Source organism: Aquarana catesbeiana, linkage group LG02, assembly GCF_042186555.1.
Source record: "Aquarana catesbeiana isolate 2022-GZ linkage group LG02, ASM4218655v1, whole genome shotgun sequence".
In the NCBI taxonomy this organism is placed as follows: Eukaryota; Metazoa; Chordata; class Amphibia; order Anura; family Ranidae; genus Aquarana; species Aquarana catesbeiana.
The window spans coordinates 794865214-795009392 of NC_133325.1; the positions used below are offsets into that span (position 1 = coordinate 794865214).

General features: G+C 44.3%; 2 protein-coding genes and 1 long non-coding RNA gene across 3 annotated transcripts in view; 2 read left to right on the forward strand and 1 right to left on the reverse strand.

Moving 5' to 3' along the window:
• Window positions 1-9241: 9241 nt before the first annotated feature.
• On the reverse strand, window positions 9242-18894 carry LOC141129442 (transcription initiation factor TFIID subunit 13). Its single transcript, XM_073617478.1, has 4 exons — window positions 18777-18894; window positions 16902-16980; window positions 14522-14619; window positions 9242-9634 (listed from the first exon to the last, which is right to left on the reverse strand). Exons 1-4 carry the CDS (start codon window positions 18801-18803, stop codon window positions 9464-9466), a joined length of 375 nt encoding a protein of 124 aa, XP_073473579.1. The 5' UTR covers window positions 18804-18894; the 3' UTR covers window positions 9242-9463.
• Window positions 18895-21349: 2455 nt separating this feature from the next.
• Window positions 21350-67652, forward strand: LOC141129443 (kinetochore protein NDC80 homolog). The gene is made up of 16 exons (XM_073617479.1): window positions 21350-21462; window positions 24029-24115; window positions 29020-29137; window positions 31164-31336; window positions 32339-32441; window positions 33023-33109; window positions 43493-43586; window positions 44790-44896; window positions 47114-47258; window positions 52884-53089; window positions 55507-55656; window positions 58822-58911; window positions 60460-60552; window positions 60637-60767; window positions 63674-63776; window positions 67318-67652. Exons 1-16 carry the CDS (start codon window positions 21374-21376, stop codon window positions 67456-67458), a joined length of 1917 nt encoding a protein of 638 aa, XP_073473580.1. The 5' UTR covers window positions 21350-21373; the 3' UTR covers window positions 67459-67652.
• A 28742-nt stretch (window positions 67653-96394) lies between these two features.
• The window catches only part of LOC141130139 (uncharacterized), a 51944-nt gene continuing 4159 nt past the window's right edge, over window positions 96395-144179 (forward strand). The window contains exon 1 of the long non-coding RNA XR_012242006.1: window positions 96395-96611. This is a non-coding gene — a long non-coding RNA (uncharacterized lncRNA). The remainder of the gene's footprint in view (window positions 96612-144179) is intronic.

The window sequence follows — 144179 nt, forward strand, 5'->3', positions numbered from 1 at the left end:
CTTCTTGTTTTCCAGATTATTGTGCTCTCTCCAGACATTATCTTGCTCTTACTCCTGCTGTGGTCCATATCTTTGCTACCACTCATTACCGACCTTTGGCTTGTTCCCCTGACTATGCATCTGCTTGATCCCAACTTGCAACCACTTGTTACCAACCTTTAGTTTGTTTTCTGACTACTTCTGCTTGATTCCTACCTGCTATATCTGCTATTGGACCTTGGCCTGCTCAGCCCCTGGTGGGGTGATCCTGAGGACTGTGACCTGGTACTAACACGCAGCAAAACCCATCTCCACCACCAAGAGTTCTGGTGAATACCATTAGTCCTTGTTCCCCGCACGTCAGTTGAGCCCACGTCATCGACCAGGGGATACCTATCCTGATGGTCGGTGGGAACCTCTATACCGCTATAGCTACTGGTCTTCAAGCCTGCCCCCGAGTGTGACAGATGGAGTATCAAAGTGTCCTATTTAACTAGTTGCCGACCAGCCAGCGCAGTTATATATATACACGTCTGCGGGAATCGCCGTCATTGTATGTCGGCCGCACACATTTAACCCCTTCATCGCCCCCTAGTGTTAACCCCTTCCCTGCCAGTGACATTTATACAGTAATCAGTGGCTATTTTTAGCTCTGATCGCTGTATAAATGTCAGTGGTCCCAAAAAAGTGTCAAAAGTGTCCGATGTGTCCGCCACAATCCCACAGTCCCGCAAAAAAAAATCGCAGATCAGCGCTATTACTAGTAAAAAATAATAAATAATAAAAATGCCATAAATCTATCCCCTATTTTGTAAACGCTATAACTTTTACACAAACCAATCAATATACGCTTATTGCGATTTTTTAACCAAAAATATGTAGAAGAATACATATCGGCCTAAACTGATGAAGAAATTTCGGCACCAGGTTTTGCACTCTTCAGTTTTAGTAAATAACCCCCCAGTATTCTAAATGAGGTCAAGCTAAAGATCCCCTTCCACCTGCTGGTGACCCCTCTAGTGATATAAAGATCTATATAGATGTCAAAGCTGGGCTCTTAGCAGCTCTCTTCTCAGTGCTCAGGCTGCTCAGCTGCTCAGCTCAGATTGTCAGCACTCATTGCTTCCACAGTGGTTCACCTGGTTATCATTATCTGCTCATCAGTCCAGCTTACAGCCAGCCCCTTCTGGTTCCTGATCCTGATCTTTGGCTTCCGAATACGCTGATCTCTGGCTACCTGATTACCGGCTCTTCTGATTACCCGTTTTGGCTTCCAAACCCTGGCTTATGTTTTGACTACGTTCCTGATCTGTACTATTTTTACTATTATATTAACCACTTGCCGACCGGGCCATAGCCGAAAGACAAGCTACAGCGCAGTCGTGTTTTTCTGGGTGGGCATCCATAGACGTCCTCCCAGAAAGTTGCTCCCGCGCGCCCCGAGAACATCCGCGACCGTCGGGTCCGGAATAGCCGCTGATCGCGGCCATTTACCACGTGATCGTTCCGTCATGACGTGACGCCGGTTCCTCCCTCCCCTCTCTGTACCGATCGGTACAGTGCGAGGGGAGAGGGGGAGAGATTGCAGCAGCGCTGTGGGCACTAAACAACCAGCCCACAGCGCTGCAATCAGTGCCAATAATTGCAATACTCTGCAACACTGTGCAAATACTCTGCAACACTTCAATACTCTGCAACACTGTGCAAATACTCTGCAACACTTCAATACTCTGCAACACTGTGCAAATACTCTGCAACACTTCAATACTCTGCAACACTCTGCCAATACTCGCCAATACTCTGCCAATACTCTGCCAATACTCGCCAATACTCTGCAATAAATTTTAACAGAAACAAAGAATTTTTTTTTTTTTTACCGCATTTTCAGTCTTTTTTGATTTATAACGCAAAAAATAAAAAAACCCAGCGGTGATTAAATACCACCAACAGAAAGCTCTATTTGTGGGGAAAAAATGACAACAAAATCAAATGGGTACAGTGTTGCATGACTGAGTAATTGTCATTCAAAGTGTGAGAGCACCGAAAGCTGAAAATTGGTCTGGTTAGGAAGGGGGTTTAAGTGCCTAGTGGGCAAGTGGTTAAAGGTGTGATTTTTACTGCATTTTCTGTCTCAGTCTGATTCAAAGTTCCTGGCAATAGATGTAGATGAGAGAGTTCCTGGATAGCCGCACTCTGAAGAAAAAACATCTTTATTGTTGAATGTAAAAAATTCAAAGTACAGTCATATGAGAAAAGACATATGGGGTGCTGATCGCTAACGCGTTTCACATCGTTAGATGCTTACTCATAGCTAAAATATGATCCTAGCAATAGAGGCATCAGGACCTCCTTCCTCCTGCTGGTGATCCCTCTAGTGATATAAATATCTACAGTATCTCACAAAAGCGAGTACACCCCTCACAGTTTTGTAAATATTTTATTATATCTTTTCATGTGACAACAGTGAAGAAAAGATACTTTGCTACAATGTAAAGTAGTGAGTGTACAGCTTGTATAACAGTGTAAATTTGATGTCCTCTCAAAATAACTCAACACACAGCCAATAATGCATAAACCGCTGGCAACAAAAGTGAGTACACCCCTAAGTGAAAATGTCCAAGTTGGGCCCAATTAGCCATTTTCCCTCCCTGGTGTCATGTGACTTGTTAGTGTTACAAGGTCTCAGGTGTGAATGGGGAGCAGGTGTGTTAAATTTGGTTTTCTCACTCTCTCTTACTGGTCACTGGAAGTTTAACATGGCACCTCATGTCAAAGAACTGAAAAAAATAATTGTTGCTCTACATAAAGATGGCCTAGATTATAAGAAGATTGCCAAGACCCTGAAACTGAGCTGCAGCATGGTGGCCAAGACTATACAGCAGTTTAAGAGGACATGTTCCACTCAGAACAGGCCTCGCCATAGACGACCAAAGAAGTTGAGGTCACGTGATCAGCGTCATATCCAGAGGTTGTCTTTGGGAAATAGACGTATGAGTGCTGCCAGCATTGCTGCAGAGGTTGAAGGGGTTGGGGGGGGGGGTCAGCCTGTCAGTGCTCAGACCATACGCCGCACACTGCATCAAATTGGTCTGCATGGCTGTCATCCCAGAAGGAAGCCTCTTCTAAAGATGATGCACAAGAAAGCGCGCAAAACAGTTTGCTGAAGACAAGCAGACTAAGGACATGGATAACTGGAACCATGTCCTGTGGCCTGATGAGACCAAGATAAACTTATTTGGTTCAGATGGTGACAAGCATGAGTGGCGGCAACCAGGTGAGGAGTACAAAGACAAGTGTGTCTTGTCTACAGTCAAGCATGGTGGTGGGAGTGTCATGGTCTGGGGCTGCATGAGTGCTGCCGACACTGGGGAGCTACAGTTCATTGAGGGAACCATGAATGCCAACATGTACTGTGACATACTGAAGCAGAGCATGATCCCCTCCCTTCAGAGACTGGGCCGCAGGGCAGTATTCCAACATAACAACCCCAAACACACCTCCAAGACAACCACTGCCTTGCTAAAGAAGCTGAGGGTAAAGGTAATGGACTGGCCAAGCATGTCTCCAGACGTAAACCCTATTAGGCATCTGTGGGGCATCCTCAAAACGGAAGGTGGAGGAGCGCAAGGTCTCTAACATCCACCAGCTCTGTGATGTCGTCATGGAGGAGTGGAAGAGGAATCCAGTGGCAACCTGTGAAGCTCTGGTGAACTCCATGCCCAAGAGGGTTAAGGCAGTGCTGGAAAATAATGGTGGCCTCACAAAATATTGACACTTTGGGCCCAATTTGGACATTTTCACTTAGGGGTGTACTCACTTTTGTTTCCAGCGGTTTAAACATTAAAGCGGGGTTCCACCCAAAAGTGGAACTTTCGATCATCGGATTCCTCCCCCCCTCCGGTGTCACAATTGGCACCTTTCAGGGGGGAGGGGGGTGCAGATACCTGTATAATACAGGTATCTGCACCCACTTCCGGGAATAGACTCCCGCGGGAGTCACGCCCCCTCCCGCACTCCCCCGCTGTCTCCTGGGAAAGACACAGGTCCCAGGAGATAGCGGGGACCATTAAATTTTTGCGGAACCCCCGCTTTAATGGCTGTGTGTTGAGTTATTTGGAGGGGACAGCAAATTTACACTGTTATACAAGCTGTACACTCACTACTTTACATTGTAGCAAAAGTGTCATTTCTTCAGTGTTGTCACATGAAACGATATAATAAAAAATGTACACAAATGTGAGGGGTGTACTCACTTTTGTGAGATACTGTATATAGAGGAATCAGGACCTCCTTCCTCCTGCTGGTGATCCCTCTATTGCTATAAAGATCTATATACAGTAGATGAATCAGGATCTCATTCCTGCAGCTGGTGATCCCTCTAGTGATATAAAGATCTATATAGAGGGATCAGGACCTCCTTCCTCCTGCTGGTGATCCCTCTAGTGATATAAAGATCTATATAGATGAATCAGGACCTCCTTCCTCCTGCTGGTGATCCATCGAATGATACATCCTAGAATTCTATTCACTTTTCCCAATGCCTGGCCACACTATTTGGTTATTTTGCAATCAATTAATTAATAATTAATTATTCCCAAAATCTTTATCCTCTGTAGTTCTGACCAAAACTGTGACCACATTATTGTCCTCTATCAAGGGATTCTTCATCCCTTAGTAAAAGTGTAAATTGCCACTGCTTTAACCAATCTTCCAGCAATTCCAAATCATGTTCCATGTTGTCAGTGGAAGGAATTTTGCCCCATCATTGGTGTGAATGACATATATGCCTCAAGAGCTGGATGAAGGCAAGCAAATGGCCACATCCAGCCCCAGGGCCACAGTTTGCTGACCGCTGCTGTAAACCTTTGGTGTCCTAGACTGGAATCAGCCTTCCTTAAAGGATAAGTTCACTTTAAAAAAAAAAAAAATGCACATTTTTTTGCAGGTAAAAAAAATTCTAAAATTTCTTAAAATGCCCTCCCTAGAACCCACCAGCATGAACAACCTGAAACCCATCTTCTTATTCCAATGACTTCCAAAATCCTAGAACGCCTAGTCTACAACAGTCTGAGCTGCTACCTCCCTGATAACAACCTTCTTGACCCCTTACAGTCTGTGTTTTGCCTGCAACACTCCACATAAACGTCCCTTCTAAAACTCACTGACTTACTATCTACTAAATCCAATGGCCATTTACTCAGTACTCATACTATTTTGCCCCGTAGACACGAGCGGAATTTCCGTCAGAAAAAACTTGGATGGTTTTTCAGACGGAATTCCGTTCAAGCTTGCCTTGCATACACACGGTCACACAAAAGTTCTCTGAACTTTCGACCGCCAAGAACGCGGTGACGTACAACACTACGACGAGCCGAGAAAATGAAGTTCAATGCTTCCGAGCATGCGTCGAATTGTTTCTGAGCATGCGTGATTTTTTGCGCGTCCGAATTGCATACAGACGAACGCATTTTCGGATAGGAACTTTTTCGGACCGAAAAATAGAGAACCTGCTCTCAATCTTTTGCTGGCTGGAATTCCGCCAGCAAAAGTCTGATGGAGCATACACAATAGTCACATTTTCCGACCAAAAGCCCACGGGGGCATTAGACCTTTCTTTTGCCTTCCAACAGACTTAACCACTCACTTCACCTCAAAAATCTCCATTCACTCGACCTCCAGGACTCTGCGCTTTCCTGGTTCCCCTCCCACTGAAGAGCTCCTTCAGAGACACCTCCTCCTCTCCTCTTACCCTAGAGGTCCTCCAAGGCTCTGACCTTGGAGTCCTTCTATTCTCTATCTACACCTACTCTTTCCCTAGGCTTCCCTCAAGGCTCTGTCCCTGGACCCCTTCTATTCTCTATCTACACTTCCTCCTCTCCTCTTTCCCAAGGGGTCCCCCAATGCTCTGTCCCTTGACACCTAATTTTCTATCTACACCTCCTCCTCTCCTCTTCCCCTAGGGCTCGGTCCCTGGACCCTTTTATTCTCTATCTACACGTCCTCCTCTCCTCTTTCCCTAAGGGTCTCCCAAGGCTCTGTCCCTGGGCTCCTTCTATTCTCCATCTACACCTCCTCCTCTTCTCTTTCCATAAGGGTCCCCCAAAGTTCTGTCCCTGGACACCTTCTATTCTCTATCTATACCTCCTCCTCTCCTCTTTCCCTAGGGCTCGGTCCCTGGACCCTTCTATTCTCTATCTACACCTCCTCCTCTCCTCTTTCCCTAGGGCTTGATTCCTGTACCCTTCTATTCTCTATCTACACGTCCTCCTCTCCTCTTTCCTTAAGGGTCCCCCAAGGCTCTGTCCCTGGGCCCCTTCTATTCTCCATCTACAACTCCTCCTCTCCTCTTTCCCTAAGGGTCCCCCAAGGCTCTGTCCCTGGACCCCTTCTATTCTCTATCTATACCGCCTCCTCTCTTCTTTCCCTAGTGCTTGGTCCCTGGACCCTTCTATTCTCTATCTACACCTCCTCCTCTCCTCTTTCCCTAGGGTTTGGTCCTTGGACCCCTTCAATTTTCTTTCTACACCTCCTTCTCTCCTTCCCTAGGGGTCTCCCAAGGCTCTGTCCCTGGACCCCTCCTATTCTCTATCTACACCTCCTCCTCTCAAGGCTTTGTAATACAGTTGTGCTCATAAGTTTACATACCCTGGCAGAATTTATGATTTCTTTTTCAGAGAATATGAATGATGACACAAAAACTTTTCTTTCACTCATGGTTAGTTGGCTGAATCCATTTATTATCAATCAACTGTGTTTACTCTTTTTAAATCAGAATAAAAACAAATTACCCAAATGACCCTGATCAAAAGTTTACATACCCCAGTTCCTAATACTGTGTATTGCCCCCTTTAACATCAATGAGAGCTTGAAGTCTTTTGTGGTATTTGTGGATGAGGCTCTTTATCTTCTCAGAGGATAAAGCTGCACATTCCTCTTGGCAAAAAGCCTCCAGTTCCTGTAAATTCTTGGGCTGTCTTGCATGAACTTCACGTTTGAGATCTCCCCAGAGTGGCTCAATGATATTGAGGTCAGCAGACTGAGATGGCCACTCCAGAACCTTCACTTTATTCTGCTGTAGCCAATGACAGGTCGACTTGGCCTTGTTCCTCCAGTATTTTTTGATAACATATTGCATTCATCTTGCCATCAATTTTGACCAAATTTCCTGTGCCTTTGTAGCTCACACATTCCCAAAACATCAGCGATTAACCTCCGTATTTCACAGTTGGAATGGTGTACCCTTCATCATAGGCCTTGTTGACCTCTCCAAATATAGTGTTTATGGTTGTGGCCAAAAAGCTAAATTTTGGTCTCATCACTCCAAATGACTTTGTGCCAGAAGGTTTGAGGCTTGTCTCTGTGCTGTTTGGCGCATTGTAAGCGGGATACTTTGTGGCATTTGCGTAGTAATGGCTTTCTTCTGGAGACTCGACCATGCAGCCCATCTTTCTTCAAGTGCCTCCTTATTGTGCATTTTGAAACAGCTACACCACGTTTTCAGAAAGTCCTGTGTTTCCCCTGAAGTTATTTGTGGGTTTTTCTTTGCTTCCCGAACAATTTTCCTGGCAGTTATGGCGGAAATCTTAGTTGGTCTACCTGACCGTGGTTTGGTTTCAACAGAACCCCTCATTTTCCACTTCTTGATTAGAGTTTGAACACTGCTGATTGGCATTCTCAATTCCTTGGATATCTTTTTATATCCCTTTCCTGTTTTATACAGTTCAACTACCTTTTCCCGCAGATCCTTTGACAATTCTTTTGCTTTCCCAATGACTCAGAATCCAGAAACGTCAGTGCAGCACTGGATGGAGGATGCAAGGGTCTGTCAGGAGTCCAGAAGCTCATTGACCTTTTATACACACACACTAATTACAAGCAAACAGATCACAGGTGAGGATGGTTACCCTTCATAGCCATTCAAACCCCTTTGTGTCAACTTGCATGTTATCAGGCCAAAATCACCAGAGTATGTAAACTTTTGATCAGGGTCATTTGGGTAGTTTCTGTTGCGATTATGATTTAAAAAGAGTAAACACAGTTGATTTATAATAAATGGCTTGCAGCCAAACCCTAACCATGAGTGAAAGAAAAGTTTTTGTGTTATTCATATTCTCTGAAAAATGGCCAAGAAATCATAAATTCTGCCAGGGTATGTAAACTTATGAGCACAACTGTATGTATAGAACTCCTCACAAGAGCCAGAAAACTACTTGCCTCTGGGTTCATGAGAGGAGTACGGAGGCAGAGTGCTGTGATGTTTTCAGGAAGCTATGTATAGCGCCCTGCTGGCCACTCCCACCAGCCATGATCTGCCTGCATTGCATAGAGAAGTACCAAGAACCAGTGATGAGGTCACTGGGTCCAAAATAGGGACTGAAAACTGAAGGGCTTTACTTAAAAAATGTAATTAGCATTTTGATGATGGAGCGTGTTACAGACCCAACCAGGACAGGGGCTTTTGGAGAGGGCAGGCCTCCTACCCACAGATTATGGCCCATGGAGAGAGCAGATCATTCTCTAATGGACGCTGAGGAGCGTGGTTTGGATTAATGCTCTACATAAGGACAATAAAGCTTCCCTTCTGGAGTGGATGGAAAGAGGTAATGTTATTCTTGTACAGGTTAATGGTCAGAGGAAATATGGTGGCCCTCCTGCAGACTGGGTTGGAGAAGCCCCTCCACTTGGGACAGAAACATTTATCAATAATATCCCTTAAGAAATCTATGAAGATAAATGAATTCCACCTTTTCAGATTGCTTGAATATTGTAGGAGTTGGTCTCATAGACTGTTGCCGGAGTTGGGGTGAGATCATGATTTGTTATGTGTTTATTGTTAAGTAGTTATTTCCCATTGTTCTATTGTTTGTGTCTGAGCATCTCTTGGAGATGACATTCATCTGGTGACATCTTTAACTTGTTACCAAACTATTGTGGGATGTTATACGTTTGTTGATTAACTTACTGTTTAATTATGGTCATGGTTAGTTGTTAATTATATTCCCATTTACAGTTTGTATTGTTAGGGTAATATGATCAGGAGGGGGAATATCCTCCTCTGTGGTATAAAAGTATGTGTATGAGTTTCAATAAAGAGTCATTCCTTTAGAGTTCACCTCACATCTTGTCTGTGTACGATTCTTGGGGTAAAGGCTGGTATTGGCTCTCAGTCTGCTCAGAACAGTTTGGAGGGCGGGAGGCACTGTTTGGCAGAAGGAAGCACCTAAGTGGGGTGCCCAAGCAGTTCCGTCAGAGAGAGGAACCAAAGAAGACCAAATAGAAGCACACTACAGCTTTAATGAAATGAAATGTAAACGGAATTACTTGAAAAAACACATAAATACTTATATATATTAAAAAAAAAAAAAAAAAAAAGTTTGGTTTTCCTTGTAACAATATTTACATAAAAAACAATATATATCCCACACTGGTAAAGCATGCGATGCATTGAACACGGGATGAGAGCACCATAATAGCGGAGGGTTGCTCAGGAACCGTAGTTGGCCTCATCGAACGCCTTTCTGGCACGTTTCAGTTCCTCATTCATGGTGAGCAGATCCTTCACTCTGGCGAACTTCCGCGGATCCTTCCGGATCAGAAACACAATATCCTCCACCTGGACCCGCCCCTGGCGCCCGATGGACATGGCCTTGTGCGTCTAGGGAAAGATATGCAGCATAAACATTATTATAGGACCACTGAGGACACAAGTAAAACACATTATAAAATGTAAAAAAAAGGAGTTTAAAGTCAGGATATTTTTTCATGAAGACTTAATGACAGGTACACTTTACCGACTTCAGCCCCAGAAGATTTTCCTGCTTAATGACCAGGCCATTTTTTGCGATACGGCACTGCGCCGCTTTAACGGACAATTACACTGTCCTGCGACGTTGTACACAAACAAAATCGACATCCTTTTTTTCACACAAATAGAGCTTTCTTTTTGGTGGTACAGTGGAACCTTAGATGACGAGCATAGTTCCAGGAGAATGCTTGTAATCCAAAGCACTCGCACATCAAAGCGAGTTTCCCCATAGAAGTCAATGGAAACGAAGATAATTAGTTTTGCATTGACTTCTATTGCATGCAATACCGCATCTGGCCAGAGGTGGTGGGGGGGGGGGGGGGCGCCGGAGAGACTCGGAAATACTCGGAGATCGCACGGCTGCCCTCGGAATCTCTCAGGAACTCAGTATTTCCGAACAGCTCCGAACCGTTCCGAGTGTCACCGGTGCCCCCGCACCTCTGGCCAAATGCGGTACCGCACACTGCAGAGGCTTGAATCCTGCTCGTTTTGCGAGACAACACTCGCAAACAGAGTCAGGATTTTAAAAAAAAAAATGTTCGAATGGTGAAACGCTCGATAACCATGTTACTTGGAATCCGAGGTTGCACTGTATTTGATCACCTCTGCAGTTTTTATTTTTTGCGCTATAAACAAAACAAAAAAAAAAAAAAACAACACAAAATTGTTTACTTTTTGCTATAAGAAATATCCCCAAATTTAAAAAAAAAAAAACAAATGTCTTCATTAGTTTAGGCCAATATGTATTCTTCTACATATTTCTGGTAAAAATAAATAAATAATCGCACAAAAGTTATAGCGCCTACAAAATAAGGGATATATTTATTGCATTTTTATTATTTTCTTTTACTAGTAATGGTGGTGATCTGCGACACTGCAGCGGACAGATCAAACACTTTGACACCCTTTTGGGACCACTGACATTCATACAGTGATCAGTGCTATAAAAATGCACTGATTACTGTGTAAATGACACTGGCAGGAAAGGGGTTAACACTAGGGGGCGATCAAGGGGTGAAGGGTGTCCTAGGGAGTGATTCTAACTGTGGGGGGGGGCCTTCCGCTGACATGACAGCGATCACTGCTCCCGATGACAGGGAGCAGTAGATCTCTGTCATGTTGCTAGGCAGAACAGGCAAATGCCTAATTTACATCTCCCCGTTCTACCTCTCCACACTGAAATCGCAGGCCGCCGGCGAACATCGAGTTCCCGGGACCCGCGGGCGTGCGCCTCCAGTGGAAAATTTAAAGGGACGTACAGCCTGCCTGTGCCATTCTGCCAACGTACATCTGTGTGCGGCAGTCAGCAAGCAGTTAATATGGATCCCATGATGAGCATATGTGAGGAAATGCTCCTGATGTGTGAGGAAATGCTCCTGATGTGTGAGGAAATGCTCCTGATGTGTGAGGAAATGCTCCTGATGTGTGAGGAAATGCTCCTGATGTTGCTTTTGCTGAGGCTCCAAAGACGTAGAAGATTGCGTGAGAGGACCAGAGTTCCTCGCTACTGGACACCTCCATTGATGGCTCAACACATGTCCACAGGATACTTTTCTAATATCTATGTTCAGCTGCGTGATTACACAGAGAAATTTTTTTAATTTTACACGCATGTCAATTGCCAACTTTGATGTTCTCTTGGAAAAGGTTGGACCCCGTCTAGTTCGCATGGACACAAACATGAGGAAAAGCGTGCCGCCAGAGGAACGTCTGTTGGTGACTCTCAACCTCAGCGTCAAGTAATGCAAGTTGTGTATTGTGCAGCATAATTGGCTGATGAGGGGAATATCACATGGTATATTAAGCTTGCATACAGTGATAATTCAGTTTTTGGTGTATTTTTAGCGTTTTCCAGGCTCAGTAATAGTAATAAATAAAATGTTTCCCTTTTTAAAAACGCTTCTAGACGAAAATGCGCGTGGCCGCGTTTAACCGCAATTGGCACTTGAAATGCCAATCCCAAATCCCAAAATGGTGTCAAAAGTGTCCGATCTGTCCGCCGCAATAATCGCAGTCCTGAAAAAAAGAAAAAGAAATCGCAGATCGCCGCCACTACTAGTAAAAACAAAAAAAATTTATAAAAATGCCATAAATGTAGCCCCTATTTTGTAGACGCTATAACTTTTGCGCAAACCAATCAATATACGCCTATTGCAATTTTTTTTACCAAAAATCTGTAGAATAGATATTGACCTAAACTGAGAAAAAAAAATAGTTTTTTTATATATTTTTTGGGGATATTTATTATAGCAAAAAATATTGCTTTTTATTCAAAATTGTATATATTTTTTTGTTTATAGCACAAAAAATAAAAACTGCAGAGGTGATCAAATACCACCAAAAGAAAGCTCTATATGTGAGGAAAACGTCCATTTTGTTTGAGTAAAACGTTGCACGACCGCGCAATTGTCAGTTACAGTGAAGCAATGCCGTATCGCAAAAAAATGGCCTGGTCATTGAGCAGCCAAATTCTTCGGGGCTTAAGTGGTTAAACGTGGATTACTAGCTGTGATGCTCCAGCGTTCAGGAGAGGTTGAGAAACGTCTCGTGTACATGAAAAGCCTAAGAATAGCAAACATGTTAAACTCACCTCCTCTGTGCAGTTTTCTTTGCACAGAGCAGCCCGGATCTTCCTCTTCTCTGGTCCCTCTTCTGTGATCCTGGCCCCTCCCTCCTGTTCAGTGCCACCACAGCAAGCAGCTTGCTATAGGGGCACTCGAGCCGAGTCACAGCTTCCTGTGTCCATTCAGAGACGGAGCCCCGACCCGGCCCCACCCACTCTCTCCCCAGATTTTCTAGCTGACTTTAATTGACAGCAGCAGGAACCAACGGCACTGCTGCTGTGTCTCAGCCAATCAGGAAGGAGAATCTCGGATGGCTGAGACACTCGCGGGCAACGCTGGACAGAGAGGGGGCTCAGGTAAGTATTGGGAGGCTGCTGCAGACAGAAGGTTTTTTATCTCAATGCATAAAATGCACCTTCTGCCTTTACAAGCCCTTTTGGAGCGCCCCGTCCCTCCGAGCCCGCGCGCCAAAGCAAACGCATATGTAAGTCACGTCCGCAAATGTAAACAGTGATCAAACCACACGTAAGGTATCGCCGCGATCGTTAGAGTGAGAGCAATAATTCTAGCGCAAGACCTCCTCTGTAACTCTAAACAGGTAACCATTCAATTTTTTAAAGCGTTGCCTATGGAGATTTTTAAGTGCCGTAGTTTGTCGCCATTCCACGAGCGTGCGCAATTTTAAAGCCTGACATGTTAGGTATCTATTTACTCGGCATAACATTATCATCTTTCACATATACAACAAATTTGGCCAACTTTAATTTTTTTTTTTATTCATTGAAGTGTATTTTTTCCAAAACAATTGCGTTAAAAAGACTACTGCGCAAATACAGTATAACAACATAAAATTTTTTTAACGACCGCCATTTTATTCTCTAGGGTCTCTGCTAAATAAAATGTAATATATATATATATATATATATATATATATATATATATATATATAAAATTCAAATATTCCGCGCTTAGGACAAGTACTAGCAAGAACTGCAGCCCCCCAAAAAAGGAAAACACCAAGGTGAAGTCCAAGTGATAAAATACTCTGATAGGGGAATATGGACACTTTCCGGTGGAAACCATTAAAAGGATAACAGTGATATAAGTGGGAAGGAGACCACGGAACCAGAGAGAGGGATATTGATTGTTCAGGATTCCGGCTACTAGATCTACACACACATGCCCATTACCCCTGCAGGGGTTGGGCGTTCCGGTGAGTGAGGACACAAGTGGGGGTTCAACAAAAGACGGATAACATCAGTCACAGCAAACCTGTCTGGGATCACTTGGATGCACACACCATTTGTAAACAGGGATTTTTTTCCACACTCACAGGACAATTTATATTGGACAATTTTTATTGGAGTATTTGGTTGCACACAGTATTATTACATAGTTTTTTCTTGATTGCATATATTCACGAAATTATTCATCAAATTTGAACATTTTTTGTTTGTTTTGCATTTATTTAGTTGTTTTTATATCATTTTTGGGATTTTTCCAGCCAATATCAGAGGATTTCTAGCTGCCGTTTTTTGGTGTCACATTGTTCTGAACATTCATTATTGTTTTTTTTTTAACGTGGATATAATTGGTGTTTTAAGTTTTAGTTTCACTTATACAAGTTTTTTATTTCACTTTATATATTTTTAGATGATTTGCATACCCAACATCTTATATGGCACATACATTCTAAAGGGTTTTAGCACTTTTACAGGATTTTTCACTAAGTTTGTTGATGCACCCTGATGCACACATTTTTTCATGTTGAGGTTTTAAAAAATTTTTTGTGAACAGTATCAATATATATATATATATATATATATATAATTTTTTTTTTTTTTGGGGGGGGGGGGTTCTAATTAATTTTCTAGCAAAAAATGCAGATTTTAACTTGTAAGCAACAAATGTCAGAAATAGGTCTGGTCTTCCGGTCTTCTAGTGGTTAATTGAAGAAGCTGAAGTTAGAAGCCGATTGGCTACCATGCAGAGCTGTACCAGATTCTGAGTGCTCCAGTTTTAGTAAATCTCACTCACTGTACTTTCCCTTTACAAATGTCTTTTTCAAACTCTCAGAACACCCAACTGAAGTACAAAATATAAAAAACCAAAACTAGTAAAAGGTTATTGATATTTACACCGGCGACCAACATAATAGACAATTTATACCGACCATTTCAGTGAGGAATTCTATCACCAGATCCTCCAGAATATCCACAGACTCTGTATACGGGTTCTGATCGTCTCCAAATCCATACATCATACAGCGTACTGCAGGAGAGAGCAGACCGTCAGTACGGGTGACACCATGTCATTGCAGGAGTAAACAGACCGTCAGTACAGGTGACACCGTGTCATTACAGGAGAGAGCAGACCGTCAGTACAGGTGACACCCTGTCATTGGAGGAGAGAGCAGACCGTCAGTACAGGTGACACCGTGTCATTACAGGAGAGAGCAGACCGTCAGTACAGGTGACACCATGTCATTACAGGAGAGAGCAGACCGTCAGTACAGGTGACACCGTGTCATTACAGGAGAGAGCAGACCGTCAGTACGGGTGACACCATGTCATTACAGGAGAGAGCAGACCGTCAGTACAGGTGACACCGTGTCATTACAGGAGAGAGCAGACCGTCAGTACGGGTGACACCACCAGTAAATAACACCACACTGATCATACTGGGCTCACTATAAAGTGATGATGTGCTGAAGGTACCAACTTACAGCAACCAATCAGATTTCAGTTTACAAAAGTAAGCCACATGATCAATGACATTAGTATTGGTTGCTACAACTACTGCACTTTACTCCCTGTTCTACAATACGTCACTTATTCTGCCCTATACAGTGGGTAAAATAAGTATTGAACACGTCACCATTTTTCTAGGGAAATATATTTCTAAAGGTTCTATTGACATGAAATGTTCCCCACATGTCGGTAAGAATCCATGCAATCCATACATACAAAGACACCAAAACTAATAAGTTCAGAAATGAAGTTCTGTGTAATAAAATGGAAGGACACAGGGAAAAAAGTATTGAACACATGAAGAAAGGGAGTTGCAAAAAGGCATGGAAAGCCAAGACACCAGCTGAATTATCTCAGTAATTAGAAAGCAATCCTGCCCCTTGTCAGTGCAAATTAATATCAGCTGGTTCAGTCTCACCTGATGGCCTATAAAAAGGTGTCTCATTACTAAGGCGTCACACAAGAAACATCTCATGATGGGTAAAAGCAAAGAGCTCTCTCAAGACCTTCGCAACCTCATTGTTGCAAAACATACTGATGGCATTGGTTACAGAAGGATTTCTAAACTTCTGAATGTTCCAGTGAGCACTGTTGGGGCCATAATCCGGAATAACATAATTTCACCATAAATTGGCCAAAACCAGGTGCTCCTCGCAAGATTTCTGACAGGGGAGTGAAAAGAATGATCAGAAGAGATGTCCAAGAGCCAAGAACCACTTGTGGAGATCTTCAGAAAGACCTGGAATTATCAGGTACACAATAAGGAAAGGAACTCACCCGCCATGCCCTGTATGCACACTCACCACGCAACACTCCAGTGCTGAAGAAAAAGCATGTTGAAGCTCCTTTAAAGTTTTCTACACAACATTTAGACAAGCTGTGAAATACGGGGAGAATATAGTCTGGTCAGAGGAGACCAGAACTGAACTCTTTGGATGCCATAATACACATCATGTTTGGAGGTCACATGGCACATCACCCCAAAAACACCCCCCAATACCAACAGTGAGGTTTGGAGGTGGGAACATCATGGTGGGGGCGGGGCTGTTTTTCAGCATACGGTACTGGCAAACTTCATATCTCAGAAGGAAGGAGGAATGAAAAAATGTACCAAGACATTCTTGATAAAAATCTGCCGCCATCTACTAGGATGATGAAGATGAAACGAGGGAGGACATCTCAGGAGGACATCTCAGGAGGACAATGATCCCAAACACAAAGCCAAGGAAACTCTCCATTGGTTTCAAAGAAAGAAAATAAAGCTGCTAGAATGTCCCAGCCAATCACCTGACTTGAATCCAATAGAAAATCTATAGAAAGAACTAAAGATCAGAGTTCATAGAAGAGGCCCACTGAACCTTCAAGATGTGAAGACTGTGTGGAAGAATGGGCCAAAATCACACCTGAGCAACGCATGCGACTCGTTTCTCCATACAGGAGGCGTCTTCAAGCCGTCATTACCAACAAAGGATTTTGTACCAAATATTAAATAAATCTCAGTTTGTGTGTTCAATACTTTTTCCTGGTGTCCTTCCATTTTATTACACAGAACTTAATTTCTGAACGTATTAGTTTTGGTGTCTTTGTATGTATGGATTGCATGGATTGCTACCGACATGCTGGGAAAATTTCATGTCAATAGAACCTTTACCAATATATTTACCTAGAAATATGGTGACGCGTTCAATACTTATTTTACCCGCTGTAGGTATTGCGGCCGGCAAGGGGGTAATATGTGAAGACACACCTCTGCTTTTTGATTCGGCCCCTTTTACTTCTCCCCACTAAAAAGTTCCAACTTACACTCTTTAGCGAAGAGCCTCTTCCTCCTGCCGAGTCCTCCTTCCGCCCCTCCCGACGTTTCCTCGCTCTCCTCCTCAAACTGGAAAAGCAGAACTTTAAATAAATGAAGTGTATGTGAGCCCTCACCTTGTAATAAAAAAAAGAAAAAGAAAAAAAAAACATTTTTTTTAAATAAGTGATCACATTTCTTCTGTTCTCAGCTACACAGAGAGGTGGGGGGAGGAGAAACATCAGCACACTAGTCTTCCCAGTGAATGGCTGTGCAGGGAGGAAGGTGGCATGTCAGAACAAGTCTGTTTTGTTCTCAGCTACACAGAGAGGTGGGAGGAGGAGAAACATCAGCACACTAGTCTTCCCAGTGAATGGCTGTGCAGGGAGGAAGGTGGCATGTCAGAACAAGTCTGTTTTGTTCTCAGCTACACAGAGAGGTGGGAGGAGGAGAAACATAAGCACACTGGTCTTCCCAGTGAATGGCTGTGCAGGGGGGAAGGTGGAGTGTCAGGATAAGTCTGTTCTGTTCTCAGCTACACAGAGAGGTGGGAGCAGGAGAAACATCAGCACACTAGTCTTGCCAGTGAATGGCTGTGCGTGGGGGAAGGTGGCATGTCAGGACAAGTCTGTTCAATGGAGGAGAGTAACACCGAGTTCCCCGCACAGCTGTAGAACTGACCACGCTGTGTTCTCCTGCTTAGAGAGGTCAGTTTTTAAATAGGAAAGCAGAGGGACTGGCAGGATCACCGGGGATTTCACACAAAGGAAGCAATACAAAAAGGGGGCCCCCAAGAAGGGGAGAGAGTGAGGGCAACACTATTATGAAAATCGGTCAGACCGGTACATATTGATATCACATGACTGGTCATTAGCCAACACGTTTCAGGGACTCAATGCTCTCCTCTTCCTCAGGCAGCCATATGAACCACTTGCCGCCAAATCACACACCTGCATTGGGTTTCAAGTGGTTGTACCGGGGGGGGGGACATGCAGGCATCACCCCGGTATTGTTTTTAAGAGCAGATGGTCAGCTCTCTTGTAATACCAACCAAGCTGCTCAGCTCTGTCTACAACCAGCGGGAGGGGATGTCCCCCTCCCCCTAAACTCCCCTCCTGCTGCTTGTAGACAGAGCTGAGCAGCTTAGGTTAGTCACATGCCCCCCCTCCCCATGCTAGCGCGCAAAGGTGAATGCGTGCGTCTGTCCTGAACGCACGCAAACCGCAATCGTCCCATGCATGTGAGGTATCAATGCGAACGTCAGATCACGGGCAGTAATTCTAGGACCGCCTCTGAAAATCTAAAGTGGTCACCTGTAAAGGCTTTTAAAGCGTTGCCTATGGATAGTAAAATATACGTCTTTTGTCGTCATTGCGAGAGCAATTGTAACCACTTGAGGACCAGCCGCCGCAATTATACTGAGGCAGGTTGGCTCCTCTGGGCGAGCCATCGTAGCTGTACGTCAGCCGCGTTAAGAGCACTAGGGGGCACGCGCGGCGTGATGCCCGGTGGTCGCAATGTCTGCTGGGCACCCCAATCGCTCCTGAGAGAGACATAACAGGGATCTGTCAATGTAAACAAAACAGATCGCCGTTCTGTCAGGGGAGAGGAGACAGATATGTTGTTCATACTGGTTAGGAACAGCGATCGGTCTCCTCCCCCAGGGCAGTCCCACTCCCCCCCCACAGTTAGAAACACCTCTCTACCACACACATTTAACCCCTTGATTGCCCCCTAGTGTTAACCCCTTCCTTGGCTTGACAAAAAGGTGACAACATTATTTATTGCGTGTACACAACTTGTGTGTCACCTCCTCATTGATGGGAGACTCTCACACACACCAACACAAACCATTCCCATCAATTCATTCCATATTATCATCTCACCGTCTGATCTTCATCTTCATCCACCATCTTTCCTCTCCCCCCCGTTCCTTGACTAGCCCACTTCCGGGAGTACAAACATGGCGCCCGCTACTTCCTCCATATTATTGCACCACGTGACTATCTTTTCCGCTTTGCGAGCATAGGCTGCTGCCTATCATGTGATCTTTAGGAGCTGCGAGGAGGTCTAGGTGTACCAACATGGCTCCAGTTTCTCCGCCCACTGCCATTTTAGATGATTGGATTGGACGGGGGGCATGGGAGAGGCGTGCGCTGCGTGAGAATTGGGGGCGTGCCTTGGATTGGTGTCCGGGGCACTGGGTGGAGTGGGAGGGGCTCGGGTTGGGGGGCGCGCAGGCGCCGAATTTGAATTTTAAACCGCTGTAAGGAGGCTGAGAGCGACTGGTGAGTACGGAGCCGGGCTGGGGGTGATATGTGGGGCTGGGAGAGATACGGTCTGTTCTGGGAAGGGCTTCGCTCCCCTAAGGCCACTTCGGAGGCCGCACAGAGCTCAGTACTCCTCTTCATACTGGAGATCTGCTCACTGCAATCCTCTCCCACATACCAAGACTGTTGCTCTGGGTGCCGCCATGGCTTTCCTGCACACTGCCACTGTGGATGGATGAGGGGCTGGTTGCCAAGGGAAGAGCTGTGGGGGAGGGGTTGGTTGGTCGCACACCTCCCAACATTTAGAGATGGAGATGAGGGACACCTACTAGAGAATGTATGTAGGCACAGGACACGCCCCCCTTAAAGGTAAATTAACCAAAAATAAAGATTAATTAAACCCACAAGTGCTTTTTTTTACCACTTCTATTCCTTTATATTGGCTTTAAAATGTACAAATGCAGAAATTTAGAAATTGGATGAAAGGTTTAGCTCTGGGAAACACTTTTTGAAAGACAAAAAGTGCATTTTATATACAACTATATAGATCAGACCAAAATGAGGGACAGAGGGACATTGCTCCAATTCATGGACAGTTGGGAGCTATGTGGTTGCTAAGGGGAGAACTGTAGATGTATGGGGTGGCTGGTTGCTAAGGGGAGAGCTGTGGATGTATGGAGGGCTGGTTGCTAAGGGGAGAGCTGGAGGGGGGGGGGCTGGTTGCTAGGGGGAAAGCTTGGGGGGTGGGGCTGGTTGCTAAGGGGAGAGCTGTGGATGTATGGAGGGCTGGTTGCTAAGGGGAGAGCTGGAGGGGGGGGGGCTGGTTGCTAGGGGGAAAGCTTGGGGGGTGGGGCTGGTTGCTAAGGGGAGAGCTGTGGAAGAATGAAGGGCTAGTTGCTAAGGGGATCGCTGGGGGGGATGGTTGCTAGGGGGAAAACTGTGGATGGATGGGGGGCTGGTTGCTAAGGTGAGAGCTGGGGATGGATGAGGGCCTGGTGGCTAAGGGGAGAGCTGTGAGTGGTTGGGGTCTGGTTGCTAAGGAGAGAACTGTGGGTGGATGGGGGCTGGTTGCTAAGGGGAGATAACTGTGTATGGATGAGGGGCTGGTTGCTAAGGGGAGAGCTGGGAATGGATGGGGGTTGGTTGCTAAGGAGAGAACTGTGGATGGATGGGGTCTGGTTGCTAAGGGGAGAGCTATGGATGGGGGCTGGTTGCTAAGGAGAGATAACTGTGGATGGATGGGGGCTGGTTGCTATGGAGAGATAACTGTGGATGAATGGGGGCTGGTTGCTAAGGGGAGAGCTGTGGAAGGATGGGGGCTGGTTGCTAAGGAGAGATAACTGTGGATGGATGAGGGGCTGGTTGCTAAGGGGAGAGCTGGGGATGGATGGGGGTTGGTTGCTAAGGGGAGATAACTGTTGAAGGATGGGGGCTGGTTGCTAAGGAGAGAACTGTGGATGGATGGGGGCTGGTTGCTAAGGGGAGATAACTGTGGATGGATGGGGGCTGGTTGCTAAGGGGAGAGCTGTGAGTGGATGGGGGCTTGTTGCTAAGGAGAGAACTATGAATAGATGGGGCTGGTTGCTAAGTCGAGAGCTGTGGATGGATGAGGGGCTGGTTGCTAAGGGGAGAGCTGAGGATGGATGGGGGTTGGTTGCTAAGAGGAGAACTGTGGATGGATGGGGGCTGGTTGTTAAGGGGAGATAACTGTGGATGGATGGGGGCTGGTTGCTAAGGGGAGAGCTGTGAGTGGATGGGGGCTTGTTGCTAAGGAGAGAACTATGAATGGATGGGGGCTGGTTGCTAAGTCGAGAACTGTGGATGGACGGGGGCTGGTTGCTAAGGTGAGAGCTGTGGACAGATGGAAGTAGGGGTGGTTGCTAAGGTGGATATCACACTTGTATTTTACCAATCCTAAAATGCAGACCGGTCCCTCTGAGTGTTCTCTGCATGGTAGGAGGAGGGTGAAGTCACATGACTGACAGGTCACATGACTGAGCTCTTCTGATAACATGAAATAAACATGTAGAGGTGAGTGCAGTGTTGGACCCGGGAGACATGTAATAAACATTGATATCCTAGTCTATGAATGTTCATAGCGCTCCTCTACCCGAGATACCGGCTGCCTGGAACATGGAACGGTCGGTGATTGGATAGTTGGCGTCTTATAAACCGATAACCCGCCAAATGTTTTCTGTCTCTGACCAGGAATCATGAGGAGAAGTTCAGCCGCCAACCGGCAGTCCCTGCAACCTCTGCGGGTCCAAGACAGCAACCGAGCAGGAATGGCCACCCCGCAGACGTAAGTCCCTACAGACTTCTGGGACGTAAGATTGGGGGGAGGGGGGCAGCCTAACTTTTTTTTTCTGCAATTCTTGTCCGCATTGCAAAGATTTTTCTTCCCTTCTGCTCAGGAAGTTGAGGGGAATCCTCTTCAGAAAGTAAAACTGGCAGAGATTCTAACCCTCAGTTTATTCAAAAGGAAAAGAAAATTCCCCGTAGTACAGTAACCAGTCAGAATCTATTTGGTGCTGACCTGGAATTCTGATTGGATGTTAGGAAGAGGGACAGGTACTCTTTGTTGGGGAATTTTCAAAGGGGATCGTTTCGTAAGGGGTCATTTACTTTTTTTAGCCATCTAAAGAGCAATCCGCACTAAATTGCTTTTCAAAGGGCATTTCAGTTGGTGATGAGGCAATATGACATCTTTCTGCTTCAACTCCGAAAAGCCGGCACCACCATTTACCAGCTGCATTGTATATTGTTGTGGCCCCATTCAGTTGACTGGGCAGTACCACCAGCTGAATGTGGCGGGGCGAGGATAATTTTTGCCTTGGCATATGTATACTTCCATATACAGTGAGGGGGTATTTGATCCCCTGCTGATTTTGCCCACTGACAAAGAAATGATCGGCCTATAATTTTAATGGTCGATTTATTTTACCAGTGAGAGAAGAATAACAACAAAAATATCCAGAAAAACACATTTCAAAAAGATTTGCATTTTAATGAGTGAAATAAGTATTTGATCCCCTATCAATCAGCAAGGTTTCTGCTGAGATTAGGAGCGCTCTCTTAAAAGGAGTGCTCCTAATCTCAGTTTGTTACCTGTATAAAAGACACCTGTCCACAGAAGCAATCAGATTCCAATCTCTCCACCATGGCCTAGACCAAAGAGCTGTCCAAGGATGTCTGGGACAAGATTGTAGACCTACACAAGGCTGGAATGGGCTACAAGACCATCACCAAGCAGCTTGGTGAGAGGGTGACAACAGTTGGTGAGATTATGAAAGAAACACAAAATAACTGTCCATCTCCCTCGGTCTGGGGCTCCATGGAAGGTCTCACCTCGTGGAGTTTCAATGATGATGAGAACGGTGAGGAATCAGCCCAGAACTACACGGGAGAGTCTTGTCAATGATCTCAGCTGGGACCATAGTCACCAAGAAAACAATTGGTAACACACTACACTGTGAAGGACTGAAATCCTGCAGCCCCCGTAAGGTCCCCTTGCTCAAGAAATCACATGTACAGGCCCGTCTGAGGTTTGCTAATGAACATCTGAATGATCCAGAGGAGAACTGGGTGAAAGTGTTGTGGTCAGATGAGACCAAAATCGAGATCTTTGGCATCAACTTAACTCGCCATGTTTGGAGGAGGAGGAATGCTGCCTATGACCCCCAAGAACACCATCCCCACCATCATACATGGAGGTGGCAACATTATGCTTTGGGGGGGTTTTCTGCTAAGGGGACAGTACAACTTCACCACATCAAAGGGACGATGGACGGGGCCATGTACCGTCAAATCTTGTGTGAGAACCTCCTTCCCTCAGCCAGTGCATTGAAAATGGGTCGTGGATGGGTATACCAGCATGACAATGACCCAAAACACACGTCCAAGGCAAAAGGAGTGGCTCAAAAAGGTTTTAAGACATTAAGGTCCTGGAGTGGCCTAGCCAGTCTCCAGACCTTAATCCCATAGAAAATATGTGGAGGGAGCTGAAGGTTCGAGTTACCAAACGTCAGCTTAAAAACCTTAATGACTTGGAGAAGATCTGCGAGTGGGACAAAATCCCTCCTGAGATGTGTGCAAACCTGGTGGCCAACTACAAGAAACGTCTGACCCCTGTGATTGCCAACAAGGGTTTCTCCACCAAGTACTAAGTCATGTTTTGCGAAGGGGTCAAATACTTATTTCACTCATTAAAATGCAAATCAATTTATTACTTTTTTGAAATGCAATTTTATTTATTTTTATTTTTATTTTTTTTATATTTTTTAGTTTTTCTGCCTCTCGCTGGTAAAATAAACCGACCATTACATTAAAATTTATACACTGATCATTTCTTTGTCAGTGGGTAAACCTACGAAATTAGCAGGGGATCAAATAATTTTATCCCTCACTGTCTAGGAAAAATAAAATGTTTGGAAGGGGGTGTTATGTAATCTACAAGCCTAAAATGTGCATTTTACTCGCTTGCTGATTAGCGCATATATGTGATGACATGACGGGGGTCTATCGGATCTGACATGAGCTAAATGGGTGAGTTGTTTGTTCTCCCTCGGCAGCTAGAGGGTAAATCTTTTCATTCACTGTGAAGTATTGAGGTCATGTGACTTCTACACCCACCAATAGGGTGTTTGCTACTGCTGCCCAGCTGGTGTGCATTTCCCCTGTGAGGTGGACACTCCCCCGAGGATCTGAGGCCATTTGGTATTACACAGTATATTGCCAAGCTGTTTAGAGCTTTGCCTCCTAGCTGTATACGTTTTGGGCATCCTTGTGTTTCATTTGCCTGTATTTAGCATATGTATATTTGGATAGCTTTGTCTCTTATGCAATTGCTTGTTTTTCTTTCTCTCAAGCAAAGAGAGGCCTGGGCTGGGTAAGCTGAGTATGGCCAAGCCGAGCTCGGGTACCTCGGAGAGGAAGACCAGCTTCTTTGGGAAGAGGTAATGTTTTTGAAATTAAAGGGGACCTTCACTTTAGAAATGAAAGTGAAACTTCACACAGAAAGGAAAGTTCTGCTTGATTGCATCCACCCTATCCCCCTTTTTTTTAATGATTGGCACTTTTTGAGGGAAAGGGGAGCAGGTACCTGATGTTGACAGCTACCCGCTCCCACTTTCAGTCACATCGTTGCGGCAATCCTAGTGGAAGTTCGGCCCTCCCTTCTTTCCCCGCAGCCTTGTGGGACCTTTCACAAAGTGCATTGCTGCTCATGCATGCGCAGTGGGAAACCAGCTGGGAAGCCACAGGGCTTCACTGCCAATTTCTCTTTAGTTAAGATGGCGGCGCCTGGACCCGAAGCAGAACAAAGAATCGGTTCAGGTGAGGACAGCACTGCATTCCTGGACAGGTAAGTGTCCTTTATATTAAAAGTCAGCAGTTGCAGTATTTGTAGCTGCTGACTTTTAATTTTACTTTGGGAGAGACTGGAGCTCCTCTTTTAATTTTCCTCCCGCCCCACCCCCACTTCTATTCTTGTCTAGTTCTTGGCATGTCTATGCTCCTGCAGCCTCCTGGGATATCCCCATCACATATCCCTGGATGCTGCAGGAGTGTAGACACACAGAGGGCAGATCTGGCAGCATGTCACTGGGGGTCGGCTGCAAGAACGTGGCAATGCTGAATGACTGAACTGTCAGGAGTGATGTCATCTCAGGCCAGCCAATTAAAAGAACTGGAGATCGTTACCTGAAGATGTCAGAGGCTAGCAGGGAGCTCCAGGGATCTCTTCGCTGGAGAACAGGTGAGTTTAGTTCCACTTTAAAGTGGAGGGCCACCCTAAAATAAAAAATAGCATTAAACTTCTTTAAAAAATTTGAAAATTTTTTTTTTTTTAACTTACCTGAAACCCCTGTTGCTAGGCAGTCTTCCTAATCTGCCTCTTCCTATTCCGCAGCGCTTCCTCCTCTTTGGCGAGCGGCCCCGTTGCCTTCTGGGAACTGTGTGTGTGTGTCACAGGAAACAACGGGGCCATTCACAAAGCGCCGCGCGACCCGTGCATGCGCAGTAGGAAACGGGCAGGCCACTGCCTGTCTCCCTTAGTTAAGACGGATCAGCCTCGGGGGGGCTGACATCGCGGGCTCGCTGGACAGGTAAGTGTCCTTATTTAAAAGTCAGCAGCTACAGTGTTTGTAGCTGCTGACTTTAAAAAGAAAAATCGCTGCCGGTAACCCGGTTTAAGTATATATCTGCAAATGCCGTACATTTCACCACAATTGATCCCTTTTGAAAACTCGGCGTACAGAAAAGTACCTGCCAGAAATCCAGTGAGCTCCTAACTTTCTGTAGTGAGCGGACATCACAGGGTGAAATCCCAAACAGTGTTATCCCCCTCCCCTCCCCCACGCCACATGTTTTTTCTCCACCTGATATGGGGTGAGCTGCTTATCCCTTTCATTTTATTATACACTTAAAGCGGAGTTCCACCCAAAAATGGAACTTTCGCTTTTCGGATTCCTACCCCCCCCTCCGGAGTCGCATTTGGCACCTTGCAGGGGGGAGCAGATACCTGTCTAATACAGGTATTTTGCTCCCACTTCCGGGCATAGATAACCGAGCCACCCGCGGGTATCTACGCCATTTCCGTCGCCTTCTCCGGTCTCCTCGCTGTCTTTTGGGAGACACACAGGTCCCAGAAGATATCAGTGACCAGTGGGATAGCGCAGCGCGAGATGCACAGTAGGGAACCAGGAAGTGAAGCCGCAATTTTCGGTGCTTGACTTCGTGCTCAAGGTGCCCCGCATAGATGTACACTCACCGCACTGCGTGACCACCTATCTCTAGTGTGGTCAGTTGCGCTTGCATAGGAATAATCCTCTTGATGATGTCAATGCATGTGAGACGTTGCGATGTTAGTACCTCAGAAGGTGATATATGGGGGGAGAACACAGAGAGGAGGGACTCGCAGCGTAAAACCATCATTCTAAATTTTATTTTCCCAAAAAGTTAAAAAGGTTTACACTCACATTTTAAGGTGCCTGAAAACCTGGAATCCGGTGTGTACAGCTCAATCATGCGTGGGTTCCCAGACCATCACCCTCCCTCCTGTTGAGTGCCCCCCAGCAAGCAGCTTGCTACGGGGGCACCCAAGCTGAGCTGCAGCTCCTGTGTATGCATTCAAACACGGAGCTGCCATTCGTCCCCGCCTCCTCTCTCTCCTGATTGGCTAACTGAGTTTGACAGCAGCGGGAGGCATTTCAAGTGTCTCAGCCAATCAGGAGAGAGAGTCCCGGATGGTCGAGACACTCGTGGACTCTGTATGCCACCAGAATAGAATTAAAATGAAACAATCCAATTGAATTTGAAGTGTAGACTTTCAGCTTTAATTCAAGGGGTTGAATATAAATATCAAGTACAAATTTTAGGAACTAAAACCATTTTTTACACAGCCCCCCCCCATTTTCAGGGCCTCAAATGTAATTGGACAAATGAATATAATCTTAAATTTTGCATTTTTTAATATTTTGTTGAGAATCCTTTACTGGCAATGACTGCCTGAAGTCTGGAACCCATGGACATCACCAAAGACTGGCTTTCCTCCATTCTGATGCTTTGCTAGGCTCTAACTGCAGCTGTCCTCAGTTGTTCTTTGTTTGTGGCTCTTTCTGCCTTTAGTTTTGACTTTAGCAAGTAAAATGCTCAATTGGGTTGAGATCAGGTGATTGAATCGGCCATTGCAGAATATTCCACTTCTTTTCCTTCAAAATCTCCTGGGTTGCTTTTTCAGTATGTTTTAGATCATTGTCCGTCTGTACTGTGAACCGCCGTCCAATCAACGTTGCTGAATTTGACTGAATCTGGGCTGACAGTATATCTCTAAACACGCAGAATTCATCTGGCTGCTTCTGTCTTCTGTCACATCATCAATAAACACCAATGACCCAGTGCCACTGGAAGCCATGCATGCCCATGCCATCACACTGCAAGCTCTACCATGTGACCACAGATGACGTTGTGTGCTTTGGGTCATGAGCTGTTCCAAGCCTTCTCCACACTTTTTTTATTTTTTATTTTTTTCTTCCCGTCATTCTGGTACAGATTAATCTGGAAAAGCATTCTTCGAACGGATGAAACTAAGAACTGGTCTGAATTTTTTTAGATGTTTTTTGGCAAAGTCTATTCTAGCTTTTCTATTCTTCAGGCTTATGAATGGTTTGCACCTTGTGGTGAACCCTCTGTATTTGCTCTCGTGAAGTCTTTTCTTGATTGTAGACTTTGACAATGATACACCACCTCCTGGAGAGTGTCCTTCACTTGTCTGGATGTTGTGAATGGGTTTTTCTTTAACATGGAGAGGATTCCGTGATCATCCACCACTGTTGTCTTCCGTGGATGTCCAGGCCATTTTATGTTGCTGAGCTTACCAGTGCATTCTTCTATTCTCAGAATGTACCAAACTTTTGATTTGGCCACTCCTAATGTTGCTGCTATCTCTCTGATGGATTTGTTTAATTTTTGAAGCCTTACAATGGCCTGTTTCACTTGCATGGACAGTTCTTTTGAACGCATGATGTAGGTTCACAGCAATAGTTTCCAAATGCAAATACCGCACTTAGAATCAACTCCAGACCTTTTACCTGCTTAATTGATGGAGACATAACGAAGGAGTAGCTCACACCGGGCCATGACACAGCCTTTGGTTCAATTACTTTTGGTCCCTTGAAAGGGGGGGGGGGGTTGCTATTCTTAAGAGATGTAATTCCTAAACCCTTCCTCCGATTTGGATGTACATACCCTCAAATTAAACCTGAGAGGTGTGCACTTTCAGCCCATATCCGTTATATAACTATAGCTTGAATATTTTGGTAAATACCTGGAAAAAAACTAAAATTGTGCCTGTGTCCAAATATATATTGACCTTGTATTTGAGTGCACATATATATATATATATATATATATATATATATATATATATATATATATAATATAATTTTTTTTTTTTTGCATCACTAATGCTTTTCTGTTGACGCAAAGGTTGTTGTGTCACTAATGCGTTCTCGCTCCGGAGCCCCGCTGTTGTGTCCATTGACAGACAGTGGGATTTGGCCCCACCCCCTCGTCGCTGGCTTTGATTGACAGCACTGGGAGCCAATGGCTCCCGGTGTCCCAGCAAAGCCAGCGAGACCTGGTAGGAATGCATTAAGTTAAAAAATGTTTAGGCTTTACAACCAGTTTACCATCTAGGGTTAACTGTTTTACTAAATAACAACAGTTTTCAAAGCAGGAAGAAGGAAGAAGCAGATTGTTCCCTCTGTACAGAACCCTGCGTTTTTTGACACAGCCGATCAGCGGAATCATTGGCTGGAACCTGCTGACAGAATCCCGCTGTGTCTAATCCAGGTCAGCAACCTACAGCTGTGTCTGTACAGGCCGCCCGTCCTCAGTATATTGCGAGTGGTTGGTTCTTTAGTAATTCTAGGGATTTGTATAGAGCCAACAATGTACACAGCACTTTACATATTGTACTTACAAACCAGTGCCTTCCCTCTGGAGCTTATGAAGTAATGTTTCTATCTCACATACACATATTAGGGCAGATTTAGACAGGAGGCAATTAACCTCCCAGCATGTCTTTGGAGTGTGGGAGGAACCCCATGCAAGGACAGGGAGAACATGCAAACCCCATGCAGGTAGTGTCCTGGTTGGGATTTAAAACGAGGAACCTGGTGCTGCATTCCAGGTGTGCCACTGTTCTGCCCACTGCCAGCAGCTGCCAATGCAAGGACTTCCATGCCTGTTGGTGATGTCACATGGAGTAACATCTACATGTAAAGAGGGGCGGGTGGGGGACTCAGGCAGGAGCCAATGTTTGTGACAGTTTTGATCTGACCGTGTTCTATTTCTCCAGGGCCAGTGGAAACAGGAACAGCCAGTATGGGGCTTTCGGAGGCTCTGAGAAGATAAAGGATCCCAGACCCCTCCATGACAAATCCTTCATCCAGCAGTGCATCCGGCAGCTGTGCGAGGTGTGCCTTGTCTTTGTATTGATAAGTTGAGCCTGCAGGTAGAATGTTCAGTGTTGTAATAGATGGGATCATAGAGCCCTGCCTTGTTAACTCTAATACCGCCACCGTTGTATGTAGTCCAGGACCTCCATGATGGGTGTTGGATGGAGAGTAGCGGGAGATCTGTGCGCTGTTCTCCGTTCGGTAGTATGAACACAGAAGCACTCGGCTCTGAGCACTTCCGGGTTCAGAGCTGTCTAATGCCGGTGTTTCGTCAGATTTGGCAACCTGTCAGAATTTGTAACGGAAGTGACGTTTCGTTGCCGCCGCCATCTTGCTACACCCCGCACTCATTCATAGTAAGGATACAGTAAGAAGGCGGCAAGCGGACATCTTGTTACACCCACCGGAGTCTTGCATTTCACACTTATTTTAACCACTAAATGGAGCTTATATAGTGACATTCAGTGTTTTTAAATCCATCTGACTGTTTTAATGTTGAATTGTAAAAGAGGACCTAAGAGCCCGCCCACTGCTTGCATCAGTGGGAGGAGTACTGAGGCCGGGTGCTGGGATGTCTTCAGCACTCTGCCAGCCCCTCCCACCAGCCATGATCTGCCGGCCTTGCACAGAGACCCAGTGATGTCACCATAAGCAGATTGCGGGGGTTTCCCCAAAGATATGGTGCTCCCATTTTTGTCATTTTCATTGCATTAAAAAAACTTTAAAGAATTAAAAAAAATATATATACACCCACACACTCTATTACCAAAAGTATTAGGATGCCTGCCTTTACACGCACATGACTTTTAATGGCATCCCAGTCTCCGTAGGGTTCAATATTGAGTTGGCCCACCCTTTGCAGCTATAACAGCTTCAACTCTTCTGGGAAGGCTGTCCACAAGGTTTAGGAGTTTGTCTATGGGAATGTTTGACCATTCTTCCAGAAGTGCATTTGTGAGGTCAGACACTGATGTTGGATGAGAAGGCTTGACTCGCAATCTCCACTCTAATTCAACCCAAAGATGTTCTATCGGGGTGAGGTCAGGACTCTGTGCAGGCCAGTCAAGTTCCTCCACCCCAAACTGCCTCATCCATGTCTTTATGGACCTTGCTTTGTGCACTGGTCCAAATCATTTGGTGGAGGGGGGGATTATGGTGTGGGGGTGTTTTTCAGGGGTCGGGTTTGGCCCCTTAGTTCCAGTGAAGGCGTCAGCACACCAAGACATTTTGGACAATTTCATGCCCCCAACTTTGTGGGAACAGTTTGGGGATGGCCCCTTCCTGTTCCAACATGACTGCACACTAGTGCACAAAGCAAGGTCCTTAAAGACATGGATGAGCGAGTTTGGGGTGGAGGAACTTGACTGGCCTGCACAGAGTCCTGACCTCAACCTGATAGAACATCTTTGGGATGAATGAAAGGGGAGACTGCAAGCCAGGCCTTCTTGTCCAACATCAGTGCCTGACCTCACAAATGCTCTTCTGGAAGAATGGTCAAACATTCCCATAGACACACTCCTAAACCTTGTGGACAGCCTTCCCAGAAGAGTTGAAGCTGTTATAGCTGCAAAGGGTGGGCCAACTCAATATTGAACCCTACGGACTTAGGCCCCACACACTATTAGGTTTTCTGCAGATTTTTGTCTTCAGATTTACCAAAACCATGTAGTGTAAGGGCCTGCCTGACTGCATACAAATTGAAACTCTTAAGGTTTGACCTCTTATTATATGGTTTTGGTAAATCTGAAGAAAATCTAATAGTGTGTATGGGGTCTAAGACTGTGATGCCATTAAAGTTCATGTGCGTGTAAGGCAGGCGTCCTAATACTTTTGGATATAGATCTATATATAGATCTATATCCAAAAGTATTAGGACGCCTGCTTTACACGCACATAAACTTTAATGGCATCACAGTCTTAGACCCCATACACACTATTAGATTTTCTTCAGATTTACCAAAACCATATATAATATATTAAATAATGTGTATATGTACACACAGATTAAAACCAACCAGCTTCTTATTGTCTGCTTCTCCCGCAGTTTCTAAATGAGAACAGCTACTCCCAGACCCTCACCGTGAAATCACTACAAGGTCCTTCAACCAAAGATTTTCTGAAGATCTTCACCTTCATCTACAGCTTCATCTGCCCGAACTATGAAATCCCGGGCACCAAGTTTGAGGAGGAGATTCCCCGTGTATTCAAAGACCTGGGGTGAGTGCGTCTCCTCCGACATGACCTGCTGACAGGGAAAAGCCTGGAGTCCTCCGCCCACTGTCCTAAAATGAGGAATAATTTGTCTTAAAATTTTAGGATATATGATGGAATGAGACGTGGGAATACCTTCTGTTCTTTGGAGGGCTTTTTGATTGCTTTAGTCCCTTCTCGCCAGTATGGTCACTGACACTGTCTTGAGTCCCAAGTATTACTCTAAAGAAGCCGTGGTTTCCATACACTGCAATAATGATGGCCAAAAAAGCCTGGAACAGCTGTATGCAGTCTAAAATGGTTTTATATTTGCAATATACAGCCCCAGTTCTGGATGTGCATCTGGCTTTTGGGGGATAAAGAAATGATTTCCATGGCTCCTCCCACTATTCTGAAATGAGTAATAATCCTCTTCTATTAGGAGATGCAATAGAATGAAACCTGTGAATAATTTGATTTTAGAATACCACAATCTACCACTAGAAGGCAGTAATCTCTAGAAATGCCAGTACGTATCTCTGCTCTATACAGTGGTGCAGGCTTTCCGATCATTGCAGACAGTGCTTAGTGCTTTAGAATGGTCCCTGGTGAGGGATGGCAGTGGACAGATTCAAGACTACTGATAGCAATACAAATGGAGCCCTTCTGTATAATATCTTCTATTGTATTGTTGTGGGAGTTTTGACTTTGATATTGTTGACACAATATAAATCCTGTATTATAATAATTATAAACAGTTTGTGCTGCACATTACATTATAAAGAGAGACCGTACAGTTACAATACAAGGTTATGAGAGCCCTGCTCCTGAGAGCTTATAATCTAATAGGGTAATCGCTCTTCAATACAGAATTGGCCTTTTATTACTGCTGGGAATGTGTAAGTTACTTCTGGGATTGTGTAAATACTGTCTGTGCTGGCCTAGCTCCTCCACCCCTCGTCTTCCTAGAAATGTAGCAGCTGGTATGTATTTTTTTTAAATTACATTATTTTGTTTTCTCTTCCTCAGGTACCCCTTTGTCCTTTCAAAAAGCTCCATGTACACAGTCGGAGCCCCCCACACTTGGCCACAGATTGTGGCAGCTCTAGTCTGGCTAATAGACTGCGTTAAGGTAACAACTTTCAATATGGCTACTGAATTTTCTTTAACCCCCTTCTCACCCTCCCTGGTGTCCCTTTAAAAAGTTCTTAATGCCCAGGGCGGAGGGAGGGGTTGGAGATCATGTGACCAATGTGATTGGCTGTCCAAGTGGTTTCATGATTGGTAGCTGGTCACGCCAGCTACTGATCGTTGGCAGGCACCAAGAGTTGTCTTTGACAGCTCAGTCTCTGTGCTGGAAATACACAGTGATTGCGCTTTCAGCACAGAAACCTAGGCTGCCCAGTGACCCCTTTGTGCAGGTGTTAAAGCCCACCCTTTTGCCGCCGCACATGTGTTGCGTCTTTAAATGGCAAAGTGGTAGACCGTTATATACCCAGTGCCTGTTGTTAATGTTACACTCTTTCTGTGAACTTTGTTACTGCAAACACAATCCGAGTGGCTCTGTACCTTGGGATCTCTGGTCATGGATACATTGATCACACAAATCACATGATGTAAATAGTGTGCTGCAATTAATATGTGAAGACTTTTCTTATGTCAGTTTGCTGAAATTTTAAATCTGTGTGTTTTGTTTTTTTTTTTCTTCATCAGCTGATGTGTGCAATACAGCAGGAGAATCATGTGTTCGAGGAGCCTCAGTTAGGTGCACAAAGTGAGAATGGAATTGACTTCAATCAGGTACGGTCACCTTTGTCCCTTTTATCCCATATCTATGACCATACAAGGGTCATGTGTTCCTCCGATCTCCTCTGGTCGTACAGGGGTCATGTGAACCCTTTATACCTCTGTCATAGAGCAGTCACATGTCCTTCTGTCCCTCTAACCTCTGGTCATAGATGGGTCATGTGTCCTTCTGTCCCTTATATCTCTGGTGATAGAGCAGTCACGTGTCCTTCTGTCCCTCATACCTCTGGTCATAGGTGGGTCATGTGTCCTTCTGTCCCTCATACCTCTGGTCATAGGTGGGTCATGTGTCCTTCTGTCCCTCATACCTCTGGTCATAGATGGGTCACGTGTCCTTCTGTCCCTCATACCTCTGGTCATAGATGGGACACGTGTCCTTCTGTCCCTCATACCTCTGGTCATAGATGGGTCACGTGTCCCTCATACCTCTGGTCATTGGTGGGTCATGTGTCCTTCTGTCCCTCATACTGTTATGGTAATGATTTAAGAGCTCCAATCGAGCTCAAGGTTATCTGCTGCTGTCTCTAATTTTGAAAGTGGTGATATGCATGCATATAAAAGTAAACACACTGAGACACGCTCAGTTTCGTTACTGTTACACTTCTAATTTATTCAAGGCGGTGTTAATGTTTTATACACACAAATACGTCATTGCTATGTCAGTCTAATAGGTACATCTCATTGGTCAAGATAGAAAAGAAGATGGATAATTTTCATAACGAGGTTTGGCTCTCTTTGTTCTTATCTCCAGTTCCGCGTTCTTCTGTGTGTGGGAGGTAGGGGGTACACGCCATTTTGAGAAAATATAGGAACAGAGCAAATCTGTATACTTATATAATGAGTAAGGAGAAAAATATGTATGCACATAAGAAAATAGACATTTTCAGATTACTATTATTATTATCTACATCACATTCCTTCACAATCCCCCCTAAAATGACTATTTTCTCTTTTCTGTCCCTAATACTAAAGGTCCTACTTTTTAGCCTGGCCCTTCTCCTCAGCAACTCTTTTAGGCTGTATATAGAATTGGGCAGCAACTGTTCACTTCCCTCCTCGATACAGCTGGAGAGGTGCAGTCAGGCGCTATCTATCCCTATAACCCTATAGGATTGTGAGATTATGGACAGGGAGTGATTGTAGAGGAGTGAAGGGTTTGTCATCTTCCATCATAAGGAGGTCCTCTTCTTCTTGGTGGAGAAATGTAGGTGTGCTATTGTCTACAGCCTTGCTCATTAACTTTTTTACAAAAGGTAGAATACAGCATATAATCAGGGCTAAAAGGACCAGGATTATTAATACCGTTACCCGTATCTGGGCGAACACCTTCTGCCACCCACTCATCCAGCTAAAATATTGATCCCATGGGTCTGTGATACCTGAGTTCTTCTTCAACTCCAGTGACAGATCTTCTAATTTCTTTATAGCTAAAGTAACCTTACCATTTGGGCCAGTATTATCAGGAATGTATGTGCAGCAAGTTCCTGTTTTTTCTATCATTTTACAGACACCCCCCTTCTCGGCTAACACCATGTCTAAGGCCATCAGGTCCTGGAATGTCATGTAGGAAGTGGGGGCTAGCTGGTCAGCAATTCCCTGGAGGGCGTCTTTAGTGTAATTTACAAATCTCTGTTGGTTATAATATGTGTAGTGTCAGGTCACCTAGAGGCTGGATGACAGATGCACACCGTTGGGATCAGGAATGCACCGCAAGGTAGTGGACCCTAGCACTGACTGCTGCGGATTGTACCCTGGGAGGTTCAGGAAGCAGGTTTACTGGATCACTGACACAGATCCCACTGGGAGCTAGAACATAGATTCCCCAGGGCGCGGAGTCTAAGAGCCAGCAGGTGTTCACCAGAGCCTCTAGTGGTGAGGATGGACTGCGCTGCAGTCTGGCTCCAGGTCGCGGTCCCCAGGGTCTCACAGCTCACGCTCACGGTAGACTACAGGAGATGAGGAAGGAGGGAGCTGGCTGGAACATCAGGGTCACAGGCAAACAGGGATGGCCGGGAACAGGCCAAAGTCGGTAACAGAAATCAGATGAGGGAAACATAGCAAGTACACACAGAGGCTAACACACAGTGGTTGATCAGCACTGCTGGCTTGCAGTGCACAGGTTAATATAGGGTTCCCTGATGGGGCCTGGGGTGGGGCCATGCTTAGAGGGGAGGTTACAAAAGCAGTCAGGTGAGGGTCAGCTGGTCTCTAGAGATGAACACATGGAGACAGGTATGCTGATCGACAAACTCTATTGCATAACCATGACATGTAGTTAATCCAATCTACATTCTTGCTGACAGTTGTTATGGGGATCAAAGACTCAAAACCAGCTTTTACCTGATCCCTGCCTTTAAACTCATCAGGGACCCCCCTTGTAACCCCTATGACATGTATGTATACATGAGGATCAAAGCTTCCGGAGAGAGCTGCTCGCTTCCTCCTCTGACTGTGTGCTGGGTCAGTGTATGTATCAGGGATATCTTTGGTTAGGATATGGGGGCTTTCTATTTTCATCTTTTTTGTCTAATGCACTCTGTGGTCGCCCATTCTGGCCCTGTGTTCCAACCCACTGGCCCCCACAGAAACCACAACTCTGTCCCCAGTAACTGTCTGTGTGGCATACATATATGTCCTTACCGTCAGGGATATCACTGTACCAATGGCATCACCATGAAGGGTCAAACGGACAAGGTACTATGTCACAGTAATCTAAGGTAAAGGTGGTCACATGTGTACCTGAAGAGTTACACCAAAACGTAATTATGTTATCATTTTTGTGATGGCCACCTCCTGGGCCCCTCCCCCCTAGATCAAACAGAAAAAGGATATGCAGCACCCGAAAACACGCTCTCCTGCAGTGATAAGCGTGCATTCAGGTGTTCTTCCTGGCCAACTTGACTGAGGGGGCTGTGGTCACCAAAACTTGGAATGGACCATCATAACTTGGCTCAAGGATCTCCAGACAGTAGTTGGTGTGGTCCTGCATCTAATTCAGGATCTGGAATGGAAGAAAACACCTGGACATGCATTCAGGTTAATTCTCGTGATAATGTGGTTACATAATTAGTCAACACATCAGACTGTAACTGTAACTGTTGTGGAAAGTAACAACCAAGTCTGGGAGCTGAACCAAACAAAATTTCATAAGGGGATAGGGCATGTTTCCCCTGGGGGTGTGTCTGACACTGAACAGGGCAATGGGCCAACTGATGTTAGTCTATTGGGCCATCTTTAACATCCTGTTTTTAGTGTCCCATTCATCCTTTCTACCTTCCCGCTACTTTGAGGGTGGTATGGGATGTGTAGTGCCAACTGAACCCCCAGTGCTGCCCAAATCTCTTTAGTAAGGGTTGTTGTTAGGGCTGGTCCCTGATCTCTCAATATCACCTCTGGGACCCCAAATCTACATACTATCTCACTCAGTAATTTCTTAGCTGTGGTCCTGGCAGTCATGACCACTTCCACTAGGGCGTATTCGAATCTGCCACTTCTTGGCACTTGAGAATGATCAATTTGCATCCTCTGGAATGGGGTATAGGGCTTTTGCCAGGTGCTTCTTCTGTGCATTCTGGGTTACATTTGGTGCAGATAATGCATGATCTGCAGAAGCTGTCGGTCAGTGGAGTAACTCTTGGTGCAACACTTGTTGATAAGAGAGTTCATAAAAGTCTTTGTCAAGTGGGCAGCTCCATGTGCCCATTGCACCACGGCTGGGTACATACTCCTGGGTAGACAAGGCTTCTTGTTGCACTCGAATAGTCCATTTCTGAGAGTTGTTCCTCTCCGTTTCCAGCTTTCCTTCTTATCCGGACTTGCTGTTTCCTGTAGTTCTTTTAGATAAACTCTGTCCACTGGGAAAGTCTGTAAGGTAAGCACGGGGTGGTCTTCTTCTACCACCCTGCTGTCCACTTCCCGCGGACCACCAGCTGTCTGTTTGGCAGCTGTATTGGCTCGATGATTGCCTTAAGCTTCTTTTGAGTTCATTTTGTCGTGTGCTTTTACTCAGAATAGTCACTTGGGTTGGGAGAAGCAAGGCATCAATCAAGTTTTCACAGGTGTTCCTGCAGCCATCAGGAATCCTCTGTCCTAGATAACACCATAATCATGGGCAATGCTGAAAGCATATCTTGAGTCCATGAATGTTGGCTCTTTTTCCCTCTGCCCATTTACGTGCTGTAGTAAGTGCTTATAGCTCTGCCTCCTGTGTAGACATCACCGGTGTTAAGGCTTCAGCTTGTAGAACAGTGTTTTCAGTGGTGACCGCGTGTCCTGTGCGGTCACGGGGGTGACAAGTCAAGACTCTACTCCTCCTCCTCCTTTCCCCCCTCGAGAAGTGGAAGAAGGGTGGTAGGGTTCAGTGCTTGACAACTTAATAGAGTAATGCTGTCTAGTAGGAGGGAACACAGGAGTCTCAAGTGTCTGGTAGTGGACAAGTGTTTCGGCTGGATCTTGGTTGAATATGGCAACAACGTCATGGGGAACAAGCAGAACGAGGCAGTGTCCGAGGACCAAGTTCAAAGTTTTGTCAAGCAAAGCTTGTGTAGCAAATCCAGCTCGCAGACACAATAGGCCTCCTCTTGCTACCGCATCCAGCCGACAGGAATAATATCCTATGGGGCGTAGGCTGATGCCGTGTGATTGGGTGAGTACACCTGCAGCATGTCCCAGACGTTCGGATACAAAGAGCTTGAGCGTTTTGTCGTAGGCTGGGAGCCCTAGCGCCGGGGGTGGCGCACTCAAGGGTTTCAAACTTTAGATATTTCTTCAGGAGACATCTGGAAGGGTCTGATTGCAGAGCATCAGTAGGAAGGCTTCTGGAATCCATGCTCTGCACTAGGAAATTAGTCCAAGGAAGGCATGAAGGGATTTCTGACCTTGTGGCAGTGGGGTGTCAGAGATTACTTGCACCCTGTCTTCAGTGGGGTGTCGTGTCCCATGGGACAAACGGTGTCCAAGGAAAATGACAGGTGTTGAGCACCACTGCAATTTGGGCTTTGAGACTTTGCAGCCCTGGTTGGCAAGATAGCACAACAGGCTTTCTGAGGTGACTTCAACAGGGGGTAAGTCAGCTGCACAAAGGAGAAGGTCATCAACATGTTGGAAGAGAATCACTTCCGGGTGTTCCTTTTGTCATGTGTCAAGGATGATAGCCATAGCTTTTGCAAACTGGCTTGGAAAGTTCTGTGCCCCTTGTGGCACAACTGTTTAGGTATGTTGCCGTTTCTTTCCGTGGATGAATGCGAAAAGGTACCAGCAGAAGGGGTGAGGGTGGACACTGAAGAAAACGTTTGTAAGGTCCACCTCTGTGAGGTATTTTGCAGTCAAAGGCATCCACAGTAGGTACCTGGTTCTCTTTTTAGGATTCTCTTCTTGGGGTTATTGTGGTTTCCGGGGCAATGAAGCGCCCTCTTTTAGCTTGACTGAAACTGGTGGCACCTTTAAGTTACCGTTGTCTCCCGGTCCTGTGGACCATAGGCACGCAGGGATTCTGTCAAATACTTCCTGCAGTATTGAACTTGAAGTTTTTTTCTTCATTAAGTGTCATCAGGAGAGGCAGAGAACACAAAGCAGATGAGTCTTCTAAAGATAGGGGAGTATGTAACTTCACCCCCCTTCAGGCGTGTCCTGATTGAGGCCTGTAGTCTGGACAACACATCAGCTCCTAGTAGATTCAAGGGACATGTAGAGGACACCACAAATCTGGCAAGCAAATCAGGAAGTGGAAAGGAAAGAATTATTAGGCAGGTTCACCGCTCTCAACACACTTTTGGCTGCACCCCTGTCAATGAGGAAAGTGGTAGGTTTTTCGTCTGGGACATCTTGGGGCTCTGCATTCTTTCCTTATGTGACCCCGTTTCCCACAGTTGTAACAGGTGATCCTTTCCCTGGTATTGAGCAGTGGTGGTGGACTAGTGTAGGCGGGATCTTCATCATGGGTTACCATGAGGGGCGTTGGTTTTTTACCTTTTTGATTTTCTATACCTCTGGCCACCAACAATAAATCAGACATTTTCATTGAACGGTATTCAGGGCGGGCCACCATCAGGCCTTTTCTGATATCCTCTCTGAGCCCTGAAACAAAAGCAGTTGATAACATGTGTGTGTGTGCCTTTATGAGTCTAGCATGATACTTCTTCACAGACTCCTCTTTATCTTGGGTAATATCTTGGATTGTGGTCTTCTGATCCGTCAACTTCTCCTTTGCCCAGTCGTGGAGTTGTGCACAGAACTCCACGCCTGAGGTGTAGGAAGTGGCACTTGTCAGGCAGGCATCATTGAAGGCCATCTGCATGACTGGCCAAAAGACATATCCTGCTTTGATTTGGCATAGGCTGATCAAGTCTCTCCAGGCAGCTGAGTAAGTTTCTTGTATCTGCACTATCCTGTGGTAGAAAGGAATTGGCTGCTTCTCTGGGTCAGGCAGACTTGTCACTAAGGCCGCTGCTTGTGATAGAGTAAAAGCGACATACATCACTGGTGCCCCTTCTGGTAACCGAGACTGTTGTTGGGGCGGGGGCTGACAAGAGGCACTGTTCTTTACGGTTGCCAGCATGTGTTTGAGATCCTCTCGGAACTGAGAGTCTGGAGCCGGATTGGGGGTTAAATCAGTGGGTGGCCTTGCTGCCTGCTGTCGGGCTTCCCACTCAGATGCTTCTTCATCATTAACATATCCGGCCTGGGAATGTGATGCTCCCGTATTGGGGAAGACAGGTGTGTGGTATGAACCATCTTGGTTTAAAACAGCGAGGGCTGGGTACAGGCTGTTTAAGCTTACTGGGTGTACCAAGATGGCCGCCGGCAGGAAGTGCACTGGACTGGGTAGAAAGTGAAGGCATGGGTGCACTAAGATGGCCGCCGGGCTGAGTTGTCACAGTGGGTTGTGCTTGGGTGGTGAGAAAGGAGTGGTTGTTAGACGGAGGGCAGTGCTGTCCCTCCCCTCCTTTGTTTAAAGTTCCAACATATCATCAGCTATACATACATAATACAATCGCCATCTTTCTTAACTTCCTTTATCCAATTTTCTTTATCACACAGGATTTTTCTCCCTGTTTCTTCTGCAACATAACTTTCGTCACTTCTTTCAACTTTGTTAACTATTTCAACATCTTCTTCTCTCCTTCTTTACAATATCACTTTCATTACAATATCACTTTCTGTTTCTCGGCTAACGGCTTGAGAGGGGAATACATACAACCAAGGAGTTAATATTTTTCTCAGCGTTCTTATCAGCAAATTCCTTCGGTGTGGGCACATAAGACTAATGTACAGTTAATCTCAGAACAAGAACAAACACATCAGGGGTAGTGAGGAGCTACGGCCCGCGACCCAACAGATCCTTCGGGTAGCCTCCTTCTCTGACTTTCACCAGTCCCCACCCCCTCTCATGTATAGCAAACAATAGACCACAGATACACTCAGGACAGGACATTACACCTGCCACTCTCTGAACCGTAAAGCCTCAGCAGGCTAAGATAACCGTAAGGGCAGACCACCCTGCAAAAAATAAACCCGTTTATAGACGTTTTTTCTACAGCTCTACACCAAGAGGCCGACAACTCTTCTTGGGGTGAGTCCTCTGTAACGCTTTCAGACTGCAAAGCCAGCAGCTGAGATAACCCTCAAAGGTTCCTTGAACCTAGAGTACACCCGTCTATAAACGACTGCTACAAGGAAACTATCTCATCCCAGAGGCCGACAGCTCGTCTGGAGATGAGACCATACATTCACGCATGTAGCACTTTTAGACTGCTGAGTTTCGTAGCCCAAAGAATGGCAGACAGTGAACAAATACAGTCAGCAGAAACCCATCGGCAGGTTCGTTAAAACAACCTCAGGCGAGGAAATACCTGCCTCTAAAACAGTCTCAGCATACCGACAGAATCCAGCCGTCAACCGAAAGATAAGAGAGTCGTACAGTGGTAAGAATATCAATCAACTCACCGGTACTGTTAGGGCTGCGCAAACCCCACTCTCATTAATCAGTTAACGCCCGAATGCTTGTCGCGGTATAACTTCGACCGTAGCCTGAGATCCCGGGTTTTCGGCACCATCTGTTATGGTAATGATTTAAGAGCTCCAATCGAGCTCAAGGTTATCTGCTGCTGTCTCTAATTTTGAAAGTGGTGATATGCATGCATATAAAAGTAAACACACTGAGACACGCTCAGTTTCGTTACTGTTATGCCGCGTACACACGGTCGGACTTTTCGTCTACAAAAGTCCAACGGACGCTGACGGACTAAAGCTGGCTGGTAATCCGATCGTGTGTGGGCTTCTCCGGACTTTCAACGGACTTTTTTAGCCTCAAATCCGACGGACTTTAGATTTGAAACATGCTTCAAATCTTTACGTCGTAAGTACGACGGACCCCGAAATCCGCTCGTCTGTGTGCTAGTCCGACGGACAAAAACCCATGCTAGGGCAGCTATTGGCTACTGGCTATGAACTTCCTTATTTTAGTCCGGTGTACGTCATCACGTACGAATCCGTCGGACTTTTGTGTGGTCGTGTGTAGGCAAGTCCGTTCGTAAGAAAGTCTGCCGCAAGTCCGCCGAAGGTACGTCGGAAGTCTGTCGGACAGGCTGTCGGACTTTTGTAGACGAAAAGTCCGACCGTGTGTACGCGGCATTACACTTCTAATTTATTCAAGGCGGTGTTAATGTTTTATACACACAAATACGTCATTGCTATGTCAGTCTAATAGGTACATCTCATTGGTCAAGATAGAAAAGAAGATGGATAATTTTCATAACGAGGTTTGGCTCTCTTTGTTCTTATCTCCAGTTCCGCGTTCTTCTGTGTGTGGGAGGTAGGGGGTACACGCCATTTTGAGAAAATATAGGAACAGAGCAAATCTGTATACTTATATAATGAGTAAGGAGAAAAATATGTATGCACATAAGAAAATAGACATTTTCAGATTACTATTATTATTATCTACATCACATTCCTTCACAATACCTCTGGTCATAGATGGGTCACGTGTCCTTCTGTCCCTCATACCTCTGGTGATAGATGGGTCATGTGTCCTTCTGTCCTTCATACCTCTGGTCATAGATGGGTCACGTGTCCTTCTGTCCCTCATACCTCTGGTCATAGATGGGTCACGTGTCCCTCATACCTCTGGTCATAGGTGGGTCATGTGTCCTTCTGTCCCTCATACCTCTGGTCATAGGTGGGTCACGTGTCCTTCTGTCCCTCATACCTCTGGTGATAGATGGGTCATGTGTCCTTCTGTCCTTCATACCTCTGGTCATAGATGGGTCACGTGTCCTTCTGTCCTTCATACCTCTGGTCATAGATGGGTCATGTGTCCTCTCATTCTAACCTCTGGTCATAGGTGGGTCATGTGTCCTCCTGTCCCTCATACCTCTGGTCATAGATGGGTCATGTGTCTGTCTGTCCCTCATACCTCTGGTCATAGATGGGTCACGTGTCCTTCCGTCCCTCATACCTCTGGTCATAGATGGGTCACGTGTCCTTCCGTCCCTCATACCTCTGGTCATAGATGGGTCATGGGTCCTTCTGTCCCTCATACCTCTGGTCATAGATGGGTCATGGGTCCGTCTGTCCCTCATACCTCTGGTCATAGATGGGTCATGTGTCCTACTGTCCCCCATACCTCTGGTCATAGATGGGTCATGTGTCCTTCTGTCCCCCATACCTCTGGTCATAGATGGGTCATGTGTCCTTCTGTCCCCCATACCTCTGGTCATAGATGGGTCATGTGTCCTTCTGTCCCCCATACCTCTGGTCATAGTTGGGTCATGTGTCCTTCTGTCTCTCTCATATCTCTGGTCAAAGAGGGCTCACTCCACTGGTCCAATTTCTTCTTCTTGCATCTTCATCTGTTTATTCTTCAACTTCTCCAAACTAATTTTGCTCTGCTTTAGGAGGCCCTGTCACCAACTTAAAATGGTTTTCATTTGCTCACAATGTCCTTTTAAACTTGCTAGAAAATGTGAATATTCCAGGATAGTTAATTTCCTAGTACACCCCCTCCTTGCATATCATAACCCTCTCCTCTTCTGGGTAGGTATAATTGCTTTTTAAGCTGCCCCAGCTCCTCCGGCCTTCACCTTCCTACATAACATTTTACGTAGCTTCCAAGGGTGGCGCAAAGAAAAATACCATAGAGTGTCAGTTGAGTGATAGCTAAGGCTGCTGACATCACATCCAAGATGGCGGCACTCGGCAGCAGTCTCAGAGCTTTTGGATGTCTACACAAGGGAGGATTATACCGGTACATAACATGCCTAAAATGGGGTAAATGCACTTGTCTTTTGTTGAAATGAATGGTCTGGTTACAGGATCTCTTTTTAAATGCAAACCTATCCGGGGTCAGGTCTGTAATCTTCTTTTGTGTGGTTGTAGGTGTTCCTGGACTACACTGTGAAGTGCTATGATCAGTTTATGGAGGGCAGTGACACATACGAGGAAGCGGACGCAGAGGTGTGCGCCAAACTCAGTAAGTGGTGTTCCCGAACTGTTCTTCTAAACTCAGTCTGTCTGCTAGCTGACGTCCCTCAGACCCCATTCACACCCCGGTGTATCGTAGCTCGAAGCTCCAAAATACTCAGGAAGAAAAAAATCCTGAACAATGCCCTGCAAACCATGTGGTGCATTTTTGCCCTCCCAGCAAGGTAGCAGTGCCTAGCACTGTGTAAAATAATAGCCCCCCCCCCGACCATCCAATTCTCTGCCCTGTGCGCTCCCTTACTCCCTTTTACTTCCCCATCCCAATACATGTTAAATTTTAACTCCAGGAGTATATCATGAGTTTGGAAATGCTAGAGGAATGCTTAAATAATACATTACAATTTAACTAAACCCTTCCGATTTTAGTCGACTAAAATGTACTGGAGATTTTAGTTGACTAAAATGGCTAAAACTAAATTGAAATTTGGACTTGACAAACGCACATTTTTGAGCAGTTTTCTGCTCAAATGTAATAATTACATCAAACATAATGTGATCAATAAATTTTAAATAATAAATTAACCTCTAACATCCCCCCACCCAACCAAAACAAACCTAATAAGAATAATTAATAAATTTACCCCTAACATAATTGGCCCTGTGCTGATCACATGCACTCTCCCAAGAAAAAAACACTCTCTAGCAGTACACACCAATTGAGCATGTGCAGCCTGTCCACTAGCTCTGTAAATATCAGGAAATATATTGGAGACAGTGGAGGAAGGGGGGGGGGGGGGATCAGAAGAGGTGTATCAAACGTCTTTTTTACACAATTCAAAGGACTAACCCCTTAGGTTCCACAGTGAGTATAACAAGCATGCTTTACTGCATATACAGACTGATTTTACTGTTGTGGGTTTAGTAACACTTTAACCCTAACAAAAGAAATAAGTAACAGACCTAAATTAACCCCCTACAGCTAACCCTAACTAAATGAAAAAAAAAAAAAAAAAAAATATATATATATATATATATATATATATAATAAAACTGGATGAAAAAACAAACAAACGGCAAAATTATTGGCTAATTAAAAAAAAAAATAAAAATTTAAAAAAATGCTTTAAAAACGAGCAACAAAACACCCAAAAAAAACCTCAAAAACATGACTCTCGGGTATGAATGTGGCCTCCAATATGTGACTTTTGAACTGTGCATTCGGGCTTCTGACTGGCAGCTGTATCTTCTTCAGAGGCGCTGTATGCTGTGGACGAGTGTCACCTGGAGTCACTGCAGGCGGAGACTCGGAGCTTGGCGGAAGAAATCGAGAAGCTGGAGAGAGAAAAGGAGCGAGAGCCGGTAAGTGCCGGTCTTCTGGGTGCAATTCCATATCTTAGGATGGGCAGATTGAGGGCCAGCTCTAACCTGGCTTGGCAGTGGATTCCTGTTGTGCAGCAGTCTTTTGTAGCTTCCAGGGAAAGACAAGAAATCCCCTCCCCCCCTCCCCAATATAGTTGGACTGACTATAATGCAAATGTGACTTTGCATAACAGATGGTGTGGTTATGCAGAATGTGTATCTTTGAATCTCTCCAGAGGGGGCATCCTTATATAGGTGAAAATAAATACTGCGCTTACACTAATTGGCATAAGCTGCGACTAAAAAGTAGTAAACCATAAATCATATAAAAATCAAAAAGTCGCGCTAGAAACTGAGGGTGACAACAGGAGGTGTCAAAAAAGTCTCATACAAATATGAGGGTGAGTGGTGGTCACTGAGTGAATAAAATATAATAAAAAAATTTTGTGCTTGTCAATGTAATTATGCACTGTAAAAATAAACAAATAAATCTGAAAATGGCAATTAGTTGATGGGACACAGATATTGATTACTATGTCCGAAAAGAATAATCAATAATAAGTGACACAATCACTGACAGATGAATATCTCAAATATCAGAAAGAGTGATAATGTGACAAATCTATGGAAACTAAACCATAATTTATATAAAAAAACAATATAGAGATGAAGAAAAATAAACCCAAAAAAAGTCCATAACTCAAATGAAAAAGTAATAATTAAAGTCCATCCATGCTAGATGACATGCATGAAACCAAGTTTGTCTCCAAGTGCTCTGTGAATAATGGAACACAAACTTGCTGTGATGACAGTAGAGTGCGCAGATAGACCTCCACCTCTTAATAAAAATGCTGCCTCTTACCAGATGGGATTGGTCTCTTACTAACAGGAGACCTAAAGGGCGGATGGCTGCAACCCCAGCCAGTGATCTTTAAAACAGGCGCTTGGCGTCCAAATCCAGGGACTCTCTCCAACTCACATCAGCATAAATGGAAATATCCCCATGTAAAAAACAAAGTGCTCCACATAGCATAAAATCCAACGTTTTATTGAGTGTAAAAATAAAGGTTGCACTTACAAAACCATTGTAGTTAGAAAGCGTATATGCGAAAGCCGGCCGGCTCCAAGGTAACTCGTGTCTTCCGGGTATGTGAATAGCGGCGTCGTCGGGACCTAGCTCCTCCTCCCTACGTCGTTTCGTCACAACAGGAAGACACGGGTTACCTTGGAGCCGGCCGGCTTTCGCATATACGCTTTCTAACTACAATGGTTTTGTAAGTGCAACCTTTATTTTTACACTCAATAAAACGTTGGATTTTATGCTATGTGGAGCACTTTGTTTTTTACATGGGGATATTTCCATTTATGCTGATGTGAGTTGGAGAGAGTCCCTGGATTTGGACGCCAAGCGCCTGTTTTAAAGATCACTGGCTGGGGTTGCAGCCATCCGCCCTTTAGGTCTCCTGTTAGTAAGAGACCAATCCCATCTGGTAAGAGGCAGCATTTTTATTAAGAGGTGGAGGTCTATCTGCGCACTCTACTGTCATCACAGCAAGTTTGTGTTCCATTATTCACAGAGCACTTGGAGACAAACTTGGTTTCATGCATGTCATCTAGCATGGATGGACTTTAATTATTACTTTTTCATTTGAGTTATGGACTTTTTTTGGGTTTATTTTTCTTCATCTGTATATTGTTTTTTTATATAAATTATGGTTTAGTTTCCATAGATTTGTCACATTATCACTCTTTCTGATATTTGAGATCTTCATCTGTGATTGTGTCACTTATTATTGATTATTCTTTTCGGACATAGTAATCAATATCTGTGTCCCATCAACTAATTGCCATTTTCAGATTTATTTGTTTATTTTTACAGTGCATAATTACATTGACAAGCACAAAATTTTTTTATTATATTTTATTCACTCAGTGACCACCACTCACCCTCATATTTGTATGAGACTTTTTTGACACCTCCTGTTGTCACCCTCAGTTTCTAGCGCGACTTTTATATGCATCCTTATATAGGACAGTAGTTGGAAGGGGCATCCTTATATAGGACAGTAGTTGGAAGGGGCATCCTTATATAGGACAGTAGTTGGAAGGGGGATCCTTATATATAGGACAGTAGTTGGAAGTAGCGCCCCCGTGGTACGTCTCACGTGGATACCGGTGGTTTGATCTGTGTTGATCGGATTTATTTTGCTTTTTCAGGACCGATTGGCCTCCATGAGGAAACTGAAGGCCTCCCTGCAGACCGACATCCAGAAATATCAGAATTACCTGACCGAGATGGAGTCTCATTCTGCGTTGCTGGACCAGCGTGTCAGCAGCATCAGTGAGGAGCTGGAGGCCACAGGTGAGTGCATGTGCAGAATCCTGCCTGAGCAACACAGAACAACCAATCAGATATAACAAGACTGGTCATTGGGGTTAATTCTCTTCAGCATCCGATTCCACTTTCTGATTCTGCCTCTTGTTGTTGTAAAGTTTAGCTGAAAGCAGTTTGCCATGTGACATCACATTTTACATGTGCCATGCTGGTATATTATAGTTATACTGTATATTCTTTGGTTTGTCTTTATTAGAGGCATTTATTTTTTTTATTTCAGGTACTTATATAGTGCCGCCAATTTATGCAGCGCTTTACATATACATTGTACATTCACATCAGTCCCTACCCTCAAGAAGCTTACAATCTAAGGTTTATATGCAGGCCTTGTACATGTTGCATATTGTACGTTCACATCAGTCCCTGCCCCCAAGGAGCTTACATTCCAAGGTCTCTATCTCATATACATACACACAAGAGAACATAAAGCAGCCAGTTTGATTTTGGGGCCCAAATGTCTCCCCCCCCCCCCCCCCTTCAGACTCAGGTATTAAAAATAGTTAGGCACAGCAACGCAAAGCCAGACAAGCACTTATATCCATTTATCGAACAGAGTTCACTCTCTGGAAAGGAAGCACAAGCAATCGCTAGCAGAACAAACCCTCCGAGAGCTATTGAAAGCCAGAGAGGATCTCCTGGAGGAAATTGGGAAATCAACCAGACGCAAATTTGCCCTGTCATAAAGAATTTTTTATGAATTTGGGAACAAATCTGGTAAAATGCTCGCTAGGGCACTCCATACTAAAAAACCTAATTCAATCATACATTATATCTCAGACCCCCAGGGGCACAAAATAGAGTCCTCAAACGGTATAGCTAAACAGTTTAAACAATTCTACTCCAACCTATACAATCTACATACCCCACAGCGGATCGACCCGAACAGTGACCGGAAAAAGCTATTAGACGACTTTCTGACGCAAACCCCTCACAAAGGAAGAAACCGTTGAAGCCCTTAAACAAAAGAAACCGGGCAAAAGCCCCGGCCCAGACGGATTATCCGTCAGTTACTACAAAACCTTCATGGAAACTCTTATACCACAGTTCCTAAAAACTTTCAATTCACTTTATAACCAACCTGACAAATGTAGTGACCTCCTCGAATCCCACATCGTGGTAATACCGAAACCGGGCAAAGACACCAGCATAGTCTCCAACTACAGACCTATGTCACTTATAAATGTAGATGTAAAAATCTACGCTAAAATCTTAGCAAATCGCATACTTCCTCTACTCCCCTCTTTAATTTCTTTGGATCAAGTGGGATTCGTCCCAGGCCGAGAGGCCAGAGAGAATACCCTAAAGGCCATCAACATCCATCATTGGCTATCGTCTTCCAACACTCCAGGTTTTTTTCTTTCCCTCGACGCAGAGAAGGCGTTCGACAGAGTGGCCTGGGACTACATGACGGAAGCCCTACGTAAAATAGGATTTAGGGAACGCATGCTTCAATATATTCTAGCCCTATATTCGTCCCCAACTGCAAAAATCAGGGTTAACGGCCACCTGTCGGACGCTTTCTCTGTGTCGAATGCAACTAGACAGGGATGCCCACTATCCCCCCTTATATTTATACTCTCGATGGAACCCATACTCCGTAAGATTAGGTCCAACCAAGACATCAAAGGAGTAGATATAGCCAATAAACAATACAAAATTGCAGCGTACGCCGATGATGTCCTACTATTTCTCACGGACCCCATTATCACACTTCCCAACCCACTAAAAGACTTCACCCTCTTCAAAGAATTATCCAATCTTCAAATAAACTTCACCAAATCCAAGGCCCTTAATGTATCCCTACCAGAATCCACAGTGACCTTATGCAAGACCAATTTCCCGTTTGGTTGGGACGCAAACGCCATAACTTACCTAGGGATTCAGCTACCATCTAAACTAAGTGACCTTTGTTCTAAAAACTTTGCCCCCATTCTAAAAACATTACAGAAAGACTTCCAGGACTGGAACAGAGGTACCTTCTCATGGTTTGGGAGAGCGGCGATTGTAAAAATGAACATCCTCCCCAGAATTCTTTATTTACTACAAACAATCCCGATTAAACTGCCACCAGCATTCTTTTCTACCTATAAAAGACTATGTCTAAACTTTATCTGGGCTGCCAATCAAGCACGGGTAAGATGGGGGAAATTAGTGACCCCAAAGTTAAAAGGAGACATTGGCCTCCCTGATGTACAAAAATATTATTGGTCATGCCACCTAGCTAGGATCGTAGACTGGCACTTACATTCCAAAACCAAAGCATGGATAGACCTTGAGGAGGCGTTCTCCTCCCTACCTATTCATCACCTGCCCTGGATAAACCCAAACAACGCTCCGCAGGAAATCAGATCACACCCTTTGACAGGCCCCACGATAAAGGTTTTTCACACAGTCTGTAAAAAACTGAACATTGCCTCCTCCTGGTCCAATGACCCCGCTCAATCAAAACCCGGATTTTCCCCCGGGTATTCCGCTCCTTGCTGAACATGACGGATCTACCTCAAGTTCTGTTAGAGCAGAATCCTTCTTCGATAACGGCAAATTGGTATCCTTCCTCAACATCCCAGCCCTGCTCCCAGACACGGACATCCCCTTCTTTAAGTATCTTCAAATTCGTCATTTTTTACAAAACTCAAATCCACAATCTCAATGGTTTAGAGACCATACTCCGTTCGAAGCCCTTTGCAACAGACACGACCCTCAGAAATACGTAATCTCAATTATATATTCTTTAATGTTTCCCGAGACACCTACCACTGACGATGCGACATGCCAAAAATGGGAGAGAGACCTATCCACAGACCTTACGCAAGAGGACTGGCAAAACATCTACACCCACATTCATAAAGGTTCCCTAAATGTCTCCGCGCAAGAAAACGGGTATAAAATATACTCCAGGTGGTATAGAACCCCAGATAGAATTCACAAATTCCACCCCAGTGTCTCTTCACTTTGTTGGAGATGCAACACGGCTCTTTAATCCACATCTGGTAGGAATGTCCCCTAATCCAACCTTACTGGAACGAAGTTCACTGTCTCACATCACAGATCACCACATATACCCCAGATTTCACACCAGCCCAATATCTCCTACACCATACGTCAATACCACAATCGGCCTATAAAAAATCCCTTATCCTACACCTCATCAATGAGGCAAAACTTTGTATTCCCACTCACTAGCGATCTGTCTCTCCCCCCAGTACGTCTGAATGGCTCCGTAGAGTAGGGAAAATAGCCAAGATGGAAGATTTAATCCATCAAGCACGAGACACCCCGAATAAATTTCATAAAACATGGGCATGCTGGCTCCACTTTAAAGCAATGACAGAATATAATACCATTATGTCGATCTCCCCATAGCTTGACCTGGGGGGCAGTATAGATTGTCTCATAAATAAACCTTATACCCGCCCTGGATTACCCCCCCCCCTTTTTTTTCCCTAACACCCTCTTTCCGCCATTCCCCACACTCCCATACTCATAAGATGTCTCCATAAACAGAACTTTCTCAAAAACGTCACATTGATTATCCATAGTGACATCAGGAACTAATACTAAGAGGAACATAACCAAGAGACCGGCATGGTCTAGACTTGAGTCAAAAAAACTACGAGCCTCACTCACGCACAGTTAGTTCCCGTTAGGGGTGCATGAGGATAAGGCGAGACACCGGGTCTCACAAAGTAACCTGTAAAAGATCGCCTCTGGCCTAATTAGGAGGGCCATGGGCCCAAATTTCAGTCCTAAATACGTTCCACTGCTATGAGTTTTCTGGTACACCTCTATATACAACAGTTTGATTCATGTTCTGGTTCCTATATATGTTGTTTTTAAAACTCCATATTCCCCCTCACACTTTGATTGTATAACATTGTCAACAATATGCTTCAAGTGTATATTACTGCTCACTTTGTTGTCTGCATTTTGTAATCTGCAATATCTTCAATAAAAATATTGGAAAAAAAAAATAGTTAGGAGGATTCAGAAATGGTCATAAAGGATTTTATACGGGATGAACATTACATTCCAGGAATTCAGCACCTTTGTAAAAAGTGAAGACCCGCTATGGGCTAAGTCCAAGGAAGTGCATGATCTCTACTGGGCTTATCAATTATTTACATCTGACAGTTTTATTGCACTCTTAAAACACAGCTATCACTGTATTTCCAGGGACCCGATGATGATGCTTCAGGTATAAGCATCTTCCTCATTAGTGCAGCTGCTATGCCTGCTTCTCCCCTCCTCCTGCCCAATCACAAAAGCCTTTGTATCATGTGAAAGCCTTCAAAAATACAAAGGCTTCTCTGAATGGGCAGCAGAGGAGAGGGGCAGGGCATAGCTGCTCTGTGTGCCTTTCATCTCTCACTGCCCAATGTGACAATGTATACTCCTGGCAGAGCCATTAACCTGTCAGATATCAATGGAGAAGTTCAGGAGATACCATGCACCTCCTTGGACTTAAATGTTAACTAAATGTTGTGTGTTATTTTATTTTTTTTCCTTTTAGTTTTGGAAAGAGTGTGAGGGTTTAGAACCCCTGTCAGTTTTTATTACTGTCTGTGCCCCCATTAAGGAGATTCAGCCTCTCCATTTGTCCTATTTACCATTTGCGATTTTTTTTTTTAAACTGTCAATGATAAATTTTAGGTTGTCCCCAGAGAAGTAATGGGGACACTAGTTCTGGTGACCTGGGGGGCCCCAAGGAATTTTCTTTATTTGCAGGGATTTCCTCTCACTTCCTGTTTGGCTATGGGACAGGAAGTGAAAGGAAATCTTTGCAATGAGACCAAGATTGCGAAAAAAAAAAAAAAAATCTGATAGGCTTTATAACCCTCCCTTGATCTATCCAAAATGGGGGGGGGGTTTGCCTATAGCTCTGCTTTGTAAAAAGTGCAGGCACACTTTGAGTTAAACTGGCTAAATTCCTGGAATCCTGTGCGTCTTTGGATCCGTTTCAGGTCCGAATTCAGGCAAAAATTTGGGCCTGTAACGGAGAACAGGGGCGCACCGGACCTCTGCTGTCAGCCGCATCCTTTTTTAAATGTTTTTTAAAAGTATACCCAGGATTAGTATATCAGCTTATCTGAGTCTTTAAGAAAGGGGACACATTTGAGCCCCCAGAATGCATTGGCTGTTTAAGTGTTTTTTTTTTTTTTTTTTTTTTTTTTATTATTATTATTATTATTATGAACTAATGACAATATTTAAAAGATTTTGGACTCCTAGACCTTTTTAGTGGTACTCTCCTTTAGGCTTTGTACATGTGATCTTCAACTCTGGATCCCCTTTTTTTAAGGGCTGGCCTGATTCGGTTGAGAGTAACCTCAGTGTAGTGACTGCACACGGTGTGAATCTAATTGGCCAGCTGATAAGTCCATTGACTTATTAATACTTGCTTATTAAAAAACAACTAGAGTTTTAACCCTTATTCCCTTTACTGGAATTGTATTTTTCTTTTTTGCCGTGTGTGTCCCGGTCAGGGAATTTTTCCCTTCACTTCCTGTTCTGTCTGATACCCTTCAAATATACAAGAAGTAGAGACAGAAGGAATCTAACTTTTTTTTTAACATGGTCTCCTCTCTTCTCCAGAGCTGGAGTATGAAGCGATGAAGCAGGAGAACCTGAGACTGAAGAACATCCTGGATCACCAGAAATACTCTGTAGCCGACATAGAGAGGATCAAATACGAGGAGAATGAGCTGAAGGAGACGCACGGCAAACTGAGCAAAGAGCTGGATGATGCTAAGCAGATTCTATGGGGCGAAGAGCTCAAATACGCCAGGCTCAAAGAATCGGTAATGACCTTTATTGTATTTGATTACAAATTCACTTCAGTACATTGCAGTCAGATCTCAGTTTGAAGCATCCAGACAAAGCTGGAAAGCCACAGGCCACCTCAAGTGTCCTCCATATTAACCACTTCCCACCCAAGGTACACACCTGTACGTCCTCGGGTTTGTGGTTATACCGGAGTGATGCCTACACCCACCGGCTTCATCCTGGCATCATTCTTTTCAATGAATCTCTTTTAGGCAGAAGTGATCTGAGTGGCTAATTAGCCACTTAATCACTTCTGCGGGTGGCGGAACGGGGGTCTTACCCTCCCCTCCCACAACCCGTCTCTTCCGGGCTCTACTGTCCCATTGCAGAGGCCGGAAGTGATGCGGCAATGGCTGCCCTTTATAAAGCGAGAGGAACTGATGTCATTCCCCTCCCCCGAGTAGTTTGTCACTTCCGGTCCTGCCCTTTTGTTTATTTGGCGGCCAGGAAAGCAGCCAATCGGACCAATCGTGTCTGATCGACTGCATGGGGGGGCCCGAGGAGAGCTTTAGGGTTTAATAGACCCAAAATCTCTCTATAAAGAGGACCTGTCCCAGCCCATGCTGTCACAAGGGATGTTGTTCATCCCTTGTGATGGCAATAAAGTTAGTACAAAAAAAAATAAATTTTGGCATAAAATTTAACAATTAAGAAAAAATGTAAGCACCCCGGACGTGCTTGCGCGCAAATGCGAACACATACTTTACCCCTGCATGCATATGTAAATGGTGATCGCAGTCAGAGCGAGAAACATTAAAGGAGAAGTCCAGCCTGAGATTTTTAGGCTGGGCTTCTCCTATGGGTCACAGGAGTGCAATGCGTTTTGCACTCCTGTGACTTGTTTTCAGACGTCACTGCCATCAGTCGGGGCAGCGTGTCATCCCGACTTCCAAGTCAGGATCCGCCAGCTGCCTTGATTGATGGCAGTGTCAGCGAGCCGCTCCCCGCCCCTTCACGGCTCATCGCTCCAATGAGAGTGGAGAAGCAGAGAGGAAAGCCGCTGACTGACAGCGGCTTTCCTCTGAGGCATCTGTGAGAACCGAGCCATCGGCGGTGTTCAGTGGCTCGGTTCTCAGTGCAGAGACAGCGGGGGACAAATGCAGCATTGGTCTGATGCTCCATCCACCGAGGTAAGTATGAATCAAAAATTAAAAATAAAACCCATACTTCTCCTTTAATTCTAGCACCAGACCTCCTGTGCAACTCTAAACTGGTAACCTGTAAAGGCGTTTAAAGCGTTGCCTATGGAGAATTTTAAGCACCGTAGTTTCCACCATTCCATGGGCAGACGCAATGTTAAAGCATGACATGTGAGGTATCCATTTACTCGGCGTAACATCATCGAAATCTTTCTTGCTCTACCTGACCTTGGCTTGATATCGAGAGATCCCCAAATTTTCCACTTCTTATTAAGTGATTGAACAGTACTGACTGGCATATTCAAGGCTTTGGATATCTTTTTCCATCTTTTTAAAGTTTCATTACCTTGTTACGCAGGTCTTTTAACTGTTCTCTTCTACCTCCCCATGGCTCAGTGTCTAGACTGCTTAGCGCATCCATGTGAGAGCTAACAAACTCATTGACTATTTATACACAGACACTAATGCCGCGTACACACGAGCGGACTTTACGGCGGACTGGATTTCGTCGGACAATTCGATGTGTGTGGGCTCCAGCGGACTTTGTTTTCTCAAAAGTTGGACGGACTTAGATTTTAAACTTGTTTAAAATTTATCCGTTGAAATCGAGTCCGGTCGAAAAGTCCGCTCGTCTGTATGCTAGTTCGACGGACAAAAAGCCACGCTAGGGCAGCTATTGGCTACTGGCTATGAACTTCCTTGTTTTAGTCCGGTCGTACGTCATCACGTACGAATTCGACGGACTTTGGTGGATTGTGTGTAGGCAAGTCCGTTCATTCACAAAGTCCGTCGGAAAGTACGTCGAAAAATCCGCCGGGCAAAGTCCGCCGTAAAGTCCGACCGTGTGTACGCGGCATAATTGTGATTTAAAAAGCCACAAATCTGGGAAACTAACCTTTTTTAATTGCAATTTTAACCTGTGTGTGCCACCTTCTGTGTCTGTACCAAGGCCAAACATTCCAGGGTATGTAAACTTTGGATCAGGGTAATTTGGGTAGTTTCTGTTGCCATTGTGATTTTAAAAAGAGTAAACACAGTTGATTGATAATAAATGGCTTCAGCCAAACACTAACCATGAGTGAAAGAAAAGTTTTTGTGTTATTCATATTCTCTGAAAAATGGCCAAGAAATCATAAATTCTGCCAGGGTATGTAAACTTATGAGCACAACTGTAGATAGAAACCAAGCTATAAAAGCCATGTTTGGTAAATTCTGATTACACTGACTCCAGCACGTTTTTTGTTTCTCTTCAGGTGGACACAGAGATAGCAGAGTTTTACAAGTTGGCTCGAAAATTACGCATTATTCCATCCACCGCAGAAAACGCCCATGGTTATGACCTCCAGATCGATTGTAACCTAGACAGCGAGGAGAGTCTGCACCACTGCCGAAACCAGATCAATGTAAGGATCCCGGGGTGGATCACATGTAGGCAACAACAACTTTGTGCTAATAGCGTATGCTTCTCTGTTCACATTGGCCTTCAAGAGGAAGTAAACCCTGATGGGTTTACTTCTTCTTTGTTTCCCTGCAAAGGTAAAGCATAATGGGCTACTATGCATCACATACTAGCCCATTATGTGTCACTTACCTGACACAGGAGCCTGCGATGTCACTGCTGTCCCCTCTTCCATGAAGCGTCCATCTTCCTTCTGGGTATCGCTGCTCTGTCGCTGTGAGTGGCCGGAGCAGCGATGACGTCACTCCGGCGCATGCGCGCGGGAGCTGTCAGTGACGGCATGTTAGCCCTCACTAACGGCATGCTCAGTGCGCTTGCTCTATGCGCGCCGTAGACATCGGTGCCCCTTTTTAGGAAAATATCTCCTTAACCGTGTAGGTTAAGGAGATATTTCTTGCACCTACAGGTAAGCCTTAATCTAGGTTTACCTGTAGGTTAAAGTGGTCTGTAAGGGTTTACAACCACTTTCATCTAGACATCTCTTGAGGCAAGAAGTGTTCTTGACTGAAATCCATGGAAATTTTTAAAACCATGAAAATACTGGAACTGAGGAGTAAGCACAGATCCTGCCTTTCATTACTGGGAGGATCTCCCTAATCAGTAATGATCTTTGACTTTGATGGGGCAGATTTGCAGCACATCTCTATAATACATGTATATTTCTCAAGGCTTTATCCCTATAAAGATCCTGAAAGTACAGGAAGATACCTCTGCCTGAAATGCACACGGCTCCTGTTCTTGGCCAACACACGTCAGTTTTGGGGTGTCAGCCCTGTCCACTTGTGTTTTTGTTGCGTTACTGAAACCCTCTCCCATCACCACAACACAGACATTAATTATCTGTAGTCCCAAGTTAAGAATGAGAAGGGATGATTAGACAAAGGAAATGTGCAGAGGAAACTTTTGAATTTCTAACCTGATGATATTATTACAAATTTGTTTTGCTCTTATTGAACATGTGTAACAAAAAATTTTCAACTGTATATTTAAAGAGGAGCTCCAGTCTCCCACCGAAAAAGTCAGCAGCTACAGTATTCGACAGCTACAGTTGTTGACTTAATATAAGGACACTTGCCTGTCCAAGGATCCATCGTTGTCCTCACTCGAGCCGATTCTTTAATCGGTTTTGGGTCCAGGCGCCGACATCTTGACCAAAGGAAACCAGAAGTCTTGTGGCTTCAAAGCTGTTTCCCACTGTGAATGGCCCCACAGTCTTTTGGGTCTTGTGATGTGTCCTGGAAGGAGGAGGCAGTGCATCTGAACAGAAATGGGAACGGGTACCTGTCAAAACCAGGTACACCCCCCCCAAAAATGTGGCAGAGGAGGATTTTGGGGGCAACATGCGCCAGTACATGTTCTTCTCATAACTCCCCCCCCCCCCCCCCCCCCTTTGACACCGGGGGGGTTCCTCTACTCACACCTGCTGTCGCATTTCCAAATCGACGCAGCTTTGCGGGAGTCTCTGTGCACAGCTGCGTCATGCATTCACTCTTTACAGCAATCTGTGAATGAGAAATCTGCAAGTCCCGTCTGCCATTGCAGCAGGCGGCTTGTAGTCGTCAATGAACCACATGGGCAGTGATGAATGCGCTGGTGGTTCATTTACAAGCCTCTAAGCTTTCAAACTGGCAGCCTGTACAGAGGTACGGGCAGAAAGCTGTAGGATTTATCTTCAGGTGCCTGACCTTACACCCGTGATCCACTTATCGCAGGTGCAAAGCTTTGTAGGCTCCTTGGGGGGGGGGGGGGGGGGGGGGGGATAATAAATGCACTTTTCTTTTCCTGCAAAAATATGTGCATTTATTACTTTACCACAACAATGGACATTTACAGACCAAAATATAGCAAGTAACAGAAGTTCATTGTTGGTTTATATACACATTAAAGCCTCATGCTCACAGGGCATCTGTTTAGCCACTCTGAGCAAGTTTTCTCCTATCTGGAGAAAAGTTGCATAAAATAAGCACAGTAAAAGTTGCATATTGCACACACTTTTAGGCACGTCAACCTTTTTTGTTTTCTACCCTTCAGCTCCTCTCCTGAATGCACTTGTGAAATTTTTTTTCTTTTTCCTGCCTGTAAACGCTCCTCTTCTAATATGTCTGTGAAACCCTTACGTGCATGGACACATAGGCTACCATAGAGGTGCTTTTTACAGGCTGAAAAAAATACCAGATGCCTATAAAGAGGCGTTTTTTTAAAAGTGATTGTAAAGGTTGATGGTTTTTTACCATTCTCTGCATTAACGTAAAAACCTTCAATGCTCAACGCTCCACCCCCTTACCCGAGCCCAATCTCTATCCGGCAATGTGCATGAGAGCAGCGCTTCTCTCAACTCTCTCCCTTCTCATTGGCTCAGAGACAGCAGCAGGAGCCATTGTCTCCCGCTGCTGTCAATTACAACCGGTGAGGAGGGGTAGGGGCGAGCCAAGCTCTGTGTCAATGGACACACAAAGTACGGCTCAGGAGAGAAGCCCACATGAGAGCCCCCATAGCAAGTGGCTTGCTATGGGGGTACCTGGCAGAGGGGAGGAGCCAGGAGCGCCAGCAGGGGACCTGAGGAGAAGATGATCAAGGCTGCTCTGTGCTTTGCACAGAGCAGGTAAGTACGACATGTTTTGTAAATTAAAAAAAACTAAGGTTTACAATCACTTTAAGCCCTGTGTGCATAAGGCCTAAGACTAAATAGATACAGTGAGGGTGCAAAAAAAGATGATTATTATTAATAATATTTTTATTAATATAATCATAATCCATATTTTTTTAAAATTGAAATCCGCTTCAGTAAATTCTCAAAGTTCATTCCCCCAGGCAGCACTCTGCCAATAAGACTGCGGCTCTCTGTGTGAGATCGGTGGTCTGCAAAAACCCCTCTAAGGAGTCAGGGCTGGAGATCATCAGTCAGCAGGTCTGCTGGTTGCACCGCTCTAGCTGTGGCTCGGGGAGGGACATGTCAGACATACGTACAGAGATGACGGATTTCACACAGAAAGCAAATGTCTGAACATTTAACTTCTAAACCGCGTACAATGCATTACAGAAATTCTATGCAAATTTCATTAAGTCTTCTTTGATCCAAAGCGAATCCTTTGTCCTTTCCTTTCTATAGCTCCCCTTGCTGGAGATGCTGACACAGTCGGAAGATCAGATAACGAAGGCTGTTAATAAGAAGATGGAGATTCAGGAAGTGAATGAGCAGGTGGGATGGAGCTCTGATTATCATACCGATCCTTTATACAATGTAGAATACAGTTTTCTTCTTGCATCTGTAGCGGTTAGACAGATTCTGTTTTCATTGTGCTGGTTTGAGGATAAATGGGACAAATTGATTTCTAGCTGTCATTACTTTTCAGTCTCTTGAGGGACACAGGAAGTCTTGTACGATCGGGTTATACTGCCTCCTACAGGAGAATCGAACACTGCAAAAAAAACAAATTGTAGGCTAGCCCTGGATATTCCCTCCTTCTCCCAGCACTCCTTAGTTTTTTGCTAGTGTGCCCGGAGAATAAACATCATTTCTTAACCCCTTTCTTTTTTTTTTTTTATTATTTTTTATTTATTTTTTCTCCTTCTGTCAGCATTCCTGCTGAGCTGGTCTCTATATGCAGGCATCAGGATCAGCCTTTGATTTGGAGTGCTGTACCTAAACCCTGCTGGACATTGCAGGGCTTGCCTAGAATGTGATTTTCAAGTACTGGATTCCTCATTGTGGTGTTTTCATACCTCTGTGTACTGGTAAGTTAGCTGCAGAGGTCCAGAGCCATGGCATTGCATCAGTGTTTGCTCTGTCTCTGAAAACCTCAGTCTGTTGAGCAAGACTGTTCGGGCCGATGCAGCAGGAGCTGCCTTACTGTTTGCATCCCTGGGCACCTTTCACAATTCCAGCTACTACTGGTTCTACTGCAGAAAGTGTAAATGCTGAGTGGGTGAGCAATGATGTCATCCACTGGATGTAGAGCAGGGGGTCTCCAAACTTTCTAAGCAAAGGATCGGTTTACTGTCCTTCAGGCTTTAGGGGGGCTGGACTGTGGCCAGTAAGAGTAGAAAATTCCCCCGGCATCAGTGCAGCTTGTTGTACAAATTCAGCAATGCCGAATCTGACTAAGTGCATGCGGGGGAGGGACCTCATCCCCGCCTCGCCAATAAAAGCAACCAGCGATCAAGACCCGGAATCCAGCTGTCCGAAGATGTCAGCGTCCAGGCGGGGACATCAAGGAAGCTGTATCAGTGAGTATAGCTCCGCTTTAGGGTAGTTTGGCCTTTCACCTCAACCAGCGTATTGTCCTTCTGTCCGACTTCAGTTCACCTAAAGACGTTCTTCTTCCTCCATAGTCTGGATGTAGTTTGGGCTCTCAGAGCTTATTTTGCAGCCACTGCTCTCTTCAGAAAGACTGACTCTGTCTTGTCATTCCTGAAGGTCTCCATAAAGGTGAACCAATTTTTTGTTCTACCATTTCTCAGTGGCTCAGACAGACCATCATTTAAGCCTGTGGTCTTAAGGATCGGATGCAACCCTTTCCTGCCAGGCACATTCCTCCTAGATCTGTAAGTGGCTCTTGGGCTCTTCAGCATCAGACTCCTTCTATTATAACCTGGCAGTACAAGATCTCCCGTGTCCCTTAAGAAATGCAATAATAGGATTTTATGGTGAGTACAAAAATCCTATTTTACTGTAGTTTCCACTAATGTGTTCTAATATAATTGTAGAAAAGATTGCACGCTCATTTGTTTCCTTTTCTTCCTGTAGCTGAGATCCATGAACTCCGATAAGAGGAATGATGTGAAGAAACACAAGGATGAGGCCCAGAGGCTGGATGAGCTCTTACTGCAGAAGAATCAGGTAGAGTCTTTGTTTTGATGTGTGCAAGCTAGGATTATGGGAATTGGTGCCCCACCATTCAACTAATAATTGTGATCTTCCCAGGATGCAGAAGAACAGGAGAAGAAATGGGCATCTGAGCTCCAGTCTGCAGAGAAACATCGCCAGTTGCTGGAGTCCGGAGTGAGCAAAGGACTGGATGAGGCGATGAAGGACCTGGAGAGGACCCAGCAGGAGTAAGTACAGAGCAGAAGCTCTAACACAAGGCTGCACAGCTCCTGTCCTTGGGAGATAGCAGCAGGGGCAGAAGCACAGCTTTGTGTAGCCATATTCCTCTAATGGAGGCATATGCGTTAAGATTACCATCTGATAATATCACTGAGGATTGGGCACCACAAGGTTCATTTCATTGGCCTCTATATACTGTACTGCAAATCATTTTGTGTGCATGTGCCGGTAGCCTTCATTTAGGCCTTACTTTAACCACTTGCTGACCAGCCACAGTACATTTACTGCGGCAAGTGCAGGCACAATTGCATACATACACGGATTGTGTATCCAGTAGCTGTGATTGGCCCACAGCTAACACATGGTACCTGACCCAATCACAGTGCCCTGTACCATGTGAGTAGCTGTAGCCAATCACAGATCATTAGTAATCACAGCTGTCACGAATGTAATGCATTCATGACAGTTGAAAATATTGCTGCTACAATATAAATTAAGTGAAACAATCGGCGCTACCTGGTATCCTAAAACGCAAACAAACTAAATCAGTGACCTGTATACTAAAACATACATGAATCTCAATATTAATGTAATGTTAATGAATAATAATTAAATATGAAATCTAAAAATATGAAAGAGCTGCTGTACACCTATCAGTGATTCACTACACTAAACTAAATAGAAAATTGCATATACAGTTGTGCTCAAAAGTTTGCATACCCTGGCAGAAATTGTGACATTTTTGGCATTGATATTGAAAACATGACTGATCATGCCAAAAATTTTTCTTTAATTTAAGGATAGCAATCATATGAAGCCATTTATTATCACATAGTTTTTTGGATCCTTTTTAAATCATAACAGAAATCACCCAAATGGCCCTGATAAAAAGTTTACATACCCTGCATTGTTTGGCCTTTGCACAGACACAGAAGGTGGCACACACAGGTTAAAATGACAATTAAAGGTTAATTTCCTACATTTGTGGCTTTTTAAATCTCAATTGGTGTCTTTGTATAAATAGTCAATGAGTTTGTTGGCTCTCGCATGGATGCACTAAGCAGGCTAGACACTGAGCCATGAGGAGGTAGAAAAGAACAGTCAAAGACCTGTGTAACAAGGAAATGAAACTTTACAAAGCTTATTAAGAAGTGGAAAATTAGGGGCTCTTTTGATACCAAGCCAAGGTCAGGTAGACCAAGAAAGTTCCCTGAAGCTAAGAAGAAACTGTAAGTGCTAGGCAGAGGCCAGTGGCACACTGCCCTGTTGCAGAGCTGATAGTAGAAATTTCACTACATCAGCTTGTCGCTGGAGAGAGGGTCCGACTGCCCCAGCTCCCTGGAACTCTGTAGTTGGTGCTGGGCAGAGGTTGGTAGCACTCCACTTCTGTTGGGGAATCCACATCATCCACTCAGGCTAACCTTTGGGGCGGGAGGCCAACTTCCTCCACTTCCAGACTGTGGATCTGCTGCTGGGGTTTAAGGATGACCTCCGTCTCTCCCAAATTGTGTAGCTGCCATTGGGGAGGTGAGCTGGCTGCTTCCTCATCCCTTCCTCTCATCTGGATGCTGGGATGACATTTCTCTGTCGCTGTCTCCCAGGTGCACAAATCCTTGTTGGGGAGTGATCATCTCCTTCTCACCCTGGGCCTCCAGAACTGCCGCAGGTGAGAGGCAAATAGAACTGTTTATTAGAACACAAATGGAATTTTGTATACACTGGAGGAGGAGGTTCCACCTTCCTGATCATATTACTCTAACAATACAAATGTAACCAGAAACTTAAGTTAACATGAGCTAATTAACTAGTCATTTAACCAGCCTAGGTGACTCAGAGATATGACCTTTCAGGTCAGCCTTGTCGTCTCTTAGCTCACTAACTACAATGCTCATTATCATAAATATCAACACAGAACTCCTTCACACAAGAGCAGAGTTATTTAGCGCAAAAAAACAATGAGTGAAAGACCCTTAGAAGCCACACTAGACTTATTTACAATAAACACATTATAGCAGACAACCCCAGACAGGTGGCTGGAGTTAATGACATCAGCATCTGTTATGAGTCCCAACAGTGTGAAGCAGTCACTATTCCTAATATGGCATATAGGCCCTATGCCAGGGATCCTCAAACTACGGCCCTCCAGCTGTTGCAGAACTACACATCCCATGAGGCATTGTAAAACTCTGACATTCACAGACATGACTAGGCATGATGGGAATTGTAGTTCCTGAACACCTGGAAGGCCACAGTTTGAAGACCCCTGCCCTATACTTACAGGGATTCCAGAGTCTGTGTCTTGGGGAGACATGAACTTGAATCCAAAGTAACATTACTTCAAGGGTCCCCAGACATACACCTCACAAAGAGTATTGTTCCCTTAAAATCCAGGGCCCATAATCAGTAAGCAAGAGGCTAGCATTCCATCCCCTCAAAAAGCCTCTGTCCTGGGTGAGTACCCCCATAAAATTGCACTTACAAGAAGTTAAATAAAAAACAGCATTTCTAAATATCTTGCTCGTGAGCTCACCACACCACTCATGCGATCACCTAACGATTCAGGGCTGGGCTCCTCCCTCCTTTACACGTGTCACTAATAGGATAGTTTCTTCAGTAGGATATACAGAAAACAATTTGCAGGATCCTTGGAAACATCCGATTCCCTTTTAGCACCGTTAGTCTGTAAATTGTATTCATATGACAAGTGATAAGGCTACAAATTTTTATTTTGTATGGATACTATGTAATCAAATACATCAAAACTGCCACTTTGAAATTTTATAGTGGCAGTTTTGTCTTTGTGTGTGTGAGGTTTTTGTTTTTTTTATGACCTAGTATTAGATGTATTACTCTTAAGTTCTGTACACTGAGATTGCCATCAGTACGAGATCATAATCTCCATTTCCCATTCCAGGTTGCAGCTTGTTGAGCACCAGACTGAAGAAGAGACCAGACAAGTGGGCAATAAGCTGATTCGGGTGGTGACCGGTGTGGCCTCTCATGTGGGAGCAATAGAGGTGAGGAACTGCCCACAATTCCATCATAATATCTGCAATGAATACAAAACAGTTTGGGGACCAAGAGATCACAATTGGACAGGTGCACTGCCAAAAAATGTGTTTGTTTTCTTTTTCTTTTTTATTTGTGTTTTTTTTTTTTTTTTTTTTCGTAATTCGTAAATTTGAAAATTCGAAAATAAGAAAGGAAGATCCGAAAATCCCAAAATTCAAAATAACTTACTAATAATAACTATTAAATTATATGTATTGGAATTTCCTTTCAAATTTGGCTGTTGGTGAATGTAACGAATACGAATTTATCCGAAGTTACGAATTATCCGAAATAAAGAATGCCACAGCTAAACAAATGGAACGAAACTAAATAACAATAATACATTTTTATTATTATTGTTATTATTATTAATTTGTTATGTTCTATTCGTTTTAGATATGGAATTCGTTATTATGGATAATTCGTAACTTCAGATAAATTCATATTTGTTACGTTTACTAACAGCCAAATTTGAAAGGAAATTCCAATACCTATAATTTAATAGTATTGTTATTATTAGTTCAGGTTTTCGGATTTTCATTCTTATTTTTGGATTTTCAAATTTCCGAATATTTCCAAATTTACGAATTTGTCTAAATTTCTTAAACTAATTTGGAACTAAACAAATTGCACATGTCTAATCACAATTCTCATGTAAAAAGCGTCAATTTAAAGCCCACATTTGGAAAACTTTAAAATTGTCTCTTGCAGTGGGCCTGCACCCGTACTGCAAACATTAACTGCAGGGCAGGGGTTGCGGAGCCACTGTGCAGGAAAGGAATTCAATGGAGCCTGTTCACATTATTGCTCTGCAGTGCAATATATTTATTTTTAAAAATTCCAGCATGTTTATATTTTGTTTATCAACCGCTACCCATCCAAAGCGTGTGTGTGTGTGTGTATATATGTGTGTATATATGTGTGTGTATATATATATATAAATATAATATATGAGAGAGATTCAGCCCCCACTGCTGTCAATCACAGCCAGTGAGCCAATCAGGAGAAGGGGGGGGAAAGGGGCAGAGCTGCGGCTCTGTGTGTGTGAATGGACATGCAGGGCCATGGCTTTTGAGTGAGCCTGCTTGGGTGCCCCCAGAACAAGCTGCTCTATCTGGGGGTAGGAGGGAGGGGCCAGGAGCGCCGGTAGGGGACCCGAGAAGAAGAGGATTGGGGTTGTTCTGTGCAAAAGCAACTGCACAGAGCAGGTAAGTATAACAGTATAAAAGTCAAAGTACAAAAAAAACATCCTACTACACTTCAGAGACTGCTTTTATATCACCCATAGCTGAATATTTAAATAAAATCAATTGCTAAACCTCTTTAATTATATAAATTTATAGGCAGTCACCTGGCTGCAACCCCTCCGAGCACTGTGTCTCCCTCTGCAGATGGTGGGTGGAGACCATAACCGAGCCAAAAGGGAAAAGGGGAGGAGCTCTGGTGCTGCTGCAAAGGTAGTGCAGTCAGCGCCTCCTCTAATGGGACAATATGTCGGAGGAAGCATGAATAATGAGGAGGGAAGGCATTTTAGGGACAGTGCAAAGGTAACGTAGTACTGAGACATACAGGTGGCTGACCTGTGCATATGAACATGCTAATTGCCTGGCAGTCATGCTACTTTCTGATCTGCTGACCCACAAAAAGCGTGTGGGTCAGGAGTTCTGGCTTCACTGGCCACATGCTTGTTCTGGAACAGTGGGGTTGATTTACTAAAACCAGAGAGTGCAAAATCCTGGTGCAGCTCTGTATGGTGACCAGTCTGCTCCTAACTTCAGCTTGTTCAATTAAGCTTTGACAATGAGACCTGGAAGCTGATTGGTTTCTATGCAGAGCTTCACTAGATTTTCCACTCCAGTTTTAGTAAATCCCCAGCACAGTGTCTCAATATGCAAAGCCTACTAGCCTTGTAATTCTGGTTGGCTCATTTTTTTTCTCAGTACGGCTCCGGCCAAAACTTTGTTATTGGTAGGGAAAGTTTAGAATCTTCTGTTTTTTTTTTTGTTTTTTTTTATCACTCTCTCCCTGTTAAGGTTTTCCCTCATGTTCTGACTTGGTGATGGGGACAACGTCCACTGATCACTGTTCCCAGTTCATTAGGTTTACTGGTGTTCTCTCTGTGACCATCCTGCAGTCGTCTTGAGTTCCAGTTGGCTCAGGACTGGTTTCAGGTCAAGCCAGTTTTTTTTTTTTTTTCTGGGGGAATTCCTTTTTTGAGTTATCAGGATGAGCTTTGGAAGGTCACCTTTTCCCAACTTGAAGACTCCCTTCTTGTGAATGGCTTGAGCAGGTCTGTGGTCGGCATTTCTCCTTTTGAGTGTCCCTGAGTTCTGTGTGCTTTTCTGTGAAACAATTGCTAAGACTGGGCTCTGTATGTAGGGACAGAAGGGCTTTTCTGGACTTCTTTTTCATCTTTAGCCTCATAAAGGAACCCTGCTCTTTATTACTTCATGGGCATTGTGTTGGGTTGAGTTGGGCTGCAACTAGGGGGTAAAGTACCTGCACTGATCCAGGTTGGTCCGCCTCAATACCAGTCGCTTGTTCCACATGAAGAGGTGCAGGTCCGGCTCACAACTGAAGATTACTTTGAGGAAAAAAGTGGATGACTGCATTCAAATATGCAGGAGATCGCAGGAGTTTGTTGGAAATGGTCCATCGAAACAAACGCGTATACAGCACCTTTATAAAGGAATAAAAAAAATCTCTATACTTGCCCACTCTGTGCAAAGGCATTGCAGTGTGGCCCCAAACCTGTGCTCTCTCTGGGCTTTTCCCCTCTGTCCATTTGTACGTGTTCGCTCCCTTGCCCCTCTGCTGCGTCCATTGAAAGACAATGGGACTCGGCCTCATCCCACGCTCCCTTGTCATTGGCTTTGATTGACAGCACCTGGTACTCCAGCAAAACCAGTGAGACCCGGAAGTGAAGGGAGAGAAGAGCTGCAGATGTGCACAGCACTGGATCAAATGAGGGCTCAGGTAAGTACAGGTGGTAGGGGGTTAAATTTAATGCCTAAACCTTTTTTTACTTTAATGCAAGGAATGCATTAAAGCAAAAAATGTTTAGGCTTTAGAACCACTTGCAGTGCGAAACGCGTCAACGTTTCTTTCCTGCAAGTCCATAGAATAAATGCTTGTCACGGGAAATGCGTCAATTCTGTTACTTTCCAGTTGTGGCCAAGAAATCCGTTCTTCAAAGTAGGCTGACACTGGTGCCTTTACCGAACAGGCCAATGTGTGTAGGAACATTGGCAAATAGGACACACATGCTCGGGCCAATATAGATCAGAGACAGCTCATGCAGAGTACCCAGAGGAAATCCATGTAAGCACAGGGAGAACATGGAAACTTTATACAAATGATGTCCTGACCGGGAATAAAACCGATGACCTCGGTGTTGCAAGGCAGAAGTGCCAACCACTAAGCCACTGATGGAAGTGGGATCCATATTTGTCACATGATGACTTGTGTTGGTGCCTCAATCTGATCTTTCTTGGTCTTCTGTTTCAGAAACTCGTGGAGGAGAAGCGCCTAAAGACGGAGCGGGAGTACGAGGCGTTCATGAAGCAGGACTTGCTGGCTGATCTGCGAGAAATCCTGGCCAAATACAAGCAGAAGGCAGAGATTTTGGAGAAACCGCCCAGCCAATGAAACGCCCTTTTTTATTATTTGTTTTTTTGTTTGCACCCCTGCGTGCCGTCCTGGACTGTTAGAGGAATGAAATGCCGTATTTTATTCACCCTTCTATGCGCTGTTCCTCACTGTTAGTTGTTTACATTTTGTTTGTTTATATTTATGTTTACGTTGTTCTTGTCACTTCAGTAAATAGCAAATACTTTTTCAAACCTCTGTTATCTGAAATTGTGTCCTGCAGCTCGTTGGGTACCCAGAACACATGGGGGGGGGTGTCTAAATGGGACCGACTGTGATACTGCTTGATTGCAAAATACACAGGGAAGCCTTCATTCCATGGAAAAGCTCCGTGTGGAGATTTTATATGTGAGCCCCAGGATGGTGTAATTTTTACTGCCAGAACCCAGCCATTTCAGTTTTATCCCCCCCCCCCCCACTTCTGTCTCCCTCCCCTCCTATAACAATAAAAGCTGGCATTCTACCAATCGCCTTGAGGCCCGGTTAACACTGGTGCGACATGAAAGTCGTGTGACTGTCGATCCAACTTTAATGAATGGGATCTGATTTTAATCTGACTTTGAGAAAAAAAAAAGCACAGCATGGGATCCCACCCCCAAATCAATTCCAGGACATACCAGCCCCCCACCTCAAAGCACCTTGTCCCCATGTTGGACAGGGGTCTCTTCCCAACAGCCTTGGGCTGTGGTTGTGGGAGTCTGCGGGCATGGGCTTATCGGGCCCCCAGATCCCCTGCCCCTTAGGTGAATGAGTATGGGGTACATAGTACCCCTGCCAATTCACTCCCCCAAAAAAGTGTAACAAACATGATGCAGTTTTTGACAAGTCCTTTATTAAAAAATTAATAATGTCCCCCGATATAGATCCAACATCAATCACGATGGCTGTCCACAACCGGATAAAACCCCCGCCAAAAAAACATGCTCCTCCCCCAATGAATTCACCTGCCATTCTGGCAGCTCCTGTATCTGACAGTTCTTATATAGCTATGTATTGTGGCCATGTGGTGGTGTCACCTGGAGACCCCGCCCTCTTGTGATGCTACAGACCCATCATGCCCGGGGTGGTGACGTCACATGAGGACGGGGTCTCCGGGTGACCTCACTGCATGGCCACGCCCCATAGCTATATAAGAACTGTCAGACACGGGAGCTGCCAGAACGGCAGGTGAATTTGTATCTGACAGTTCTTATATAGCTATGGGGCGTGGCCATGCGGGGATGTCACCCAGAGACCCCGTCCTTGTGATGTCACCGCCTCGGACATGATGGATCTGTGACGTCACAAGGGGCGGGGCCTCCAGGTGGCGTCGCCACTTGGCCACACCCCATAGCTATATAAGAACTGTCAGACACAGGAGCTGCCAGAACGGTGGGACCAAACATTGGGGGAGGAGCGTTTTTTTTTTTTTTGCAAATATAAATGGTATTGATTTTTAAAGGAGAGGTCAGGGAGGGGTACAGTACACCTTATGTTCATAACATATAACAAATAATTTACTCGGGTGGCAACTTCAAAAAAGAACCATCCAGTCATGGAACACTGTACAATATAGTGAATAATCATGGTTCATACATGACATTACTGTAACATTGTTAAACACTCCACATTTCCGCTTTACATACGTGGGTGGGGGGTATCACATCGACCTCCCATTCCATTACTCTTGTGGACTGTCTGGTCCCCAACCACTAGAATTATTGGATAGTCAAAGAATAAGAGGACGACAGAAAGCACCAAGGTGCTAAAGCGTAATTCTAGTGAGAAGAAAGGAACGGGAAAAAGAGGGGGGGTGTTGACCCGGGTATGTTGCGCGTATCGATTTTTATCATTTTTCAGTAACGCTACGTCATGTTATCTCAAGAGTTAAGTAGGGAGGTACCTTCGTCGTATACAATGAACATATTCCACAGCCTCCATGCCTCAGAATGCTTCTCCTGTTTGTGTTGTGCCCTAAGTCCTAGGTCTTCCAGTTTTTTAATCTCCTCCACTCTACGCAACCACATCCCGACCGTTGGTGCTGTGCTTTTTTTTTCCCCACATAACCAGAATACATGACTTGAAAATAAAACCAAACAAATACAGTGCTGATAGACCAAACAAATACAGCGCTGATAGTCATGTATCCTTAAACAAATATTATGTACAAGAAGCAGCGCTGGCGACAAATTAAATATAGAATATAAATACTATCGCTGCTGTAACAAAGTATTGCAGAGTTATGGAATCACTTGCGCTACAAAGCGCTACTCACAAATCCTCGGTTGCAAACAGGCATATCAGAGAGCTTCCGCAATCGCCGCTGGTAGCGTGCGTTCCACTGAGCCAGGAAGAAAACGTCACTTGGTTTAAAGCGTCAGCCGGATGTTGTGTCGACGCGTTTCGCCCCTCCCCCAGGGCGTCATCAAAGGAGTCCTTTGATGACGCCCTGGGGGAGGGGCGAAACGCGTCGACGCAACATCCAGCTGACGCCTTAAACCAAGTGACGTTTTCTTCCTGGCTCCGTGGAACGCACGCTACCAGCGGCGATTGCGGAAGCTCTCTGATATGCCTGTTTGCAACCGAGGATTTGTGAGTAGCGCTTTGTAGCGCAAGTGATTCCATAACTCTGCAATACTTCACCATATCATTTTTCTTTTATTTTTGGGTGGATATCCACAAGCCCTATTTGAACATCAACACTCCTATCTGCACATCCACACTAGAGGTGCCGCTTTGCAAATACATATGGGATTGATTGACAGTACAGGTCAAAGAGTTGCTGTCTGTGTTCCGGTGAAGCTGCCTGTCCAAGAGCTCTGGGATCAGCCTGGCTGGGGTAGTTTACTTTGGGAGTATTTGCAAGTAGTCACCATTTCTTCTGTATTAGCCTAAGTGGTGAAATTTTTTGTGGATTTCCTAGCATTTGCACTTATTGCATGGCACCTATTATCAATATTTTATTTATTGTCAGCACGCAGCACTTTAGTTCTTTGATGGTATAGCACATGCACCTATCTATATTATTTAATATTTATTATATAATTTTGTTAGCACGCACTATTATAGCTTTCGATTGCATTGGTCATTCTATCAGCGCTGTATTTGTTTGGTTTTATTTTCAAGTATTTATACTTTGTTACAGCAGCGATAGTATTTATATTCTATATTTAATTTGTCGCCAGCGCTGCTTCTTGCACATATTTGTTTAAGGATACATGACTTAGCTGCGTTAAGTAGATGTCTCACTATCGATTTGTTGTATCTCTGTGTCGGGGCTGTGGTGGCGTGAAGCAGAAGAGCAGCCGGGACCAAAAGATATGGAGCATCATCCCCTTTTCTGTCTGGCATCTCCAGCATCTGTCTGAAGTGGTGAGGAAGTATTGGTGTAGTAACTGAGTTGTATAGTACCAACTAGTCAGGATCTTATAATTAGTTTCTTGTATTTTCGTACAAATCGAAGACTTTAAAGAAAACCTGATAATGTTTTGTTTCTGAGTATTTGTGAAACAACGCTGTAAGTCCGTTTCCCATTTCTGCAGAAATATCAAGTCTGGTTGTTGCTGTGGGGTATTGAGTAGGGAATATGTTTTTGACAGTACCTGAGATATATCACCTGTGTCCCTACAGTACTCCTCAAATATCGTCAAGACACGGTCGAATTGTGCTGGGTTAGCAATTGAGTATAGGAAGTGGTGCAGTCTGATTGCTTTCCAAAATGGAAGCTGGGACTGTCCTGTGGGACTTGTCAGTGCTTTAATGGAGGTCCAATGGGTCACTTCTAGGAAATACATGGCGCAGTCTCTCCCTGATGATAGAAGTGTCTTATATTGCGAGTGATCAAGTCCATGGGGAAATGCTGGATTTCCCAAGATAGGGAGTATTGGAGACTGGCTGGTTCGAGGAAAGAGAGGTCGTGCGTATGATTGTCGAGCCTATTCGGAATGTGACGCCTATGATAGGATGAGATGTCAAAGTAGAAGGAAGTTGGTCGTAGCACCATATCGCCCCTTTTAGAGGGACCCCCACCTGAGCTCCCTCCGATTACGTCCACAGTTTGTTTTTCATGTCGGTTCCAGTCTATAATTCTCCCTAAGTGCACCACTGGGTAATAATTCTTAAGGTCTGGAAGGGCTAGTCCTCCATAGTGTTTTGGTGGTGTAAGATACCGTCTGCGCAGTCTTGGTTTTGTGTGTGACCATATAAATTTAGTGAAGATGAAGTGTGCTTGTTTAAAATATAGGGGTGGGAGAGGAGCGTTTTTTTATATAGATCGATCTATCAGGTTGGCGGTGGCAGCAACGGCCGTCGTGATTGACGTTGAATCTACATCGGGGGACTATGTTCATTTTTAATAAAGGACTTGTCAAAAACTACCTCTCATTTTTTGTTTCGCTACACTGTTTGTTTGTTTTTTTTAGGTGAATGGGTAGGGCTATGTACACCATACTCATTTAACATGGGGGGTGGGATCTGGAGGGCCCCCTTACTTAAAGGTGGCTTCCACAGCCCAGGGTTGTGGGGAAAGAGACCCTTGTCAAACTGGGGACAAGGCACTTTGGAGTTGGGGGCAGAGGCCCCACCCCCATGTTGAGGGCATGTGGCCTGGCATGTTCTGGGGGGGTACCTGCTTCCACCCCGACCTGCCAGGCTACATGCTTGGGTAACCCCCACTTTGTGTGTTTTTTTTTTTTTTCTTAATTTTTCAATACATTTTGCATTACTAACATTGCCTCTGAGCACAAGTCGGATCAGTTAAGATGCTGATCGGACTTAGATGCGACTTCCATTCAATTCTATGGGCTGAAATTGGACAGAAGTCTGAGCAAAGTAGTGCAGAAACTTTTTCCAGTCGGACCAGACGGCTCTCATAGGGAATCACTGATTTTATTTCCATGTCATGTGACGTGCTCTCAATGTCGGAGCGATTGTCGCACCAGTGTGAACCGGGTCTTATCTCCCCCTTAGCACTTGAATGTACATGTTTTTTGTGGAGAAGTGGACCTGTACCCGCTCTCCTCATCCCTTGTCATTTGTTTGATGTTTTTTCTTACTTCGTTGCTATTATAGAGTTGGTTTGCATCGCTCCTCCAAAATGTTTCCAGCGTTCTTTTTCTTTATACTTTACAAGATGTTCTCCCTGCAAATTTGAAACCGTATCTGATGGTTCTGCTTTGTAACATCTGATGGATGTTGCTGATGTATCTTTTCTAATGTTGTTGTGACACATAATAAATAAAAATAAATTATTTTGAAAAATAAAAAACGTTAACCTCTAACCCCCAGTGTTTTTGTGATTTATTCTGTTAACGATCGTGGGACCTCTGACCCTCAATGCACTCCAAAAACAGGATTTTACAATGAGAGCCAAAATTCTATTTTATTTCTGCTCTGTTGAACACAAAGCGGTTGATTTTACTAAAGACAAAACTACTGTGCACTGCAAGTGCAGTTGCTGTTGATCTGAGGGGAAGCTCTGCTGATTTCTATCATCCAATCATGTGCAAGCAAAAATGCTGTTTTTTTATTTTCCTTGCATGTCCCCATCAGAACTAGAACAACTGCACTTGTAGTGCACAGACTATTTACCTTTTAAAGAGGTAATAAACTGCTGATAGAAAAAAAAAACAGCAAGACGATAGCATCGCATACTAGCAATATTATGTATGGAGTAAACCCCCCCCCTCCCCCCCCAAGGAAATACTAAGGGACTTTGAAGGCAACTGATCAACAGGTTTTTAGACAAAAATATGGAATTTTTTTTATGTAAAATATGTGGTGCATACAACACCAACAGTAAATTACACATAAAACAAAAGACAGAATCGTATATCAAATATAAAAATGCAGATCCTTCAACGTTAAGCCCGACACATTTCTGGACCTATCTAGAGTCCTTTCTTCAGGGGCATTTCATACGAGGTAATGCTGCTATACTGATATTCTATAATGAGACAAGGTCACACATCAGAATCCTACTCGAGGTCACACTAGCATACTAGCACATTTGAAATTATTACCTTAGAACGAGGCCCCTGCAGCGCGCCCGGTAACCGCTGGCTCTGGCGCTGTGAGTGGCCGGAGCCGCGATGATGTCACGCCGTTCCAGCAAGGAGCTCTGAATTTCCGGCATGATCCGCCGGACCTTCAGAGCTCATGCGCCGCTGACATCAGCGGCTGCATGTAGGGTGGATATCTCCTACACGGCGCACGTTTAGGAGATATTAATTTTACCGACGGGTAATACTCATTATTAGACATGTGCAGGATGAAAAAATTTGTTTAGTTTCGATTCGTTAACTAAATTCGTTTAGTTAAATTCGTTGCATTCGTTACATTCGTTTTCGGAATTCGTTTCGTTTCGTATTCGAATTGGAAAAAATTCGACCACATTCGAAAAAATTTGACCGTATTCGAAAAAAACTATCAAATTCGAAAAAATTCTACCACATTCGAAAAAAACTGTCAAATTCGAAAAAATTCTACCGCATTCGAAAAAAACTGTCAAATTTGAAAAAATTCTACCGCATTCAAAAAAAACTGTCAAATTCGAAAAAATTCTACCACATTCGAAAAAAACTGTCAAATTCGAAAATATTCTACCACATTCGAAAAAAACTATCAAATTCGAAAAAATTCTATCACATTCGAAAAAAACTATAAAATTCGAAAAAATTCTACCGCATTCGAAAAAAACATTAACTGAATTTGAAAAAGTAAACTATATATAACCATTTTGCAAAATTTGAAATTCGTATAGAATGAAATCGAATTCCAATAGAAAAGATTAGGATAGAATAGAAAGTATAAAAGAATAGCATAGAAAAACAATAGAACAGAATAGAAAAAACATATAATATATTGTATTCTAATCTTTTCTATTCGAATTCATTCTGTACCAAATTCCAATTTTGGAAGATGGTTATATATATATATAATTTTTTTCTATTCTGTTCCATTGTTTTTCTATGCTATTCTTTTCTATTCTATTCTAAACTTTTCTATTCAAATTTGAATTAATTCTATGCGAAATTCGAATTTCGGAAGATGGCTTCTAAATTAGAATTTCGTATAGAATGAATTCGAATTTGAATAGAAAATAATAGAAATAGAATAGACTAGAAAAACAATAGAACAGAAGAGAATAAAATATAATATATATATTATATTTTTTTCTATTCTGTTTCATTGTTTTTCTATGCTATTCTTTTTTTATTCTATTCTAAACTTTTCTATTCGAATTTGAATTCATTCTATACGAAATTCGAATTTCGGAAGATGGCTTCTGAAATTCGAATTGCGTATAGAATGAATTCGAATTTGAATAGAAAATAATAGAAAAGAATAGACTAGAAAAACAATAGAACAGAATAAAATATAATATATATATTATATCTTATTCTATTCTGTTCTATTGTTTTTCTAGTCTATTCTTTCTACTCTAGTTTAATCTTTTCTATTCAAATTCATTCTATACAAAATTCGAATTTCGGAAAATGGTTATATAGAAATCGAATGAAATCAAATTCTAATAGAAAAGAATAGAATAGAAAAACAATAGAACAGTAGAACAGAATAGAAAGAAACAGAATAGAAAACATTATATATATATATATATATATATATATATATATATATATATATATATATATATATATAATATAAAACATCTTCCAAAATTCCAAAATTTAATATAGACCGAAATCAAATTTGAATATAAAAGATTAGAATAGAATAGAAAATAATAGAAAAGAATGAAATAGAAAAACAATAGAACAGAATAGAAGAAAATATAATATATATATTATATTTTCTTCTATTCTGTTCTATTGTTTTTCTAGTTCATTCTTTTCTATTATTTTCTGTTCTAATCTTTTCTATTCAAATTCGAATTCATTCTATATGAAATTTAAACTTTAGAAGCCATATTCCTTAATTCGAATTTCGTATAGAATGAATTTGAATTGAAAAGACTATTATAGAATATAAAATAATAGAAAAGAAAAGCATAAAAAAACAATAGAAGAGAATACTAAAATATATATATATATATCTGCCTGCCCGGCAGAGACGGTAATTGAATATTCTCTTCTGGGGGTCAAGATTCCTCTGTGAGTATGGTTTCATTAGGTGTTCATTAATAGTGAATGCCTCATCAGCCACAAACACAAAAAGGCATATCTGGATTTTCAGTCCCAGGTAGTGGTTTGTTCTCTGGTAAATCTAGTTTCTTTGCAACTAGCCGCTTTCCAAACTTAGAATTTTCGAATACAGTTGAGTCTGCACAACTTCCAAATGCTCCGATATCAACAAATAGGAATTTGTAGTCTGCATCTACAACAGCTATAAGAACAATTGAAAAATACTTCTTGTAATTAAAATATCTGCTTTCACTGTGACAGGGTTTTATAACCCTAATGTGTTTTCCATCAATAGCTCCCAGGAAGTTAGGAAAGTTTGTTTTACTCCAGAAGCGATCGGCAACATCCTTCCACTTCTCTTTATTTGGTAACGGCATGAATTCTTTCCTTAGATTCCATATAGCATCACACATTAGCTTCACAATCTCACTAATGGACGATATTCCTATGCGATATTCATATTGTAGTGATGTGTGGCTATTTCCTGTGGCAAGATATCTGTAAATAAAAATACAATATAATTTCATATCTTTCAGTTGAACAACTTAAAAACGTTGGAAAACCTTGAAAGGCAACTACAGGAAGGAGCTAAAAAAACAAACACAAACAAGAAGTGGGTCAGGTGCCAAAAAATCTAGAGTTTATTGCCATTTTTTGGACCTTCAGTTTCTAAAACCAGTGATGGAGCTGAGGGAGTAAGTATATCATCATGAAGGGTTATTAATTTTAATATATATATAGTGATTGTTTTTTCAATATTTCTTTTCAGGACTGAATGCAATGTGGACTCGGAAACGGAGGATGAGCAGGATACCGAGCAGCAGGAGGATGTGGCTGATCCTCCATTGTCGATTTGTCCTCCATTTGAGGAAAATGAGCCACATAGTCCAATCGATAATGAATCAGAGCCAGCACAAATTAGAAAAAAAAATAAAACCAAACAGCAACAATGTGAAGACTTTGTGGAGGTGGTAAAGCAGATGTTGGCTGCACATCACAAAGAAATGGGGGAAAGTGCTGCTTTTACCAGAAGTCTAATACCACTCATAGATTCTGTTGACAAAAAATGGCAATGTTCAATGCAAAGTGATATTCTTAGGGTCATTGAATCATATCAAAACAAAAGTTGTCCATCCTCCAGACCAGACGTCAATGTGCAAAACAGTGGGATGTATTCCAATTTTGAATCTAGACCCATACAATATCCTGGCCCTTCCAATCTACAATACCCTGCTCCATCTTCTGTCCAGTATCCCGGACCACCAATGTATACCATCCTACCTCCTCCCACCTATGACACTGCCCGTGTCCCAATGTATAGGGCACAGCAAACTCATCCTCCTCCCCCTTGACAGGAGTCCCATGCCACCCCTCCCTTATATCATGATCTATAATTCCATATGTTTTGATTGTTAGATTATTATTGTTTCCATTACTAACAAGTTTAAATTTGTTAATAAAGATTATATGTTAAAAAACAAAAAATTTCAATTATCAAAGTTGTTTTATTGTTGTATACTAGTTTATTGTTATCTAGCACCTTTTTCTACTGTTTGATAAAAAAAATATATATATTGAGTAAAATACATATTTGTTTTTGCAATTATGTTGTTTTTATTCAATACTTGATATACTATATTACTTTGTCTACTTATATACACCATTATAAACTTACCTTAGTGTTATAAGCAATCGTTCACACGTCTCTCTGTAGTTGGTATCATGTCTTAGTAAGGCAGGCGACAACATATCAAGAAGAAAGTCAAATCTGGGACAGAAAATAGGTAATATGTTTACACTACTGTCTGTTTATGATTTGGGACTAGTGGGAGCGGTATTAGGGATTTGGGACTAGTGGGAGCGGAGTTAGGGTTAGTATTAGGGATTTGGGACTAGTGGGAGAGGGATTAGGGTTAGCATTCTGGTTTTAGGACTAGTGGAAGTGGGATTAGGGTTAGGGATTTGGGACTAGTGGGAGCGGAATTAGGGATTTGGGACTAGTGAGAGCGGGATTAGGGATTTGGGACTAGTGGGGTTAGGGATTTGGGACTAGTGGGATTAGGGTTAGGGATTTGGGACTAGTGGGAGCGGGGTTGGGGATTTGGGACTAGTGGGAGCGGTGTTAGGGTTCTGGTTTTGGGACTAGTGGATGTGGGATTAGGATTAGGGATTTGGGATTAGTGGGAGCAGGGTTAGGGATTTGGGACTAGTGGGAGCGGGATTAGGGTTGGGATTAGGGTTGGGATTAGGGTTAGGGATTTGGGACTAGTGGGAGCGGGATTAGGGTTAGGGATTTGGGACTAGTGGGAGTGGGATTAGGGTTGGGATTAGGGTTAGGGATTTTTGACTAGTGGGAGCAGGATTAGGGTTAGGGATTTGGGACTAGTGGGAGCAGGAGTAGAGTTAGGGATTTGGGACTAGTGGGAGCGGGATTAGGGTTAGGGATTTTTGACTAGTGGGAGCGGGATTAGGGTTAGGGATTTGAGACTAGTGGGAGCGGGGTTAGGGATTTGGGACTAGTAGGATTAGGGTTAGGAATTTGGGACTGGAGCGAGCGGGATTAAGGTTAGGGATTTGGGACTAGTGGGAGCGGGGTTAGGAATTTGGGAGTAGTGGGAGCGGGAGTAGGGTTAGGGATTTGGGATTAGTGGGAGCTGGATTAGGGTTAGGAATTTGGGACTAGTGGGAACGGGGTTAGGGATTTGGGACTAGTGGGAGCAGGATTAGGGTTGGGATTAGGGATTTGGATTTAGTGGGAGCGGGGTTAGGGTTAGGGATTTGGGACTAGTGGGAGCGGGGTTAGGGATTTTTGACTAGTGGGAGCGGGATTAGGGTTAGGGATTTTTGACTAGTGGGAGCGGGATTAGGGTTAGGGATTTGGGACTAGTGGGAGCGGGAGTAGGGTTAGGGATTTGGGACTAGTGGGAGCGGGATTAGGGTTGGGATTAGGGTTAGGGATTTTTGACTAGTGAGAGCGGGATTAGGGTTAGGGATTTGGGACTAGTGGGAGCGGGGTTAGGGATTTGGAACTAGTGGGGTTAGGGATTTGGGACTAGTGGGAGCGGTATTAGAGTTAGGAATTTGGGACTAGTGGGAGCAGGGTTAGGGATTTGGGACTAGTGGGATTGGGGTTAGGGATTTGGGACTGGTGGGAGCGGGATTAAGGTTAGGGATTTGGGACTAGTGGGAGCGGGGTTAGGGTTCTGGTTTTGGGACTAGTGGGAGCGGGATTAGGGTTAGGGATTTGGGACTAGTGGGAGCGGGATTAGGGTTGGGATTAGGGTTAGGGATTTTTGACTAGTGGGAGTGGGATTAGGGTTAGGGATTTGGGACTAGTGGGAGCAGGAGTAGGGTTAGGGATTTGGGACTAGTGGGAGCGGGATTAGGGTTAGGGATTTTTGACTAGAGGGAGTGGGATTAGGGTTAGGGATTTGAGACTAGTGGGAGCGGGGTTAGGGATTTGGGACTAGTAGGATTAGGGTTAGGAATTTGGGACTGGTGCAAGCAGGATTAAGGTTAGGGATTTGGGACTAGTGGGAGCGGGGTTAGGGATTTGGGAGTAGTGGGAGCGGGAGTAGGGTTAGGGATTTGGGATTAGTGGGAGCTGGATTAGGGTTAGGGATTTGGGACTAGTGGGAACGGGGTTAGGGATTTGGGACTAGTGGGAGTGGGATTAGGGTTAGGGATTTGGGACTAGTGGGAGCGGGGTTAGGGTTCTGGTTTTGGGTCTAGTGGAAGTGGGATTAGGGTTAGGGATTTGGTACTAGTGGGAGCAGGGTTAGGGATTTGGGACTAGTGGGAGCAGGATTAGGGTTGGGATTAGGGATTTGGATTTAGTGGGAGCGGGGTTAGGGTTAGGGATTTGGGACTAGTGGGAGCGGGATTAGGGTTAGGGATTTTTGACTAGTGGGAGCGGGATTAGGGTTAGGGATTTTTGACTAGTGGGAGCGGGATTAGGGTTAGGGATTTGGGACTAGTGGGAGCGGGAGTAGGGTTAGGGATTTGGGACTAGTGGGAGCGGGATTAGGGTTGGGATTAGGGTTAGGGATTTTTGACTAGTGAGAGCGGGATTAGCTTTAGGGATTTGGGACTAGTGGGAGCGGGGTTAGGGATTTGGAACTAGTGGGGTTAGGGATTTGGGACTAGTGGGAGCAGGGTTAGGGATTTGGGACTAGTGGGATTAGGGATTTGGGACTGGTGGGAGCGGGATTAAGGTTAGGGATTTGGGACTAGTGGGAGCGGGGTTAGGGTTCTGGTTTTGGGACTAGTGGGAGCGGGATTAGGGTTAGGGATTTGCTTGGTGACCTCTCTATACTCTGCTCCTTTTTATTCTCAGCCTCCAGCTGTTTGCGGTCCCGGTTTGCGTCCAGCTGCTGCCCGTGCTCACCTCTCCTATCAAACTGGAACTCATCTCTTTTATCTTAATTCATTGTTTCATTTGAGTTTGGCCCTTGGCTCTATTGCCCAGGCTCTGGTTGCTATTTGGACGCGTGAGTATAGTAGCTTTACAGACGTATTTTCTGCACCATCTGCTGCCTCTGATGGATATAAGTACTGATTTAGCTATGTTGTTGATAAAATATGTATTTCTTTATATTTTAGATGATTACATGCACAAAATTAATGCATATCGGACTATCCCTGAAGAAGGAGTGTGGAACACTCTGTAACGCCTAGGATTTATCGAATGCTTACATGTTATTACACTTTGGGTGTATCTTGTTTCTCTGAGTTTCTGGAGACACTATACACTCCAAATGTTTTATGCATATTTAGCAACATTTTAAAATATTTTTTGTACCTATGATATGTGATACAAACAAAAATTTCTCTGTAATACCTTTTTGACATATTGTTTAAATAAAATGTATTCTTTTTATCAATTTTTTGTTGACAATCTATGCCTTTAACCACTTCAATACAGGGCACTTAGACACCTTCCTGCCCAGACCAATTTTCAGCTTTCATCGCTGTCGCAGTTTGAATGACAATTGCGCGGTCATGCTACACTGTGCCCAAACTAAATTTTTATAGTTTTGTTCCCACAAATAGAGATTTCTTTTGGTGGTATTTGATCACCTCTGCAGTTTTTATTTTTTGCTAAACAAATAAAAAAAGACCGAAAATTTTGAAAAAAATAAAAGTTTTGCTTTTGTTTCTGTTAAAAAAAAATTGTAAATAAGTAAGTTTTCTCTTTCACTGATGGGCACTGATAAGGCAGCACTGACAGGCACTGATACGGCGGCACCGATGAGGTGGCACCAATGAGCGGGCACTGATGGGCACTGACGATGGGCACTGATATGCGGCACTGATGGGCACTGGTAGGCGGCACTGATGGGTGGCACTCATATGCAGCACTGATGGGCATTGATAGGCGGCACTAATGGGCACTGATGGGTGGCACTGGGTGGCACTGGCTGGCAATGATGGGCACCACTGATGGGCAATGAAAGGCGGCACTGCTGGGCACTGCTAGGCACTGATAGTGTGGCACTGATAGGCGGCACTGCTGGGCACTGATGGGCACTGATAGGCGGCACTGCTGGGCACTGATGGGCACTGATAGGCAGCACTGCTGGGCACTGATACGTGGCACTGATGGGCACTGATACGCGGCACTAAAATGAGGCACTGATGGGCATCCCTGGTGGCACTGGCAGTGGTAGGCATTGCAGTGGGCACTGACTGGCAGCTGCCTGGGCACACAGTGTAATTTCCCTGGTGGTCTAGGGGCATACCTGGTGGTCCAGTGTGGATCGCTTCCCTGGTGGTCCTGGGCGGCTTCCCTGGTGGTCCTGGGTAGGATCTGAGGGGGGGCTGTGCTGATAAACAATCAGCACAGACCCCCCCTGTCAGGAGAGCAGCCGATCGGCTCTCCTCTACTCGCGTCTGTCAGACGCGAGTGAGGAAGAGCCGATCAATGGCTCTTCCCATTGACAGCGTGATCAGCCGTGATTGGACATGGCTGATCACGTGGTAAAGAGTCTCCGTCGCAGCGGCTCGATATTCCTGATCACGTCATATGACGTCTGATCAGGAATATCAAACCACTTTGCCGCCGTCATTCTCCAATAGGGCGGGCGGCAAGTGGTTAAAGTCCCACCCTCACTGGGGAAAACTTTGCTTGCGTAGTGTTAGGGATTTGGGACTGGTGGGAGCGGGATTAGGATATAGATACTTACGTTGCAATGCTCATCCGAGTATAATTTCTTGAACTTGTCTGGGTGCACTCTCAAGTCCTCATAGAGCAACGCAAATTGTAAAATTGAGGTGTGCACTTGGAGGACGGGATGAACCCAATAGCGACGGTGCTGCCTCTGTTGGTGGATATGCTCCCAATAGAGTTGCACAAACAACAAAAAAAGTTCCATGAACTCCATCTTCTTTATGTACCCTCTCTCACCTCTACGAGAAACAAGAAAGTACACAAGAAGTGATGTAGGGAGGTGGGGTTGTTTTTTGATGCCCATGCTTCAATAACGCTTGAAAAACTATGTTAAAACACCTGCAGCGTTGCGTTAATTTTACCGCTAGCTCCCCTAAAATGCGGTAAAAACGCTGTAATAACGTTAAGGCGTTTTAGGGCATTTTTGAAGCGCCTTGGTGTGAAAGGGGTCTTAGGATGGTCTGTCTCCGAAGTGGCGATGTCTCTTACCATAGGATTCATGTATGCAAGAAAAGAATACTCCCTAGTGCTTATACCATTTAAAACCAACACTTTATTAAAATGTAAGCAAATCACTCCTATCAATATGTGAATGCAGGGTGCTTGTAGTGCACCACTCTGACCTCACTTGGTAAATCAATGCAGTATGTTGCCTCCGTGACACCAGCCGCTCGTCTGCAATTCCTCCCGCTGGGTGCACGCACAGTACCGTCCTACTTGCCCCTCCCCCACCCCAACCTTTCTTGAAGATCTTCTCCCATATCTTCACCGCCAATCTGACAAAAAGAAGGCAGGTGTCCTCATAGCTATAGCTGCCTCTCTCAACTTTCAGTTCAATCTTCTGGGACCTGTGACGATTGGAGGGAGGGGGTAGAGGTGAACTTCCGCTTGGCGCCGCAGCGCCAGTAGAGGAGATTGGAGCTGGGTACCTGTGAAAACTAGGTACCCACTACCCCCCCAAAAAAAAAATTACATTCCAAATGTGGCATGTCAGGGGGTCACCAGTACTTAAAGCGGAAGTTACACTTTTGGGTGGAACTCCACTTTAAGTCTGAGGAGCACATAGGCTGGGAGTTCCAGTCCAGCCCACCTCTGAGAAGAGAGGTTCTGGTGGGGAGGAGGCGGCTGCCTCGTCCCAGCAAAGGCGGCCATGCGGCCTCACATGCAGATATGGGGGCCTGAAGCCTGAAAGCTACAACCCAGGGTTCCTGTGCAAGCTGATTAAGGGAGAAAGTCTATGGATCTGTTCATGTGTCACTGGTACAGAGTGTCGCTTGGAAGTTGGAAGGAGGCTAACAGCTGTCTCTGGACATTTTGTGAGTACAGACCCTGAAGGAATCCTTGAGACTGTGTGTGTTGCTGCAATAAGTCCACTTACTGGGTGTGTGAGCTAAAGGAGACACTGGCTAGTGTCTTGAAGACTAAAGTCCACTAACAAAGTCCACTAAGTCTCTTCTGCTACAGAGGGACTTGTTCTTCCATACAGACCCTGTGTGGTTCAGCAGATCATCTGCTTCCACAGTACTACACCGAGAGAGTTGTCCTCACCTGTGAATAGTTAATTTGGAGTGTCCTGCTAATCCCCCTCTCCTATCCAAATTCTCCAAATAAAACAAAAAACAAATCCCCTAAACTAGTCATTCGGAGATAACGAGCGGAAGAGTGTGTGCACCTGACTGTGTGAAAATACCGTGTAACTGGCTGCAGCATAATCAGTGGGAAGCCCTGGTACAAGTATTTAAGCAGTTCCTGCGGTAGCAGTGCTAGACTGGCAGCTTCTCTGGTGCCTCCCCCTGTTTTCTAGGACATTGAAGAATGTTCTAGACATAGTGGGTGGAGGTTAGGAGGAGCTGCTTGGCATTATTATGAGGGCCTTAGCCAATCCCCAGTAAAGGGCTGGCAGTAGGGTTAACACTTTTTCTTCAAGCCAAACTGGAACACGTTAGCGGTGCACAGTAATTTTTTTAGTATACACTATAGGATTGTAACAGGCCTGGGACACCTTTGGGCACTTCAAAGAGAAATAGTAATGCAGTGCACATAGTGCCCCCTCACACTCTTGTCAGGCCCTATTCTGAGCCACATTCCTGTTTGAAAAATGTGTCCAGGTTTCAGGTGGACTAAAACCCGGACACATGATTCAAAAGCCAGGCTGTCCGGGTGAGTCCCGGACAGGTGGTAACCCTAGCTGGCAAGGGGCAGGCCACCTCATAAATAGGCATGAGTCATGCCGGGGGGGCAGTCGGGTGAAGGATGGAGATGGAGTTCTGAGGAGGCTTTCGGTAGCTCTCAGGGGTGCCCCCTAGCCTGGGGGGTGGGTGACCTTTGGCCAGGGCTCGAGTGCTGGAAGGATCCTGCCACAACACATGGAGGAAGCCCTTCCTGGAGACATGGGAGCAAGTGAGAGGACAGCAGGAGCAGGTCAGCACTACTGGGTGATCTCGTTAGAGTCAGCCGGGTGTTGCTGGTGAGTGTCAGTCTGGGGGACTGTGGTGAGAAGCCTGGAGGGCTAGTAAAGGGGCAGCTGCAGCCAGGTGGGTTGGCAGTGCCTGAAAAGGTGGCGCTGGGATCAGTAGCCACAGGAGGAAGAGTACAAGTTGATCACTTTAATCTTGTATAGCACGAATACTGCGTTGTAACGGAGATGTGGGAATTCCCTGGGTTGGGAGAATATTCTAGCCAAGGTAAAATGTGATGTAAGTGCCTATGTAATGTATTAGATTTATTTGATGCATAAATATATGAAAGACCAATCTTAAAGTGAAATCACTCTATATTGCAGAAGTGGTAAAAATCCGTGAAGAAGAAATTATTTATGTGTGTATATATTTCGAAATGCGTTGGTTACCCCCCCACCTACTGGAAACCAGCCACAAGTGCACAATTGAGGAGCTGAACAGAAAGTAGCTTGGGAATATCACTGCAACATATCTTGATGGTTTTACATAATGAACAATACTGTGTTAATGTAATGATAATCTCTCTGAGCTTTGCCAAGTTGTTTACAGCTCTTACAAACTATTATTTTGCTGTTTTTAAAGTGATAAATAAAAGATATTTTTTACCCGCTTGCCGACCACCCGGGGTCGATTGACGGCGGCACAATGGCACTCCTGCACAAATCGCCGTAGCTGTACGGCGGGCGTTTCAAGAAGTATAGGGGACTCCTGCACCTGCCGTGTGACATAGGAGCCAATGCTCGTGGACGCCGGCTACCTGCGATTGCTCCTAAGAAGGACAGAATGGAGATCTGTCAATGTAAACAGACAGATCTCCGATCTGTCAGGGGTGAGGAGAACGATCTGTTGTTCCTACTGCTTAGGAACAACAATCGGTCTCCTCACCCAGACAGTCCCACCCCCCCTCCCCACAGTTAGAATCACTCCCTCGGTAACACATTTAACCCCTTGATCGCCCCGCAGTGTTAACCCCTTCCCTGCCAGTGACATTTATACAGTAATCAATGGCTATTTATAGCACTGATCGCTGTATAAATGTCAATGGTCCCAAAACAGTTTAATCTGTCCGCCGCAGTGTAGTGGTCCCGATAAAAATTGCAGATCGCTGCCATTACTAGTTAAAAAAAAAAAAAAGTATAATAAAAATGTCATAAATCTATCCCCTATTTTGTAGACGCTACAACTTTTGCGCAAACCAATCAACATACTAGATTGTAAGCTCCAACAATCGGGGCCCTCTGATCCCTCCTGTGTTGATTTGTATTGTAATTGTAATGTCTGCCTTCATGTTGTAAAGCGCTGCGCAAACTGTTGGCGCTATATAAATCCTGTATAATAATAATATACGCTTATTGCTATTTTATTACCAAAAATATGTAGAAGAATATGTATCGGCCTAAACTGATAAAGAAATTTGTTTTTTTTTTATATATTTTTTGGGGATATTTATTATAGCAAAAAGTAAAAAAATATTGTTTTTTTTTCAAAATTGTCGCTCTTTTTTTGTTTATAGCGCAAAAAATAAAAACAGCAGAGGTGATCAAATAGAGGTGATCAAATACCACCAAAAGAAAGCTCTGTTTGTGGGAATAAAAGTACGTCAATTATGTTTGGGGGCGACATCGCACGACTTGCGCAATTGTCAGTTGAAGCGACGCAGCGCCATATCGTAAAAAATGGCCTGGCCAGGAAGGGGGGGGTCAATTCTTCCAAGGCTGAAGTGGTTAATATATATACGGTAATAGTTTGAATTGCCTTAAAAATCCCCAAAATTAGGTACCATGTTGGGAAATGTATTGCTTTACTAATACGAAAGACGTGACATTTCTTAAAACTGATTTCTATTCACTCGATAATAAGGAAGGAGCCTTCCTAGCTAGACAATTCAAAGGCAAACGTCTCTTACACAAAATCCCCTTCCTGATTGATAAGACCAGCGCTAAGGTTTCTTCACCCGACCACATTGCTGAAATTTTTAAAAGAATACTTATGCCTATATGACCTCAAAGCAGACACCCAGGCTGCACAGCTTTGCATGAGTCAGCTCCAATCCTTCCTAAGCCTACTTTCTCTAACCGAGTTGACTAACGCCGTGTACACACGACCGGACTTTCTGGCAGAAAAGGTCAGACGGAATCATTCTGTCAGACATTCCGATGCAAGGGCAGCTATTAGCTACTGGCTATTGAACTTCCTTTCTCTTGTCCAGTCATACGTCATTGCGTTCTAAACGTTCAGACTTTGGTGTGATCGTGTGTAAGCAAGTCCGTTTTAGCGGAACTCCATCAAAAAAACGGCAGAGATCATCCCGACAAGTCCGAAAGTCCGGCCGTGTGTACGCGGCATTACACTCAACTCTTACTTAGAACCCCCAAACATTATATATAGTTTTTTTTTCTAACACCCTAAAGAATAAAATGGCGGTCATTGCAATACTTTTTTTTCACACCGTATTTGCGCAGCGGTCTAACAAGCACGCTTTTTTTTTGGAAAAAAATCACTTTTTTGAATAAAAAAATAAGACAGCAGTAAAGTTAGCCCAATTTTTTTTAATATTGTGAAAGATAATGTTACCCCGAGTAAATTGATACCCAACATGTCACACTTCAAAATTGCGCCCGCTCGTGGAATGGCGTCAAACTTTTACCCTCAAAAATCTCCATAGGCAACGTTTAAAAAATTCTACAGGTTGCATGTTTTGTGTTACAGAGGAGGTCTAGGGCTAGAATTATTGCTCTCGCTCTAATGATCGCGGCGATACCTCACATGTGTGGTTTGACCACCGTTTTCATACATGGCCGCTACTCACGTATGCGCTCGCTTCTGCGCACGAGCTCGCCGGGACGGGGCGTTTAAAAAAAAAACATTTATAAAAAAAAAATTATTTTGCTTATTTATTTTACTTGATTTTATTTATTTTTACACTGTTTAAAAAAAAAAAAAATTGTGTCACTTTTATTCCTATTACAAGGAATGTAAACATCCCTTGTAATAGAAAAAAGCATGACAGGTCCTCTTAAATATGAGATCTGGGGTCAAAAAGAGCTCACATCTCATATTTGGACTTGAATGCAATAAAAAAAAAAAAAGAAGTCATTTGAAAAAATGACATTGAAAAAATGTGTCTTTAAGACGTATGGGCGGAAGTGACGTTTTGACGTCGCTTCCGCCCTGCAGTGTCACGGAGACGGGTGGGGGCCATATTCCCCCTCACTCGTCTCCATGCACAGCTAGGGAAAGGACGCGATCCCCTCCGCCGGGAGGGAGGGGGGGCCCCTCTCCCGCCACCGATAAAAGTGATCTCGTGGCGAATCCGCCGCAGAGACCACTTTTATCTTATAGCCGACTGTCGGCCAAAAACAGGGATACCGGGGTTATGGCAGCTAGCTGCTGCCATAACAACGATATCCGCCCCCAAAGTAGGGATGTATATGTACATGCGGCGGTCGGCAAATGGCTAGCTTACCCAAATCCTAGCAACTACAGACCCATTTCACAATTGAATTAGGACATAAAAATATATGCAAAAGCTTTGGCCCTTAGAATATTGAATGTCCTACCTTCCCTGATCCACCCAGATCAGGTTGGGTTTATCAAAGGCCGTCAAGCTCCCAGATGTCACAAGAAAAATTCTGAACATACTCAAATACGCCGAGCTAAGCAAAATCCCATTGCTCCTCTTAGCTTTAGACACTGAAAAGGCGTTTGGTCGTGTACACTGGGGGGTTAGTTGGAGAAGTCCTGCAAAAATTTGGATTTTTGGGCCCAATCCTCACAGCTATCATGGCACTTCTTTTTTTTTCAACCAGCCACAAAAGTCTTTACCTCCTGAGGCCCCCTCTTTAGAACTTGTGATTATACCAACGGCACTAAGCAAGGATGCCGATGGTCCCCACTAATCTTTGCTCTGATCATGGAACCCCGGGCCTACGTCATCCGTGCATCACCCAATCATGACAGGACTGCAAATAGGTCCTACACAGAACAAAATTAGTAACAAATTTGCTCCACCTTTGGCTCAATCTCATATTACAAGATCAATGAAAGTAAATCCCAAATTTTGGGCCTTAATATCCAACCCTCCCTCAAAAAGACTATTACGACTCGATTCCCATATACCTGGGCTAATACATCTATTAAATACCTGGGGATCAATATCCCCGATAACTCTGCTAGGGTATACGCATATAACTTTCAAATATTTATCAAGAAACTCCCTGGGGGACTAAACTCTACACCTCAACTCAGTGGCGCACTGGCACTGGCATGGCATGGGCGCCGCCCCCCCCCCCTCCAGGCAGTCACAAAAATTTTTTTAAAACTGGACCTTTAAAAAAAAAATACCAAAAAAGGTCCTGTGTCCGGACGCTGGACGCAATGCATTATGGGAAGCGTCACGTCTATGCAATCACGGGATTGCAGATGCGGCGCTTCATTTGCAGGCTTTTATCCCGCCTTGCGGCACTTTCCGAAGCGCTGAGTAGCTTCCGCCCGGCTCTCGTAGTATCTATTACTACGGCCGGGCGGTTTGATTGACATCCGAGTTTGATGTTACTTCCTGTTTTCTATCGCCCATTGCGCCCGGGAGAGAGAAAACGGGAAGTATGAAGAGCAGACTCCTCTATCGCCGCTGCCAGTCGGAGGAGACACCGCAGGAGAGGACATCACAGCAAGGTAAGTACCACTGTGCTCCCACGGAGAACGGGGGGGGAGGGGGATTTGATGTGACACAGGCTGCTGCATTTGGTGGGACACAGGCTGGCTGCATTTGATGGGATACAGGCTGGCTGCATTTGGTGGGACACAGGCTGGCTGCATTTGATGGGACACAGGCTGGCTGCATTTGGTGGGACACAGGCTGGCTGCATTTGGTGGGACACAGGCTGACTGCATTTGATAGAAAAAGCTTGTGGGTAAAACCGTACAGCGGATATAAGTACAAGAAAAAATAGAAATGAGTTAAAGAATGAACTGCTGCCCCCACAGAAATACTATCACCTACGTTGGTGAAAAGAGGATGTAGGTGTGGCACTGTTCTAATTAGGCAATATACAGTTTCCCCTGTTTGTAGTGTATCTTTGCACCCTTTTCAGTGTGCCAGAGCATGTATTAAAGATATAAGACAGTGTCAGGGAAAAAAACCCGCCAAGGGGATATTCAAAAAAAACATTTCTTACAGTGAAAGTCAATACTTAGACTAATGGCAATTTTTGTGCTAGAGGTAATAAAAACCCTAGGGGTTATAGGGCTGATTCAGTTTTCCTGAGTGACATATGTAAAGGAGTGGAGGAATGGTGAATAATTCAAGCAATAAAAATTAACTGCATAAATTGCATATATTAACAGCCTTAAAGTTCTGGTTTCAGTGTCCTCTATCTCAACGCAGGTGTCAGTGCACTCTCTGAGCACTGGCGCCAGTGTGTTCTCAGTGCTGGTGTCAGGGCACTTTTTTTCAGTGCACTTTGTCTTTGTGCTGGAGTCAGTGTCCTCTTTCTCAGTGGGGGTCAGTGCTCTGTCTCTATCAATGCTGTACCTAGGTGAGAAGGAGTCCCTGTCCCTAGGGGAGAAGGGGTCCCTGTCCCTAGGTGAGAAGGGGTCCCCGTCCCCAGGGGAGAAGAGGTCCCTGTCCCCAGGTGAGATGGGGGGCCCTGTCCCTAGCTGAGATGGGGTCCCTGTCCCTAGCTGAGATTTGGGTCCCTGTCCCCAGGTGAGATGGGGGTCCCTATCCCTAGGTGAGAAGTGGTCCCTGTCCCCAGGTGAGATTGGGGTTCCTGTCCCTAGGTGAGAAGGGTCCCTGTCCCCAGGTAAGATGGGGGTCCCTATCCATAGCTGAGATGGGGGTCTCTGTCCCCAGGTGCGATGGGTGTCCCTGTCCCCAGGTGAGATGGGGGTCCTTGTCTCCAGGGAAGAAGGGTGTCCCTAGGTGAGAAGGGTCCCTGTCCCCAGGTAAGATGGGGTCCCTGTCCCCAGGTGAGATGGGTGTCCCTGTCCCCAGGGGAGATGGGGGCCCCTGTCCCTAAGTGAGATGGGGGTCCCTGTCCCCAGGTGAGAAGGGGTCCCTATCCCCAGGGGAGAAGGGGGTCCCTGTCTCTAGGTGGAAAGGGGTCCCTGTCCCTAAGTGAGAAGGGGTCCCTGTCCCTTGGTGAGAAGTGGTCCCTTGCTCCAGGGGAGAAGGGGGTCCCTGTCCCCAGGGGAGAAGGGTGTCCCTGTCCCCAGGAAAAAGGGTGTCCATATCCCCAGGTGAGATCGGGGTCCCTGTCTCTAGGTGAGAAGGGTCCCTGTCCCCAGGTAAGATGGGTCCCTGTCCCTAGCTGAGATGGGGGTCCCTGTCCCCAGGTGAGATGGGGTCCCTGTCCCCAGGTGAGATAGGGGTTCCTGTCCACAGGTATGATGGGGTCCCTGTCCCCATTTGAGAAGGGGTCCCTGTCCCTAGGTGATATGGGGGTCCCTGTCCCTAGATGAGATGGGGGTCTCTGTCCCTAGGTGAGATGGGGTCCCTGTCCCTAGCTAAGATGGGGGTCCCTGTCCCCATGGGAGATGGGGGGATGGAGTGGAGTATGGAATTGTCTGTGGGGGATATGGAGTCTCACTCACCTTGAGCAAGTCTGCAAGAGCACGCTTCATGGCTGCCTGGACTTCCTCCAGCAGCACAGACAGGGCAATCAGCATATCTCCGAGGCGAGGAAGATCTGTGTATGATGGGAGAAGGGGGGCTGGCAGACAAGCCTGCGGTGTCCTCCGGCTCTCATACAGCTGCACCTGTGTGCTTAAACTTTGCGCGGGAGAAGTGTACAGTGCTCCTGAATGGATGCAGCCGACTCGGGGGGCAGAGCTCTGGCTGGGGATGACTCTGGGCTGCGCGGTGCTGCATTGGGAAGGAGAGAGCGACCCGGAGGGGCCAGTGATCGCCAGCCGAGCACACAGGCAGGGAATGTGATACAGAGCAGCTAGTGCGGTAGAGGCGGGAGCTCTGCTACTCACCCTGTCCTCCAGCCACCCGGGCGCTGCTATTTCTACCCATCTCAAGCTCTTTAATTAGGCAACTTAGCTAGTTGCGAGGCCCCTGTGAGTCCGAGGCCTTAGGCGACCGCCTAATTTGCCTAATTAGAGAGCCGCCTCTGGGTATATGAAAAGTGAAATAAATGATCAACACATAATAAAATGTATAAAATGAAATTAAAATAAAATACAATACAAATTTAAAAAAAAAAAAGTAAAATGTGTGTTACAACCTCTGGCAGGCGTTTAACATCCTACATTTAAAATCAAAATGTGTACATCAAAGATGTGAATCTAGTAGTAAAGAGTTAATTTAAAATAATTTAAATAGAAAAAATAGAAGAAATGAAAAAAAAATGGAAAAAAAGTGCCAAAAAGTAAGCTATTTAGATGAGTGTGTGTTGCACCCTCTGGTGGGTGCTGACCAGTGTGTGAAATATTTGCTCTCCTAGATTAGGCCTGGTGTGGTGATGATGATCAGCAAAAAAATTTCCAGAGTGATATTAAATTCTTATTCGCAATACATTATAACATAAATACAGTGACATGTGCTTGAAAAGTGTCCAGTGCTTGCTGAAAATTGATTGCTTAAAAAGTGAAATCTTAAAGACTTCTTCATTAGGTGACGGCCAGTGATTGGTGCTCCTTATCCGCACTCACCGAATGGCCTCACCCCCCTAGGGGTACTGCGCGGTCACAGTATCTGCCACTGTGTATCAATTCCTGGGAAAGAGAAGAGATGCCCATAGTGTGAATCCGTATTAAAATATATTTATTTATTAAGAATAAGAAAAGTACTCACATTTGGTATAAGTAAAATAATTATGTAAACAATAGAAAGAAAAGGGATGCCGTCAAGAGTCCTATTCTCGGCAGATCGGTAGTGACGCAAAGACATTAGTAACTCCGCCCTACGCGTTTCGTCATACAGACCTACGCATTTAGTCATACTGACGTTAACTGGACCGTCCATCTTGCTACACTTCCTGTCTTAATATAGTATGCGGTGTGTCCAATGCGCCTGTGCTAAACAAATAGCGCCGCCATTTTTTGGTAGGATGATGGGGACTGAAGCCCAATTGGCCTAAATATATGATGTTTTTCGAAATGATGTTTGTGCATAAACAATATTGTTTATATAAGACGCCAATTGGATTGGAAGAAGGGATTCTTTTATTACCAGAACTCCTATAATAGTATTTTTGTGTATGGGCCAAGAACCTGTGGCCAATCATAGGCTTGTATATCTTAGTCCCGATCCATGTCATTGTAATATATTAGATAGAGGTCACCTCATACTATACACGCCAAATTTGTTGGCCTAGTTATAAAAAAATATCCTAACAGAAAATGCTTGCTACTAGGATAAACACACCTATAGATTAATATTAAAATAGACATAGGAATAAGCATGCGTAATAAAATAAGCAACTTGAATGCAATAAAAAATAAAAAATATTGGTGACATTAAAATTAAAATTAAAACTGACCCACTATAAATTAATTAAAATAAATTATAAATGGAAATAAAATGAATTGCAGCATGAAATGTGTCAAATAAGACTAGTAGATAAAATATGTTGGTGAGACTATTATGAAATGGGCGAATATTATAGGGATATTGTAAAAAGGAAAAAAAAAACAAATATAAAATAAAAAGAAAAAAGTGATAATTAATCTGTAGGTCCTAAGTGGCCTGTAAATTCAAAAAGGATATTCGGATTACTTTTAGGATCTGGATTCTTTATTAAGCATATATCAGATCTTATGTGTGTGAGGGTCGAATGTAATATATTCTAAAATCCATTTGTCTAAAATAAAAGTTAAAAAATAGAACGTCGGTCTGTACCAGCACAAAGAGAAAGGAAGAGGAAAGAGAGAAATGGTTTAACCTCATATCTTAACCCATATACATCAATTAGAAATGTAACTAATTTTACTAATTTTAAAGGATGCCTCAAATTTTGCAGGCAAATTATTTTCATCTAGAAAAAAAACCTGACGGGATTATTATGGGGATTTTATTTGTTTTGACCTATGTGTGGAATGTGGTCTCAATGCATATGCTAGATCCCCTTTACAGGGTCAGATGTAGTATATGCTTAAACCCCCCTTTTTGGTATATTGATCTTTGTAGCATATTTTCAAATTAATATAGCCCCAGGTTGAATTTCACATCTAATGATGAAATGTGATAAAACGGGTTAGTCCGTACTGGTGTGGCTCAAAAAATTGGTAAGGAAGCAGTTTAGACCAACATCTATACTCATTCCTGCTGGTTGAAGAGAGTCCGGTTGGAATATCCATTTGGTCTCATTTTGTGAGATCTTAAAGGGGTTGTAAAGGTTCACGTTATTTCACCTTAATGCATCCTATGCATTAAGGTGAAAAAACATCCGACAATACTGGCCCCCCCAGCCCCCCCATTTTACTTACCTGAACCCCTAAACCTGCTGCGCTTGCCCCCGATTTCCTCTTCGCCGCTCAGCCTGGCCGTTGATTGGCTAGAGTGGATGGATTGAAAGCAGCGCAGCCATTGGCTCACGCTGCTGTCAATCACATCCAATGATGCGGCGTGCCGGGGGGGTGGGGCAGAGTGATACAGTCGACGGCTATAGCCGCCGAGGGACCCCAGAAGGTCAGGTTCGGGGCCACTCTGTGCAAAACGAGCTGCACAGTGGAGGTAAGTATGACATGTTTGTTATTTTTAACTTCTCATAATCACTTTTTGGGTTTCCTTTTAATTTTTTGTATGTACTCTGTGTTTTCAACAACTTCTCCATTTCTGTTTCATAATCCTGAGTGCGTCATAACTACCTTCTGGCATAAAGGAGAATACTACATCCAAACAAAAGGAGTTGCTATGGGGACCACATTCCACACATAGGTCAAAACAAAGAAATGCCCATAATAATCCCGTCAGGTTGTTTTCTAGATGAAAATAATTTGCCTACAAAATTTGAGGCATCCTTTAGAGTAAAATTAGTAACATCTCTAATTGATGTATATGGGTTAGGATATGAGGTTAAACCATTTCTCTCTTTCCTCTTCCTTTCTCTTTGTGCTGGTACAGACCGATGTTCTATTTTTAACTTTTATTTTAGACAAATGAATTTTAGACTTCAAATAGGATTTTAGAATATATTACATATTGCATATTATATGTTACATATTACATTATATCACATATTATATATTACATTCGACCCTCACACACATAAGATCTGATATATGCTTAATAAAGAATCCAGATCCTAAAAGTAATCCGAATATCCTTTTGAATTTACAGGCCAATTAGGACCTACAGATTAATTATCACTTTTTTCTTTTTTATTTTATATTTGTTTTTTATTTTCCTTTTTACAATATCCCTATAAAACTCACCCATTTCATAGTCCCACCAACATATTTTATCTACTAGTCTTATTTGACACATTTCATGTTGCAATTCATTTTATTTCCATTTATAATTTATTTTATTTTATTTAATTTATAGTGGGTCAGTTTTAATTTTAATTTTAATGTCACCAATATTTTTTATTGCATTCAAATTGCTTATTTTATTGCGCACACTTATTCCTATGTCTATTTTAGTATTAATCTATAGGTGTGTTTATCCTATTAGCAAGCATTTTCTGTTAGGATATTTTTTGTAACTATGCCAACAATACGGCGTGTATAGTATGCGGTGACCTCTATCTAATATATTACAATGACATGGATCAGGACTAAGATATACAAGCCTATGATTGGCTACAGGTTCTTGGGCCACACACAAAAATACTATTATAGGAGTTCTAATAATAAACTAATCCCTTCTTCCAATCCGATTGGCGTCTAATATAAACAATATTGTTTATGCACAAACATCATTTCGAAAAACATCAAATATTTAGGCCAATTGGAAACCATGCAGGCTTCAGTCCCCATCATCCTACCAAAAATGGCGGCGCTATTTCGTGCAGGCGCATTGGACACACCGCATACTATATTAAGACAGGAAGTGTAGCAAGATGGATGCTCCAGTTGACGTCTTTATGACGAAACGTGTAGGGCGGGGTTACGGATGTCTTTGCGTCACTTCCGGTCTGCCGAGAATAGGACTCTGACAGCATCCCTTTTTTTTCTATGTTTACATGCTTATTTTACATATACCAAATGTGAGTACTTTTCTTATTCCTAATAAATAAATATATTTTAATACGGATTCACACTATGGGCATCCCTTCTCTTTCATACATGGAAAACGAATAATAACATCGCCAAACACCATAAACACGGTCCAGGGGCTCCAGAAATTGATACACAGTGGCAGATACTGAGAACGCGCAGTAGTACCCCTGAGGGGGGGGGGGGTGAGGCCATTCGGTGAGTGCGGATAAGGAGCACCAATCACTGGCCGTCACCTAATGAAGAAGTCTTTAAGATTTCACTTTTTAAGCAATCAATTTTCAGCAAGCACTGGACACTTTTCAAGCACAAGTCACTGTATTTATGTTATAATGTATTGCAAATAAGAATTTAATATCACTCTGGAAATTTTTTTTCTGATCATCATCACCACACCAGGCCTAATCTAGGAGGGCAAATATTTCACACACTGGTCAGCACCCGCCAGAGGGTGCAACACACACTCATCTAAATAGCATTTTTTTTTTCATTTCTTCTATTTTCTCTATTTAAATTAATTTAATTCACTCTTTACTACTAGATTCACATCTTTGATGTACACATTTTGATTTTAAATGTAGGATGTTAAACGCCTGCCAGAGGTTGTAACACACATTTGACATTTTTTTTTATTTAACTTTTTATTTTATTTTAATTTCATTTTATACATTTATTGATCATTTATTTCACTTTTCATATACCTGTTTGTGACACATTATCTGCACACTCCATCTCCTTTTTGTGTAACATGGATGCTGACTCCATGCAGAGGGTATAGCACTCCAACATATTTCACCATTCCTCCACTCCTTTACATATGTCAAGAAAACTGAATCAGCCCTATAACCCCTAGGGTTTTTATTACCTCTAGCACAAAAATTGCCATTAGTCTAAGTATTGACTTTCACTGTAAGAAATGTTTTTTTTTAATATCCCCTTGGCGGGGTTTTTTCCCCTACACTGTCCTATACCTGTAATACATGCTCTGGCACACTGAAAAGGGTGCAAAGATAGCAGAACAACACAAATAGGGGAAACTGTATATTGCCTAATTAGAACAGCGCCACACCTACATCCTCTTTTCACCAACTGGCTGCATTTGATGTGACACAGGCTGCATTTGAAGGGACACAGGCTGCATGTAAGGATGGACTCCGCTTGGGGCACCTGATGGCATCTGGTGGCAAGTGACGTGGCTAGTGACACGCTCAGGGCTCCCACTGATTTGGCATTATGGTGAGTTGAATGGTTTAATTTTATATTACAATGTAATAATAGAAATAATGCGCTTCAATCATCCTGACACCACAACAACCATGGTGCCGTGATGATTGAAGTGCTAACACCAGGTGTTTGGAGTATCTTTATCTGCTGATTGTTAAACTTTCTAGAATACACATATTTCTATTGTTGTGTAGGATCTGGGCCTGCTGTCCCTCCATCCCTCTCTCCCTCTCCCTCCATCCCTCGTTCATCTCAGACGCTAACCACACCACCTTAGAGCCACGCCCACTATTTCGCTGAAACCACGCCCATTTTCACCAAGTGGGAGGGGTCAAAAAAGGAAGGGCGGGGTCTGGCGCCCCCCCAGCCTAAAACTTCACCAGCCACCACTGCCTCAACTTGAATTGACTGGAACTGGGATAATACATTTGTTTAAAACGCTTATCCTTCCTAAACTGCTATAACTCTCCTGTACCATTTCTATTCCAATTCCGTGCTTCTTTATTTCTAAAATACACACATTGATCCTAAATTTTGTTCGGAAAGGGAAAAAAATGAGATGTGCCACCTCTATACCCAGTAAGCACAACGAATCAGGCAGTCTGTCACTCCTCAATATACAGTGCCTTGAAAAATTATTCATACCCCCTGAAATTTTCCACATTTTGTCATGTTAAAACCAAAAAACGTAAATGTCTTTTATTGGGATTTTATGTGATAGACTGGGCATCACTAATCGGGGGCCCGCGGTCCACGTCTGGCCCAAGCTACTGCTTTATCTGGACCACCGCGATCGTGCCATTTCGCTGCCGGTTTTGTCCCTAGCCTCTGCCGGTGTCATTGGCAGAGCGGGCGGCGGGACAATTCTGGACTGGGGGCGGGACCAGCAATGCATGGAGAGAGGCAGCTGCCAAACACCTGAATTAACTTTTCACGTTAACCAGGAGGTGATTGGCTGCTAGGAGGCGGTCCTAGCAGCCAATCACCAGCTTGCTAATATGACAAGTTAGCAAAAGGAAGGTCCTAGTATTAAAGTACCTAATATACAGGATGACTCTGTAGGTACTTGTGGTCACTTGTGCCAACGTCCCCAATACTGAGTTAGGGGCATCAAGAAACTAAAAGGAACTTTTGGGACTTTTAAGGCACAACTGTAATGGACTACAGAAGGTATATAAAAAAGTTAAATTTTATTAATAGCATACAAAAAGCACGAGGAATAGACAAAACATTGTTAAAAATACATCGAATCTAGGCATATAACACATCTAATAACACCATTGAGGATCCTATCCAGCAGTTATCTATGTATTTCTATATGTTCGTATACGATTCATTCATAATCCAAATAAAGAAAAAGAGTAAACTTCCCCTAGAGGGTTGAGATTAGGGGAGCACTGCAGGTCTCGTATTCCAGAGTGGTGTATTCTCCAATTGCTCTACATGTTTCACGTTGACAAGGAACGCTTCTTCAGCAGCTAGAGGTTCTATTAAAATTACGTACAGACAAAGAAAAAAGGAAAAACATATGTCAAAATCACAGTATTTGTAAGCTATTCTCAACTGAGTATATTATGAAAGCATATATAAGTAACAGCTTGGATAGAAAAAGGCGCCCTCCAGTGGCGAGGCAAGGCAGAGGTCCTATAAGAGATTCAAGTCTCAGATGGAAGGGCAGCACAAACCAATGGTCTAGGACAACCCATACAAGGGGGAGCCCGTAAAACCATTGAAAAACATAAAAAACAGTGAGATATAAAAATTGAGTGGAGGATAATGATGATACATGATCTGAAAGTTTAAACACTCAAACGCACGACTGGGGGAAACAGAGAGGGAGAGGGAAAAAAGGGGGTCAAACAAGCAGAGAGGTAAAAGGAAAAAAGAAAAAAGAAAAATTGATGGTGGGAGGGGAGGGGAAAGGAAAAAAAAGGGGGGGGAGGGGGGAGAGTAAGGGGAGAAGCAGGGAAAGGGTAAAGGGAGAAAGAAAAGGAAGGAGGGGGGAGGGGGGGAGAAAGGGGGGGAGGGAGAGGAGGGAGGGAAGGGGGATGGGAAAAGGAAAAAGAAAGAAAGGGGGGAGGGAGAGGAGGGAGGGAAGGGGATAGGGAAAGGGGGGGGAGGGGGGAGAAAGGAGGGGAGGGGGGGGAAACATGGGGGAAAGAAAGGGGAAAAGGGGAAGGGGAGGGAAAGGGAAAAGGAAAGGGGAAAGGAAAAGGGGGAAGGGGAGGGGGAAAGAGGGGGACGGGGGAGAGAACATGGACTGGGTTAGCATAATATGTAAATAAAATATTGCTTACCAAATAAATGTACAAAAGAAAAATTGTTCACACAGGTGGACTTGGTCAGTGGGTCGCTAAAAGCGATAAAGATAAAAAGTGTATCTGGCAAAGTTCAGGCGGGCAGCAAACAGACACCAGGGTCTCCCAGATGTATGTCACATCAAGTAGTTGTAGATAAGGAGAGAGCTTATGTAAGCTACAATTCTGATGTAAGAAACAAATACAAATGGGGATCAGATATAGATATAAGCATTGGGGTCAGTAATGGTATATATATAGTATATCCTGCCAAGGAAGGCAGCCATAGACAGACTTACCCCACAATAGAAGACAGGAGGAGGATCTGGGAGTGCGCCGCTCTGATGGGTTGCTGCCTGTTGTATGCCTCAGCAGCGAACAACAAAGCAGCCCCATATATGGGGATGTCCAGGACGGAAGCAGCCGGTCTAATCAGCACGGCGTCTTCCGGCCCCAGAGCGGGCAGCTGCGCGTGCGTCGAGCGACGTCATGGACCGGACCAACGGCGCAAGCGCGGCAAGGATCGTTCCGCGCATGCGCCGAACTACGGCCTGGAAGGACGAGGCCTGGGCAATGTGCAGACTGCAGAGTCGGAGGAGAAGGGGACCCAAAAAGGGGTTCCCGAACCCCCGACTATCGCCGCACATCCGGTCAGAGAGTCGGACCGGATGTGCGGCGCTATGCAATGGGTACCACTGGAAGTGATGGCCAGCCTGATACCAAATGAGACGAAAAATGCTAAGGGCGCTGCGCCATGCGTCACCACAGGGGGGAGGTATAATCAAAAGATGAACAAACATTTACAATATTATACATACAGTAATCTGAGCATGGTTATAAATAAAACAGTCAAATAATATGTGGCAGACAGGTATGCTGCCAAGAGACTAGTGAAGTGTATCAAGTAAAAAATAAATAAATAGTGAAAACTGAAAATAAATTATTATATATGTAGGAATGATAAAATTTCAAACGTGTGGGAAAAATATTCTTGGTGTATATGCGAAAAAATGCCCACAAATATATAAAGTGCAGCGTGTATTATCACCTTACTAGATTAGAGGTGATCAAAACAAAACGATATAAATTGGTGTAAAGAAAGTGGTATGAATTTCCAAAAAACCTTCAAAAAAATCCTTGAATAAAAAATGGTGTAAATATGTGCATAAAAAAGCGCTAAAACATATAAATAAGAACCATATAGTCATAGATGCGCATAAAAGTGTTTAAAATAAATCATTAAATCATCAGTCCAAAAAAAATATGTCCCAAAAGGAAAAAAAAAGAGAAAGAAAGTCCATAGAACGTTCTTCCTAAAGTGCAATGGTAAGTCTCTTCAAACAACTAGCAGTACTCTTGGTGTTGTGAACTCTTCCAACCTTCCAAAGGACCCCCCTATGTGCCCTCACTCACCGGAAGAATTCACCCCTGCAGGGGTATCAAGCCTATCAGCCGTATCCTGCAGCAATGGTCCCTGGTGACAATCCTCCGTTCGGATCTCCACTCCTGGTATCCCGATCACTTCCAGTCAGTCCCCGCAGACACATCCATATGAAACAAGAATGAGCCCCATCGCTTTATTATAAAATAGTAAAAAGGAAGCAAACAGTGTTCCGCTGACTGATTGGCAGTCAAACAAAGTGTAGTGAAAGCAGCGCGGTGCGGCATGCGTTCCACCGCTCGCTGCACACCCGGAAGTAAAACTGAAAGACAAGACGTATGCGTATCACATGGCCACGCCTTACGCGTTTCGTCATCAAGACGTCATCTGAGGCGCGGCCATCTTGGTACTCCATACGTCTTATATGTACGATGGAGGCGCCCGGAGGCCAATCATGGTGGAAATCCCGCCCCTCAGCCTAAGTAGAATAATGTAGGCACAAGGGATATGTCCCAAGCGCCATCTAATGGGCCGGAAAGAATACAACATGTTCGGCGCCTCCATCATAAAAACAGAACGAGGAGAAAGAAGGGAAGTGAGGGAATAATAAAAACATATTGGCACTCATAAAGCACTGGTACATCGGTAAGCAATAAAAAGTACCTATCAAAAAGGGGATAATTTAAACATAAAAATTTAAAAAATAGTAAAAAATTGTGATTCACATATATGTGGGTTGCTCAGAAATGGATCCACTAAAACATAATTCAAATGTACACACAGGTGTAGAACATAGTAGGGGGGTGATATACATATCTTTCCCAAAAATTGGGACTCTATTACCCCATATGAATCAATATACCCATTGACTATCAATGGGTAAAAGTAGACCCTATGCAAACCACATATACAAAACCATGTAAACTACCCTATATATCCTCATATTAATTACAATCAGTGTGCACCTTAGTTCTGAAAAAAACTTATGATGTAAAAAATGGACATCCATAAATAAGTGATGCAATATAAAAATGTAAAATATGATATAGACTATAAAACAGGTGTGTGGAAGAAGAATACAAAGAATGAAAAAGTGGTGACCATCATTGTGGTACATGAGGGTGTAAGGCCTCTGAGATTCTCATGCAATTAAAAATTAGATAGAAAACAGTTCAGGTCTATTTCCACATTAAGTCCCCTAGGAACCGGGGGGCGTGTCCGGACGAGCTAGGAGAAGGACGTGTGGAAGCTGAGCTCCGCTCTACATACTCCCATCCAACGCCATCCTAGCCCATCCTCAATCCGTGGAGCACCTTTCCACACTCAGAAGCGCTTAGCTTACCTCCGCTGTGGCTGGCAGGGGAAATTGGCCGCCGGTGCTGCGTTCAATCTGGCCCCGGGCCTCCATCCGGACTTGGGCCCTGTGTGCCCGCCGCCATCTTGAGGCCTGCGGGGAGCTCCGTGTACGCCGCCCATCAGGCCTACAGTCAAGCGGACAAGAGGAGCCTGTGCCTGGTTACCCGATCGTGCCGCCGTCGGCGGTCGGGAGAGCCTTGGATGCCTGAGGGGAGCTGCCTGGTGATCTCCTTCTTTGCCTCGGACTGCTCCCCGCCGGACGCCATCTTGCGGCCTACAGGAACGGCCTCTCCTACAAACGGGCGCAGTGAGTACAGAGGCATCTGCCTTCCCATCCCTCTGTAGAGCCCCATTGGCCCGAATCGGCACGCTCCCACTCCGCCAGGACCCCAGTTTTGGTGCCCCGCGGCGCTGTATTAGGCCCACAGCGAACGGTGCTTACTCGGCCGGCCGCGAATTTCAGGAAAGTCCGCGGCTTCGGCCTACCTATGGAAGACGGCGGCCATCTTGGTACTCCAAACCATCTCCCCTGCTAACCTTACCCAGCTAATAACATAATTGCTGAACTCTCCTGCACTCCATCAACTGACCCCTTCATACAGTGACAGACAGCATACTTTATTTCCGCAAACAAAGTCCTCTTTCCGGCCTACCTCTGGAGGCTGGCGGCCATCTTGGTGCTCCAAGTACTCCTAAACCAATTCCTTACTACTATATCTTACACATAGCTTCTGCTCCCATAAACTTCCATCGGTACAACTATCATTGCTTTTCCAAGTGAATGTTGAAGCACTTCTAACACTGCTTGCATACTATGATGGAAACATGTCTCTAAACAGATGTGAGTAGGGGGCATCCCCCACGGCGATCGACCGTATAGTTCCAGTAATGCCCGCCAAAACACCCAAACCACGGTCTGCCAAGGGTAAACGTTCAGGTAAAAGATCTCTGCCCGCTCCAGTCTCCACTGGCTCTATTCAACAGTACTTGGCTAACGCAAGAGACGATCAGGTCCGAACTTCACGGACCAGCGTCTCTCCATCATCTCACGCTGCATCTGTGCGAGACAGCTCCCCGACCTCCTCATACTGCTCAGACCTCATGGATGATCCAGGATCCCCTGCGGGTTCCGAAATGAACACGCTAATGAGCGGCCTCAAAAAAGAACTTGCGGGAATGTTTCACAGTCTGGAGAAATCCATAAAAAAAGGAGATATCTGCTGTCAGATCTGATATGACACATATTCTGACCAGAGTTGAGGAAACGGAACAGCGACAAGACACACATGATTTAGCTATTAAAGAACTACAGGACACTGTTACCCAGCTGGCCTCTGCCCACCGTGCCTCCCTGTATAAACTCGAAGACCTCGAGAACCGTAACCGTAGAAATAACATTCGTGTCAGAGGTCTGCCAGAAGCAACGGGTGATAATGACCTAGAACCATCTATAAGAGGCATCTTTAATACCATCTTAGGCAATTCAGCCACTGCACCGCTACGCTTTGACCGAGTACACCGTGCCCTAAGACCCCGTAATGCTAAGTCAGATCAGCCCAGAGACGTTATTTGTCGCTTGCATTATTTTGAAGACAAAAATGCTATTATGATGAAGATGCGGGGCTTGCCTAACGTAGACTTTGACGGAGCAGTCATCACCATATTTCCAGACCTTTCTAAGGAAACCTTAGACCGCCGCAGAGCTCTGAAACCGCTCCTTGACCACATGCGTTCAGACGGGATCACCTACAGATGGGGATTCCCAGCCTGCCTAATTGCCACAAAAAATGGTCGGTCACACACGCTGAGATTTCCAGAGGAACTCCCAACCTTCCTGCAAGATCTTAATCTTCCATCCATGGAACTCCCAGGCTGGCAAGACCCAGTCCCTAAATTTCTGAGCCTACCGGACCCACCCTGGAGAAAGACCCCCTCAAAGAAAAGGCGTACCTCTCTTCCAGGCTCAGCACAAAAGCACGGTTGAAATATGTAACTTCTTACACATACTAATTTTCTTATCATGGATAATCTTTTACCTACAGGTTGTCAATACTAAGTCAGGTTCCGGCCGCAGTTGGTGTTTTTTTTTTTTTTTTTTTTTTTTTTTTGTCAGTGTGCCTGACTAAATATGGCCGAAACCGTCATACAGTGGTAATGACCAACGTGCTTTGTTACTTTTTACTCTTGGGTACGTAATTTAAGTACCGAATTAGTTTGCACTTTATTGCCTAGGGGTTTTGTTTTGATCAAACTGATCCTGGTTACAAATTGGTAATATTTACATTCCTAAATGGAACTAATTACTTACTTATAGTTATAAGTTATTTGTTTTCTCATAGGTCGCGCGCTGTGGGGACACACTTCCTCTGCTTACCCCCCTCCATTACAGCGCAACCCTGACACCCCCTTTCCTTCTGGGGTTGGCGAGAACGATTGGCCTTATATTTGCCTTATCCAGTTCTCATCTAAGGATTGGGTCGGCCTCTAGTTCTCTCTCTCCCCAATGGGAACACTGCAGTTTTCTGCGTGATAAATATGTGTTTCCCACAAGTTGTTTAACTTATATATGTGATTCTCACATGTGTTCTTCTTGTTTTTCTTTTCTCTCTCTTTCTTTCCAAAAAAACCCTCTCCTTTTTCCCTTTCCACTCCCTCCCTCTGGCTGGTATGCATGGAAATATAGGCTGAAGGTACGTACTATGCTTTAACAATGGCTACATTAAAGGTTATATCGTATAATGTTAGGGGTCTTAATGTTGCTGCTAAAAGACACCAATTAGTACGTGAACTTAAAAAAACCACATGTTCAATTGCTTTTCTCCAAGAGACGCATTTAACTCACACAACACCCGTTAAGCTAACCTCATCCCACTTTCCACAGTGGTATTATAGTTTATCAGACACTAATAAAGCTAAAGGAGTGGCCATTGGATTCTGCAGAAATGTATCCTTTAGGTTATCTGACATGTTGGCAGATGACCATGGTCGCTTCCTTTTCTTAAAGGGCTTCATAGGTAACACTCAATGTACTCTTGCAAACGTGTACTGTCCTAATCAAAATCAGTCAACTTTCCTCTCACAAACACTAACTAAACTTTCAAACTTCGCCAAAGGCCTTACTATCCTAGCGGGCGACATTAACATGCCATTGGATCCAACAATTGACACATCCCAAGGCCGCTCTAATATTTCCTTTAAACAACTGAAACTTGTTAAAAAAAAGCTCCTGGATCTTCAATTGATGGATGTCTGGCGCCTTCTCCACCCTAAGGAGAAGGATTATTCACACTTTTCCACAACACATCAATCCTATTCCAGAATAGATAATATATTCCTAGATCATTTTCATCTTCCCCTCCTGCAATCTGCTCACATTGGCACCGCATCTATATCAGACCACGCACCTGTATCACTGACGTTGACCGTGCCTTCCTTACCACGACGCATTAACAATTGGAAACTCAATGATTGCCTTCTCTCTGATGAAGCCGAAGTTTCCATGTTAGCCTCTCATCTCTCACAATATTTTAAAGAAAATAAACCCTCTGACACCTCTCCCTCTGTTGTATGGGAAGCCCATAAGGCTACTATTAGGGGTCGTCTTATCGAGCTCGGGGCTAGGAAAAAGAGGGAGCATGGTCAACAGATTGATCAGGTTCTACAGCAAATAGCAGCTCTAGACAAACAACACAAACTCTCCATGCATAAAGAGCACCTTCAATCCCTCACACTCAAACGTGAAGAACTAAAATCCCTTCTCAATTTAGATACTAAAAGAAAATTCCAACGTCTATCACAGAAATTTTATGAATGGGGTAACAAACCAAGCAAGCTGCTAGCCAGGTCTTTAAAGACTAAACAATCACAGTCCTTTATTCCCAAAATCAAACTTCCAACAGGGAATTTAGCCCATGCAACCCCAGATATTGCTAAGGCCTTTAGAGAGTATTACGAAGGCCTATATAATGTTAAAAATGACCTGTCTTCTTTACCACAAAAAGAAAGAAGAAGCCGCCTGCTTTCCTACTTGAGAGCAGCTAACCTACCCAAATTGCCCATATCTGCCCTCAAAGAAATGGAAGAGGATTTCTCGGTAGAGGAGTTCCTGGTAGCATTGAAATCATCCCCATCCGGCAAAGCTCCTGGACCGGATGGGTTCACCATTCTATATTATAAAACATTCAGCGATATCCTACTCCCTCGTCTCACCGCTTATGCAAACTCTATATCTCACTCTTCAGGTCTACGCCCAGAATCTCTATCAACTCACATCACTGTCATCCCTAAACCCGATAAGGACCCCACTCTATGTAACAGTTTTAGGCCAATATCACTAATTAACGTTGACATCAAACTTTTTGCTAAAGTAATCGCAAACCGGCTGCTCCCTCTTCTGCCCAGCTGGATATCAGCAGACCAATCAGGATTCATACCCAATAGAGAAGCAAAAGACAACTCACTTCGTGCAATATCCCTAATCCAATACGTTAGGAGATGCGCCCAGCCCACCCTACTCCTCTCCACTGATGCTGAAAAAGCTTTTGATAGGGTGGACTGGGAATATCTTAAGATGACCTTACGCCACTTTGGGCTGGGACCTAGGATGTTCCACCGAATTTCATCCCTTTATTCAAACCCCTCAGCACAAATTAGAATTAATGGGACGTTGAGTGACCCCTTTGTCTTACATAATGGAACCAGACAAGGCTGCCCTCTCTCCCCTCTCCTCTTTGCTATCACCTTAGAACCCTTCCTAGCTACAATTAGGCATAATGATAATATTAAAGGCATACAAATAGGCAAAAGATCCCATAAATACGCGGCATATGCGGATGATGTACTATTTTTTATCCAGCAACCACGTATCTCAATTCCCAACTTAATGTCTGAATTCTCTACCTTTCAATCCATTTCTAACTTCAAAATAAATTTATCCAAATCTGAAATTTTAAACATCAATATCTCCAAGTCCGAAGCTCTCTCCCTTAAGCCCTTATTTCCCTTTAAATGGGTATTAAAAAGCATGAAATACCTAGGTATATATCTGACTCCCAATCTCCATTCTTTATTTCGACACAATTATATTCCCTTGCTAAATAGGATCAGGGAGGATCTACGAAAATGGTCCAATTTATCACACACATGGTTGGGGAAAGTGAACATAATCAAAATGAACATACTACCCCGCATCCTTTTTTTCTTTCAAATGCTTCCAATGGGAGTACCAGTGGGGTTCTTCACTATATTACAAACTCTGATTTCCAGATATATCTGGAAGGGCGGTCACTCCAGGATATCGAGAGAGCTACTATTTCGCGCCAAATGCTCAGGCGGTCTGGCACTTCCTAATTTTAAGGCATACTATCAAGCAGTTATCTTGTCCAGGCTGGCTGATTGGAAATACGCTTTTAGATCGAAACTATGGGTACAAATTGAATACTTTTTAAGTGGTGTGGATCTCTCGGTAGCCCCCTGGATACCCCGCTCTTGTAGGAACCTAGCTCGATCTACCTCGACTCTCACTATATCCTCCCTAGATATTTGGGACGCCCTACATAAAAAATTCTCATGGAAGTATGATTCTCCTCTACTACCTCTCCTCAATCATAAATATTTCTTACCAGGTTTATTAGATCCAGGCTTTAAATCATGGGGAACGGAAGAACCTCTTCTATTACACCATGTCCTCCGTGACAATATACTCAAACCATTAAACATGATACTTACTCCTAAACCCACCACATTTCTAGATAAATGGAGATATCACCAATTACAACATTTCTTAAGATCCTTTCCCAATCCGCTTAGAGGTCTGAGTGAATTAAATACCATAGAAGAAATATTCTATCCAAAAGATCCCCCTTCACATGGAATTTCTTTATTTTACAAAGCTCTCATTACACTTCAAAACCCTAACTTCCCACCATTCTTGGCCAAATGGGAGCATGACTTAGATTCTTCCCTTACAGATAATCAAAAGGAAAAGATCCTCCAATTAGTCCACACTTCCTCATTGGCCTCAAAAATGTCAGAGGTCAACTATAAATTGCTTACTAGATGGCACTATACCCCAGTCAGATTACAACAAATGTTCCCCGCCAGTTCCCCATTATGCTGGAGGAACTGTGGGAACAAAGCCACTCACGCACACATCTGGTGGTCTTGCCCACTCATTCGACCTTATTGGGACACTATCCGCAATCTAATATTACAGATCTCAGATGTCAATATACCCAACGACCCATGGACTATTCTTTTTCATTCCACAAAAACTCCCATAAGAACATATAAACGTTCAATTATTCCACATTTACTAAACACGGCCAAAGCTTTAATTCCTACTTTATGGGGTCAACCAACAATCCCTTCTATAAGAGATTGGTTACAAATGGTCGATAAGGTACATCTTATGGAGAGCATCACCCACGACATTAGAGGTACCTCTAAGAAACATTCTCTAACCTGGGATTCTTGGAAAAAATTTCAATCTACATCTGCCTATAAGGAACTTATAACGCAAACCTCTTAAACCTCTAGTCTAAGCTTAGCCAACTACACCTTAACATATCATTCCCTTTTGGTGCGTAGACATGCATGCCAGCAACAACCCCCCCCCATACCCCCCCTCCTACCTTCTGTTCTTTTACCTTTCTTATTCTCCTACTCTCTTCTCTTTCATATAATTTCTCTTGTTTTATTTTTTTTCTGTTATTATTTATCTCTCAGTTTCTATATACCAAAGTAAGGGTTTTTTCCTATGTACACTTATCTTGGTTTATTTCAGGTGCTCACAAAGTATTAACCCTATGCTATATCAACACTATGTTAAGCTTCTGAACCAATTATTGGAGGGTTAACCTATAAATACTCATTGAAATCTGTGAGTGCTGAAACTCTTGCTGCTGTATTTTCAAGAATGCAATCATTCTGAGATATATGTATATTTTTGTTATATTTCACTTTAATAAAAATATATTAAAAAAAAAAAAAAAAAAAAAAAAAAGTCCCCTAGGAACCAGACAATCTAGACGATGTATCCATCTGGTTTCATTTTGGGAGATTAGTTTTTTCTTATTGCCCCCCCTCCATTGTTCCTTGATCGTGTCAATGCCATAGAATATCAAACCAGATGGATCCTGCGGTGATATTCATCAAAATGTCTAGAAAGATTGTGTTTAGGGAACCCCTTTCTAATATTATTAATATGTTCCCTAATACGTACACGTAGGGGTCTTGTGGTCCTACCCACATATTGCAGTCGGCACGGACACTCAATTATGTATGTCACATGAGTGGTATCGCAAGTGACTAGCTCCCTAATATCATACTCTTTACCACTCCTTGACTTAAAAGAGGTCCTCTTCTTAGGTTGCCTCTTGCTGACCCTACAGGCCAGGCATTTCTGGCACCTGTAGAAACCTTTCATGTCGGCAAACAGTTTCACACTCCTAGGAGGATCAATAACATTATGAACCAGATGGTTTCTGAGGGTTGGTGCTTTCCTATAAATAAACCAAGGTTTCTTTGTGCGAATTTTCCCTAAAGTCCTGTCTGATTTTAAAATTGGCCAATATTTCCTTACTATATATTCAATGGACCTATATTGGTTGTTAAAACCTGTTACGAAAGCATTATGAACCAGATGGTTTCTGAGGGTTGGTGCTTTCCTATAAATAAACCGAGGTTTCTTTGTGCGAATTTTCCCTAAAGTCCTGTCTGATTTTAAAATTGGCCAATATTTCCTTACTATATATTCAATGGACCTATATTGGTTGTTAAAACCTGTTACGAAAGCTATATCTTCTGGGGAATTTTTTCTATTGCACTGTTCCTTTCCTAACAAGGAATCCCGATCCAGCTCTTGTATCTCATCCTTCAATTTGACTAAGGGATCAAATTTGTAACCTTTGTCTACAAACTTCTTAATCAAGGCATCAGCTTGATCTCGATAGTCCTCAATGCTCCGGCAATTCCTCCGTATTCTTAAAAGTTGCCCCTTGGGAATGTTCTCTTTCCATTTCGGATGATGGCAACTAGAGGTGGGTATATACCCATTGCGGTCCATTACCTTAAAAAATGTTTTTGTAGACAATTCGCCACCCTGTTTAAAAATCTGTAAATCCAAATAATCTATCACGTCATAATTGGATTTGCCGGTAAAGGAGATACCATAATCATTCTGATTGAGTTCATCCAGGAAATCCTGAAACGACTCAGGACTTCCCTCCCACACAATGATTACATCGATGGTAAAACTTTATTTCAGGCCTAATTCCCCAGAAGATATAGCTTTCGTAACAGGTTTTAACAACCAATATAGGTCCATTGAATATATAGTAAAGAAATATTGGCCAATTTTAAAATCAGACAGGACTTTAGGGAAAATTCTCACAAAGAAACCTCAGTTTATTTATAGGAAAGCACCAACCCTCAGAAACCATCTGGTTCATAATGTTATTGATCCTCCTAGGAGTGTGAAACTGTTTGCCGACATGAAAGGTTTCTACAGGTGCCAGAAATGCCTGGCCTGTAGGGTCAGCAAGAGGCAACCTAAGAAGAGGACCTCTTTTAAGTCAAGGAGTGGCAAAGAGAATGATATTAGGGAGCTAGTCACTTGCGATACCACTCATGTGACATACATCATTGAGTGTCCGTGCCGACTGCAATATGTGGGCAGGACCACAAGACCCCTACGTGTACTTATTAGGGAACATATTAATAATATTAGAAAGGGGTTCCCTAAACACAATCTTTCTAGACATTTTGATGAATATCACCGCAGGGATCCATCTGGTTTGATATTCTATGGCATTGACACGATCAAGGAACAATGGAGGGGGGGCAATAAGAAAAAACTAATCTCCCAAAATGAAACCAGATGGATACATCGTCTAGATTGTCTGGTTCCTAGGGGACTTAATGTGGAAATAGACCTGAACTGTTTTCTATCTAATTTTTAATTGCATGAGAATCTCAGAGGCCTTACACCCTCATGTACCACAATGATGGTCACCACTTTTTCATTCTTTGTATTCTTCTTCCACACACCTGTTTTATAGTCTATATCATATTTTACATTTTTATATTGCATCACTTATTTATGGATGTCCATTTTTTACATCATAAGTTTTTTTTCAGAACTAAGGTGCACACTGATTGTAATTAATATGAGGATATATAGGGTAGTTTACATGGTTTTGTATATGTGGTTTGCATAGGGTCTACTTTTACCCATTGATAGTCAATGGGTATATTGATTCATATGGGGTAATAGAGTCCCAATTTTTGGGAAAGATATGTATATCACCCCCCTACTATGTTCTACACCTGTGTGTACATTTTAATTATGTTTAAGTGGATCCATTTCTGAGCAACCCACATATATGTGAATCACAATTTTTTACTATTTTTTAAATTTTTATGTTTAAATTATCCCCTTTTTGATAGGTACTTTTTATTGCTTACCGATGTACCAGTGCTTTATGAGTGCCAATATGTTTTTATTATTCCCTCACTTCCCTTCTTTCTCCTCGTTCTGTTTTTATGATGGAGGCGCCGAACATGTTGTATTCTTTACGGCCCATTAGATGGCGCTTGGGACATATCCCTTGTGCCTACATTATTCTACTTAGGCTGAGGGGCGGGATTTCCACCATGATTGGCCTCCGGGCGCCTCCATCGTACATATAAGACGTATGGAGTACCAAGATGGCCGCGCCTCAGATGACGTCTTGATGACGAAACGCGTAAGGCGTGGCCATGTGATACGCATACGTCTTGTCTTTCAGTTTTACTCCCGGGTGTGCAGCGAGCGGTGGAACGCACGCTGCACCGCGCTGCTTTCACTACACTTTGTTTGACTGCCAATCAGTCAGCGGAACACTGTTTGCTTCCTTTTTACTATTTTATAATAAAGCAAAGTTTTTTACAGATTTACGCGATGGGGCTCATTCTTGTTTCATATGGATGTGTCTGCGGGGACTGACTGGAAGTGATCGGGATACCAGGAGTGGAGATCCGAACGGAGGATTGTCACCAGGGACCATTGCTGCAGGATACGGCTGATAGGCTTGATACCCCTGCAGGGGTGAATTCTTCCGGTGAGTGAGGGCACATAGGGGGGTCCTTTGGAAGGTTGGAAGAGTTCACAACACCAAGAGTACTGCTAGTTGTTTGAAGAGACTTACCATTGCACTTTAGGAAGAACGTTCTATGGACTTTCTTTCTCTTTTTTTCCTTTTGGGACATATTTTTTTTGGACTGATGATTTAATGATTTATTTTAAACACTTTTATGCGCATCTATGATTATATGGTTCTTATTTATATGTTTTAGCACTTTTTTATGCACATATTTACACCATTTTTTATTCAAGGATTTTTTTGAAGGTTTTTTGGAAATTCATACCACTTTCTTTACACCAATTTATATCGTTTTGTTTTGATCACCTCTAATCTAGTAAGGTGATAATACACGCTGCACTTTATATATTTGTGGGCATTTTTTCGCATTTACACCAAGAATATTTTTCCCACACGTTTGAAATTTTATCATTCCTACATATATAATAATTTATTTTCAGTTTTCACTATTTATTTATTTTTGACTTGATACACTTCACTAGTTTCTGCACATTAGACGAGGTTTAGTGGAACAGCGCCAATCACCCCGAATTGGGACTCTATACTACTTAGAATTTCACTTAGGTGTTATTCTGTGCTGGGGGGGCTGCAGTTCCTTTATTACCTAAGCGCGGAGCTATTTGTTTCTTATAGGTATGCTGCCAAGGTAAACAATAGCAATACAGTAAGAGAAGGGAGGAATGGGGGGACACTTAAAGTACAGGCACATTGATCTTGAATAAAGGGCACCAAAAAACGTTCTAATGCTCTACTGTTGGTTGACAGACATTCTATTGGACATGTGAATGTTTTCAGCTTGCAAACGGCGAAAGACAGACTTTGATCCAGTGGAGGGGGTGATGAGGGGTTATTGAGGGGGGTTTTTTTAACAGGTTCAAAGAAACGGTTTATATGAGAGAGACTCGTTCAGGCCAGGTGCCTTAATGGCATTTAAACGTTCTATCCAAAGGGATTCTTTTTGTAAAATGAGCCTGTCCCATTCACCCCCTCTGGGATTTTTGGGGATGACGGCCAGAACAGTAAAAGAAACACTCGATGTGTCAAACCGGTGGTAAAGATCAAGGTGTCTGCTCACAGGTGTGAGCATCTTCCCATTCCCGGAATAATAAACATGATCGTTAATTCTTTGTCTGAGTTGTCTGGCCGTCTTCCCCACATAGAAGACCCCACAGGTGCAGGTTATCAAGTAGACCACCCCCTGTGTCTGACATGTTGCTAGAAATTTTGGATGGAAGGTTTCGCAGTTTTGAAGGAAAATTGGACTTTCAGGAGATATCCAAGGACAAAAAGAGCAGTTGCCGCAAGGCAAGGTGCCCCTTGGTTCTGAAGGAGAGGCTGGGTTGAAAGTTTTGTATTGGCTTGATACAAGACGGTCCTTAAGTGACACCGTACGTCTATAAACTATCCCTGGATGTGAGTTAACATATTTTTTCAGGATAGGATCCTCTGTTAAAAAGTGCCAGTGCTTTCTAAGAATACTGTGAATGTCTTGGTAATGGGCAGAAAATCGGGTAATCGGTTTAACAGTGGAGTCATGTGATCGGGCTTTCTTGGTATAGAGTAACTCATTCCGTGGTCTATTTTTTGCTTTGTTAAAGGCTTTACGTAAAAGTGATCGGCTGTAACCTCTGGCTAGCAGGCGGGATCTAAGCAGATTCGCCTGGTGTTGGAAATCCGTCATATGAGTGCAGTTACGCCAGAGGCGGATGTATTGCGCATACGGTATACTTTTTATAAGGGTAGGTGGATGTGCACTTGTGGCGTGAAGCAGTGTATTTCCTGCTGTTGATTTCCGGTATAGGTTGGTCGACAAAGTATTGTTGACGTCTTTGTATATCTCGAGATCTAGAAAGCTAATACTTTTGATATCACATTGATGAGTAAATTTCAAGTTAAAATGGTTTACACTTAGTATTTGCATAAATTGTTGTAGGGTGTTTTGGGTACCCGTCCAAATCATAAAAATGTCATCTATGTAACGTTTCCAGATCAAAATATGATCTAGATATTCCGACAGTTGATCTCGAGAAAACAAGTGACGTTCCCACCCCCCCAGGTACAGATTGGCATAGCCAGGGGCACAAGAGGTGCCCCTGGCTACGCCCTGCACCTGGAGGTAGTGGGAACCCATAAATTCAAAGGTGTTATGAGTCAAGATGAAATAAAGTAGCCTCAGGATAAATTCGTTATAATTCCACTGGTGGTGATCCTCCTCATATAGAAAGGTGCGGACCATCCCGACCCCCTGCTCGTGAGGGATGCTGGAGTAAAGGGCCTCCACATCCAAGGTCACGAGCAGGGAGTCGGGAGGGACCGGCAACCCCTCGATCTGTTTTAAAAGGTCTAAAGTATCCTTGGGACATGGGGCATGAGTATAGCATTTACAAGTTTACTAGCGTGGTCTGTTAGACTTCCGATACCTGAAATTATCGGTCTCCCAGGGGGCGACAGGGTCCTTATTCACTTTGAGCAGTGCATAGAACGTCGCCACCCTGGGAGACCGAACATTCAGGTATTCATAAACATCCTTGGTGATAAGTCCCTTCAGAAAGGCATCTCCAATGATGTCCAGGAATTGATTTTTGTAAGATACTGTGGAAGATGAAGGAATTTTTTTGTACCAGTCTTTATTGGATAGGATTTTCATGCACATGGCTTCATAAAAAGATCTTGTTAGAAGGACTATATTGCCGCCTTTATCGGCGGGCTTTACAATAACATCCGGGTGGTTGTATATTTTGGAGATAGCCTGGCGCTGTGTCGAAGTCAGGTTATTTTGTCTGGGTGGTATGTCCATATGTTTAATGTCACTCACAACGTTCTGTAAGAATGTCCAGATCTGAGGATTTTGGGAGAGATCGGGAAATTGCCGGGATTTAGGCTTAAATCGATTATTTATGGGTGTGGACAGAGTTACAGATGCTGGTGTGGGAGTATCATTATGCGACATGGTGTCATTTTCCTCTAAGAGGAGTATTAGATCACGGAGTGCTCTGAACTCGTCCATTTTAAAATGTTTTATGCTCTGCAAAAATTCCCGTTCCTCTTTCATTCTTAATCGATCTGGATCAAAAAGAAACTTGTATGTGAGGTTGCGAGTGAACATATAAATGTCCTTAATTGTCTCGTATTTATCAATTTTTTGTGTAGGACAGAAACTCAATCCCAGTTTGAGTACATTGAGATCTTGGTCAGAAAAATAATAAGGGGTAAGATTGATGACATCAAGTTCTAAGTGTGAGGGGGTGCTAACCCGGGTATTGGAAAATTTAGGGTCGGTGTGACATTGGGTATGACATGGGAATCAAGTGTGCTTTGTTTTTTACACATTTGTGATTGGGTGAGAGAAAATGAATTGACTGGGTTAAGGGGATTAGAAAGATTGGATGAAGCTGTCATATTGGCAAGCGTGTTATTGAGGGAACTGGTACTTGGAATGTTACCTCCTGCATTAGATTGGGGTGTCGTGAGTGCGTAGTTGCTGCGACCTTGTGATTTTAACATTTGTAGTGCCTTCTGTGCATTAGGGCCTATGTAGTTGAGTTGTGAGTTATTACCACCACCTTTAGCCGGAGGAGCCCCTTGTGAACCTTCCATACGTTTGATGTCCTGTTTATCTACTTTCTTTTTAGGATAGGGTGTAAAGTGCCCACCACCATATTGTCTCTTACGTGCACCAGTATCGTTAGTTGTGGCCTTCAAATCTCTTCCCGTGAGAGGCTGTGAGGAAAAAATGGATAGAGAGGAATCAGAGTCAATTTCAGTGTCATCATCTGTAAACATCGTGTCATTGTCTGGAGATCGTTTTTTTGGGGTTACTTTCTTAAATCTGCGAGAGTGCCAATGATAGGCATACCCTTCCACAAAGGCGGATTTATCTTTCATGATTTTGTTCTGTTTTTTAAAAATGATATCCTTGTTGATTTTGGTGATGTAATCCTTGACATCTTGCCATTTCTGATTGAACTGTGCATGATTTTTAAGGTTATCATTTTTAGTTTGGAATGTAATTATCGCTTCATCGAGGTGACCAAGTTCAACTTGGTAGTGTGATATCAGGAGTTTAATAAGGTCAATGCTGCATTGGGTGAGAATTTTCTCCCACGCAGTCTTGAACTCGATGCCAACATGTTGAAAAGATGGGAATACTTGAACCCTTAGACCCACAGGGCTCAGGTTCTCACGTATATACTGTTGGAGAAAATCCATGTGCCAATGCAGGTTGGAGTTTTTCTTCAGTAATTTTTTCATTTTGGTAATGTAGTGATTAAGCCCGATTTCTTGACCCGTATCCATTGAACAACTTGCTTGAACATCATTGTGCGCCGATAGTCGGGGGTTCGGGAACCCCTTTTTGGGTCCCCTTCTCCTCCGACTCTGCAGTCTGCACATTGCCCAGGCCTCGTCCTTCCGGGCCGTAGTTCGGCGCATGCGCGGAACGATCCTTGCCGCGCTTGCGCCGTTGGTCCGGTCTATGACGTCGCTCGACGCACGCGCAGCTGCCCGCTCTGGGGCCAGAAGACGCAGTGCTGATTAGACCGGCTGCTTCTGTCCTGGACATCCCCATATATGGGGCTGCTTTGTTGTTCGCTGCTGAGGCATACAACAGGCAGCAACCCATCAGAGCGGCGCACTCCCAGATCCTCCTCCTGTCTTCTATTGTGGGGTAAGTCTGTCTATGGCTGCCTTCCTTGGCAGGATATACTATATATATACCATTACTGACCCCAATGCTTATATCTATATCTGATCCCCATTTGTATTTGTATTTGTTTCTTACATCAGAATTGTAGCTTACATAAGCTCTCTCCTTATCACACCATCCCCACCGTGAAACATGGTGGTGGCAGCATAGGCGTGCGCACAGGGTGTGCCAGGTGTGCCTGGGCACACCCTAATCGCCTTGTGTGGTGCATATTCCCCCCTGTTTAGACCACTGATATTTCATCCCCCAAAAAAATGTTACAAAATAAAATAATTTATTTAAAAATAAAATAAAACCAATGACACTGTCCACTGCCCTACTGACACCATCAGTACATATACACATGCATATGTATTTGAGCTTTGGGGTGCACACCCTAATGCAAGAGGCTGTGCACACCTATGGGTGGCAGCATCATGTTGTGAGCATGCTTTTCTTCATCAGGGACAGAGAAGCTGGTTTTATAATTCTTGTTTGTAAAATAAATGATGTAACTGTAGTGTGTGCTAGTTGGTAGTGTAGGTGTGTGGTGCTAGGTGTTAGTGTAAGCAAATTTTTTTAGCTCAGGGCTAAGCCTGAACTGTGAATCTGGGTCAGGGTTCAGTGACTCAGGGAGGCTGGGTGACTCATCCTAGTGTAGCACCCTTCTAGGTAGGTGCTAGAGAGTGTATATAAATTTTTGTTTTTCGGTTTAACCACTTCACGCAAAACGCTGTACCCGTACGTCATTACTTTGACGCTAAATACCGTTGTTATGGCAGCGGTTAGCTGCCATAAACCCGGTATTTTCCTTTAAGATAAAAGTGGATTCACAGCGAGATCACTTTTATCGGTTGCGGGAGAGGTGCCCACCCCCCTCCCGCCACGCCTCGGTCGTATCCGTCGCTTACCAGACACGCCGGTAGTGGCGGAAATGATCGCGTCCTTTCCTGTGGATGCCGGGCTGCCGAATGAGAGGAAGAAGATGGACCCGCTGGGCTCCATGGCATGGGAGGGCAGAAGCAACGTCAAACGTCACTTCCACCCATAGCTCTTAAAAGGAGAATTTTTTCTTTTTTTTAATTATTTTTTTTATTGCATTTTAGTGTAAATATGAAATCTCAGGTCTTTTTGACCCTGGATCTCATATTTAAGAGGTCCTGTCATGTTTTTTTTCTATTACAAGGGATGTTTACATTCCTTGTAATAGGAATAAAAGCGACCCAACATTTTTTTTTTAAATAATAAGTGTAAAATAAATAAATAAATAAAAGTAAAATAAGTAATAATAAAAAAAAAATTCAATTAAATTAAAAAAAAGTTTAAAGCTTCCCGTCCCAACGAGCTCGCGCACAGAAGCAAAAGCATATGAAAACGGTGTTCAAACCACACATGTGAGGTATCGCCGCTATCATTAGAGCGAGAGCAATAATTCTAGCCCTCCTCTTTAACTCAAAACTGGTAACCTATAGACATTTTTAAACATCACCTATGGAGATTGTTAAGAGTAAAAGTTTGTCGCCATTCCACGAGCGGGTGCAATTTTGAAGCGTGACATGTTGGGTATCAATTTCCTCAGCGTAACATTATCTTTCACAATATAAAAAAAAAAATTGGTCTAACTTTGCCGATGTCTTATTTTTTAATTTAAAAAAAAATGTATTTTTTTTTTAAAAAGTGCGCTTGTCAGACTGCTGCGAAAATACGGTGTGACAGAAAGTATTGCAGCAACTGCCATTTTATTCTCTAGGGTGTTAGAAAAAAATATATACAAATGTATACAAAAATATACGTTTGGGGGTTCTGAGTAATTTTCTAGCAAAAGAAAAATGATTTTAACTTGTAAACAAGTGTCAAAAAGAGGCTCGGCCCTTAAGTGGTTAAAGAGGAACTGCAGTCTGCTCACATAATTTGTAATAAAAACATCTTTGCCATTCTGAAGCTTCCCTCCAACCACTTTGCATATTATTTTGTATATACTGTGATTCTGTACTTGCCAAATATTCTGCAGAAATCTCCCTCCACTAAGTCTGACAGCAACCAGCAATCACTGTGGGCAGCTGAAGCTGCTTCCTGTTCACTTGCTGGATTGATATTGGTTGGAGACCTTAACTCGGTAGGCGACCCAACTCTAGATTCATCTATAATAAATCCAAACATAGGCCCTGTACCCTCAATGAGTTTTAGCATAAACAAATCCTGTTTGATGTTTGGAGGTATCAGCATAGTACTGAACGAGATTACACATTGCCTCCAAACATCAGAGTTGGGTGAGTTTGGTTGAGACAAGTAATGGCTTACCGCAGGTATTCATATAGAGACTTCTTAACTGATAGATGGAAACTCGCACACCTCACAGCTTCCACAATCTAAACCACATCCTGGTCAGACCACGTCCCTATCAAGCTCACTTTCTGTGTCTCAGCTAAACCTGCCTCACTTTGGAGGCTTAACATGCACCTCCTGTCACAACCAGAAATCCAACAATCTATTGCAGATGCACATGATTTATTCTTTTCCACCAAAAATACTGATTCAGTTGATTGTTTTGTATTGTGGAACACTCATAAGGTGTTCATGAGAGGTGTCTTCATCCAACTCAGCTATTGTGCAAAAAAGCAGTGTGCACAATGCCTTGACCAAATTATGTAGGATATTCGATCCTTAAAAGAGGTGAATACATGTAACCCTACCCTAAGGTGACCATATTTTTTAAATGCAATCCAGGGAAATACAGTAAAACCTTGGTTTGAGAGTAACTTGGTTTGAGAGCGTTTTGCAAGACAAGCACAACAGTGGTGTCTCCAGCTTTCATATTTAGGGGGGGGGCACATGGGGGGACAGGGACAAAAGTAGGGGGGCAACTATAAAATGCAATTTTATATATATATATATATAGGAAGGCCGGTTTACCGGCCTGAAATTATGGGAGGAGCCCGGAGGGTATATAGCCAGACCATCCACAATGGTCTGTGTCAGTTCCAGTGCGCGGTAGCTCACATCACAGGGCTGACTCTTCCCAGCTCACCTCATGGTCGGCAGTCTGTGCATTCAATCGCAGGTGCACTCCGGATTTTTCATTCGTGGTCTTCGTCGGCGGTTCCCACTCACGGTCGCAGGTAGTATCCAAACTTTCGTGTCATGTGCAAAATCTTGCGGTTTATTATGCTTCTTATCCTGCACCCCTTTTGTGAAAAAACCTGCCCCGGAGTTGTCGTCGCTCATGTCCCGACATCATTCGGCACAGGCATAGTACATTCGTAAAGTTCCTTCTGACAAATATACGATTCATTCGTAGACCCAAGCCTCCAGTCACTGTCGGTCGTTCTCGATATCACTCGCAATAGGCTTCACTGGTCAAAAAATTCATGCTCCATGGGGTTGCCATCTCATTCATTAGGAGATCAGCATATATCGTTTGTATAGGTTTCTGTGGCTGATTGAGGTGTGGTTGAGCCCACCTGGTGCCTTCTCTGCACTTGATTAGCCTGGGGGGATGGGTGGTTGACAGGTGTTCAGTTTCACAGTAAGGGATGGCATACACTCTACAACCAATTTGTATCAGATACTCCTTACTACCGATTTATATCGGATTAATTTAATATGTTTTACAAACTGATTCATATCAGATGCATTGCAGAGGCCGACTCTACCAACTCACTGCATGTCCTTCGAGATTGGTCGTAGGTTTTTATCAATTGTCCCACACTCACTGTCGCAGGTAGTGCTTTCCTGCTACCGAACCGTTACTTTATGTTCCCCTTCGTAAACCACCTACAACTTCGTAGGTCTTACTCGGTTATTCGCACACATCCGTACTTACTGCCTTTCTCCGTTCCTCATTCGAGCCCCTTACATCCACAACCAATCTGAATCTAGTCGCATAATCAGCGCAAAGATTCGGATCCTCTGCAAAACGAACTCCACCAACCGATCCGAGTCCAGTCGCAGCACCGGCTTAAAGATTCGGATCCTTGGCAATACAAACATCACCAACCGATCCAAGTCCAGTCGCAACACCGGCTCAATGATTCGGATCCTCAGCATACACAAGCACTCACCAACAGTGTGCTTCTTTCATCCGACCGATCCGAGTCCAGTCGCAAAACCGGCTCAATGATTCGGATCCTCAGCATACACAAGCACTCACCAACAGTGTGCTTCTTTCATCCCACCGATCCGAGTCCAGTCGCAAAACAGCGGCTCTGCGATTCAGATCTTCAGCATACAAGCACTCACCAACAGTGTGCTTCTTTCATCCCACCGATCCGAGTCCAGTCGCAAACAGCGGCTCTGCGATTCGGATCTTCAGCATACAAGCACTCACCAGCAGTGTGCTTCTTTCATCCGACCGATCTGAGTCCAGTCGCAAAAGCGACTCAATGCTTCAAAACTTAGCATACACAAGCACTCACCAACAAGTGTGCTTCTTTCATCCCACCGATCCAAGTCCAGTCGCAAACAGCGGCTCTGCGATTCGGATCTTCAGCATACAAGCACTCACCAACAGTGTGCTTCTTTCATCCCACCGATCCGAGTCCAGTCGCAAACAGCGGCTCTGCGATTCGGATCTTCAGCATACAAACACTCACCAGCAGTGTGCTTCTTTCATCCGACCGATCTGAGTCCAGTCGCAAAAGCGAATCAATGCTTCAAATCTTTAGCATACACAAGCACTCACCAGCAGTGTGCTTCTTTCATCCGACCGATCTGAGTCCAGTCGCAAAAGCGACTCAATGCTTCAAATCTTTAGCATACACAAGCACTCACCAGCAGTGTGCTTCTTTCATCCCACCGATTCGAGTCCAGTCGCAAACAGCGGCTCTGCGATTCGGATCTTCAGCATACAAGCACTCACCAGCAGTGTGCTTCTTTCATCCCACCGATTCGAGTCCAGTCGCAAACAGCGGCTCTGCGATTCGGATCTTCAGCATACAAGCACTCACCAACAGCGTGCTTCTTTCATTCAAACCAATCCCAGCCCAGTCGCATACCAGCTCAGTGATCCAAGACCCCCGGCACAGCAAAAAACCCCACCGCACATTCCAAATCCAGTCGTAGCACCGGCTCAACGATTCGGGTCTCTCACAACAAATACCCACCACCTATTTTTCCCAATGCCGCGCACGGTTTTCCTACATAATCAAATTTCAAAAAAAACAAAACAAAACTCTTTTACTTTGTAAATCACCGCAAACACTTACGAAATGGCTTCATACAGCCATTCATCTTTCGTAGCAACACGGCTACTCATCGATTTCTCCAACCCTTCCCCCTTTCAGGTCAGTAGAGTTCTTCAGTTGATCCATCCTGCAACAGGTGTGGACAGTATCTTCCTCAGCTTCCCAGTCGACCCAAGTCTCGACCTCAAAAAACTAAAACTCCACTACTAGGACTTCAAGGCAGCGGACACCATGTCGCAGGCCAGCAGCGAGGACCTCGCCTCCACCCCGTCGTCACCTGGGGCAGACTCAGCAAACGACGACTTACAGAGCTTGGACCATCCCCAAGCTTACAGCTGAACTACGGCGCAGGGGAATACCTTTCCCTGCGACTGCTAGGAAAGCTGAGCTTTTCAGCTTGCTATTTCCTCCGCCAGCGGCAGCCCAATCGGGCACCCAGGCATCACTACAGTCAATCTCATCAGCAATCACTCAGCTGCACTCCTTGGTGACCACACTATCGGCAGCAGTCACTGATGTCCAGACAAGAGTGGGAACCCTGGAGGTACATCAAGCTGCACCCTCACCATCTACAGTAACCACCGCCACCCCCATGCCTCTCCTTACAGGTACGCCCGACATCTATACCTACGTCCTCCCCGCACATCTCGTCCCAGCAGGCATCAGGAAGGACATCATGGATGGGAAGGACATTAACTTGGCATCCCTCCTCATCGCAGTACACGACCCAGCCGAAAACAAGTCCTATGCGTGGGGAGACGTTTCCGTCGTCCTAAAGGCCAAAGACCATAGGCTTACCCGCAAACTCAATATTGCGGAGTTCGTACTAGCATTTGGCATGTTCAGAGACGTGCTATGCACGGTCAACCCCAACAGGAGAGAGGAGCTGGACCTATACCTACACGCAATAGTAGATCTAGGTTATAAATATGGGGGATGCTCCTTTTATGACTATCACAGGTCATTTTCAGCAAAAGCAGCAGCTAGACTTTCCCAGTTTCAAGTAAAAACCAACTGGAGTACCATCGATACAGAGCTGTTCTGTCGCCATTTCGCTGGCCTACGTTCCCCACTCTGTACCAACTGCCAGTCGTCCACCCATACGGCCAACTGGTGCTCCGAGTCAGGTGGCAGACGCCCCCCCAACCCTCCCTTCTTTCCCAGCGTCACTCGTCACTCAACGGCATTTACTCAGCCGGCTCAGGCAGACAGATTAGGACGACCCATCCAGGCACTAGGGGGAGCAGCCATATGCAATAACTTCAACTTTGGGGGTTGTAACTTCCCCCACTGCAAACTACTTCATGTCTGTCTCACATGCCACAAAACTCACCCCAGGTACGCTTGCGCTATGAAACAGCCTAAACCCGAATGACTAAGCCGAGTGCACGTCGGATGGCTCGCGTTTTACCTCGCCTCACACCCAACACCTTCACTGGCAGCCTTTCTCATCCGGGGATTCACGACAGGCTTTCACACCGGACTTATCACACTCCCAAACACAACTCACGAATGCAAAAACATGCTTTCAGCCGCTACCGACGAGGAAACCATCACCACCCTGCTGCAAACAGAACTAGACCGGGGATACATAATCGGCCCCTTTACACAATCACCTTTTTCTGTATGGAGAGTCAGCCCTATCGGCCTTGTGAAGGGCAAGTTTTCAAATAAACTTTGTTTAGTTTATGATTTGTCCGCGCCTCATTGTTCCCATATACCCAGTTTAAATTCCCTAATACCTTCAGAAGAGTTTACACTTAAATATTCAACGGTAGACTCAGCTATTCAATCCATCATTCTCGCAGGAGCAGGCGCCTGGTTGTCTAAGGCAGACATCTCGGAGGCATTCAAATTGTTGCCAATTGATCCGTGCCTATGGCGGTGGCACGGAATCAAATGGAAAGGTCTATACTATTTCGCCACCAAGTTAACGTTCGGCTCCAAAAGCAGCCCGTGGCTATTCGACACTTTCGCTCAGTCTCTTTCCTGGATTCTCTCACAACATGCGTCCTGTCAGAAAGTGATCCACTACTTAGACGACTTCCTACTCATAGAGAAACCCAACGAGCCCCCAGTTGACCTAAACAGCCTCAGAACAATCTTTCATAATCTTAACGTACCTTTAGCGGATAAGAAGGTAGAAGGCCCGGCACAGATCGTCACCTTCTTGGGTATCATACTCAACACTCACACCATGCAAGCTAGTCTGCCTCCCGACAAATTGACCCGCATCAGGACAGTCATCCACACATTTACTAATACGCAAGGCTGCACAAAAAAGCAACTGCAATCCCTCCTTGACATGCTGAACTTTGCCATAAGGATCATCCCTCAAGGGCGATCCTTCGTCTCACTTCTCCTGGTGTTCCTTTCCCAGGTACAAGACCCCGACCTAATATTTAAACTAGACAAGGCAGCCGTAGCTGACCTAGCCATGTGGGACGATTTTCTAACAAACTGGAACGGCATTTCGATGTTTATCCCATCAGCGTCTCCCACTTCACCCCAAATAATCACGGACGCCGCAGCCTCCACAGGTTTTGCAGCTATTTTTGGCCACCACTGGTTCGCAGCACCATGGCCGCCAGAAATACTCTCGATCCCCGGGTTCAGTCAATCCTCCTCGATGTTCGAGATTTACCCCATTGTTGCAGCAGCCCACGTCTGGGGCAACAACTGGGTAGGACAAACAGTGACATTTTCCACAGATAATCTAGCCACAGCCTCAATTATAAACAAAGGTCGCTCCAAGTCCTTGGCCATCATGTCCTTCCTACGCAGGCTGGTGCAACTCTCACTACAGCACCAATTTAATGTCCTCTGTGTTCATATCCCCGGTAAATGCAACACTTCGGCCGATGCGCTATCTCGCTTTAACTACACAACCTTCTTTTCGCAGGAACCTGGAGCCGACCCGACCATGTCTGCTATCCCACATTGGTCACAGCTAACCCTGGATTGAAGCGACATCTTCATGACGCCACTAGTCTGATTAACCAGTTACTATCTCACAATACCCTGAAAGGCTACCATGCTGCCTGGAAAAGCTATCACAGGTTTCTAGAGGCTAACCCCAGGGCTATACCAGGAGATCTCCATCATATCCTGGCCTTCATTTCATACTGCCACACTCAGCTAAAGTTATCCTACAACACTATCAGACTCTACCTAGCTGGCATCCAGCATTTCACCTCTTTTCTAGATCCTAACAAACCATCTTTGTTCGCTACCCATGCGGTCAAGGCCATCCTCCGAGGCATCCACAAGCAGAAACCCCAAGTTAGTGGTAAACGCTTACCAGTCACCAGTGCCATGTTTCGAGACATGTCCACCATACTCTCACGCTCACCTTTCGGTTTTTTGCCCAGCTTGGTCATCCAAGCTGCCATCTACCTGGCATTTTATGGCTTTCTACGACCCAGCGAATTCACAGTCAGCAGCACCAGTCATAGGGCCTTACGCAGACGCCACCTCACGCGTCACCACAGCCACTTCACGATACACCTCGAGGTATCCAAAACACAACAGTCCGGTCCAGGGGTTGACATCAAGCTCTTCAGAACGCACAACGCCTGGTGCCCCGTAGCCATCCTAGATAGTCTATTAGCCCGTTTACTTGATCCCTCGCAGGACAGCCCATTGCTGCCGTTCCCGATCAGCCCGCTTAGTACCAACCAGTTCACTACTCACGTCAGGATCCTTCTGCACAACTTAGGCCTTGACCCCAACCGTTATTCTGGACATTCTTTCCGTATTGGAGCAGCATCAGCAGCCTCACGAAACGGAGTCCCGGACCACGTGATCAGGAAAATGGGAAGGTGGAAATCCACCTGCTTTGCTCGCTATATTCCCAATCCACAAGTAGAAATGTCACGAGCCTTCTGCAAGCTCGCTCTGTAAGAAGACCATAAACTTAAATAAAACATTACCTCCCTAAACCAAGTCTTTTTGCGCCCTTCTCTGGCATACCGCCCAGCAGATCTGGGTTTACCATACAGCAGGCCAGGGCACACTTCAGGTCTATTTATGTTGTTAGTCTTGTGACGTGTTTATGTGTTTCATATCTATCAGGACGGAGGGCTCCGACCATAAATAGGAAGGCCGGTTTACCGGCCTGAAATTATGGGAGGAGCCCGGAGGGTATATAGCCAGACCATCCACAATGGTCTGTGTCAGTTCCAGTGCGCGGTACCCACCCACCCATTCCCCTTCTCAAGGCACTTCTCTTCAAACAATTTCTCTACAGAAATATCCATTACTTTCTTAAGGTATGCGCCCTTCTCTGGCATACCGCCCAGCAGATCTGGGTTTACCATACAGCAGGCCAGGGCACACTTCAGGTCTATTTATGTTGTTAGTCTTGTGACGTGTTTATGTGTTTCATATCTATCAGGACGGAGGGCTCCGACCATAAATATATATATATTCTGGGGCCCTTTACTATGACCCCACAACGGCCCTTTCACATGTTCTTCAGTGAGCTCCCTTCCTACTGTATTGGGGTCTCCCAGGGTGGCAGAAAACAAGAGATATTTGTCACCAGCATACCAAGAAAATATAAGGGTACAAAGCAGTGGGAGAACTATCAGGGTTGCAAAGGTTGTCTTGCCACTGGGCCCTGGTGTTCTGCCACTGTGGGGTTCACCAGCCTCCTCTTGCTGTCCTGCCCCTGCTATTGACTGCTCTGGTCTGGCTTCTCTTGGAATTTACAGGCTGGTTCTCCTGTCCTAAGGATGGGAGAAATCAGTCTGTTTTTTCAGTAACTGAGAGTCCTGGTGGAGTCCTTCCTGCAACTCGCTCTTCTCCCTGCCAATGAGGATGCAGGGGAAGGAGCAGATCGGGCGGCCGTGGTTGTGTGAGCGCTCGCATTATGCAGTGTCAGCGAGGAGAGGGAGGGGGTGGAATCACCCGCAGGAGCTGACTGGGGACTCTCTCCCTCTTAGACATTGATTTTTTTGTTTTTTTTAATTGGGGGGGCACATGGTGGGGCACAACATAATGTTGGGGGGGGGGGGGGGTCAGGGCCCCCTCTGGCGCCCCCTAGGGATGCCATTGAAGCAAAATGTTTTAATAAATTTTGCCTTGATATACAAGCGATGTCCTGCATTAGATTGGGGTGTCGTGAGTGCGTAGTTGCTGCGACCTTGTGATTTTAACATTTGTAGTGCCTTCTGTGCATTAGGGCCTATGTAGTTGAGTTGTGAGTTATTACCACCACCTTTAGCCGGAGGAGCCCCTTGTGAACCTTCCATACGTTTGATGTCCTGTTTATCTACTTTCTTTTTAGGATAGGGTGTAAAGTGCCCACCACCATATTGTCTCTTACGTGCACCAGTATCGTTAGTTGTGGCCTTCAAATCTCTTCCCGTGAGAGGCTGTGAGGAAAAAATGGATAGAGAGGAATCAGAGTCAATTTCAGTGTCATCATCTGTAAACATCGTGTCATTGTCTGGAGATCGTTTTTTTGGGGTTACTTTCTTAAATCTGCAAGAGTGCCAATGATAGGCATACCCTTCCACAAAGGCGGATTTATCTTTCATGATTTTGTTCTGTTTTTTAAAAATGATATCCTTGTTGATTTTGGTGATGTAATCCTTGACATCTTGCCATTTCTGATTGAACTGTGCATGATTTTTAAGGTTATCATTTTTAGTTTGGAATGTAATTATCGCTTCATCGAGGTGACCAAGTTCAACTTGGTAGTGTGATATCAGGAGTTTAATAAGGTCAATGCTGCATTGGGTGAGAATTTTCTCCCACGCAGTCTTGAACTCGATGCCAACATGTTGAAAAGATGGGAATACTTGAACCCTTAGACCCACAGGGCTTAGGTTCTCACGTATATACTGTTGGAGAAAATCCATGTGCCAAGGCAGGTTGGAGTTTTTCTTCAGTAATTTTTTCATTTTGGTAATGTAGTGATTAAGCCCGATTTCTTGACCCGTATCCATTGAACAACTTGCTTGAACATCATTGTGCGCCGATAGTCGGGGGTTCGGGAACCCCTTTTTGGGTCCCCTTCTCCTCCGACTCTGCAGTCTGCACATTGCCCAGGCCTCGTCCTTCCGGGCCGTAGTTCGGCGCATGCGCGGAACGATCCTTGCCGCGCTTGCGCCGTTGGTCCGGTCTATGACGTCGCTCGACGCACGCGCAGCTGCCCGCTCTGGGGCCAGAAGACGCAGTGCTGATTAGACCGGCTGCTTCTGTCCTAGACATCCCCATATATGGGGCTGCTTTGTTGTTCGCTGCTGAGGCATACAACAGGCAGCAACCCATCAGAGCGGCGCACTCCCAGATCCTCCTCCTGTCTTCTATTGTGGGGTAAGTCTGTCTATGGCTGCCTTCCTTGGCAGGATATACTATATATATCATTACTGACCCCAATGCTTATATCTATATCTGATCCCCATTTGTATTTGTATTTGTTTCTTACATCAGAATTGTAGCTTACATAAGCTCTCTCCTTATCACACCATCCCCACCGTGAAACATGGTGGTGGCAGCATAGGCGTGCGCACAGGGTGTGCCAGGTGTGCCTGGGCACACCCTAATCGCCTTGTGTGGTGCATATTCCCCCCTGTTTAGACCACTGATATTTCATCCCCCAAAAAAATGTTACAAAATAAAATAATTTATTTAAAAATAAAATAAAACCAATGACACTGTCCACTGCCCTACTGACACCATCAGTACATATACACATGCATATGTATTTGAGCTTTGGGGTGCAAACCCTAATGCAAGAGGCTGTGCACACCTATGGGTGGCAGCATCATGTTGTGAGCATGCTTTTCTTCATCAGGGACAGAGAAGCTGGTTTTATAATTCTTGTTTGTAAAATAAATGATGTAACTGTAGTGTGTGCTAGTTGGTAGTGTAGGTGTGTGGTGCTAGGTGTTAGTGTAAGCAAATTTTTTTAGCTCGGGGCTAAGCCTGAACTGTGAATCTGGGTCAGGGTTCAGTGACTCAGGGAGGCTGGGTGACTCATCCTAGTGTAGCACCCTTCTAGGTAGGTGCTAGAGAGTGTATATAAATTTTTGTTTTTCGGTTTAACCACTTCACGCAAAACGCTGTACCCGTACGTCATTACTTTGACGCTAAATACCGTTGTTATGGCAGCGGTTAGCTACCATAAACCCGGTATTTTCCTTTAAGATAAAAGTGGATTCACAGCGAGATCACTTTTATCGGTTGCGGGAGAGGTGCCCACCAACCCCACCCGCCACGCTTCGGTCGTATCCGTCGCTTACCAGACACGCCGGTAGTGGCGGAAATGATCGCGTCCTTTCCTGTGGATGCCGGGCTGCCGAATGAGAGGAAGAAGATGGACCCGCTGGGCTCCATGGCATGGGAGGGCAGAAGCAACGTCAAACGTCACTTCCACCCATAGCTCTTAAAAGGAGAATTTTTTCTTTTTTTTAATTAATTTTTTTATTGCATTTTAGTGTAAATATGAAATCTCAGGTCTTTTTGACCCTGGATCTCATATTTAAGAGGTCCTGTCATGTTTTTTTTCTATTACAAGGGATGTTTACATTCCTTGTAATAGGAATAAAAGCGACCCAACATTTTTTTTTTAAATAATAAGTGTAAAATAAATAAATAAATAAAAGTAAAATAAGTAATAATAAAAAAAAAATTCAATTAAATTAAAAAAAAGTTTAAAGCTTCCCGTCCCAACGAGCTCGCGCACAGAAGCAAAAGCATATGAAAACGGTGTTCAAATCACACATGTGAGGTATCGCCGCTATCATTAGAGCGAGAGCAATAATTCTAGCCCTCCTCTTTAACTCAAAACTGGTAACCTATAGACATTTTTAAACATCACCTATGGAGATTGTTAAGAGTAAAAGTTTGTCGCCATTCCACGAGCGGGTGCAATTTTGAAGCGTGACATGTTGGGTATCAATTTCCTCAGCGTAACATTATCTTTCACAATATAAAAAAAAAAATTGGTCTAACTTTGCCGATGTCTTATTTTTTAATTTAAAAAAAAATGTATTTTTTTTTTAAAAAGTGCGCTTGTCAGACTACTGCGAAAATACGGTGTGACAGAAAGTATTGCAGCAACTGCCATTTTATTCTCTAGGGTGTTAGAAAAAAATATATACAAATGTATACAAAAATATACGTTTGGGGGTTCTGAGTAATTTTCTAGCAAAAGAAAAATGATTTTAACTTGTAAACAAGTGTCAAAAAGAGGCTCGGCCCTTAAGTGGTTAAAGAGGAACTGCAGTCTGCTCACATAATTTGTAATAAAAACATCTTTGCCATTCTGAAGCTTCCCTCCAACCACTTTGCATATTATTTTGTATATACTGTGATTCTGTACTTGCCAAATATTCTGCAGAAATCTCCCTCCACTAAGTCTGACAGCAACCAGCAATCACTGTGGGCAGCTGAAGCTGCTTCCTGTTCACTTGCTGGATTGATATTGGTTGGAGACCTTAACTCGGTAGGCGACCCAACTCTAGATTCATCTATAATAAATCCAAACATAGGCCCTGTACCCTCAATGAGTTTTAGCATAAACAAATCCTGTTTGATGTTTGGAGGTATCAGCATAGTACTGAACGAGATTACACATTGCCTCCAAACATCAGAGTTGGGTGAGTTTGGTTGAGACAAGTAATGGCTTACCGCAGGTATTCATATAGAGACTTCTTAACTGATAGATGGAAACTCGCACACCTCACAGCTTCCACAATCTAAACCACATCCTGGTCAGACCACGTCCCTATCAAGCTCACTTTCTGTGTCTCAGCTAAACCTGCCTCACTTTGGAGGCTTAACATGCACCTCCTGTCACAACCAGAAATCCAACAATCTATTGCAGATGCACATGATTTATTCTTTTCCACCAAAAATACTGATTCAGTTGATTGTTTTGTATTGTGGAACACTCATAAGGTGTTCATGAGAGGTGTCTTCATCCAACTCAGCTATTGTGCAAAAAAGCAGTGTGCACAATGCCTTGACCAAATTATGTAGGATATTCGATCCTTAAAAGAGGTGAATACATGTAACCCTACCCTAAGGTGACCATATTTTTTAAATGCAATCCAGGGAAATACAGTAAAACCTTGGTTTGAGAGTAACTTGGTTTGAGAGCGTTTTGCAAGACAAGCACAACAGTGGTGTCTCCAGCTTTCATATTTAGGGGGGGGGGGCACATGGGGGGACAGGGACAAAAGTAGGGGGGCAACTATAAAATGCAATTTTATATATATATATATATATATATATATATATATATATATATATATATATATATATATATATATATTCTGGGGCCCTTTACTATGACCCCACAACGGCCCTTTCACATGTTCTTCAGTGAGCTCCCTTCCTACTGTATTGGGGTCTCCCAGGGTGGCAGAAAACAAGAGATATTTTTTACCAGCATACCAAGAAAATATAAGGGTACAAAGCAGTGGGAGAACTATCAGGGTTGCAAAGGTTGTCTTGCCACTGGGCCCTGGTGTTTTGCCACTGTGGGGTTCACCAGCCTCCTCTTGCTGTCCTGCCCCTGCTATTGACTGCTCTGATCTGGCATCTCTTGGAATTTACAGGCTGGTTCTCCTGTCCTAAGGATGGGAGAAATCAGTCTGTTTTTTCAGTAACTGAGAGTCCTGGTGGAGTCCTTCCTGCAACTCGCTCTTCTCCCTGCCAATGAGGATGCAGGGGAAGGAGCAGATCGGGCGGCCGTGGTTGTGTGAGCGCTCGCATTATGCAGTGTCAGCGAGGAGAGGGAGGGGGGTGGAATCACCCGCAGGAGCTGACTGGGGACTCTCTCCCTCTTAGACATTGATTTTTTTGTTTTTTTAAATTGGGGGGGCACATGGTGGGGCACAACATAATGTTGGGGGGGGGGGTCAGGGCCCCCTCTGGCGCCCCCTAGGGATGCCATTGAAGCAAAATGTTTTAATAAATTTTGCCTTGATATACAAGCGATGTCTTGATATAAGAGTAGCGTCATGTTACAAGTGAGTATAAAAAAGAAGAGAGGAGCCTCTAAGTGTAGCAATATAGTTACATTTAATGAAGGTACAACATTTAGCAACTTATTGCTACACTTAGAGGTGCCTCTCTTCTCTTTTATACCCTGTAAAAAAAAAGCTTTTATATAAAAGTGCTTTGTATTACAAGCATGTTTCTTGAACGGATTTTGCTCGCAAACCAAGGTTTTACTGTATATATATTAATTTATTGGCAAATAGTAAACATTTTTTTAAGCATATCTTCCTCAAATGATATATGCAGTGTATGTGGTATGTGTTTTTTGTAATGATTGTATGATACAGACGTTTTTTATGGAAATCATTTCATACCAGCCCAAAGCATTATTATACCAGCCCAACGGCATAACATCATCATTTTCTAGTTTATAAAAGGAAAAACCATACATTTTAAAGCACATTTGAAGAGTGTATTATACTCACCAGTGCTCATCAGTGCTGCCTCATCAGTGTCCATCAGCTCAGCCTCATCAGTGCAGCCTTACCAGTGCCCATCAATGCAACGCTGTACCCAAACAAAGTTTTTATATAAATTTTTTCACACAAATAGAGCTTTTTTGGTGGTATTTGATCCCCACTGGGGTTTTTATTTTTTGCGCTATAAATTAAAATGACTGAAAATTTAAAAAAATATATATATATTTTTTTTACTTTGTGCTATAAAACATATCCAATAAAAAAAAATTAAAAAATATAATTTCTTCATAAATTTTGGGCAAAATGTATTCTGCTACGTCTTTGGTAAAAAAAAAATTTAAATAAAAAAAATCCCAATAAGTGCATATTGATTGATTTGCATGAAAGTCATAGCATCTACAAACTATGGGATACTATGTGTATACTGGATTTTTTTATAATACTAATAGAGGTGATCAATGACTTATAATGGGACTGCAGAAATTATCAAAGTACAAATTGTTCACTTTAAAAGTAGCGCTGTGATGTATACATGTTCTCAATACAAATAATCATCCACAAAAATGTCCAAAAGAAAGTCCATAATAAAGGCCAACCCAGTGTTTTTGAGGATGAAATCCAAGGAGAGCTTCCTTTATTTTTTATTTTTTTAAAGATATTTTTCATGCAGTTTTACGACATACAGACATAAAACAAAAGGCACACACAAAAACGACAACACTGATAACAGAATGCTCCTAACCCAGCATATCATGAAAATCTGGGTAGTGTGCAATAATAAACTAGATATTACATCTACCAGTGGATATAAACATCAACAGAGGAGTAAGTGATATGGTTTTTAAACATCCTGGGCATAACAGAAGTTTCTGTTTAAGACAACACTCAAAAGTTGAACCCCTGTCATGGTAGTACAGGGGAGAGGGTCAGTGGGCTAGCCAGCCATCTGCCCCATATTTTGTGGAACGCTTCAGTCCTCTTACGGATGCCAAAGGTAAGTTTATATAGAGGCAGGGAATCATTGACAAGTTTCAGCCACATATTCCACGTTGGGGTCTCTGACCCTTTCCACATCAGCAGGAGGGACTTCCTCGCATAGAAATAGAGGATGCAAAGTAGTCTCTTAGCCTGAGGCTGGACAGCGAGGTCACCAAATATGCCCAGCAGACAGTTTTTAGGGTGCACTATATTTGGCCAACCCAGTGCAGAAGATATGAAGCAGCCTATTTCAACAGTGTAGAAAATCAGCAGTTTGTCTGCATCCGCGGAAGCAGTCAGTAGAGGGGGGTAGTCCTATTTTATACAGTCTAGCAGGGGGTGAGGTGTGAATGATGGAAATGTTTTAGTTGAATCACCCTGTCCCTCGAGTAGATAACAGAGGTTTTGAACGTATCACAGAACTCAGACCAATCCTCTTCTGTGATAGAGATATGAAAGGAGGCCCACCTCTCTTGAGCCCTCCAAAACCTAAGGTTAGTGCCTGTCATGAGAGTGGAGTAATATGTGGATATAAGTCTTGTCTGGTCCGGGTCTCTCAGAAGTTTTTCCAGGTCAGGTGTCTTAATAGGACTGAGCAGAGAACCAAATTGAGTACGTATAGCATGTCAGAGTTGGAAATAGTAAAATAGGTATGTCGATGGGATGTCAAAGTCTGTCTGTAGTTGAGAAAAGGATTTAAAACCCTGGGGGTAAATAGGTGACATAGATATTTCACTCCCTTTGATGTCCATCTGATGGGGTCAGGTATAGAACATAACTCCTTAAGGTTAGGGTTGAACCACAAGGGACTGCCATGAATTAGTGGACATTTTTGTAACTACCATTCGGAATAGGGAGAGGGAGGTTTGGATTATCAACATGCCTGGTCCAGGTGGTGTGCATCCCCTATAGACAAATTTGTGGAATGTCTCAAATGAGGAAACTATGGCTCCCTCAGTAGTGGTGCAGGCATTATCAGAGTTAGGGTGGAGCCAATCATTAATGTTAACCAGCTGGGATGATAGCCAATGAGTGTTTCTACAATTAAATATCAGTCACTCAATCTTCCCTGGCTGGGATATCCTTAAACCACAACACCTCCTCAAGCACAGGTGATCCATCTCCCCAATGAGAAAATAACTCACCAGCAGGGCCGATCCTAGGGTCACCGGCGCCTGGGTGCAGAAATATTTCTGGCGCCCCCACATGGGCGTGGTGATCTTACCAACTCCACCCCTTTACAAATGATTCTATGGCAACGACTCAAATACAGAGCTGCTCCCCTAAGAAGTCTTTGTTACCCTGAAATCCTCCCATGATCTCTTAACAATAAAGAAAATACAGGAAGAGAGAACACTAATGAGACCTGGAGGGGAGTCTCTCTGATCCACACAGAGAGGGCTTCTGTTAGAAAGAGTCCCCAGACATAATACAGGATACGGTCAAAGACTGCAGACATGATACAAGAGTTGGACAGAGACTGCAGACATGGTACAGGAATTGGTCAGAGACTGCAGACATAGTACAGGAGATGATCAGAGACTGCAGACATAGTACAGGAGATGATCAGAGACTGCAGACATGGTACAGGAGATGATCAGAGACTGCAGACATGGTACAGGAGATGATCAGAGACTGCAGACATGGTACAGGAGATGATCAGAGACTGCAGACATGGTACAGGAGATGATCAGAGACTGCAGACATGGTACAGGAGATGATCAGAGACTGCAGACATGGTACAGGAGATGATCAGAGACTGCAGACATAATACAGGAGATGATCAGAGACTGCAGACATAGTACAGGAGATGAACAGAGACTGCAGACATAATACAGGAGATAATCAGAGACTGCAGATATAGTACAGGAGATGATCAGAGACTGCAGACATGGTACAGGATACGGTCAAAGACTGCAGACATGATACAAGAGCTGGACAGAGACTGTAGACATGGTACAGGAATTGATCAGAGACTGCAGACATAGTACAGGAGATGATCAGAGACTGCAGACATAGTACAGGAGATGATCAGAGACTGCAGACATGGTACAGGAGATGATCAGAGACTGCAGACAAGGTACAGGAGATGATCAGAGACTGCAGACATGGTACAGGAGATGATCAGAGACTGCAGACATAATACAGGAGATGATCAGAGACTGCAGACATAGTACAGGAGATGATCAGAGACTGCAGACATGGTACAGGAGATGATCAGAGACTGCAGACATGGTACAGGAGATGATCAGAGACTGCAGACATGGTACAGGAGATGATCAGAGACTGCAGACAATGTACAGGAGATGATCAGAGACTGCAGACATAATACAGGAGATGATCAGAGACTGCAGACATGGTACAGGAGATGAACAGAGACTGCAGACATGGTACAGGAGATAATCAGAGACTGCAGACATGGTACAGGAGATGATCAGAGACTGCAGACATGGTACAGGAGATGATCAGAGACTGCAGACATGGTACAGGAGATGATCAGAGACTGCAGACGTGGTACAGGAGATGATCAGAGACTGCAGACGTGGTACAGGAGATGATCAGAGACTGCAGACGTGGTACAGGAGATGATCAGAGACTGCAGACGTGGTACAGGAGATGGTCAGAAACTGCAAACATAATACAGGAGATGGTCGGAGACTACAGACAAGATAGAATAGATGGTCAGAGACTGCAGACATGATACAAGAGACAGTCAGACACCGCAGACATGGTACAGAAGCTGGTCAGAGATTGCAGACATGATACAAGAGATGGTCAGAGACTGTAGACATGATACAAGAGACAGTCAGAGACTGCAGACATGGTACAGTAGATGGTCGGAGACTGCAGACATGGTACAGGAGATGGTCAGAGACTGCAGACATGATACAAGAGACAGTCAGAGACTGCAGACATGGTACAGGAGATGGTCAGAGACTGCAGACATGGTACAGGAGTTGGTCAGAGACTGCAGACATGATACAGGAGATGATCAGAGATTGCAGACATGGTACAGGAGATGATCAGAGACTGCAGACATGGTACAGGAGATGATCAGAGACTGCAGACATAGTACAGGAGATGATCAGAGACTGTAGACATAGTACAGGAGATGATCAGAGACTGCAGACATGATACAAGAGACAGTCAGAGACTGCAGACATAGTACAGGAGATGGTCAGAGACTGCAGACATGGTACAGGAGTTGGTCAGAGACTGCAGACATGGTACAGGAGTTGGTCAGAGACTGCAGACATGGTACAGGAGATGATCAGAGACTGCAGACATGGTACAGGAGATGATCAGAGACTGCAGACATGGTACAGGAGATGATCAGAGACTGTAAACATAGTACAGGAGATGATCAGAGACTGCAGACATGGTACAGGAGATGATCAGAGACTGCAGACATAGTAGAAGACATGGTCAGAGACTGTAGACATGATACAAGAGACAGTCAGAGACTGCAGACATGGTACAGGAGATGATCAGAGACTGTAGACATAGTACAGGAGATGATCAGAGACTGCAGACATGGTACAGGAGATGATCAGAGACTGCAGACATAGTAGAGGACATGGTCAGAGACTGTAGACATGATACAAGAGACAGTCAGAGACTGCAGACATGGTACAGGAGATGATCAGAGACTGTAGACATAGTACAGGAGATGATCAGAGACTGCAGACATGGTACAGGAGATGATCAGAGACTGCAGACATGATACAAGAGAAGGTCAGAGACTGCAGACATGGTACAAGAGAAGGTCAGAGACTGCAGATATAATACAGGAGATGGTCAGAGACTGCAGACATAATACAGGAGATGGTCAGAGACTGTAGACATGATACAAGAGACATTCAGAGACTGCAGATATAATACAGGAGATGGTCAGAGACTGCAGACATAGTACAGGAGATGATCAGAGACTGCAGACATAGTACAGGAGATGATCAGAGACTGCAGACATAGTACAGGAGATGATCAGAGACTGCAGACATGATACAGGAGATGGTCAGAGACTGCAGACATGATACAAGAGAAGGTCAGAGACTGCAGATATAATACAGGAGATGGTCAGAGACTGCAGTTCCTATGGACATTAGTAGATAATGGCCGATTGGCCCTCTCACCTGACCCAACGATGGTTCCTCTGATCAGGAGTAAGCTCACTCTGAATTGCCCGTGGTGACTCCGCTGGGTAGCACCCAGATCTGTATTCTGGCAATGACTCCATTCCTTTCTCCGCCAGGGATGGCACCAGGCTGTGTGGCTTTCCCTCTGGCTCCTGTATCTCTCTCTCTCCCATTCAGCTGAGCCTGCTGTGTGGACTGCAGTTTCCGTGTTACAGTGGGGCTGCCAGTCCTCGGGACTACATGTCCCACAATCCTCTTCTCCTTTTTCTATTCTATTTTTCCCTGGCTGATATGAAGGCGGGGGAAGAAACATAGTGGGAGGCTGTGCTGGCCATCGCCGCTCACTAGTATAGCAGTGCACGTGCGTAGGAGAGGGAGAGGGAGGGGAAGGGGCGAAAGAAGAGCCTGCAGCTGCAGTGACGTCACTAGGGTTGGTGTCACCAGGTGCGGTATTACATGGTGTCACCCTCCTTCCACCAACTTTAGTCGCCCCTCAGTACAGACCTCCCTCCACTAAGTATAGACCCCCACTAAGTATAAACCCCTCTCTCAGTACAGACCCCCCTTCATCAGTATAGACCCCCAGGACAAACCACCCCCCTCCATTAGTAGACCCCCACCAGGACAACCCCCCCTCCATTAGTACAGATCCCCCCCAGGACAAAGCCCCCCTTCATTAGTACAGACCCCCCCAGGACAACCCCCCTCCATTAGTACAGACCCCCAGGACAAACCCCCCTTTATTAGTACAGACCCCCAGGACAAACCCCCTCCATTAGTACAGACCCCCTAGGAGAACCCCCCTCCACTAGTACAGACCCCCACAGGACAAATCCCCCTTCATTAGTACAGACCCCCGAGGACAAACCCCCCCTCCATTAGTACAGACCCCCCAGGACAAACCCCCTCTCCATTAGTACAGACCCCCAGGACAAACCCTCTCCATTACTACAGACCTCCCAGGAGAACCCCCCCTCCACTAGTACAGACCCCCACAGGACAAATCCCCCCTTCATTAGTACAGACCCCCCACCAGGACAAACCCCCCTCCATTAGTACAGACCCCCCACCAGGACAAACCCCCCTCCATTAGTACAGCCCCCCCCAGGACCCCCCCTCCATTAGTACAGACCCCCCGGACAAACACCCCCCCCTCCATTAGTACAGACCCCCCAGAACAACCCCCCTCCATTAGTACAGACCCCCCAGGACAAACCCCCCCTCCATTAGTACAGACCCCCAGGACAAATCCCTCCATTAGTACAGATCCCCCAGGACAAATCCCCCCTCCATTAGTACAGATCCCCCAGGACAAATCCCCCCTCCATTAGTACAGACCCCCCCAAGACAACTCCCCCTCCATTAGTACAGACCCCCCAGGACAACCCCCCCATTAGTACAGACCCCCAGGACAACCCCCATTAGTACAGACCCCCAGGACAACCCCCCCATTAGTACAGACCCCCCAGGACAACCCCCCCATTAGTACAGACCCTCCAGGACAACCCCCCATTAGTACAGACCCCCCAGGACAACCCCCCCATTAGTACAGACCCCCCAGGACAACCCCCCATTAGTACAGACCGCCCCCCCAGGACAACCCCCCATTAGTACAGACCGCCCCCCAGGACAACCCCCCCATTAGTACAGACCCCTAGGACAACCCCCCCATTAGTACAGACCCCCCAGGACAACCCCACATTAGTACAGACCGCCCCCCCAGGACAACCCCCCCATTAGTACAGACTGCCCCCCCAGGACAACCCGCCCCAGGGACAAACCTCCCTCTATCAGTACAGACACCCGGGCAGCAGCTAGAGAGGACAGTGTGCAGCCGTGAACAGATCGAGACAGGCTGCAGGCATCACCTTAGGCGGGAGTGAGAGACAGTGGAGGAGAGAGAGAACCTGTGTCAGGCTGCAGGCACGGGCCGCCCCCCCCTCCCCCCAGCGAAGTCATTGCGCGGCTGGTCTCTCTCAACACAGAGACCAGCCGCTCCGATCTCCGGCGGCTGCTCTCCTCTGACAGGAGGAGGAGGGAGGGGGGACAGGCTCTAGCAATGTAAAGCACAGCGGCGCCGGCGCGGCCGCTCCGCGGCGGTGAGCTTCTGCGGACAGAGCTACTTCTGGACACGGAGGGGAGGAGGAGGAGGGAGGGGAGCACTCTGGCGCTTCAGCGCCCCCACCTCTCTGGCGCCTGGGTGCACTGCACCCCGTGCACCCGCCTGGGACCGGCCCTGCTCACCAGATTCTCATGCCTCCCATTCTCATGGTTGGCATGAAATGCTCTATGTTTCAATGCACCAGCTCTTGTGTCACGTTCCAGGTGTGAGGCTGAGGTGCTGAGAGGGCTCCCCTTGCGGCTGAGTGCAGCGCACCCCTGACAGTGGTACAGGGAATGCGTTGCCCAAAGAAGCACAGTTTGCCAGTTATTGAAGTTACATAGTTACATAGTAGGCGAGGTCAAAAAAAGACACAAGTCCATCAAGTCCAACCTATGTGTGTGATTATATGTCAGTATTACATTGTATATCCCTGTATGTTGCGGTCGTTCAGGTGCTTATCTAATAGTTTCTTGAAACTATTGATGCCCCCCGCTGAGACCACCACCTATGGAAGGGAATTCCACAACCTTGCCGCTCTTACAGTAAAGAACCCTCTATGTAGTTTAAGGTTAAACCCCTTTTCTTCTAAATTTATTGAGTGGCCACGTGTCTTGTTAAACTCCCTTCCGCGAAAAAATTTTATCCCTATTGTGGGGTCACCAGTTCAGTATTTGTATATTGAAATCATATCCCCTCTCAAGCGTCTCTTCTCCAGAGAGAATAAGTTCAGTGCTCGCAACCTTTCCTCATAACTAATATCCTCCAGACACTTTATTAGTTTTGTTGCCCTTCTTTGTACTCACTCTATTTCCACAACATCCTTCCTGAGGACTGGTGCCCAAAACTGGACAGCATACTCCAGGTGCGGCCGGACCAGAGTCTTGTAGAGCGGGAGAATTATAGTTTTATCTCTGGAATTAATCCCCTTCTTAATGCAAGCCTAAATATTCTGTTTGCTTTGTTAGCAGCAGCTTTGCATTGCATGCCATTGCTGAGCCTATCATCTACTAGGACCCCAGGTCCTTTTCCATCCTAGATTCCCCCAGAGGTTCTCCCCCAGTGTATAGATTGCATTCATATTTTTACCACCCAAATGCATTATTTTACATTTTTCTACATTAAACCTCATTTGCCATGTAGTTGCCCACCCCATTAATTTGTTCAGATCTTTTTGCAAGGTTTCCACATCCTGCGGAGAAGTTATTGCCCTGCTTAGCTTAGTATTGTCTGCAAATACAGAGATTGAACTGTTTATCCCATCCTCCAGGTTGTTTTTGAACAAATTAAACAGGATTGGTCCCAGCACAGAACCCTGGGGGACCCCACTACCCACCCCTGACCATTCCGAGTACTCTCCATTTATCACCACCCTCTGAAACTCGCCCTTGTAGCCAGTTTTCAATCCATGTACTCACCCTATGGTCCATGCCAATGGACCTTATTTTGTACAGTAAAGGTTTATGGGGAACTGTGTCAAATGCTTTTGCAAAATCCAGATACACCACGTCTACGAGCCTTCCTTTATCTAGATGGCAACTCACCTCCTCATAGAAGGTTAATAGATTGGTTTGGCAAGAACGATTCTTCATGAATCCATGCTGATTACTGATAATGATACCGTTCTCATTACTAAAATATTGTATACAGTCCTTTATCATCCCCTCCAAGAGTTTACATACTATTGATGTTAGGCTAACTGGTCTGTAATTCCCAGGGATGTATTTTGGGCCCTTTTTAAATATTGGTGCTACATTGGCTTTTCTCCCATCAGCTGTCATCAATTCCAGTCAGTAGACTGTCAGTAAAAATTAGGACCAATGGTCTGACAATTACTTAACTGAGTTCCCTAAGGTCCCTCGGGTGCAAGCCATCTGGTCCCGGTGATTTATTAATGTTAAGTTTCCCAAGTCTAATTTTAATTCTGTCCTCTGTTAACCATGGAGGTGCTTCCTGTGTTGTGTCATGAGGATAAACACTGTAGTTTTGGTTACTGAAGCCCCTCGATTCCCTTGTGAAGACTGAGGAGAAGAATAAATTCAATACCTTCGCCGTCTCCCCATCCTTTGTAACCAGATGTCCTTCCTCATTCCTTAGGGGGCCAATATGGTCTGTCCTCCTTTTTTACTGTTTACATACTTAAAGAATTTCTTGGGATTTTTTTTTGCTCTTCTCCGCTATGTGTCTTTTGCGTTCTATCTTAGCTGTCCTAATTGCACCCTTACATTTCTTGTTGCATTCTTTATAAAGTGTGAATGCTGATGATGATCCCTCAACCTTGTATTTTTTGAAGGCCTTCTCCTTTTCTTTTATATGCATTTTTATATTGGAGTTAAGCCATCCAGGACTTTTTTTCGCTCTTTTAAACGTATTACCCAATGGGATGCATTGGCTAATGCCCTTATTTAATATGCTCTTAAAACAAACCCATCTCTCCTCCGTGTTCTTTGTTCCTAAGATTTTATCCCAATTCATGCCTTCTAGCAAGGTTTGTAGTTTAGGGAAGTTGGCTCTTTTGAAATTCAGTGTCTTTGTATTCCCTTTATGTTTCCTATATGTGTGATTTATACTGAAGCCAATTGACCTGTGATCGCTGTTTCCTAAATTGCCCCGCATTTCCACATCCGTGATCAGGTCTATATTGTTAGTAATCAGTAGATCCAGTAATGATTTATTTCTAGATGGTGCGTCTATCATCTGACCCAAAAAATTGCTCTGAAAGACATTTAGGAACTGGCGAGCCTTAGATGAAGGTGCGGTTCCCTCTGCCCAATCTATGTCTGGATAGTTAAAATCCCCCATTATGATAACACTTCCCATCCTTGCTGCTAATCCAAATTGTGATAGGAGATCTGTCTCCACTTCTTCCCTCAGGTTAGGGGGCCTATAGCATACTCCCAGTATTATTGTCCCCTTAGCTTCATCCCTTTGGAGCTCTACCCATAAGGATTCCACCTCCTCCCTAGCTCCCTTAGTGATGTCATCTCTCACATTTACTTGTACATTATTCTTGATATATAGGCATACCCCTCCCCCTTTTTTACCCTCTCTATCCTTGTGATAAAGGGTATACCTTTGAATGGTTGCCAGCCAATCATGAGAGCTGTTGAACCAGGTCTCTGAAATTCCCACAAAATCCAAATCCTCCTCATACAACAGTATCCCTAGTTCACCCATCTTGTCTGCCAGGCTCCTGGCATTGGTGAACATGCCACATAGTTTAGACCGGTCGCATATTATCCTCTTATTGGGTGTTCCGAGATTGCAACTAGGACTTGCTACTATACTTATCTTGGGTTTATGTGCTTTAGTCAACCTACCACTAACCTAACACTAATGCTCCCAATGCTAACCTCTGGAATATGTTTTGCGCTGACTATCTCTACCTCTGGACCCTCCCCCCATCGCCTAGTTTCATTTGATGAGCTGATCACCAGAGAATAGCTAGAACAGGCAGGATGCACTGTAAGGCAGACGTGCTTGGGTGGTGTCAGATGTATGTGGCAGTGGAGCAAACCAAGAACAGAATCAGGAGCCAGGCCTGGGGTCATGCACGGCAGATCAGTCCAAGGTAGATTCAGATAGCAGAACTGGAACAAGCCGGGATCATGCACGGTGAGATTGGTAATAGCAGAGTCGTGAACTAGGCCGGGCTCAAACACGCTGGAGCAGACAGGAGAAGAGTCAGGGTGCAAGCCAAGGGTCGAGCCAATAGATCAGGGTAAGCGAGTCACAACAAGCCGGGTCAGTAGCGGGAGGTCCAAGAATCAGGATACACAGAGGCACAAGGAAATACGGGGTAACTGACGATAATCCAGCAATTTGCAGGTGTCAGTAGCTGGTTTAAAAGGCCAGAGGTCGCACATCCGTGTACTCATTTGCGTACGCATGTTTGCGCCGTCACAAATCTGCATATGCGGATGCGCACGGGTGTTCGCCTGAAGCGCCCATTATGAGTGCTGGTAAGCTTGCCAGTTCTTTGGCCATTTCTCTGACATCTTGCCTCATATAGATGTCATTACCTCTGCAAGGTTGTTGAATGGCAAGATGTAATATAAGAGAAAATAAATGCTTCCAATAAAACAATAACCACACCAAACTATTTAAAAGTAGAGACCCTGCGTGAAGCTGTAATGTTTCACTACCTAGTTCCCTTACTGGCAATGACGCCGGCAGCACCAGCTGATGGAAACATCGGCTACGGTGCCGACATCGCTGGACTCCAGAACAGGTAAGTGTCCTAAAAGAAGTCAGCAGCTGCAGTATGTGTAGCTGCTGGCTTTTAATTTATGCAGCGGTGGGCGGACCTCTGCTTCAATCATAGAGGACATCTACTGATCTCAGTGTAACAACCAGGAACCAGTAGGAGGGGCTTCCAATCACATGATCATTGTGACAAGCAGTCATAGCGATCACTTGTTTAGGGAAGCCTCCCCTCTTCTCACGGTGTCTGCAAAGAGAAAGAGTTACATTGTATCTTTGTGTAAACTTGTTGAAAAAAGTCAATACAGTTAAAAATAAATAAACACATTCCATGTTAGTGTTACCAGTAATGGTGTTTCGAAGAATCTTCCAAGACAGTCACATGCGAGATGATTGGTCAATCCCTCTACAGGAAACACAAGGCAACAGTTTAAAAAAAAAGTTTAAAAACCCTCCCACCCTCGTACCTCAGTTGAGTTAAAAAGTAGAGTACCCAAACAAGTGCACAAGAGGAAAAAAAGAATAGCACTACCTAAAACCCAAGAGGGTGGGAACTAGGAATGCTGTCCTGGAAGATTCCTAGAAATAGAACACTTATAGATAAATATATATATATATATATATAGATATATATATATATATATAAATAGAACACTGCCAAAGGCTAGGCCTTGTTGTGA

Bases quoted from the DNA above. Each gene is read 5' to 3' on its own strand.
- LOC141129442 (XM_073617478.1), bottom strand. From the start codon at position 18,803: ATGGTGGATGAAGATGAAGATCAGACG. The intron at 14,620-16,901 runs GTAAGTTGGAAC...TCTCTCCTGCAG, and splicing joins GAGGCTCTTCGCTAAAGAGT to TACGCTGTATGATGTATGGA. The intron at 9,635-14,521 runs GTCGGTATAAAT...ATCTTTCCCTAG, and splicing joins TAGAATTCCTCACTGAAATG to ACGCACAAGGCCATGTCCAT.
- LOC141129443 (XM_073617479.1), top strand. From the start codon at position 21,374: ATGAGGAGAAGTTCAGCCGCCAACCGGCAGTCCCTGCAACCTCTGCGG. The intron at 60,553-60,636 runs GTAGAGTCTTTG...TGATCTTCCCAG, and splicing joins TCTTACTGCAGAAGAATCAG to GATGCAGAAGAACAGGAGAA. The intron at 60,768-63,673 runs GTAAGTACAGAG...TTCCCATTCCAG, and splicing joins CTGGAGAGGACCCAGCAGGA to GTTGCAGCTTGTTGAGCACC.